Source organism: Microcaecilia unicolor, chromosome 14 (assembly GCF_901765095.1).
Source record: "Microcaecilia unicolor chromosome 14, aMicUni1.1, whole genome shotgun sequence".
Classification (NCBI taxonomy): domain Eukaryota; kingdom Metazoa; phylum Chordata; class Amphibia; order Gymnophiona; family Siphonopidae; genus Microcaecilia; species Microcaecilia unicolor.
The window spans coordinates 24,887,289-25,031,467 of record NC_044044.1 but is presented as its reverse complement, the minus strand read 5'-3'; the positions used below and the strand labels follow the sequence as shown (position 1 = coordinate 25,031,467).

Sequence of the window (144,179 nt, the reverse complement as noted above, 5' to 3'; positions counted from 1 at the left end):
AATATTTAACCATCGGAAGGTTTTTTTCTGGCCAATGATGAACAGAAGATCGTTGTGATCTGGTCAGCTCTGGTAGCTTTTTATGATCTAGGAGCTCTGTGAGGCCTTTTTCCTTCCAGGAAGATTTGGGAGTTTAAGAACTGAGGTTCTATGATTCATGCACGACTACGTTATCGTTTAAGACATTTTCACTTACCGCACAGCCATTTCTTTTTGAACAAAAAGACAGTCTTTTACCCGCTGTGGTAAAAGGGGGCTTCGGCACCAGAGGCATAGCTAGGTGGGTCGCCAGGGGAGTGACCGCTTCCCCAAATGGACTTCTGATGGTGCCGGCACCTATTTTTCACATGATCTGTTGCATGGAGAATAGGTACCACCACCATCGGCAATCCGATCTCTGCTCCCCCGATGCCTCAACTTGGCTATGCTCCTGCTCAGCATGCATCAAACACACACGCTGACACTAGAGCAGGCCCCGTTTTATTGCAGGTTATTAAAAGGACCCCTATGGGAAGCAACGTGATGTGAAAATTTTAAGGCTGCACATCGCTAGCATGATGATCAGAAACTGGGAGAAGGATCATGCATTCAATGAGTATAGATGACAGACGTTGGAAGAGAAGTTGGTGTTGTCTTCCTTGACTTGCCAAATGCAACTTGTATAAATGTTTGGCTAGCTTTAGTGATCTGAAGGATATTTACTCCGCTAATTATTTTTAGCTGTTATTAATATTTATTTACTTGCTCTCCACTCTTTCAATAAATTATTGTGCACAGGGGATCACTCCATCTTTGCACACCAGACCATCAGACACCAAAATAAGCAATCTTTAATTGCAATATATGCAGAGTAGACCCAATGTCATGCAGGGAAACAAATTGTGCTCCAGGGACGGCGAAGTTCAGGGATTTTGAGAGGCGGTTCCAAAGAGTGGTTGTGAAAGTGCAGGGTGCCTTTGAAAGCGTTGATGAGTTGGCATATATTGGTGGTTTGAGAAGAAGAGAGAAAAAATGATTTGAAATCAATATTCCAGCCTACACAGGTTAGAAAATGTCATGGGTGGCCAGAAAATATTCCAGTATGCAGATGACGTGACAATACTGATAAATACCTCTGTACGAGAGAAAATGCAACAACTTTCATCTTATAAAACCACTAAGGTAATCGTGCATCTAAACAAAGGTATGTTACAAGTAAAGACTTTGAATTAAGTGAGTCTAATAGGTGGTTCTCTGCTCGTTAAAGTGTACTGAATTATGCTTATATCGTATTCTACAGTGCCAGTAGAACTTTTCAAGCCCTCAGAAGTAAAACATCTCCATGCAACAGGCTGAAGAGTGTCTGCTGTGGAAGCAGGAATTGGAAGGAGAGGTGCTTGAGTTAGCTGGAAAGAATAAGATGTGCCTCCATGCAACAGGCTGAAGATTCCAGTCTACCTCATGTTGTGATTAGTCTACACATCTGAAATGACTACCGATTAGCGTAGAATGCAAAGAAGCCCATTCAGTTTCTATACATACTATGGTCTTCTTCACATTCCAGTGCAAACTAATCAGTAGTCAGTGGCATAGCAAGGGCGGGGCGGTAGGGGCGGTCCGCCCCTGGTGCACGCCGCTGGAGGGTGCAGAGAGCAGCCACACTCCTGTCGGCTCCGCTGGTTCCCTGCTCCCTCTGCCCCGGAACAGGTTACTTCCTGTTCCGGGGCAGAAGGAGCCAGTGGAGCCGACAGGTGCACGGCTGCTCTCTGCACCCTCCAGCAGCCAAGAATGCACCCGGGGGGGCTTGATGCGCCGGGGAGGGGGGTGTTATTGCGCTGGGGAGGGTGTCATGCTGCACCCTGGGGTGACAGATGCCGCTGCACCTGGGGGGGGTGTGTGCGCAGCGGCGATCCACCCCGGGTGGCAGCCGACCTAGGATCGCCACTGTCGGTAGTGATACTTTGTACAATAATGTCACTTTGGGCTCCTTTCACAAACAGTAAAGAAAGCATTAGAATATTTACGTGAGGGTATTTCACACCACATTCTGATGTTTTTCTTGTCCATGTGCTAAACGCTATTCTCTAAAGGGCGCCCACTCTTTACAGAAGAATATTTATAGTCGAGTCCCATGCCCTAATTTTGGACTCCAGACTTATGTCTGCTGAAACCTGGTATAAACGCAGGTGCCCAGTATTCCATAACTACGCGTTCAGATTTTTGGAATGCCCCTGACATGCCCTTCTCGTGGCCATGCGCTAGGGGAGATAGGTACCCCACCTTATAGAATAGCACGCAGCCAGATGTATGCGCAAAGGCTAATAGGTGTCAACAAACATCACTAACTGTTTATTTACACTCATTTATAGTTTAGAGCTCGTTATTCAATTAATTTGCACGTGCATCTCAGGTGCACGCTCAAATTTGGACAAACCCATGTGCCATATATAGAATCCAGGGTAAGTGTGTGTTATTATTATTTTTTTTGTAGAAATATTTTTGGAGGGGTTGTAACATGGAAGGGGAATGAGCATGGAGGTCATATTGAGTTAACGCATTTGCATTCGTTTTAAATTGCATTCACTTTAAATTTACTACATTGTAGCTTCATCTACCCGTTCAACTCCACTCATTATTTGATAGAGGTCTATAAAATAATGAGTGGAGTTGAACGGGTAGATGTGAAGCATCTGTTCACGCTTTCCAAAAATACTAGGACTAGAGTGCATGCGATGAAGCTACAATGTAGTAAAATTAAAATGAATCTGAGAAAAACTTTCTTTACTCAACGTGTAATTAAACTCTGGAATTCGTTGCCAGAGAATGTGGTAAAGGCAGTTAGCTTAGCGGAGTTTAAAAAAAGGTTTGGATGGCTTGCTAAAGGAAAAGTCCATAGACCATTATTAAATGGACTTGGGGAAAATCCACTATTTCTGGGATAAGCAGTATAAAATGTTTTGTACATTTTTGGGATCTTTGCCGGGTATTTGTGACCTGGATTGGCCACTGTTGGAAACAGGATACTGGGCTCGATGGACCTTTGGTCTTTCCCAGTATGGCAATACTTATGTACTTATGTAAGTATATAATGCCGTATTTCATGCGTGAGAACTTAGCAATTCCTAAATAGATGGTGATAAGTGTTGCTGTGTTATATTTTTGCTATTAATACATGATAATGGAAATGGTAGCACATATTCAGCAAATACAAAAATATTTAAAAACATGTCACGTTGCATGCTAAGCCCAGATATCAAAGCAGCTTTATAAAATGGCCTCCAGTAGTTGACTTCTGTAGAGAAGACTTACAAAAAAATCAACTTTAAATAATTCTCATGTTACGCCTACCGTAGGAAGCACAACTTGTGATAAACTCAAACTGCAGTAGAGAAAACCATTTATTGTATTGTTTCAGATGTTATGGGCTATTGACGCGGGCAGTAACAGTGAAATACAGCTCGTGTTGACTCCGTACACATTTGGAGATCTGAGATCGATGTGCTTCCGTCTTAATAAAGGACACTTTTGTGAGCCAGATTCCCTTTCCTCATTTCTTTGGAAATCCCTACTGTGTTTGTTTTCCCGATCCGTATGGAGCCAGCATTGACCAGAGAATCCACATATTCATCACCACCCCTATCGGGATACGCACGCTGAATACACAGAGTAGGGGAAACACCCAAAACCTTTAGTTTACCTGTACAATGGATTAGTTATCTGAATTTGAAAATTCTCTTCCCCTCTTATTAATTCACAGTATTTTATCTTTTATTTTTGTTTTTCTGTTTTCTTCTGTTCTTTACAGGTTACAAAATGATGAGAAGAAATCGAACCATGGTGGCAGAATTTATTCTCTTGGGGCTTACATCTTCCCATGAGACAGAGATAATTCTTTTTGGGGTGATTCTGATTATTTACCTGATCGCATTGCTGGGGAATATGTTAATAATAATAATTACTATCCTGTTCTCGTGCTTTAACTCTCCCATGTACTTCTTTCTCTGCAACCTTTCCTTCCTAGACCTTGGTTTAATATCTACCACTGTACCTAAAATGCTGGTAAACTTCCTGATTGAAGTGAAAACTATCTCTTTCTTTGGGTGTGTTGCTCAGCTGTACTGTTTTATAACTCTGGGTGGTGCTGAATGTCTCCTGCTGACAGTAATGGCTTACGACCGCTACGTGGCCATCTGTAAACCTTTGCATTATTCCGTCATCGTGAGCCGGAGGTTGTGCGTCTTGCTTGTCACTGTGACCTGGATCACCGCATGCCTGAATTCCCTGGTGCATACCATGACTACGTTCTGCTTACCCTTCTGTGAGTCAAACAAAATTATGCACTTTTTCTGTGATATCCCACCTGTACTGAAGTTGGCCTGTGCAGACACGCGTATCAATGAAATCGCTCTGTACTCTTCTGCTGGGTCGATCATGGTGGGGTCTTTCTTTTTCATACTCCTTTCTTACGTTTACATCATTTCTGCAATATTGAAAATCAAGTCTGCTAAGGGACGATGGAAAGCCTTCTCTACCTGCGCCTCCCACTTTATCATTGTCAGCCTGTACTTTGGATCAGCTGGTTTTATGTACTTGCGACCCACCTCAACTTATTCCTTGGAAAAGGATCGAGAGCTTTCGGTGTTATATGCTATAATCATTCCTATGCTTAACCCCGTCATCTACAGCTTAAGGAACAAAGAGATACATCGAGCTCTTGGGCTATTATTGGCAAGATATAGGAGCCAATTTGCATAATGTTTTTTCTGTAAAATCTACTTCACTTGTGCATAACATACATAGTAACATACATAGTAGATGACGGCAGAAAAAGACCTGCACGGTCCATCCAGTCTGCCCGACAAGATAAACTCATATGTGCTACTTTTTATGTATTCCTTACCTTGATTTGTACCTGTCCTTTTCAGGGCACAGACTGTATAAGTCTGCCCAGCACTATCCCCGCCTCCCAACCACCAGCCCCGCCTCCCACCACCAGTTCTGGCACAGACCGTATAAGTCTGCCCAGCACTATCTCCGCCTCCTAACCACCAGTCCCGCCTCCCACCACCGGCTCTGGCACAGACCGTATAAGTCTGCCCAGCACTATCCCCGCCTCCCAACCACCAGCCCCGCCTCCCACCACCAGTTCTGGCACAGACCGTATAAGTCTGCCCAGCACTATCTCCGCCTCCCAACCACCAGTCCCGCCTCCCACCACCGGCTCTGGCACAGACCGTATAAGTCTGCCCAGCACTATCCCTGCCTCCCAACCACCAGTCCCGCCTCCCACCACCGGCTCTGGCACAGACCGTATAAGTCTGCCCAGCACTATCCCCGCCTCTGAACCACCAGCCCCGCCTCCCACCACTATTCATTTTCTTTATTGTTTCATTTGTTCTAGAGTTATTATTTCTTTTACTTCATGTAATAAAAACAAAAAACTACCAACAAACAAAATTGGCTAGGTCGGGACATCTCAAGTTCTTATAGCATTTTAGTAAAGTACATGGAGAAATGAATGTGCATGTGCCAGTTACACACAGCATGGAAGTCCGTCTATTTTAGACCAATAAAGATCTAAAATGTCAACGCTTCAAAATAGATATGTAAACATTCATGTTGCTGGATTGTAATATAAATATGTATGTAATATAAATATAATGCCCTCCCGTGGGAGGTGGTGGAGATGAAAGCGGTAACAGAATTCAAAAATGCGTGGGATAAACATAAAGGAATCCTGTTCAGAAAGAATGGATCCTCAGAAGCTTAGCCGAGATTGGATAGCAGAGCCCGTGGTTGGAAGGCGGGGCTTGTGTCCCACACAAACAAAAACCACCTAGAGCCATTAAGACTGGAACATGTCCTTTAATTGAGGATAGCCTGCCACCGGGGATCCAAACTGTGATAGTTGACCTTCAAAGGAGACATCAGAACATCAGCGTTTTGACTGCTTTGAAGGTCAACTATAACAAATTGGAGCCCCGGTGACAGGCTATCCTTTCCTCATTTTTTAAAGTACTGATTTATGACCCCTGATGCAGGCATTCTGTGCTGAAACACGGCTCGTGTCGTGCAAGTGATGTACATTATTTCTACTTCTATTAATCAAAGGACATGTTCCGGTCTTGAAGGTTCTTGGTGCTTTTTGTTTGGGATTGTTTGTTTTGTACTTTGTATCCCTCTCTAGTTTAGTCCCACCCAAAACATGCTCAGACCACACCCTCTTGCCATTTTCACGTTCTTCAGTTTTAAATATTTATATTTCAGTTTTGTAAAGTATGAACTTAGACATGCATTCAGGATAAATGTTTTAAGTTCTGGTTTATGCATTTCTAAAATGGAAATTGCTGGTACCTTGCAACACATGCTGTATAGTTGTTCACAACTTCAAAAGTTTTGGAAACTTGTGTGAAACACAAATAAATATATCAGACTCTTTGTCCTTTGCTGTTATAATACTAGACTCCATGGCTATAAAAACAAAATTGGATGAAGGTAAAGCCAAGCTGTTAAGAATAATTATGATTACGGCCATTAGAACTATCTTTCACAGAACCCAGGTTAGAATAGCAAGGAACAGTTGAGGCACCATTTTACTTCATTGTATGCAAAGAATCATTTCTTAATAACGCAAACTGTGTACTAATGCTTCGGAACTACAACCTGGCGAAGTTTTTTTTCTCTCGACTTGTGAATCAATCAGATTTTCATATACCACGCTGTGAAACATTTTCTCAGTTTCCTGATGCAGGACGAAAGGCTGAAACGTGACCCATACTGAGTCTAGTCAACCTTACAATAAAGAATTTTGCGGCACCCTCGGTGTTTACAATGTGGTTTGCGTCATCTCCGCTGTTTCTTGCTGTTCTGACCGTTAGAACTAACTTACAGAGCTGGAAGTGGCCATATCAAATCCGGGCAGGACAAGGGCAATTCAGGAGCACAGTCAAGTTGGATCCAATATTCAGTGTTGGCTGAAATTAAAATGTTTACACTGCTTAATAAGAAGATCAGAATCTGGGACTAGGACCATGCATTCAATAATCATAGAGAAATTGCAGTAGAGGTCGATATTGTCTTCCTTGATTCACCAAATGCAGATTCTATAAATATTTGCCAGGTTATAGTGCTCTTGTTATTATTTATAATGATAATTAATTTATCTGGTATTAATATTTATTTGCATTCCAACCTTTCAACAAATTATTTTGCAAAGGGATCATACGATCTCTGCACACTAGATCATCAGATCAATTAATTTATTTATTGGATTCGATATACCATCCTATCTGGACTAGCCAATCAAAATGGTTCACAGTTTCATTAAAAATATAATATAACTAGTAAGAAATGCCTGTTTCGGAAACAAATGAAACAGGCGCTAGCAAGGTATTACCCCCCTCCCTCCCTCCCGAGTTCCAGACCCCCCCTCTGTCCCTCCCTTCCGAGTTCCACACTCCCCTGTCCCTCTCTCCCTCACTTCGTTGCGAGTTTCAGCTGCCGTCCGCGTACCTGATGCGAAGGGGAGAGTGTGAAACGGGCGGTAGCAAGGTTGTCGTCAAGGGCGGCGGAACGGCGGGCGTATTTCTGTACTCCTGCCCCTGCGTGGCTTTTGTTGAACTCGTGCCTCCCTTGTGCCTGCCCCAGACTGCCCTCGATGTCATGGCGTTTTGACGCGAGGGCGGAGCTACACTGAAGGCCAGCCAAATCGGATATCTCTGGCGCCTCAAGTTTCTGGCTTGAGGCTTCATTGGAACGTTGGAGGTGCCTTTTATATAGAGAGATAAGAATAGTAACATAAAATAACACATAATCATGTGGTCAATGGATCACAAAACACTTGAGGCAGCAAAAGCCTAGTCTGAAATCTCTAGGGGGCTCCTTTTTCTAAGCTGTGGGAAAAAGTGGTCTTAGCTCATGGGAAAAACCTTTGTAAGGGTGCACTAAGTCCATTTTTATTGCAGCCATCAAGTTACTTAGGCCTTGGTCTCCTGAGCTCAAGGAAGCCTGGTATTGTAATTCCGCTCCATGGATAAATCCTTCTTATCTGTTCCCTTCTCCACTACTGCCAACTCCAGACTTCGCGCCTTCTGTCTCGCTGCACCCTACGCCTGGAATAAACTTCCTGAGCCCCTACGTCTTGCCCCATCCTTGGCCACCTTTAAATCTAGACTGAAAGCCCACCTCTTTAACATTGCTTTTGACTCGTAACCACTCGCCTCCACCTACCCTCCTCTCTTCCTTCCCGTTCACATTAATTGATTTGATTTGCTTACTTTATTTTTGTCTATTAGATTGTAAGCTCTTTGAGCAGGGACTTTCTTTCTTCTATGTTTGTGCAGCACTGCGTATGCCTTATAGCGTTATAGAAATGCTAAATAGTAGTAGTAGTACTGTTATTGTGCCAACCAGAACTAAAGAGATAATCAATGAATCAACCTCATATGTGCTTCTGACCAGAGGCTAAGTTGATCATTGCCACTATGGATTCCAGGATTTTCACCATACAATAAAGTCCCACCTGGTCTGGAACCTTGTATAATCTCTGCTTGTCCTTCTGAGGATCTCAATGGACTCTAACCCCCATGTTCTATATATGACATCGAAAGTTGGGATCACTGATGAGATGTGCTTGCAACTTAATTGATTAAGGAACCACTAACTATTGATAATTAGGTGTTAATAACCAATTCTTGCTGTTAATTGACACCAATTAGGATTTGTGTGTATATCTGGATATTTTCGGATTCGTGTATCAGACGCACGTAAAAAATGGACTTACTGCCTGGGTCACGTGGTAGCTGGACGGTTATTCCAATTTATTTATTTATTTGTTACATTTGTATCCCACATTTTCCCACCTATTTGTAGGCTCAATGTGGCTTACATAGTGCCGGAGACTCCGGTATAAACAAATACAAAGTGATGTGGTAAGATAAAGTTCATGTGGTACAGCCACATAAGGGAATCGTACAATGGAAGAGTTGTGTTATGTCCATTACGTGTTTTAGTTTTGTCGTGTTACAGAGATTAAGCATTTATATTGGATCGGTAGGGTATGCCTTTTTAAACAGGTAAGTTTTTTGTGTTCTCCGGAAGTGTAGGTGGTCGTACGTCGTTTTCAAGGCTGTTGGTAATGCATTCCACAGTTGTGTGCTTATATAGGAAAAACTGGATGCATAAGTTGACTTGTATTTGAGTCCTTTGCAGCTTGGGTAGTGCATGTTTAGGTACTTTTGCGTTGATTCGGATGTGTTTCTAGTTGGTATCGATCAAGTCTGTCATGTATCCCGGGGCTTCACCATAGATAATTTTGTGAACCAGAGTGCAGATTTTGAATTCAATTTGTTCTTTGACTGGGAGCCAGTGTACTTTAATGCACATCAGATGTGTGTAGGTGTCTATGCAACTTAGTAAAATGACCCCTAAATTTTATATGGTTTAACAAAGCTGTTTCAGTGCCATGATCAGCTTGGTTGAAAAATAGGTTCTCGAGTCCCTTTTTGGACTGCATTATAGAAAGCTGCATTGGTAGGTTCCAATCATAATACTGACATATAGAAAAACTAAGCAGTCTCTATTCAAAATTATTATTATTTGCTGCCCAGATGTGAGGACTAGTAATAAAGGACTTAGGGAATACTAGTTCAAGGCCTATGTGCTAGGTGAGAGACATTATAAGGCTGGGAATTGGATCTATTTTTTTCCCTGACTATATATGCCTAGTTGAACTCCCTGGAGATTATACTGGTTGATACACTTGGCTAATTAGAGAAGCAGAGTGGCTACAGTCAAGTCAGAACATGTTGGAATGGTATATAGCCTTCAGGAAGCAGAGGTGATCAAGCTCTCTGAGAGGCAGAAAGCCCCCCAAATTTATCATATGCGGTGGACGCTTAGAATTTAACAGCTCGGGATGGATGATCAAAGCAAAAATGAGACGAATCAAATCTAAGCATTTCAGAAGTCATTATTCAGTACATATGTTAGTTGACAGCATGGAGACATTGCAGCTGGAGGTGTATTGACTTGTCATGAATAAAACATAGGTCACATTCAATATTTTAAGCCAATGAACTCAGGTAGGTTCACAAAGATGAATTCATAGTGTGTCGATTCCTTGTAAATGTGCATTGAATTGGTACGTATTTGAGCAATAACTTATTGTCTGTATTAGGGCTGTACATTCATTTGAAATGGCAATGGAAGTGTTAATAGCATTTCCCATGTCAAATAATGGGTTTTTTGCCTGAAATAATAGGGAAAATCTCAAACTTTCAGTGTTTTCCCTGTGTCAAAAAAGTGCACAATTGGGGTAATAGTGAGCACTATTTTATTTTATTTATTTATTTATTTATTTGTTACATTTGTATCCCACATTTCTCCACCTATTTGTAGGTTCAATTTGGCTTACATAGTACCGGAGAGGCGTTTGCAAACTCCGGTGTGAACAAATACAGGGTGACGTTGTGGTAAGATCAAGTTCATGTGGCACAGCCACATTAGGGCATCGTATAACGAAAGAGTTGTGTTATGTCCATTACGTGCTTTAGTTTTGTTGTGTTGCAGAGATCAGACATTTATGTTGGATCAGTAGGGAATGCGTTTTTAAACCGGTTAGTTTTTAGTGTTTTCCGGAAGTTTAGGCGATCGTACGTAGTTTTCAAGGCTTTTGGTAATGCGTTCCGCAATTGTGTGCTTATGTAGGAAAAACTGGATGCGTAGGTTGATTTGTATTTTGAGTCCTCTGCAGCTTGGGTGGTGCAGATTTATTCACAAACAATGCACTATCAGGAAATAGTGCTCACTTAGGGGGTATTTTACAAAGGCGCACTAGCATTTTTAGCGTGCATGAAATTTTAGTATGCGCTAAATGCTAGAGACACCCATAGTGCACCTTTGTGAAAGGACCCCTTAATGGAAAAGTGCAAACTGGTTCTCAATAGTTTTGACTCCTGCATCAGGGTCCGTGGTGTCCTCAGACCGGTATATTCTAACAGAACTAACCTGAAAAGTTCCAGCGAGAATATACCGGTCTGAGGACACCACGGACCCTGATGCAGGAGTCGAAACCTTGGCCAAAGTTGGGCTGTGGTTAGTGGGAAGAGATTGAGCGGAAGACTGAGCAGCTGGAGAGAGAAGTTTTTTTGCACATATTGACATAAAGTTGGTTTAAGAGCCACTTGAAGGTGTTTGCTTCATCTAAGAGAATTAAAGACAGGAGGTTTTTGTGCCGGTGATGAATGTATGGGCCTCCCTAAAGTCGATTGAGGAATCGACAAAGGAGTAGCCTATCATTTGTTTGAGGCTTTTCCTCCTACAACAGTAACATCGCTAGATGACTTACTCAAAAGTAGATTTCCATGCAATTTGATTAGTTTGGCCCCTAAATATACACATGACGACAACGCTTAAGCATTATGCCAAACTTTAGGCACAGCTTATGGAATAATGCTTAAGCGGGTATTTTTTCAGTGCCAAGTTTTTAGACTCCATTTAATGAATCTACCCCATACTGTTGTTAAGTATTTTATAACTCTTGGGTCTATTTTTTTTTCAAATCTGTCCTGCTTCACTCCAACTCCTCCCCTGAACGTCACTGTACCTGAGTCATGTACAGGTATGCCTCTGCTTGCCATAGCCCTTTCCTGTATGCCGCGGGTTAATTTTATAAAAGGTCTTTGATATGCATAAAATAGAATTTATACATGATAAAATTAGCCTCATCATATCTGTGATCATCTAACTCTACCATGAGGGAGTGAAAGAACTCACATTTGATTTCAACTCATTTAAAGGAAAAAAAAATATTGTCCTTTTCTTACAGGTGAAAATGGAAAGAAGAAATCAGTCAGTAGTGACAGAATTTATCCTCCTGGGACTTACAAATTCACATGAAAATGAGATAATCCTGTTTGGGGTGTTTTCGATTATATACCTATCAACACTGTTGGGGAACATGTTAATAATCGTAACCGTCAGCCTCTTCTCATACTTCAACACCCCTATGTACTTTTTTCTCCGCAGCCTTTCCTTGCTGGACATATGTTTTACATCTACCATCGTGCCCAAAATGCTGGTGAACTTCTTAGTTCAAGTGAAAACCATCTCTTTCTTTGGGTGTGTTGCTCAGTTGTACTGTTTCATAGCTCTGGGGGGTGTCGAGTGTCTTCTGCTGGCCGTGATGGCTTACGACCGCTATGTGGCGATCTGTAAACCTTTGCATTATACAGCCATCATGAGTAGAAGAGTTTGTGTCCTGCTCACTGCAGCGGTCTGGGCCTTGGCTTGTCTCAACTCCTTGGCGCACACAGTGTTTACTTTCCGCTTACCCTTCTGCAGGTCAAACCAAATAAACCACTTCTTCTGTGATATTCCACCCATGCTAGAGTTGGCCTGTGCTGATACCCACATCAATGAAATTGTGGTTTATTCCTCTGGTGGGTCAGTGATAATAGGTTCTTTCCTTTTCACATTGCTCTCTTATTTTTATATCATATCTGCAATAATAAAAATCCGCTCTTCTGATGGCAGGTTGAAGGCTTTCTCCACCTGTGCCTCTCACCTAACTGTAGTCAGCATGTTTAATGGGACTATAATATTTACCTATATAAGGCCCACCTCAACATATTCCTTGGACCAGGATCGGGTGATTCCTGTATTCTACGGCATTGTCACTCCCTTGCTAAACCCCATCATCTACAGCTTAAGGAACAAAGAAATTCACAGAGCACTCCGAAGAATGATTGGCAAGGAAAAAGTAACCCAACAAGGCCCTTGATCTCATTAGAAGAACTAAACCACTTTAGAGGCTAACATAGGCTTAATGCAGGAAAAAAGGTTTAATGCAAACATGCATTGAAGTATTTTGTGGTAGTTGTCTTTTTTGTGCATGTTAATCACATATGATTTATTTTTTTTTTAAATATATTTGGATGGGGAGTCACATGGGCAGAGAATGGGCATGAGAGCGTTATTCAGCTTGTACATTATGATTAGCATGTGCTAATTGGATTACCCAAATTCAGGGCCGCCGAGAGACTGGGCCGGGCAAGGGGCAATGCCGCCCCCGAGGTCCTGCCCCTGCCGCCCTCGCCACCCCGCCCCCGAGGTCGCCGCTGCCACTCCCCCTCTCTACCCCCGAGGTCGCCACCGCTCCCCCCCTGAGATTACCGCAGCCACCCCCTCCACCCCCCCGAGGTCGCCGCTGCCGCTCCCCCCTCCTGCTTTAGGGGACCCTTTACAAAGGTGTGGTAGGCTCTACGTGCATTCAGCGTGTGTCAAAACAAGAGTACTGCACAGCTACATGCTCCCTAGTGCTAATTTTGGATTTAGCATGCGACCATTTCACCAGGACAAATTAGTTTTTTTTTTTATTTCCTACTGCGCGAGGTATTTCCGGCATTAATCGGCAGTTGGCGCTTGCTGACCAGTTACTGCATGTGTAGCACATGAACCCTTACTAGAGTGGAGGAGTGGCCTAGTGGTTAGAGCAGCAGTCTTGCAATCCTAGAGGTGGCCAGTTCAAATCCCGCTGCTGCTCCTTGTGATCTTGGGCAAGTCACCTAACCCTCCATTGCCTCAGGTACAAACTTAGATTGTGAGCCCTCCTGGGACAGAGAAATATCCAGTGTACCTGAACGTAACTCACCTTGAGCTACTACTGAAAAAGGCAAAATCTAAATAAATAAGATTCTGGAATGTTAAAGAGTGACAAGATTCCATGCAGAATCTCAAAGAGTAGCGACATTCCATGTAGAACCCCAAAGAATAGCAAGATTCCGGAGTGGAGGAGTGGCCTAGTGGTTAGAGCACGGGTCTTGCAATCCTAGAGGTGGCCACTTCAAATCCCACTGCTGCTCCTCGTGATCTTGGGCAAGTCACTTAACCCTCCATTGCCTCAGGTACAAACTTAGATTGTGAGCCCTCCTGGGACAGAGAAATATCCAGAGTATCTGAATGTAACTCACTTTGAGCTACTACTGAAAAAGGTGTGAATAAAATCTAAATAGATGAATGGATGATGTTAAGGGCTCAGACTGTAAATAGGCACATGCTGGTTTCAATTTTAATGCAGGCCCTCTTCCCAGCCCATTGAAAAAAAGTCCTTTTTCCTAGGTGCATTAAAAACTGGCCCAGCACGTGCCAAAAACACGCACCCACACTACCGCAGGCCACCTTTTGCACGGCTTTGTAAAAGGACCCCTTAATGTTTTGCACGTTCTATGCACTAATGGATAAATTAGTGCATTTTAAGAAAGGGGCACCTTAATTAAAAATATCAGGTGAGAAGGGCGTCCATCTTCCGACACAAATCGGGAGATGGGCTTCCTTCTCTCAGGGTCGCCCAAATCGGCATAATTGAAAGCCGATTTTGGGCGTCCTCAACTGCTTTCTGTCGCGGGGATGACCAAAATTCACAGGGGCGTGTCGGCACTGTACCGAAGGCAGGACTGTGGCGTGATTAAGAGATGGGCGTCCTCGGCCGATAGTAGAAAAAACAAGGGCGTCCCTGACGAGCATTTGGCAGACTTTACTTGGTCCATTTTTTTACAACCAAGCCTTGAAAAGGTGCCTGAACTGACCAGATGACCATCGGAGGGAAGGAGATGACCTCCCCTTACTCCCCCAGTAGTCACCAACCCCCTCCCACCTACCCCCCCCCCCAAAAAAATTTAGAAACTTTTTTGCCAGCCTCTATGCCAGCCTCAAATGTCATACCCAGCTCCATCACAGCAGTATGCAGGTCTCTGGAGCAGTTTTTAGTGGGTACTGCAGTGCACTTCAAGCAGGCAGACCCAGGCCCATCCCCCCTACCTGTTACACTTGTGGTGGTAAATGGGAGCCCCAAACCCCACCAGAAACCCGTTGTACCCACATGTAGGTGCCCCCCCTTTACCCTTTAAGGGCTATGGTAGAGTTGTACAGTTGTGGGTAGTCGGGGGGGCTCAGCACCCAAGGTAAGGGAGCTATGCACCTGGGATCAATTTGTGAAGTTTACTGCAGTGCCCCCCCCGGGTGCCCGGTTGGTGTCCTGGCATATGAGGGGGACCAGTGCACTACGAATGCTGGCTCCTCCCATGACCAAAGGGCTTGGATATGGCCAGTTTTGAGATGGCTGGCTTTTGTTTCCATTATTGATGAAAACCAAGGCCAGCCATCTCTAAGTCCGGCGATCTCAACATTTAGGTCGACCATCTCTAAGGGTGACCTAAATGTTGAGATTTGGTCGGCCCTGACCATATTATCGAAACGAAAGATGGCCGCCCATCTTGTTCGATAATACGGTTGGCCCCTTCCCTTATAGATGGGCACCCCCGTTCAATTATGCCCCTCCTTGTGACCTTGGGCAAGTCACTTAACCCTCCATTGCCCCAGATACAAAAACAGATTGTGAGCCCTGTAGGGACAGAGAAAGTACCTGCATATAATGTGTATAGCCCTGTGTACATCTAGTAGCGCTATAGAAATGATTTCTAGTAGTAGTAGTAAGTAGTTGTTGTACTTTAATGTGAAAAAATATATAAATTAAAAAGAAAAGCACAAGGTAAATTTAATCCCTTCCCAGTAGAGTCACACTTTATATTTAAATAGATGTTTACATGTATGTAGATATTAGTTTGTAATGAATCCCTTCTGGTTACTTCCCAGAAGTCATCATGAACCATAAGTAATTACACCACAGAAATAACCTATAAAAGGCAAAATTAAAACTCGTGTCTACTATATCATCATTCCAGTGTCAAAGAAAGTAGCAAGTTGTAGGATAGAAAGATTTGTCGCAACTTTCTATATTTCAGAAACACAGGGATCCAAAAAAAAAGAGGCACCTCCTTTTCTATAGGTAAGATAAGTCACCTCCTATTTTACCTTCTCCTTAACGTAGTGCAAAAAAAATGTTTTAGGAGTTGTAAATTGCTAAAGTGACTCGATCGTGTTTATTTTATAGGAAATGAAAGTATTTTCAAATATGGCGTGCAGGGGTTACACAACATTTCGCAAGACGTATGTCAAAAACATTGGGGCAAATTCTCACTTGTATTGAGTACTTTTACTGGTGTTTGGCCGAGATTGGGTGGCAGAGCCGGTGTTGGGAGGCGGGGCTGGTGGTTGGGAGGCGAGGCTAGTGGTTGGGAGGCGGGGCTAGTGCTGGGCAGACTTCTATGGTCTGTGCCCTGAAAATGGCAGATACAAATCAAGGCCAGGTATACACAAAAAGCAGCACATATGAGTTTTATCTCGTTGAGCTTCTGTGTTGGCCGTTCCTTTTACGAAAACACAGAAGCTCATTTCCTATATCGCGGCTGTCTGTCTTTTTCCGACAGGAACGCTAGGCTCAAAAGATTTTTACCATCTTTTTTTCAAAGGCATTGGACATTTAAACACTTTACAAACAAACCCTGATCCCCGAGGCAGGCATTGTCTATCGCCGAAACACGGCCCGTGTCGGGTCATCTGGGAATAAAATACTCCTGTTGTCTCAGTCTTGAAGGTCCAGTGTTGCTCTTTTTGTTTGCTCAGGTACAACCCAAAAGGGGGCGTGGCCGTGACAGAGGCATGAGAGGGTCATGGATAGTCCCAGAATTGTTACAGAATTGTAGGGATGTGAGCCCAACTTGCATGCCAGGATCTACACTTGATCTCGCTTTGCATAATTCCTGGTGCCTAATTATAGTGATGGGAATCAGTGCTACACGCTCATCCCAGAGTGCCTTTTATAGATTGCACCGAGCAGAGATTTTTACTGGTACCATTTGTGCATCATTTACTGAATCTAACCCTATGCCACTTTATCTTAGAATACTTGTGCATGGAAATGGCATTTTTTCCACATTTCCACATGTACATAGCACTTAAATGCATGCATGTTTTTACAGAATTGTTCTTTATGGAGTCCTTTTAATACAATGCACTGAAAAATGGTGTGCGGTAGTCTGGGTGCACGCAGAATTATTTTTCAGCGCGTCTACAAAAAAATGCCTTTTTGTATTTTTGCCGAAAATGGACATGCAGCAAAATGAATGTAGCCGCGTGTTGATTTTGGGTACGAGACCTTACCGCCAGCCATTGACCTCGCGGTAAAGTCTCATGCGGTAATCGGGCGTCAAATGCCACTCGGCGCGCATCCGATACGTGTGTCTGAGAGTAAAAATTATTTTTTGGGACACGCGTATCGGACGCGTGCCAAAAATGAAGTTACCGCAAGAGCCGCACGGTAGCCGGGCGGTAACTCCATTTTGGCGTGCGTTGGGCACATGTAGGCGCTTATGCGGCTTAGTGAAAGGGCCCCTATGTGTTTTTCAACCTAAGCCTACATGGGCCATGATGTGCATTTTCTACTCTGACAGGTAGAATGGATGAAGGCTCCAAGTAGACTGGTACCTGGAATGAGTGAACAGACTCTTCCGGAAAAATTCTGTATACCTTCTGACATTGACTCCTTCAGAAATTACTATAAACAACAATATATTGGTCATCTTTATTGTGGTATCTTCTCATATAAACAGTTATGGTGAAGTTTGGTAGGAGGGATTTTAGTGATAGTGTTGAGTTTTCTTGCATGATTTTTTTAAATTTTCATTAGAAATCAAACAAAATAAAACATGGAAAAGAAAATAAGATGATACCTTTTTTATTGGCCATAACTTAATACATTTCTTGATTAGCTTTCGAAGGTTGCCCTTCTTTGTCAGATCGGGTTCTACATGGAACGTTGCTACTCTTTGAGATTCTGATGTGGAATCTTGTCACTTTTTAGCATTCCGGAATCTTGCTATTCTTTGGGGTTCTACATGTAGAGAGGTGTGGTAGCCGTGTTAGTCCACTCTTAAAGGTTATCAATAGAAATCAAACAAAATAAAACATGGAAAAGAAAATAAGATGATACCTTTTTTATTGGACATAACTTAATACATTTCTTGATTAGCTTTCGAAGGTTGCCCTTCTTCGTCAGATCGGAAATAAGCAAATGTGGAAGATGACAGAACATATAAGTGAAACATCCAAGCATTTCATTGACAGTCTAACAGGGTGGGGTGGGTAGGAGGTATGCATGGGAACATCAAAGCATTTCATTGATAGTCTTAAATTTTCATGAAAGATTTGATTTAGCATATTGAACTACCAGATTGTGATGTATTTTATTTATATTTATCCATTCAGGCTTGAGAAGGGTATATCATTCTCAATAGATGACTTTAAGCTACTCTTCAGGTGAAATTACAAACCAAACCTTATTAAATGAATTTGTTTTCTTGGAACTCGTAACGACTCCACTACTCAGTGCATTGCTCTTTCTGACCTTTGCTGTCATTTATCTGATGACTCTGGCCGTCAATCTCGCCATCGTTGTGATCATCAAATTGGATTCACATCTTCACACCCCTATGTACTTTTTTCTTTCTTGCTTGGCTGTGGTGGAAATCTGGTACACCACAACCACTGTCCCCAAAATGCTGGCCAACTTCCTGCAAGAAAACAAAAGTATTTCCTTCGCTGGCTGCTTCACCCAGATGTTTTTCTTTGTTACTTTCGGAAGCATAGAGTGTGTCCTTCTTGCAGTGATGGCCTACGATCGATATGTGGCGATATGCAGCCCCCTGCACTATTCATCCAAAATGAACAGTAGGGTTTGTCTTCAACTATTTGCCATTTCAGCATTTGTTGGCTTTATAAATGGGCTGGTACAGGCTGTATTTACATCTCGACTACCCTTCTGCAAGAACGAAAGAATTAATCATTTCATCTGTGATATTCCTCCAATGTTGAAGCTTGCTTGCTCAGACACCCACATCAATGAATTTTTTGTTTATCTACTTGGTGGGCTTGTGATCGTGGGCTCTTTTGCGTTGACCTTGATATCATATGCTTACATTGTCACCGCCGTTCTGAAGATCCGTACCTCCAAAGGCAGGCGCAAAGCCTTCTCCACCTGTACCTCCCACTTAATTGTGGTTAGCATATTTTATGGGACCCTCACCTATACATACGTGCGCCCCGCATCAAACTATAGTTTAGATGAGGATAAAGTGGTCTTCATCATTTATAGCACGGTGACTCCACTTTTAAATCCCTTCATTTACAGCGTCCGAAACAAGGAAATACAGGGTGCTTTCAGGAGAGTCTTCAAAAAAATTATACAGTTCTAAATGGAGTATTTTTGGGACAACATAAAAAGTGTGAAACTCGATTTTGTATTGTTTGTCTAGGTGAGAAAAGAGATTCCAAGCCTGGATTTGCATAATTCTCATGAGTTTTGCAAAAAAAAAAAATCGCACAGTATAGAGCCTTTAAAATATACTTAAAAGACTTAAAAAGTGCACATGTAGTTTGCAGCAAATATAGCAGGAACAACCATTTCACAAAGATTGCATTTATAAAAATAGAAATATAAAATGAAAAAAAAAAAAAAAACGAGGTGTGGAGGGGGCATTTTTGATAAGACGTCTAAGTCTGACTTTGGATGCTTTGTTGAAAACATCCAAAAGTCCAGTAGTGAACATGGCCATTTTCAAACCTGATAAAGTCCCCCCCCCCCCCCCCCCCACACAAAAAAAGGCCATTTGCTAGACATTTTTGCGCTAAGTGAATCTATCTTTTTGGACACATTTTTGAAAAAAAAAATCTAAGTGAAAAACGCACAAAATCAAGCCATTGGGATATAGGAGGGGCCAGCATTCTTAGTAGACTAGCCGCACAGATATCTCAGCTGATATGGGGCACCCTAGAGGGCATTCAGTGGTCATCACATAAAAGGCCTGAGGCACACATCTCAGTGTTACCCCAGGAATAACATGTATAGAATGTTTGTACGTTTGGGAAGCTTGCCAGGTGCCCTTGGCCTGGATTGGCCGTTGTCGTGGACAGGATGCTGGGCTCGATGGACCCTTGGTCTTTTCCCAGTGTGGCATTACTTATGTACATTATAGTATATGGGGAGCCCTCCAAAACCCACCAAAAACGTACTGTACCCAACTGTACCCACTACAATATCTCTTATGTTTGAAAGTGTCACCTATATGAGGGTACAGTAGGTTTTTGGTGGGTTTCGGATGGCTCACACTTTCTACTACAGTTTAACAGTTAGAGAGGGATATGGGCCTGGATCCCCTTCTCTACAGTACATTGCACCAACCACTAGACTACTCTAGGGACCTGCTTACTTCTCTAATAGGACTGGCCATAACATCTGAAGTTGTCATTGTGGGGTGGGAAGGGGGTCAGTGAACACTGGGGGAGTAATGGGGGTCATACCATAAGAACAACAAAGAGAGTCTCCCGCAAAAACACACAAAGAAACAACAAGTCACAGATGTTGACATCGTTTTTGACTGTAAACATCTGTGACTTCAGTCTGGTCCTTCTGAATATCTTCCACTTGACTGGTCATACCATAAGTACATAAGTAATGCCACACTGGGAAAAGACCAGGGGGCCATCGAGCCCAGCTTCTTGTCCACGACAGCGACCAATCCAGGCCAAGGGCACCTGGCAAGCTTCCCAAACGTACAAACATTCTATACATGTTATTCCCGGAATTGTGGATTTTTCCCAAGTCCATTTAGTAGCGGATTATGGACTTGTCCTTTAGGAAACCGTCTAACCCCTTTTTAAACTCTGCCAAGCTAACCGCCTTCACCACGTTCTCCGACAATGAATTCCAGAGTTTAATTATGCATTGGGTGAAGAAACCTTTTCTCAGATTTGTTTTAAATTTACTACACTGTAGTTTCATCACATGCCCCCTAGTCCTAGTATTTTTGGAAAGCGTGAACAGACGCTTCACATCCACCTGTTCCACTCCACTCATTATTTTATATACCTCTATCATGTCTCCCCTCAGCCGTCTCTTCTCCAAGCTGAAAAGCCTTAGCCTCCTTAGTCTTTCTTCATAGGGAAGTTGTCCCATCCCCCCTTTTTAAAGCTGCATAGGTGCCTATGTGTGTCAGTTTTGAGTTACTGCCCGGCTGCCATTCGGCCCTTGCGGTAATTTCATTTTTGACGCGTGCCCACTACGCATGCCGGAAAATATGTTTATTTTCTGGTGCATGGACGGTAATTGGGCGATAATCAGAATTTTACGCATGTAGACCATTACTGCCTGGTTACCGCATGAGACATTACCGCTAGCTCAACGACCCAAAATGGATGTGCGGCAATTTTATCATTTTTCTGCATGTCCATTTTCGGCAAAAATTTTTAAAAGGCATTTCTTTTTACAGGTGCGCTGAAAAATGATTCCGTGAGCACCCAACACACGCGTCTACACTACCGCAGGCCATTTTTCAGCACGCCTTTGTAAAACGTCCCTTAAATCATTAGTTATTAGAGATGCTATGAAGCATTTTGATATGCCTGAGGATTATTTTAGTGTGGTGGTGTGTAACTTTGTTGTGTGTTTGTATATGTCGATGACTATGTATTTTTTTTTAAGCAGGTACAAAAGGAGATAAATGAATCACTAAATGTGAAGTGATTGGTTCATTAATGCACACTGCAAATTTAATTCATAAAAAATCAATTTAGCATGTATCGACTTATTAATTAAAGCATGTAAAGGCAACACTCTTATATGTGTTTCTTTTCAGTTATCATTTTAGCATGAAAATTAAAATAAAATGAAACACAAGAAATAAAAAAAATATCAGTCACATTCATTTTGGTTTTATTCTTGTTGTTTAATGTCAAAGCACCATGAAGCAGAAACATTTGTATGGGTACCACAGGGCAAAATGTTACAATTCATATTCAGTTTGTTTAGGTTTTTTTCCCCCACATTTTGGACAAGTTCACAGTTTGTTTCATGCAATTCATTTTAACATGCATCAATTTTGAGTTACCGCCCGGCTACCGCGTGGCCCTTGTGGTAATTTATTAGAATAGTGCCTTAGGGTTTCTGTGTGGATCTACAAGGGGGGGGAGGCTGTGAGAGGGTTTATAGAACTCTGCCCCCTCACCTTTTTAAAAAAATCATCTTTATTGGTTCAATGCAAGTACTGCCGCTCACCCTTAAGAACAAACCCCTTAGACAGCCTGAGTCACTTTAAGAGCATTAGGTGCCACCCAGGAAGAAATGAGCCGAGAGGAGGGCCTAAAACCAGGAAGTAGATAAGACATGGTTTACCTGAGGCTAAGGAGGCCCAGGGAAAGAAGAATTGAATTCCCCAGCCTATGACATGGAAGTTACTCGTGACCTGGCTGAGGTAAGCCATTTGACTTACCAAGTTGAACCTTATAAGTTGTGCTTTGAGGTCAGGCTGGGGCCAGACCTGAACCTGGGTGGACAGCCAAGAACTCATCACCTGTGTTTGGGGCATGGCAATCCTGAGTGTGTTTGGACTGTGTTGGCTCAGGGTAACAAAGTAGGGATCAGCGCAGCATGAAGCAGCAGTAATATTGAACGTCAAGCAATAAGCTAAGTGTATTGCATTAGATATTGAGTACGTTCTAGAAATTAACACGTTATTTTCAGAAAAATTCTTTATTTCAAAAAATCTATTATTAACAGAATTTACCAGACAATTGCGGTCCATTATGAAGTTTTGGGGCCGCACATAAGGGGTTTTTTGCCTATGATGAAGAGAAGACTAGTTGGTCTGTTCTAGCTCCTTCTATGTTAAATTGTACAGCGCTGCGTAACCCTAGTAGCGCTTTAGAAATGTCAAGTAGTAGCTCCGACAGACGGATATTTGATCTGGGAGCTCTTTGAGGCTTTTCCCCCATTACTATTGTAGTTTTGTATTGAGTGGAAGTATTTGCATTTAGAATGTGTTTGGCCTACCGTCAGAGTCCGCTAAGACTGAACAGACTGAATTCCGGAAGCTTTCCTACCCTATATCTCGGCACTGTGAAAGGAACAGGTCTGAGATTCCCTTTGAATAAATACTTATTTAGGTTTCACCCTGTTGTCCATCTGTGTTAATTTACCGGCCCACTCCCCAACCTTCGCTCGGGGTCTCACAGGGGCATAGCAAATAGGAGGGACATGGGCAGGTCAGGAGCGTTCCCTTAAGAAGTGTGCAGTGCGATAGAATTCAGCTGGAGGCCGCTGAGTAACCAAACATGCATCAACAGTATCGAGGTATAGTCTGGCACTGAATGTCCAGGTATATTCAGCCTGCAGTATGTAAGTGTTTATTTAATTTTAAATGTTGGCCACTGCGGGCTTTTTATGACTCCCAAGAGTTGTACATGAATTTGCAAATTGTGTTGTATTTAGAGTTGGAAAAGTTGACTAATTAAATCTAAAATCCCAAGAAGCTCGTTTAGGATACCATGCGTTAATATCATAAACAGTTTTTTTATATTTAAATCAGTGTTTATAGGTGTGGAAAGATTTAGTAGTAATGATTCTTTTCTGGTTCTCTCCCTGGAGGAATCACAGGTAATTATACCAGAGAAATAACCAAATAAAAGGCAACATTTAATCATGCAAGTGTCATATTGCTTGTGTAATAGAAAGCAGCAAGTGCTATACAGTTTGATACAACCTTCTGTATCTTGGAAATGCAGGGAGGGACATAAGACATTCTTTTTCTGATTGGTAAAAGTAGTCAGCGTCTTTTTATCTTCCAATAACATGGTGCACACTGCAATTTCTAATTGGATACAGGTACGTTACCTGCAGGGCTTTTTTGAGGAGGGGTTACTGAGTACCTGCACCTTTTTTTTATTGTCTGCTAAAATTGACCCATGGTACCCGAGTTTTAATGAAAGATCTCAGGCTCTACAGGTTACTTGCTGAATAGCACTTCTACGCCCATTCTCCACACCTAACACACTCCCTCCAAAACTTTTTAAAAAAAATAAATAGTGCGCACAGATGGCGAAACTAATGCAGAACATTTTAGTAAGTCATATGTTAGATATCTGCTGCTTTAGGCATATATTAATACCTAACGCAGCTTAGGAAAAATGATCCTTCAGATTGAAGGTCCTTTGGGGGCAGGGAAAGACCTACCAAAAGAACGTAAGAAAAGCCATACTGGGTCAGACCAATAGTCCATCTAGCCCAGTGTCCTGTTTCCAATAGTGTTCAATCCTGGTCACAAGTACCTGGCAGACTCCGATATTCACCACTGGCTGGTTAAGTTTGAACTGGTCAAAGATAGGTCTGGTGTGCATGTGGCCAAATATGGCTAAAAAGTGGTAGATAGGAAATCTAGACTGCCTCAATCTTGATTGACTGCACTTTTTGTCCTTTAGATTGTAAGCTCCTTTGAGCAGGGACTGTCTTTCTTTGTTAATTGTACAGCGCTGCGCAACCCTGGTAGTGCTTTAGAAATGTTAAATGGTAGTAAACTACAAATTTTCAGCAGGCCATGGCCGGCCATGTTCAGCTGATTTCACAGAGAGCCGGTTATGGTGCATTTAACCAGCCAAGTGCCAATCCTAGCTGGTTAAATGCTTTTGAATATCAGGGGGATTGAGGATATTTTGAAAATTCAATTGGCTATGTGGTCATCGGAAGTCTGGTCTATAACTTAGATAGCTCTGTTACTATCAGTACATTCTATTGGTCCCTCCATTTTGCCTTCCCCATTCCACCTAAATACCTCTCGCCTTCGACGCCTTCGTGGCCACACCTCTCCTACTCTCCTCCGCTCTCTTTTACTCCTTCTCTTACTCTCAGCCGGTGACATCAATCCCAATCCTGGCCCTCCTCACCAACTATTATCCCAACTCTCTACAGATCTCACCGCGACCTCTCTAACCTCATCTCTTTTCCTCTACTCCCCTCCTCTGCCCTTCTCTTGCGCCCTATGGAATGCCCACTCTATCTGTAACAAACTCCCCTATATCCAGGACCTCTTTATCTCGCGTCACCTCCATCTTTTCACCATAACAGAAACCTGGCTCTGCCCTGATGACTCTGCTTCAGTCGCAGCCCTCTGCCATGGCGGTTATCTTTTTTCACATACTCCTCGCCCTGCTGGTCGCGGGGGCGGTGTTGGACTACTTCTCTCTCTCCCTCCTCCAGATTTCAACCCCTTCTTCCACCTCAATCTCACTGTTTTTCCTCCTTTGAAGTCCACTCTATCCGCCTTTTCTCTCTTCTGCCTCTTCGAATAGCGGTCATTTATCGTCCCCCTGATAAGTCCCTTTCATTCTTTCTCAGTGATTTTGATGCCTGGCTTGCCTTCTTCCATGATCCTTCCTCCCCCTCTCTCATCCTTGGTGACTTCAGTATTCCTGTTAATGATCCTTCCAACTCTTATATTTCCAAGTTACTCGCTTTAACATCCTCCTTTAATCTCCAACTATGCTTCCCCCCCCCCCACTCATCAAAATGGTCACTGTCTTGATCTCATCTTCTCCTCCAACTGTTCACCCTCTAGTTTCCTTGCCTCTGATCTTCCCCTTTCTGATCACCATCTTATAACTTTCACACTTAAATCTCCTCCCTCCCAGTCCCGTCCTATCTTATCTAATTTATCTAGGAATCTTCACGATATTGACCCTTCATCTCTATCTTTTCATGTTTCAAACCTCCTCTCTACTGTGGCACCATCCACGTCTGTCAACGAGGCTGTTTCTTCTTACAACAATACTCTATTCTCTGCCTTAGACACTCTTGCACCTTTGATGACCCGCTCTATAAGGCGTACAAAACCCCAACCTTGGCTGACTTCTAATATCCGCTACCTACATTCCTGTACCCGCTCCACCGAACGCCTCTGGTGGAAATCTCGGGCCCTTGCTGATTTCTTACACTTTAAGTTCATGCTAATACAAAGATCACCTTCCAATTTGCTCTTTTACACGCCAAACAGGATTATTATATCCAACTGACCAACTCTCTTGGCTCTAACCCTCAACTTCTCTTCACCACATTGAACTCTCTCCTCAAGGTGCCCCCTCCCCCAACTCCCCCTTCATTATCTCCTCAGACCCTTGCTGAGTTCTTTCACGACAAGGTTCAAAAGATAAACCTTGAATTCTCTACCTCGCCACCTCTCCCTCCACTAGTCCATTCCCCTCTCTCTCCTTCCACTCATTCCTTTTCCTCCTTTCCTGAAGTTACTATTGAGGAAACTACACTTCTCCTTTCTTCCTCAAAATGTACCACCTGTTCCTCTGATCCCATTCCCACCCACCTTCTTAATGCCATCTCTCCTGCTCTTATTCCTTTTATCTGTCACATTCTCAACCTCTCACTTTCCACTGCGACTGTCCCTGCTGCCTTTAAACATGCTGTGGTCACACCTCTCCTTAAGAAGCCTTCACTCGACCCTACTTGTCCCTCTAATTACCGACCCATCTCCCTTTTCTCTCCAAATTACTTGAGCGTGCTGTTCACCACCGCTGCCTTGATTTTCTTTCCTCACATGCTATTCTTGACCCACTACAATCTAGTTTTCGCCCTCTCCACTCAACCGAAACTGCGCTTACTAAAGTCTCCAATGACCTATTACTGGCTAAATCCAGAGGTCTCTATTCCATCCTCATTCTTCTTGATCTTTCCGCTGCTTTTGACACTGTCGATCACAGCATACTCCTCGATATCCTGTCCTCACTTGGATTCCAGGGCTCTGTCCTTTCCTGGTTCTCTTCCTACCTCTCCCTCCGCACCTTCAGTTTTCACTCTGGTGGATCCTCTTCTACTTCTATCCCTCTGCCCGTCGGCGTACCTCAGGGTTCTGTTCTTGGTCCCCTCCTCTTTTCTATCTACACTTCTTCCCTTGGTTCATTAATCTCATCCCATGGCTTTTCCTACCATCTCTATGCTGATGACTCCCAAATCTACCTTTCTACCCCTGATATCTCACTTTGCATCCAAACCAAAGTTTCAGCGTGCTTGTCTGACATTGCTGTCTGGATGTTTCAATGCCACCTGAAATTAAACGTGACCAAAACCGAGCTTCTCATTTTTCCCCCAAACCCACCTCCCCACTTCCCCCGTTTTCTATTTCTGTTGATGGCTCTCTCATTCTCCCTGACTCCTCAGCTCGAAACCTTGGGGTCATCTTTGACTCTTCTCTCTCCTTCTCTGCTCATATCCAGCAGATCGCCAAGACCTGTCATTTCTTTCTTTACAACATCCGTAAAATCCGCCCCTTTCTTTCCGAGCACTCTACCAAAACCCTCATCCACACCCTTGTCACCTCTCATTTAGACTACTGCAATCTGCTTCTTGCTGGCCTCCCACTTAGTCACCTCTCCCCTCTCCAATCGGTTCAAAACTCTGCTGCCAGTCTCGTCTTCCGCCAGGGTCGCTTTACTCATACTATCCCTCTCCTCAAGTCGCTTCACTGGCTCCCTATCCGTTTTCGCATCCTGTTCAAACTTCTTCTACTAACCTATAAATGTACTCACTCTGCTGCTCCCCAGTATCTCTCCACACTCATCCTTCCCTACACCCCTTCCCGTGCACTCCGCTCCATGGATAAATCCTTCTTATCTGTTCCCTTTTCCATTACTGCCAACTCCAGACTTCGCGCCTTCTGTCTCGCTGCACCCTACACCTGGAATAAACTTCCTGAGCCCCCACGTCTTGCCCCATCCTTGGCCACCTTTAAATCTAGACTGAAAGCCCACCTCTTTAATATTGCTTTTGACTTGTAACCACTTGTAACCACTCGCCTCCATCTACCCTCCTCTTCTCCTTCCTGTACACATTAATTGATTTGATTTGCTTACTTTATATTTTTGTCTATTAGATTGTAAGCTCTTTGAGCAGGGACTGTCTTTCTTCTATGTTTGTGCAGCGCTGCCTTGTAGCGCTATAGAAATGCTAAATAGTAGTAGTAGTAAAATACTAAATTGCCCACTGAGAGGGAACATGGGATGCCCGAGTATAATGTACAACCCAGATAGACAAGTTGATGCAAATTAACCCATAGATAGCTATTCATTCTTGTGGAAGAAGGGTTTGCTGAATTTATTATAATTCTTTATGTTGCCTTTAGATTTATCATTCTTATTTATCAACGTATTCATTGTTTTCAGCTCTTCGAATGAAATTCATGGAATATACAAACCGAACCAGAGTAACTGAATTTGTTTTCCTTGGGCTTGTAAATACTCCTTCATTGAATGTGTTAATCTTTCTGGTATTTGCTGTTATTTACCTGATAACACTGACAAGTAATGTCACTATCATTGTGCTTGTAAAGTTGGATTCACGCCTTCACTCCCCTATGTATTTTTTTCTATGCTACTTGGCCCTGATAGAAATCTGGTACACTACAGCCACTATCCCCAAAATGTTGGCCAACTCCCTACAAGAAAGAAAGACAATTTCCTTTGTTGGTTGCTTCATGCAGATGTTTTTCTTCGTTTCCTTGGGAAGCACAGAGTGTGCCCTTCTTGCAGTGATGGCCTATGATCGATATGCGGCGATATGCAACCCCCTGCATTATTCAGTCATCATGAACAGTAGAATGTGTCTTCAATTGGCAGTTGTTTCAGGATCCGTTGGATTCACGAATGGCTTGGTACACACTGTACTTACATCTCGCCTACCCTTCTGTAAGAGCACTACAATTAATCATTTTGTCTGTGATATTCCTCCACTGTTGAAGCTGTCCTGCTCAGATACCTTCATCAATGAACTTTTAGCTTTCCTAGTTGGTGGCTCGGTGATTATGGGCTCCTTTGTTCTGACACTAATATCATATGCTTACATCATCACCACCATCCTGAAGATCCGCACCGCTGAAGGCAGACGCAAAGCTTTCTCCACCTGTACCTCCCACTTGACCGTAGTTAGCCTTTTCTTCGGCACCGTGACATACACATACATACGTCCCACATCAAATTATAGTTTGGACCAAGACAGAGTGATCTTCATTATTTATAGCACTGTGACGCCCCTCGCAAATCCTTTCATTTATAGTTTCAGAAATAAGGAACTACAGGGAGCTTTTCAAAAAGTCATGGTAAAAAACACCAGAATTTGAATGGAAAACATCTGTGAGTGTTTTGGACAATTTAAACGTTGGGCCTGCTGTTCAAAGCAATTCAAGTGGGCTGGAGAAGCTCCTGACTGGTTAAATCACACTTAGCAGGTGAGCTGCCATTATTCAGAGGCACTTAAGGGTTTTTTTACAAAGACACACGAGCGTTTTTAGTGCATACTAATGATTACATTAGAGGCGCCCATAGAAATATATGGGCATTTCTAGTGTTTAGCGCATGCTTAGTTTTAGCACGTGCTAACCATAACTGGGTATTAACTGGCCATGTTGAAAGTGGGCAGGAGAGGGGCATTGCAAAGAACAACTCATAAAAAAACTCCAGACCACCCAAAACACAGCAGCCAGGCTGATATTCAATAGAACACGCTTCGAAAATGTTCACGCTTTCCAAAAATACTAGGACTAGGGGGCATGCGATGAAACTACATTGTAGTACATTTAAAACAAATCGGAGAAAATCTTTCTTCACCTAACGTGTAATTAAACTCTGGAATCCGTTGCCGGAGAATGTGGTGAAGGCGGTTAGCTTAGCAGAGTTTAAAAAGGGTTTGGACGGTTTCCTAAAGGACAAGTCCATAGGCCGCTACTAAATGGACTTGGAAAAATCCACAATTTCGGGAATAACATGTATAGAATGTTTGTACATTTGGGAAGCTGCCAGGTGCCCTTGACCTGGATTGGCCGCTGTCGGAGACAGGATGCTGGGCTTGATGGGCCTTTGGTCTTTTCCCAGTATGGCATTACTTATGTACTTATGTAACCTCTTCGAGAAAAATTGCACTAGCTCCCAATCAAAAAACGGATCACCTTCAAAATCTGCACCTTAGTCCACGTGACAGACCTCATAGATCTGCCAATAAGAAACAAAGTCAAATCGTCAAGATCCTACCTAAACCTACATTACCCAAATTGCAAAGGACTGAAATACAAAACAACTTATGCATCTGGATTCTCCTACACAAGTGCAAAACTATGGAATGGCCTCCCAAAAGCTGTGAAAACAATCCACGTCCACCTGAACTTCAGGAAATCTCTAAAAACCAACCTCTTCAAAATGGCCTACCCCAACAACCCCACGTAAACATCTTCATCCAGCAACACAGCATGACTATAATCGTACTGGACAACACGCAATCTTTATCCCCTGTGACCCTCTACTTATAACCCATACGATCACTATACAACCTTGTATCTGTTATCAACCGACTGGACAAACGCCTTGACGGTACTATGTAAGCCACATTGAGCTTGCAAATAGGTGGGAAAATGTGGGGTACAAATGCAATAAATAAATAAATTATAAGAGGACGGAGTTGGAGTGGAGCCAGTATTTATGCAGGTGCCGCCAATGTTCAGTGCCAGTAGCTGCATAGAAAACTGGGCATATGGGACCACATAAATAGCAGTCCTAACTTAACCCAGTTAGCTGTGCAGGTAGAATTCTGACCTCTAGTGGTAGTAATGTGAAGCTACCACTAGAATCACAGCTGCCGTTTTGGAGCAGCAGCTGCTAGAGGCAGGAGCAAGTGGGGTTTGCTCCTGCACCAATGACCCACACTGGTCAACTAAGGAGTTTAAGTTAGGCCCAGGGCAGGGTGTGATAAAGTCACATCCAGGATAGTTGGGTTAAGGCAGTTTCAGTCTGAACTACAAGTCCCAGAAGACATTGCAGGCAAGGAGCCAGGGGGTGAGATGGAAAACCCGGACTGGACTCCTAGCTGCAATAAGGGAGGACATGGGTGTAAGCTAACAGGAGGTGTAGATTGGCTGCTACTAGGGGGAAAGAGATAGGAAACCCTGGGTGCAGAAGCTCCTCATTAGGCTCATGCGCAACTCAGCTGGTATGGGTGTGTAGAGAAGCTAATGAGTGGAGAATGATTGGTTGTGAAGGCAGAAGCCAGGGATTGATTAGGCAGGTGGGAAGGAGTCTCAGGAGTTCAATTCAGGGAGAGCAGCAAGGAAGGTGAGAAGCAGTTGCAGGCTGAAAACCCTTGAGCAGGGAGGTCCCTAAAGTACTGAAGTCTGAGAAGGATTGGCAGGCTGAAAACCCTTGGGCAGGGAGGTCCCTAAAGTACTGAAGGCTTGGAAGTATTTGCAGGCTGAAAATCCTTGGGGTAAGAAGAAGTCCCTAAAGTACTGACCTTACTAGTGAAGCTGTTGCAGGGGGAATCCCTTGGGTGTGAGAAGTCCCTAAAATATGGAGTTCATTATGAGGGTGAAGAGAATAGAAGTATAACTGCTGCTTGGTGACTGAACTGTGATGATGAACTGAAAGAACTGTTTGTCTTGGGAATTGAATTACTGTTTATTGTGCACTGGATAAAGAGCCCAGACTGAAGCCCGTAAGCCTGTATTGAATCCTGGTATGTGCTATGCTACTGTTGGAACTGTGTACTAGAAACCTGCATGGAATAAAAGTCCTTAAGATTGAAGTTACTGGTGGACATCTGTTTCTTCACTTTACCGGGAGCCTGTGGCTGGAGGAGATTGTTCTATCCTTGGCTGCACCTAGAGGCGCCTGGTTACAAGGGTTATTTAGACAAAGAATTGGTGGTGAGGTCAGAGGGGGTTGTTATGTCAGTCAGTCAAATAGGGGCAGTCAAATTGGGGCAGTCTAGATTTCCTGAAAGGTATAATGGTTAGGTGCCGAAAGCAACATTGAAGAGGTGGGCTTTGAGCAAATATTTTAAGATGGGTAGGGAGGGGGCTTGGCGTAAGGGCTGAGGAAGTTTATTCCAAGCATAGGGTGAGGCGAGGCAGAATGAGCGGAGCCTGGAGTTGGCGGTGGTGGAGAAGGGTACTGAGAGGAGGGATTTGTCCTGTGAGCGGAGGTTACGGGCGGGAACATAAGGGGAAATGAGGGTAGAGAGGTAATGAGGGGCTGCACACTGAGTGCATTTGTAGGTAAGAAGGAGAAGCTTGAACTGTATGGGGTATCTGATTGGAAGCCAGTGAAGTGACCTGAGGAGAGGGGTGATATATCGGTTCAAATATGTTGAATGAGACAACAGCTGGCTGTCAGATGAACCAACAGAAACACTCCATAGTTTAAAAGATAGCTACCGCCTCCCACCCCCTCACCCCCGTATTTTCTCAGTCTTTTAGAATAACAAAAACATACAACCTTGAGGATGATGCCAGGCTGTCTCCTCAATCCTTATAGAGTAGAACATCAATTAAGACAGTGATATTCAATATTATATGATTTGTATGCATTACATATTTCTTTAATTTTGTAATCTATTACACTATCAGGTGACTTTTCAAAAGAGAAGGGCGCCCATCTTCCGACACAAATCTGCTTTCCGTCGCGGGGATGACCAAAGTTCACGGGGGCGTGTCGGCACCGTACTGAAGGCGGGACTGGGGTGTGATTAAGAGATTGGCGTCCTCGGCCGATAATGGAAAAAAGAAGGGCGTCCCTGACGAGCATTTGGCTGACTTTACTTGGTCCACTTTTTTTCACGACCAAGCCTCGAAAAGGTGCCCGAACTGACCAGATGACCACCGGAGGGAATCGGGTATGACCTCCCCTTACTCTCCCAGTGGTCACCAACCCCCTCCCACCCTAAAAAAAACTTTATAAACATTTTTTGCCAGCCTCTGTGCCAGCCTCAAATGTCATACCCAGCTCCATGACAGCAGTATGTAGGTCCCTGGAGCAGATTTTAGTGGGTGCAGTAGACTTCAGGCAGGCGGACCCAGGTCCATCCACCCCCTACCTGTTACACTTGAGGTGGTAAATGTTGAGCCCTCCAAACCCCCCAAAAAACCCACTGAACCCACATGTAGGTGCCCCTTCATCCCTTAGGGCTATGGTAGTGGTATACAGTTGTGGGGAGTGGGTTTGGGGGGGGTTGGGAGGCTCAGCACAGAAGGTAAGGGAGCTATGCAGCTGGGAGCAATTTGTGAAGTCCACTGCAGTGCCCCCTAGGGTGCCCGGTTGGTGTCCTGGCACGTCAAGGGGACCAGTGCACTATGAATGCTGGCTCCCCCCACGACCAAATGGCCTGCATTTGGTCGTTTTTGAGATGGGCGTCCTCAGTTTCCATTATTGCCGGAAACCGAGGACGGCCATCTCAAAAACGACCTAAGGTCGACCTAAATTTGCTGATTTGGGCATCCCTGACCGTATTATCGAAATGAAAGATGGACGCCCATCTTGTTTCGACAGTAGGGATTGGCCCGTCCCTTTAGGGGGCCGTCCTGTGAGGACGCCCTCATGAAAACTTGGGCGCCCTGTTCGATTATGCCCCTCTTACTAAGGTGTGTCCCAATGTGGCTATTTTCTAACGCTAAGACAATATTTTGCATGATTAGCTCAAGTTATCTGTATCAGGGACCTTAGGAATAAAATGGGTTCTGAGGTAAATGACATGAGCTAATCTTTAGTAAAAGACCCCCTTAACCAGCCAGTGCTGTGTCTGCCCCGTACCACACCTAAAATCACCAGTTTTGAGTTAGGCAATGACTGGGCATTGTCAGCATCACTCTCCAGTTAAATGCTACTGAAAATGAGTGATTAGCCCTGAAGAAGTGATTTGACTGTCTGGTTAAATTGCTTTCAATATCAACCTCTATTTTATTATTCCCTTTTGGTTCTCATTGCTTATCCGTGAATATAAGAGGGATACTGAACTCCATATCCGTTATTATTAGACATGTTTGTCTGGAAGTAAAAAAACCACTCCATTATTTACACATTTTTATCCTACCACTACCATCTACTGGTGATCGCTGGTATTACCTTCACATGTCAACATGACTAGAATGAAGGGACTATTACCCACCCTCATGCAGGCATCATAATTCATAGTAGCATAGTAAATGATGGCAGATAAAGACCTGTACGGTCCATCCAGTCTGCCCAACAAGATAAACTCATTTTACATGGTATGTGATACTTTATACCCGAGTTTGATTTGTCCTTGCCTTTCTCAGGGCACAGACCGTAGAAGTCTGTCCAGTACTGTTCTTGTACTAAGTTCTGAAGCTAACATCGAAGCACCTTAAAATTTACGCTCCAGCCCATCCATATCTATTCAGTCACGATCAGGGCATAGACCGTAGAAGTCTGCCCAGCATTGTTCTTGTACTAAGTTCTGAAGCTAACGTCGAAGCCCCTTAAAATTTACACTCCAGCCCATCCATATCTATTCAGTCACGATCAGGGCGTAGACCGTAGAATTCTGCCCAGCACTGCTCTTGTACTAAAAGTTCTGAAGATTCTGGAATCCTAAAGAGTTACAAGATTCCGGAATTCCAATTAGTAGCAACATTCCATGTAGAAACCCAAAGAGTAACATAGTAAATGACGGCAGATAAAGACCTGACGGTCCACCCAGTCTGCCCAACAAGATACTCATTTTACATGGTATGTGATACTTTATACCCGAGTTTGATTTGTCCTTGCCTTTCTCAGGGCACAGACCGTAGAAGTCTACCCAGCACTCTTCTTGTACTAAAAGTTCTGAAGATTCTGGAATCCTAAAGAGTTACAAGATTCCGGAATTCCAATTAGTAGCAACATTCCATGTAGAAACCCAAAGAGTAACATAGTAAATGACGGCAGATAAAGACCTGACGGTCCATCCAGTCTGCCCAACAAGATAGACTCATTTTACATGGTATGTGATACTTTATAACCAAGTTTGATTTGTCCTTGCCTTTCTCAGGGCACAGACCGTAGAAGTCTACCCAGCACTCTTCTTGTACTAAGTTCTGAAGCTAACGTCGAAGCTCCTTAAAATTTACACTCCAGCCCCATCCCTATCTATTCAGTCACGATCAGGTCGTAGACCGTAGAAGGCTGCCCAGCTCCTGTTTTGTTTCCCAATTACCGGCGTCGCCACCCAATCTCCGCTAAGATTCCACAGAACCATTCCTTCTAACTTTCAGGGCTTCTGATCATTTTGGAGTCTCACGGCATTTGTCATAGTCCTTTGGTCATGTTTTACTAAAAGCAAAAAACGCTACGTGTAACGAGAGAGAATGCAGCGGTGCCCATTTAAAGAGTGCTTGGCGCAAAATCACAGATCTCAGCAGTGAAAAGAGAGAAAGCATCTCCGTGTGACTGTGGGCAAGTCACTTAACCCCTCCATTGCCCCAGGTACAAAACTTAGGGCCCCTTTGATGAAGCTGTGGCAAAATGGGGGCCTGCATTGGCATCAGCGTGTGTTTTGGATGCACGCCGAGGCTCCCTTTTACCACAGCGGGTAATAGCAGGTCTTTGTTTTTTTTCAGGAAATGGCCTTGCGCCAAGTGAAACACTTGCCGAGTGGCCATTTTGGGAGGGAGCTATTACTGCCATCCATCGGTGGCCTCATTTATTCATAACCCCAATCGTTTCACAGAGTACTCTGACACTTATTACTCACTCAGCCCATCTGCAACTTGTCATCATATTATAATATTCTAAAGAAATATATTAAACAAATCAGAATGCAGGTACACTATTTAAACAAAAGCCCAATTAACTATCCTAAACCTGCAGTAAAAGTATTACAATGACCTTCCAAAATGAGTAACTAAACTTTATCAATTTCTTTTCCAGCTGAGAAGGAGCCTAAAAACATAGCAATTCCCATTAATATTAATTAAATATTTACAGGGAAAATGTAAGAAAAAAGTTGCATCCTAGAGCCAAAATGTTAGGTTTCAGCTGAACAAAGCTCTTCCTTCTCTTCTAGGTTGACCTAAGCACATAAGGAAACATAGATACCATCTGCCCACAAAGAGATTTTTTTAAAAAAAATCTTATGTTTGTATTTCTGCCTCCACGTCACCTACCATATAATCACATGATAAACATCCTTCTTATGAATTTTCAGCACTTCTGTTTAATTTATTTGCATAACTTCAAGGAAGAAGGAACATGAGGTAGGTTAGAGTAAGTCCCCTAAACCCTCTTTTGTATAAGGCTACAATAAAGTTATAGTTCTTACTTCTCATTATATTTGTGGAACAGCATTCAAGGCATCCGCCACTCTCTGTGTGAAATAATATTTCCTGCTGCTGCTTTTCAGTTTCCCTCCTTGCACTTTCATTCCATGTCTTCTAATAGCAACAATAATGGAGAAGCGATAGAATGAGAGGACATGAAATGACATTGCAAGGGAAGAAGACTATAAGGCAACATCAGGAAATACAGAGAGGGTCATGTCTGCCTGGAATACTGTTCCACTGGAAGTGGGGGGGTTGAAAACGGTGAAAGAATTTTAAAAGGCATGGGATAAACTCAGAGGCTCCCCTAAATGGCATGAAGATGGACTAAGAGTATTGAGTATTTCCACTCACAGTAAAATCTAAAAAACGTTCACCTATTAAAGAATTTGAAAAAGCAGCAAAGATGGGGGGTGGGAAACAGTTACAACCCTAAAGACAAAAATGTGTGTGTGTGGAGGAGGGGGGTGTTGACCTTCACAGACTGGATGGTCCATGCTGGTCTTTATCTGCCATCATTTACTAAGTCACCATCAGGCTCATTTTCGAAAGAAAAGGACGCCCATCTTTCAACACAAATCGGAAGATGGGCGTCCTTCTCACAGGGTCGCCCAAATTGGTATAATCAAAAGCCAATTTTGGGCGTCCCCAACTGCTTTCCGTTGTGGGGATGACCAAAGTTCACGGGGGAGTGTCGTAGGTATAGCAAAGGCGGGACTTGGGCGTGCCTAACACATGGATGTCTTCGACCCATAATGGAAAAAAAAGAGTGTCCCTAACGAGCACTTGGATGACTTTACCTGGTCCTGTTTTTCTAACGAACAAGGCACAAAAAGGTGCCCGAACTGACCAGATGACCACCAGAGAGATTCGAGGATGACCTCCCCTTACTCCCCCAGTGGTCACTAACCCCCTCCCACCCTAAAAAAAAAAAAATATATATATATATATATATATTTTTTTTCTCAGCCTCTATGCCAGCCTCAAATATCATACCCAGCTCCATGACAGCAGTCTGCAGGTCTCTGGAACAGTTTTAGTGGGTGCAGAGTGAACTCAGGCCTATCCCCCCCTACCTGTTACACTTGTGGTGGTAAATGTGAGCCCTTCAAACCCCACCAGAAACCCACTGTACCCAGATGTAGCTGCCCCCCTTCACTCATAAGGGCTATGGTAGTGGTGTATAGTTGTGGGGAGTGGGTTTTGGGGGGCTCAGCACACAAGGTAAGGGAGCTATGCACCTGGGAGCAATTTGTGAAGTCCACTGCATTGCCGCCTAGGGTGCCCGGTTGGTGTCTTGACATGTCAGGGGTACCAGTGCACTACGAATGCTGGCTCCTCCCATGACCAAAGGGCTTGCATTTGGTCGTTTCTGAGATGGGCATCCTTGGTTTCCATTATCGCGGAAAATCGGGGACGACCATCTCTAAGGTCAACCTAAATTTCGTGATTTGGGCGTCTCTGACCATATTATCGAAACGAAAGATGGACGCCCATCTTGTTTCGATAATACAGGTTTCCCTGCCCCTTCACCGGGACATCCTGCGAGGACGTCCTCAGGAAAAATTGGGTGCCCCTTTAGATTATGCCCCTCCACGTGCACCGAACACATGCCAAATTGGAGTTATCGCGTGGCCCTTTCGGTAATTTCAGTTTTGGTGCGCGTCCACTACTCGCATCTGAAAAATATTTTTTTATTTTCTGGCACGCGTAACAGAGATGCTCCAAGTAGCATTTGATGCTCCAAGTAGCGTAGGTCATTACCGCCCAGATTCTTTACCAATAGGTCAATGACTGGCGGTAAGGTCTCAGACCCAAAATGGACGCGCAACAATTTTGATTTTGCCACATGTCCGTTTTCAGCAAAAAAAGAGGCCTTTTTTACAGGCGCTCTAAAAAATGGATTGAAGCGCTCCCAAAACCCACGCCTACACTACCACAAGCCATTTTTCAGCACGCCTTTGTACAAGTACCCTAATTGCTAACATTAGGAGGGCTATTTTCAAAGATGTCTATGATTATAAATTGGTTGAAATTTTTTTCTGACGGGAACCATTGCTTGCATATTAGCAAATTGACTGACATGTCTACCTTCAGTATAAAAACTTCACTGAAACACAATGATTATGTGTAATGTACCATGATGTGGCCTACCTCCCCCTGTTTCTACCTCGATTTGGTTTTCTATCTATCTAAATGTTGATAGAACCTCTCTTCTTCAGTGATTTGTTCTAAATATTAGTGGTCTTCCTTGATCCCAGTTTTTGGATGTGATTCCATTCATAACTGAGGTAAACAGAAGTTGAAAGGATAAAGTACCCATAATGGTCCAAATAATTATCATTAATGGCATATTCATAAAACAATAGGTGAAAAAACATGGAATGACCACACCCATAAATATAGGAGCAGGAATATCGTGTTCACATGTCATGGACAGTACTGCATGCTAACAACTAATCATGGAAGGTGACTGAACAAAGATTAACTCAATACAGTTCTTTATTGTCAATTAATGATCCATTTACTATGTATTCATGAAACACAATGGACAAATAGTCTTGCCTATGATAACAGAGCATCAGTGTTTGAAAACAAATTATAAATGATACAAAGGGAGGAAATAGTGATTGACATTATGGTTGGTACTAGAGAGAAGACTTCAATGAGAAAAAGAATAAGGTAATACTTTTATAATGGTTAGCTTGTTTTTCTACGTATAACTCTAATTAGGGCCCCTTTGACATCCTTGTTTCTCAAACTATATATTACTGGGTTTAGCATTGGGGTCACAACTCCGTACAGCATAGAAACAAGACGATCCTTATCCAATGAGTAGCTTGACGTGGGCCGAACATAAGTGAAAATCGCAGTTCCATAAAATAAAGAAACAACAAGGAGATGGGAGGTACACGTGGAAAAAGCTTTACGCTTGCCCTCGGCCGATCGAATCTTCAGGATAGTAGAGATGATGTGAACATAAGAGATAAGAGTCAGGAGAAAGGCACCCATTCCTAGTATTCCTCCCATGGTTAAGAGCACAATCTCATTAACATGTGTATCACCACAGGCCAGGGCAAGTAGTGGAGGTATATCACAGAAATATTGGTTAACTTTATGGGATTTGCAGTAGGATAACTGAGACAAAAGAAGGGAATGGACCAGAGAATTGAGAAACCCGCCTACCCAGGGACCAGACGCCAACTGGATGCAAATCCTCTTGTTCATGATATTATGGTAAAGCAATGGATTGCAGATGGCAACGTAGCGATCATAGGCCATGACGGAGAGGAGGAAAATCTCAGTTCCTGCCAAGCCAATGAAGAAAAATATCTGTGTAATGCAGCCGGAAAAAGAAATGGATGTTGAGTCGGACAACATGTTTGCCAGCATTTTTGGCATTGTCACTGAGGTGTAGCAGATATCTAGGAAGGATAGGTTGCAGAGGAAGAAATACATCGGGGTGTGCAGCCGTGCATCACTTTTTACTGCTGTTATTATGGAAAAATTCCCAAAGCATGTCAGCAAGTATATTGACAAAAAAATCACAAAGAATATGATATGCACCTCAGGCTGGCTACCAAATCCCAGGAGAAAGAAATTTGTCAAAGAAGATTGATTTTTTATTTCCATTTCTTCTCTTCTTCCTTCCTTGTCCTCGAAAGGCTGGAATGCAAACACAGATAGAAAGCTATTTCTCTATTTTAATAAAATGGAAAATATTCCTATGATTCACTTTATAGAATTCAATGGGTAGAAATTGTGCCATGCATCAATCAAAATCTACAATGCATGTTTGAGATGCATTGAAATCTTATCAGGAGTTATATACCATTTCTAGATCTCTTTGAAGGAATGGTATTCTCTATTCATTCTAAAATATGTATTTATTTATTTGTGACATACACATATTTTAGAATGAATAGAGCACTTCATTCCTTCAAAGAGATCTAGAAATGGTATATAACCCCTGATAAGATTTATCCCACATTATCCCAAGCACACTTGAGTTCAATGTGGCTTACAATATACAACGAATGATAAATATCAAGAAATAATGCATGAGGAAAGAGTAATCTGGTTGGGAATTCAAGAATACAAATATGGTAGTATATAATCTATAGAGTCATCATTTCAGCACCTAACAAAAAAGAGATTATACATGTGTCAGTCGAGAAGGTCAGGAGTGATTACCATTTCAGAAGACAGTCAAAACTTGAAGTGGAATTATTCTTTGCGAGGAACTGCTTGAAAGTAAAAAAAAACATATATATGAGGAAAATATATTTATTTCAACACTTCGATTTCAATGTAGATATTAACATTCTGAGCAAGAAGAGTATAACATAACTGAACCATAGATCTGGAGGCTACTGAACTTTCCTTTTCATCCCAAGCCACCGTGCTACTGATCTAGGGGACTGAAGTCCTAGAATCATGTACATGCATATCATGAGTATATGCATGAATTTAGAAAATAAGCATATTAACAGAAGAGCTCTAAACAATACCAGAGAGTCTTTAACTTATTGTCAATGATCGTTAAAGAAAATATATTGATTTTAAAGAATATAAATATACTACTTATCGTTAATAGTGGCAAACCCTTGTAATTATAGATTATTTAACACTTATTCTCAAGGGTAGATCTAGAACCTTATATATTGTTAATTTTTTATTGTTTTATTTTTTTTTGTAGGAGGAAAAGATCTCAGACAATCAACTAGTACTGTTTCCAGCCTGCAGTCCAATGTCTGCTTCTTTGAGTTGATTTACTTTGCTGAAAGGGAAGTACCGCCGGGCTACGGCAGAAGCCCAGCGGTAGTTCTCATCCCATTTCTGGTGCTACAAAAATATTTTTGTATCCCTGGTGTGTACCATGTGCTGCCCGGTTATCGCTGGGGTAGTGTGGGAGCCCTTACCGTCACCTCAGTGGGTGGCAGTAAAGTGTTCCCACCCAAAATGGGTACATTGCAAGTGCTTCACTTGCCGCACGTCCATTTCTTAAAATAAAAAAAACCTGCCTTTTACCCGCTGCGGTAAAAGGGGGCCTTGGCGCACTTCAAAAACATGCCCCGATGCCACTACAGGCTCCCCTTTGCCGCAGCTTCGTAAAAGGACCCCTAAAGGTCTAGCTTTACCATTGAGAGTGAGTTTTAGCTAAGAACATAATTAAGACAAAATTATTACAATATTTTATCCTAACATAGTAGATTTGGTTAAGTTCACGTCCATTCCTTTCCTATATTGTTAAAATGGTCTTTCATGTACACACTACGGCTAAAGATGAGTGATTGCTGAGTTTGAGATAGAAAGGATTTGGCAGTCATTGTACACGTCAGCATTACGATGTTAGTCCAGGCTTAGCTGTTGTGGTATTGTGTGTGAAGTGTGGGCAGAGAGAATGTCATGTTGAGAGGCTGGCTGATTGAACTTCCATGAAGATCTGAAGAGTGGAGTAGTAGTCAAACTGCTTTTTTGATCACCACAGTAGTTTCTTGAAAGTTGTGGTGATGTCCCTACAATACCTGTATGTACCTAAGGATGGTTCTACAAACAGTTGCATGTGACAGATTTGTCTTTGCAAGTGCAGAAAGCTAATCACCACGTTACGGGCAATGACATCTAAGTCAATATTTTCAACACTTATATGATGTTTGTGTCTTGAGCTCTACCAGGAAGATACAAGAAATGAAGGCTATTGTATACCTCCAATCAAGGATTATTCCATAGGCTGTGCCTAACATTTGGTGCAGTTTATGGAATTAATGCTTAAGCAGGGAGTTTGTGCGTAAATGTAGGCATGGTGATTGGCACCAATGAAAACACAGTGCAAATGCCCATGCCTAAATTTATTGTGGTAAACCAGCTCTTCAAAAATAATCTGTCCCAAAAACAACCGCTGGTGACACGACACCAGACGGAGTGAATGAGAGAATTGATTCAGACATTTTAAAGCACGGTATTGAGTTTCTTGTTTATTTTCAAAGAAGAGCACATGAGGGTTTTTGCTCACAAACAATAAAAAATTAAAAGATAGCGGAGAAGTTCTATGATCGAGAAGCTTGTCCACCCCTAGAGGCATAAATCACTTTGGTGTAGTCTCGTTTGGGTGAGTTTATACTCTGAGATCTCTCCACCATTATACAAAATATTTTAATAACAGTTGGTTTGATAATCTGGATCGTTCTTTCTCTCGTTTTTTTCCCTCCCTGTTAGACTCTGGTTCTTTATTGCTTTCATGTCTAAATGTATGCATGGAGCACCATTATTCTGCAATTACTTGTGTAACTCAATAGAAATCAAACAAAATAAAACATGGAAAAGAAAATGAGATGATACCTTTTTTATTGGACATAACTTAATACATTTCTTGATTAGCTTTCGAAGGTTGCCCTTCTTCGTCAGATCGGAAATAAGCAAATGTGCTAGCTGACAGTGTATATAAAACATTCAAGCATTACTATGACAGTCTGACAGGGTGGGAGGATGGGGGTGGGTAGGAGGTATGCATGGGGACATCAAAGCATATCATTGATATTCTAACAGGATGGGTGTGGATAGGTGAGGGGAGGGTGATCAACAGAGACATACAGCTTTATGGTTTATAATGGGCTAGGAACCCCAGATCCTTGTTAAGTCCTTTCTGCTGGGTGTTAAAATATTCAATCATTCTGACTTCAAAGGTCTTACGTTCTTGTATGGTTTTAAAGTTACCTTTCAGGATTCTCACTGTGAAGTCACTGGTACAGTGTCCTGGTCCTGTAAAATGTTGACCAACAGGTGTGGGAGCCCTACTGGCACCAGCATTGCCCATGTGATGTCTATGTAAATTGAATCTTGTCTTAAGCATCTGGCCTGTTTCTCCAATATAGCATCCTTCGTTACATTTTTTACACTGAATGATATATACCACATTGATAACCTTAAGAGTGGACTAACACGGCTACCACACTCCTCTACTCTTGTGTAACTCAAAAACACACCTCAATCTGTCCCGAAATGCCCATGATCCTCCCATTTCCATGTCTCCTGTTTTGGACCATACGTAAATTTTAGGCGCAGATCCCATGCCTAACATTATGTGGGTAAGACCCAATTAAATCTAATTAGTACCAATAATAGCATGTTTATAAAAAAAATTATTAAGGATACGTATGGTACTTGCGTATGAAATCACTATCAATTAGATCTTATGAACAAGTAACTCTCTCTTATTATTTGTCAGAGGAAAGACTTCAGATTCTCTGCAATCACAATATTTGTAACATGCATCTGCTACGCACGTTGGAAAATAATTTTTATTATCTGGCATGCGGCAGAAACTGGGCGGTAATTGTCATTCTATGTGCACGGTTAACACATGAGACCTTACCGCTAAGTCAATGGCTGGCGGTAAGTTCTCAGACCCAAAACCGAGGCGCGCAAATTTAAAATTTTGCCCTACATCCATTTTTGTGCAAAAAATGTTAAAAAGGCCTTTTTTACAGGCATGCTGAACAATGGATCTGCGCACGGCCAAAACACGCGCCTACATTTTTCAGTGCACTTTAGGAAAAGGGCCCCTGGGTTATTAAAGAGGAACAGTTTGAGTCCCCTTCTCTGGTATTTCTTTGAGTTACACTTTTAAATGTTACCTGTAGTTCATACTTGAAATGGGTTCTCCACTGGAATTTACTGGTTTGATCCCATGCAGAATTACAGGAGGACTTGTTGACTGATGAAGAACACGTCTTTGAAAAGACTGCGCCGTTTACCTATTTAATTCAAACAATAATTGCCTTGTGTTTGTTTATTTCTTTGTGTGTAATCACTCGTGGGTTGAGAGAATAACTGTCAGCTCATTTACTGCTCCTTTGAGCATAGTTGAAGTACCTTGCTTCAGAATATACCATTAGGGATGCTTAAAATACGTTGCAGAGGGTATTATTGTTGGAAAATGTTGGACATGGGAAAAGATAAAGCTGGAGGGAGGAATACTGAAAAAGAAAATGAGATAGTATTTTTCCACAGAGATAGTTGCGGACATCTGTTAAATTATACAATATGATACTTCTACATACAGGACCCGATTCTATGTATGGTGTATTAAATCTAGGTACACACAATGGATGCGCGTATGCCGCGCCTAAATTCAGATGCAGTTTATACATGCATAGGCCTGATTTCTAGAACAATCCGCACACATATGATTGATGGCAGCAACATGCCCATGCTCCACCCATGACCGCGTCCCCCCATTTTGGCTGCGCACAGTGAAATTCATGCGTTGCTCTTTATAGAATACACCTGGAAAGAAACGGGTGTAAATTGCAATTAAGTCCAATTAGTGATGACAAGTGGTCATTATCAGCCACTTATCATGACTAAGTGACTCGTTAAACAGTTTAGCAGTGTGAATAAACTGACCACATGCACAGATTTACGCACGCTATATATAGAATACAGAGGACGGGGGTAATTTCATAAAGTCTTTCTCATATGTTTATGGTCACATAAACATGTCAATGGCTACTAATAAATTAGCACCTGGAATAAAAGTACATACTTTGCTACTGTGTCTGCTTATCGGCAAATAATGCCAGAGTTTGTACGGCGCTTGCAAGAATTAATGTAAAATATAAAATACACAAATACTCAATACATGTTGCTTGAATAATCTAGATGGGGATGTTTTTACTTGCTCAGATCTGACAGGGGTCAGATATAGGGATATTAGATAAGGTATTGCTTGTTTATTTATTTATTACATTTGTACCCCACATTTTCCCACCTATTTGCAGGCTCAATGTGGCTTACATAGTACAGTCAAAGGCGTTTGCCCAGTCGGTGGATAACAAATACAAAGTTGTATAGTGATCGTATGAGGTATAAGTGGAGGGTCGAAATGGATGAAGATTGTGTGTTATCCTGTTCGATCATAGTCACGCTGTGTTGGTAGGTGAAGAGGGTTAAGTGGGGTCGTTGGGGTAGGCCTTTTTGAAGAGGTTGGTTTTTAGTGATTTCCTGAAGTTCAAGTGGTCGTGGATTGTTTTCACAGCTTTTGGGAGCCCATTCCATAGTTGTACGCTTATGTAGGAGAAGCCGGCTGCGTAAGTTGTTTTGTATTTCAGTAGTGTAGGTTTAGGTAGGATCTTGATGATCTGACTTTGTTTTTTCTCAGATTCTATATATGGTACCTAAAATTGTGTATCCAAGGTGTGCATGCATCTTAACTGGGTAACAAGCTAGCCAGCACACATGCTTCACCCAAACTCCTTCTTTGTGATGACCCGCCACAAAATATTGCCATTCCAACTTATCATGTACTTACAGAATATTGTGCACCTGGAATATAGTCATATATGTGTAAATGGTGCCACAATTGGGTGCAAAGGAAAATCAGCTCTCCGCAGTATTCTATAAAAAGGTTCTTTGCGATGAGTGCTCTTTATTCTCATGCCCGATTGTACTCACTAGGATTTATGCCAACCGGAACCTGGTGCAAAATTGGGTGAGAATCACCCAGATTCTATAATACTGCGCCAATCTTGGGAGAACACCCCTGATCCACCCATTCCCCTCCAATAGCCACAACCCTTTGGGGTTGTACATTATGGGTTGGGTGTTAATAACTGTCGATTATTGGTGTTCATTGACAACTTCCAACTGATGTCAATTAACACCAATAATTGGTAGTTATCATTGAATTATTGACATTAATTGTCTCATTAATCGATTTGAGATGAGTGTGCATCTTGGAAATCATGCCCACATCTGAGCGCAGAAAACTCAGTGACTTATACTGAATCCAGGAGAATATGTGTGTAATAAACTTCAGGCTCCCAACTGGGGTCTATGGTGCTGTGACAGGAAGTAAATTGGGCAGGGCCAAAAATGGGCTTTAGTAACCCCCAGATTGCAAGAGATTTTGCTCCTATGTTTCATTCTGATAGGAATGACAACTACTGTATCGTCTTCAGGGTACGCACAGGAATGTGTGTTAATGTATGTGGAGTTTAGCTGAGAAAAGTCAAACCTCACTTCAACTGTACAAGAAATGTAAACTAAAGTCCTGGTTACAGATCAAGTTACTCCTTTTCAAGAAAAGAGGAAAGATAAATATTTTTGAAAGGGGCAAAGTGAATGATAATATTTGAGGGCGTTGGTAATGCCTTAAAGCTCATGAACCTACCTCAAACAAGAGAAAGGGCTTCATTCTGACATGAGTTTACAAAAGGACTTTGCTGGAAAGCATTCACTCAGGGGCCCTTTTACCAAAGTGCATGCAAACGTGGCCTACGCTGGTGTAGGTGCATGTTGTGGACTCAGGCTAGTCCACGTCCTCAGCGTGCTTGGAAAAAAAGGAATTTTTTTATTGTGCCGGAAAATAGACATGCGGCAAAATGAAAACCAGTGCCTGTCCATTTTCGACCTGAGACCTTAATTTATTTATTTATAGCATTTATATCCCACAATTTCCCACCCATGGGCAGGCCCAATGTGGCTTACATTAGTTTAAAAAAGGCTTACATCAATCTAGTAACAAACAATCAGATACATTTAGGTTGAAGTAGTTGGTGAGTAATGACAGAGGGGAAGAAAAGAGAAAGGTGCAGAAGAATTCAATATGGCCGCATAACATTAACAGTTCAGGAGTCACTAATGCAATGCGGGACTGTAGCGTAAGCTTTTCTGAATAAGGTGGTCTTCAGTGATATTCTGAAAGCCGGTTGGTTGGAAGTAGTTTTAACTGATTTGGGTAAACCATTCCACAATCGTGCGCTGATACAGGGAAAGGTAGATGCGTAGCTGGTTTTATACTTGAGGCCACTACATGTGGGGTAGTGGAGATGTAAGAATGGGAAGATTTGTAAGAATTCCTGGGCGGTAAGATGATAACATTATCCATCTAAGCTGGAGCTTCGCTGTAGAGGATTTTATGCACCAGGGTGCAAATTTTAAATGTTATACGATCCTTGACAGGTAGCCAGTGCAGTTTTTCACGTAATGGTCTGGAACGGACGAACTTCGATTTACCATAGATCAATCTCGCAGCTGTATTTTGGAGAGTTTCTAATTGACTTAGCGGTAAGGTTCTCACACGCTAACTGGGCGGTAAGTGTCCAGTGCACCCCAACTGCCGATTACCGCTGGGTAAGTGCGCTAAAAATGGAATCACCGCCCGGAGTATGCGGTAGCCGGACAGTACTGCCAATTTGACGCGCGTTGGACATGCATAGGCGCCTGCCTTAGTGAAAGGGCCCCTCAAAGAAGTACATTGCTGAAACAAAATGCTCAGAGGGTAGTAAAGAATCCTCAAAGTACATCTGATCAGATTTAAAAGAAAAATAGAATCTGGATGAGAATCTAAAATACAACTGGGTGGCCTTGTTATTAAAAATGCAATATAATTACCTCCTAAATGAAAGCAATTGTCATTTTATTGTCTCTGAAAATTATTGACTTCAACATTTTTTCGATGACTGCTGCAAGGATGTTGCTACCATACGAGTTTATCTTTTGTAATACTATATTGATTTTATCAAACTACCGCCTGTGAACCTAATATAAGAACATAATTTATTTATTTATTTGTTACATTTGTATCCCACATTTTCCCACCTATTTGCAGGCTCAGTGTGGCTTACATAGTACCATAAAGGCGATCGCCAATTCCGGTATGAACAATTACAAAGTGATGTAGTGGTAGAATAAAGTTCATGTGTAACAGACACAATAGGGAATCGTAGAGTGGAAGAGTTGTGTTATGTCCATTGCACTCTTTGGTTTCGATTGTGTTGCAGGGTTCAGGCAATTTAGGTTGGGTCAGTAGGGTTTGCCTTTTTGAACAGGTTAGTTTTTAGTGACTTATGGAAGTTTAGGTGGTCATAAGTTGTTTTCACGGCTTTTAATAACACGTTCCATACTTGTGTGCTTATGTAGGAAAAGCTGGATGCATAGGTTGATTTGTATTTGAGTCCTTTGCAGTTTGGGTAGTGGAGATTTAGATATGTTTGTGCTGATCTTGTTGTGTTTCTGGTTGGTAGGTCTATGAGGTCTGTTATGTATCCCGGGGCTTCGCCGTAGATGATTTTATGAACCAGGGTTCATAAAATAAATTAAAATAAAATAAGAACAAATAAATTGGTCTTTTGAAATTTTATGGCTGGATAGAACACATAAAGCTAACCACATTGTTAAGATTATGTGTGTTTATACATGTACCGTGAATAGGTGTTTTGGGGTGGATAACTTGGACAGAGCTCAGACTGAACAATGTATACACACATTGGATAAAATATACAAGCACATACATGGAGAATGTTCACACCTTTTTCGGAGAATTTGTGATTTGTTGGAGAAAGTTCTAAGCACTTTTAAGGGGATTTTCACACGGGAGCCCACATTTCCTGGGAACAGATTTTCCTTCTTATACTTGGCTAGAATCACTGATCCTACAAGTATTCATACTTCACATTTACCAGACAAGACCCAGTCTTGTGTAAATATGTCTCTTACTCTAATATTAGATGTTACCAGGAAGCATGATTGCATTGTTTGACAAAAAGGTACAGTTCTCATGCTCAAGATGAAGCTTTCAAGTAAAATGGCTGGATTGGATATATTTGTCTAGGTGTGAATGATTGGATGTAGACAGGCATGCTTGGAATGCTAGACTAAAGTATAAAAGCCCTGATCCCCTGAGAGCCAGCACTTCAAGGTAAGCTTTGAAGACTTACACTTAAATTTGTTTCTTCAAAGCGGGTGCATTGCTGAAAATTTAGTGAGTACCTTCTTTTAATCAACTTAATGCTATCCTTGGAATTTTGGGGGTATTTGCTTGTGACCTAATATAAAAAAATGGAATGATTTATGTGGGATATAAGAATCAGACATTATAAATGCTGATTGTCTTAAATTGTATTTTTTCTGATTTTCATTCTGGTCACTTTGATCATCATGTTAAAATCAAGTGAAAAAATATATATTTGGGGGATAACAACCATACAAAAGAGAAACTTCAAATTAATTTTGAAATCAACAAGTAAAGTGATGTAGTTGCCATGTTAGTCCACTTTTAATGGTAATAAATAGAAATAAAATAAAGAAAAGAAAATAGGATGATACCTTTTTTATTGGACTAACAATATATATTTTTGATTAGCTTTTGAAGGTAATATTTCTTATTCAGATCAGAAATAAGCAAATGTTGACATCAGTGTACCTGAATGTAATGCATCTTGAGCTACTACTGAAAAGGTGTAAGCAAAATCTAAATAAAATGAATGAATGAATGAATAAATAAATATAAAATAACTGGGGATCATACAGTTTATAAAATGTGAGGTGTTTGAAATATTGTAGACAAGTTAATCACATTTATGCTTGAATCAATCAGGATCCAACACGTCAGAATGATGAGGAAAATAACTGAACTCATGTTGATACTTGCTGTGGTTTTCACTGCTGGACAAGGTAAATATAGTTACTATTTAAACCCCTAGATTAAAGATTGCAAATGTAAACTATTTTTAGATCATTTTTGATGTTTTGACCTTTTTCAGATTTTGGGAAATCTACTTTAATATCTTTTTTTCTCTCTCTCTCTCTTATCTGCACCCTTCTCCTCCACTGCTAACTCCGTTCCTTTTATCTTGCTGCACCATATGCCTGGAATAGACTTCCTGAGCCGGTATGTCAAGCACCAACTCTGGCCGTCTTCAAATCTAAGCTAAAAGCCCACCTTTTTGATGCGGCTTTTAACTCCTAACCCTTATTCACTTGTTCAGAACCCTTATTTCATCATCCTCACTTTAATATTCCCTTATCTCTTGTTTGTCCTGTTTGTCTGTCCTAATTAGATTGTAAGCTCTGTCGAGCAGGGACTGTCTCTTCATGTTCAAGTGTACAGCACTGCGTGCGTCTAGTAGCGCTATAGAAATGATAAGTAGTAGTAGGTTAAATCTAAACACAGGGTGCCCTGTATGTGCTGCAATTCTAACTCCTCATTTCCTATTGAATCTCTTTGAACAGTAAATTAATTCTAAATGAGCTGTTGTGAGATCCAAAGTTTCTTTGCTTGCGTTTCTACTTTCAGCCGCAGATGAAGAGTCGTGGTGCACAACTGGGTGGAGTTGCTTCTTTTCGGCCTATTATAAATTTGTCTCCACGCCCCTCTCCTGGGTTGAAGCTGAGGTAAGACAGAACTGTGATGAAGGATCAAGCATCCTATCAGTAGGCTGAATACTACCGAGAAATCTACCAGTTTGTTTCTTTCTCTCTTTTATACATACACTTTTGAGCGCCCAAAAGTCGGGCATGGGATCCTTGCTAAATGTTACACGTGCTGAATTCTTTTCTGTGCCTACGTTTCTGCACTGTTTATTGAATTCTCTCCTATATGTGTAGAATCCAAGGGGGTATGATTTGGGCAGAGCTTGGACTAAACCAAAATCTACCCATGTATTCCTTATTTCAGAAAGAGAATATATAAATACAGTATAATATTTTGAAATCAGAATTTACAGCTGCTCCTTTGCAAGAGGGATTAAGGGAAGTACCTTCCTTAATTCCCTACTTTTTATTTCCCCATCCAAATTAAAACTAGGTAGTGATTGAGAACCTGTTTTATTGTGTATGTATTTGAAATTAGCGCATGGCCATTCATAGGAGAAATGAAAAATGGTGACGTTTATCTCAGAGCATGAAAGAATCTTGCTGGGGACAGCGCTGGCCACGTTTTAGCGCTGCTTAGTAAAATGGTCCCTAAATTGCTTCTGTACATTTTCTTTATATTTGTCTTCATAAAAAGTATGGCATATATTTTAATGTGCAAAAAGAACAAAAAATATCACTTAACATATAGAGAAGACATCTTGACTGAAAAAAGGATTTTCTACCCAAGTAAACCAAATATGGAAATCTATCTATCTACTTATTATTTCTATAGCGCTACAAGGCATACACAGCGCTGTGCACCATACACAGAAGACAGTCCCTGCTCAAAGAGCTTACAATCTAGATAAGACAGGTAAACAGAACAATTATTTATAGGAGACCACAGTTTTTACCACCTGCAGCTCCTTGTGACTCTGGGCAAGTCACGTAACCCTCCATTGCCCCTGGTACAAAATAAGTACCTGAATATATGTAAACCACTTTGAATGTAGTTGCAGAAAGGCAGTATATCAAGTCCCAATTCCATTTCGCCTTATGACATCACAATATCAGAAGTGAGCCAAGTATTGGGCAATCAAGCCATTGTGACGTCACTGATGAGGTTGGCTCTTATTGGTGGAATGAGTGTAGGAGTAGCCTAGTGGTTAGTGCAGTGGGCTTTGATCCTGGGGAACTGGGTTCAATTCCCACTGCAGCTCCTTGTGACTCTGGGCAAGTCACTTAACCCTCCATTGCCCCTGGTACAAAATAAGTACCTGAATATATGTAAACCGCTTTGAATGTACTTGCAAAAAAAAAACCCATAGAAAAGTGGTATATCAAGTCCCATTTCCCTTTCCCTTAATTTGGGACTTTTTTAGATGAGTGATGGTCACTGTGAAGGAGAAGAGGAGGAAGACTATAACCCTGATAGCCTCCCTTTTTCCCTTTGTTAGAGATTTAGGACTAATAATTAGCAAGGGAGGGTGAGTGATGGTTACTGGGTGAGGACTTCTTTTTACAAAGCTGCACTAGTGATTCCCACCAGGCAAATGAGAGGAAGACCCTAGAAATTGAGGGGTCCTTTTACTAAGGTGCGCTGAAAAATGCTCTAGTGCACTAGCGTAGGCATGGGTTTTGGGTGCACGCAAGATCCATTTTTTCAGCGCAGCTGTAAAAAATGCCTTTTTAAAATTTTTGCTGAAAATGGATGTGCGGCCAAATAAAAATTGGCAGACGTCCATTTTGGGTCTGAGTCCTTACCGCCAGTCATTGACTTAGCGGTAAGGTCTCTCGCGTTAACCGTGCAGTAATCGCCTCTGCGTATCAAGTCAGAGTTATCGCCCGATTTTCACCACGCATCAGAAAATACAAATTCTTTTCAGGCGGGCGTAGCAGATGCACATCGAAAATAAAATTACCGCAAGGGCCACGTGGTAATAGGGCACCTACACAGCTTAGTAAAAAGGCCCCAGAATGAGCTTCCTCTCATTTACCGCAAAGGAATCGCTAGCATGGCTTTGTAAAAGAAGCCCTGAGTGATGAATGAGAGGTCGGAAGGGGAATGGCAGCCAAAGAAAGTAGTAGGTGCTGCCTTGAGTGGGGTTCCTTACCGAGGAGGAAAAGTAGATGATCATGTATCGCCTTATCAGTCACTCTGAATATAATAGTACGATTCGTGCAGTCTAACAACATGTCCTTGTTTTGCACAGCTTCACTGCCAAAAACTGATTCCAGGTGGTCATTTGGCCTCTTTGCACTCTCTGGAAGAGCAACAGTTTGTTTTGAAACTCTCCAAAAACAATGTTATCTGGATTGGCGCTAGTGATTCTTACAAGGTAATATATACTAGTGGGTGTTTTTTGCTTTGTATTATATATTAGGGATGGACAGCCATAACAGTTCTGTTTTGTGTCACTTCCAAGAATATTCATTTTATTTGTTTGAATTTGTCCATTTTATCATATTTCTATCTATACACACACGGATGCACCATCTTTCACACATACACCTATCACACCAGCCCTATATACACACCCATGTACACAGAATCCCCCAACCTTTCTTTTGGCACTGATTGCTCCCTCCTCAAGCCTTCCAATGTGGTATATATCATTCAGTGTAAAAAATGTAACGAAGGATGCTATATTGGAGAAACAGGCCAGATGCTTAAGACAAGATTCAATTTACATAGACATCATATGAACAATACTGGTGCCAGCAGGGTTCCCACGCCTGTTGGTCAACATTTTACAGGACCAGGACACTGTACCAGTGACTTCACAGTGAGAATCCTGAAAGGTAACTTTAAAACCATACAAGAACGTAAGACCTTTGAAGTCAGAATGATTTAATATTTTAACACCCAACAGAAAGGACTTAACAAGGATCTGGGGTTCCTAGCCCATTATAAACCATAAAGCTGTATGTCTCTGTTGATCACCCTCCCCTCACCTATCCACACCCATCCTGTTAGAATATCAATGATATGTTTTGATGTCCCCATGCATACCTCCGACCCACCCCCATCCTCCCACCCTGTCAGACTGTCATAGTAATGCTTGAATGTTTTCACTTATATACACTGTCAGCTAGCACATTTGCTTATTTCCGATCTGAGGAAGAAGGGCAACCTTCGAAAGCTAATCAAGAAATGTATTAAGTTATGTCCAATAAAAAAGGTATCATCTTATTTTCTTTTCCATGTTTTATTTTGTTTGATTTCTATTGATAAGGCTGGTAAGAGAAAGAAAAGAGTAGCAAGTAGCAACACTTCAAGTCTCTTCTTCTTCTTTCTCTTCCTCATCTGCTGCTGGAACTGTTCTATTTCTTTCAACCATACAGGGCACATATCAGTAAGGCCCTGGGAAGTAGAGGGAGGAGGAGGAGGAGGAGGAGGAGGAGGAGAAGGATGTGGTCTGAAGTACCTTCCTTCCCCTGCTGGCTTGATCATAGTGGAAGGAGGAGAGAAACAGCAAAAGTGCCACCAATCAGCAACCACCACACTCTCATATCCATAGGGAGTAGCCAACGACATGGTTAGGGATGGTATCGGGGTAGTCAACAACATATGGGTTGATATTAAGCTGGTGGCTTTATTCCCAGATATTCAGTGTTGGGCTATGTCCAACCACCAGCATGGTGGCTAACAGGGCCGCCGAGAGGAGGGGACAGGGGGGACAAAAGTCCCCGGGCCCGAGCCTCCGGATGGGGCCCGACGACACCGCAGTCCGACCCGCCCGCCCTCCGTCGCTCCCAGCACTAACCTTAAATGCCTCCTTTCACCACGTTCGCAGCAAGCAGCAGCAGGGCAGGCCACTCCTTCCTTCCATGCCCCGCCCTCGCTTGATGTAACGTCCACGAGGGCGGGGCATGGAAGGAAGGAAAGGTCTGCCCTGCTTCTGCTTGCTGCAAATGTGGTGAAAGGAGGCGTTTAAGGTTAGTGCAGGGCCTGGCCCGGTAGCGGGTGGAGGGGGGCCCGGTGACCTCGGGTGGGGGGGCCCGACGACGACGACCTCAGGTGGAGGTGGGGGCCCGGGGGCGGCCTTGTCCCGGGCCCTGCTCTGGCTCTCGGTGGCCCTGGTGGCTAAAACATAGCCGTTTAAGTCGATACTCAGTCCTTTTACTATGGTGCGCTGAACAGTGGCCTGCACTCGTGCAGGTGCGTGTTTTCAACGTATCTGTAAAAAATGCCTTTTTTCGGGGGACGGAAATGGACGTGCAGTAAAATTAAAATTAGCGCATGTCCATTTTGGGTCTGAGACCTTACTGCCACCTATTCACTTAGCGGTAAGGTCTCCCACTTTAGTCGGGTGATAACGGTCAATGCGCGTTCAAATGCCAATTACCACCTGTGTGCCAGAAAATAAAATTATTTTCTGGCTTGCGTAAAAAAAATGAAAATACCGCCAGGGCCATACAGTAGCCAGACGGTAATTCCTAACTGACGCATTTTGGGCGCACGTAGGCACTTATGCAGCTTAGTAAAAGGCCCCTTAACTGGCTATGATGAATTACATAAAGATAGGACTGTGTTTTTTCTGGTCCCATTTATGCTGGTTAAGTGCTAAATGTTTACTAAGGTGTGCTAGCAGTTTTAGTGCAAGCTAACTGTGTAGGCGCCCATAGGAATATTATGGCTACACGGTTAGTGCATGCTAAAAATGCTAGTGTAAGATGGAGGGGCATAATCGAATGGGGCCGCCCATCTATAAGGGCATCCATCTGTAATAACGGCCTTGTAAAGCAGAGTACCCAACCAAATTATCAAAACAAGATGGACGGCCATCTTTTGTTTCGATAATACAGTCGGGGCTGGCCAAATCTCAACATTTGGGCCGGCCTTACAGATCGCCGCCATTGGTTTTCGCCGATATTGGAAACTAATGGCGGCCATCTCAAACCCGGCCAAATCCAAGCCATTTGGTCATGGGAGGAGCCAGCATTTGTAGTGCACTGGTCCCCCTCACATGCCAGGACACCAACCGGGCACCCTAGGGGGCACTGCAGTGGACTTCAGAAAAAGCTCCCAGGTACATAGCTCCCTTACCTTGGGTGCTGAGCCCCCCAACACCCACTAACCACAACTGTACACCACTACCATAGCCCTTAGGGATGAATGGGGGCACCTAGATGTGGGTTTCAGGTGGGTTTTGGAGGGCTCACATTTACCACCACAAGTGTAACAGGTGGGGGGGGGGGGGAATGGGCCTTGGTCCGCCTGCCTGAAGTGCACTGCAGTACCCACTAAAATTGCTCCAGGGACCTGCATAGTGCTGTGATGGAGCTGGGTATGACTATTGTGGCTGGCATAGAGGCTGGAAAAAAATGTTAAAATTATTATTATTTTTCGGGTTGGTGACCACTGGGTGAGTAAGGGAAAGTGATCCCCGATTCCCTCCGGTGGTCATCTGGTCAGTTTGGGCACCTTTTCAAGGCTTGGTCGTGAACAAAAAAGGACCAAGTAAAGTCAGCCAAATGCTCGTCAGAGCCGGCCTTCTTTTTTCCATTATCGGCCGAGGCCGGCCATCTCTTATCCACGCTCCCATCCCGCCTTCGGTACACTGTCGACACGCCCCCTTAAACTTTGGCCGGCCCTGCGACAGAAAGCAGTTGAAGCTGGCCAAAATCAGCTTTCGATTATACCGATTTGGCTGTGCTTAGGAAAAGGCCAGCCATCTCCCGATTTCTGTTGGAAGATGGCCGCCCTTCTCTTTCGAAAATAAGCAGGATAGTAAACAAGGAGCCCTAAGTGCTGATTCTACCCCTGGAATGCCCACTAGGTAACTTGTTTCAGCTTAGGCTCTAACCAGGCAGTTTGAATGGCACTATTCAATTAAGTGCTTCTAAATAGACATGGTTAGCCCTGGATAAGACATTTCTGGCCATTTAAATTAATATGAATATTGACCCCGTAGATATAATTAGAATGTATTTCTTATCAGAACTAATAAGGAATGAGATACGATGAAGAGGATGAATGTGATCGTGGATTTCTTAATCGCTTTTTTTCTTTAATTCGATGTTCAGGATCGAACATTTTTTTGGACTGATGGCTCAGCTTGGGATTATGAAAACTGGCATTCCGGAGAACCAAATAACTTTCATGGGACTAGAGAGGCATGCGTCAATTCTTACTATTTCTGTAAGTGAATAACCCAAATGGTTAAAATTCTATCATGAAATGCAATCGATACAGGCTAAAGGGTCAGAGTAACTTGTTTGCTTAAGAAAAATTAGACCCGTCATACATCTCTTTTTGTTTTTACTTTGTTATGCTGTCACAATTGGTGTTGGTTTTATGAATATTTTCAGACATATGAATAAGAACATTAGATATGCCATGTTGAATCAGACCAAATGTCTATAAGACCTAGTGTTCTGCCCCTGTCAGTGGCTACAATAGTCCTCAAGTACTAAGGAGATCCCAAAAAGTACATTAAAATTCTCATAGGTCATATCAAGGGTTAAGCATTTGCTTTCCCAAGTCGACCTGGTTAAAATGGTTCCCTACACTAGGTATATTAGGCATCTGCCTATGGAAGCTTGTACTGCTTTGGTATTGCAGCCTGCTCACTTAATTACGCCCCCCCCCCCCCCCCGCACAAGCTGGCTTCAAGAACATTCCAGCCTGTTGTACTTTTAGTCTTTTAAAGTGTATTATCGGTCAGAAGCAAAACTGAAAAGCAATTCTTATTTTCTTCCATCACAAAGCTGAATGTGCTTTGATACAGCTGGAAAGACTGCGGCAGATCAAGCAATGGCCATTTGGGCACTCACATAGGAAGTTTGGGTCAGAAGGGGAGAGGCACGACAAATCTTGAGTATCGTACATGCCCAAAGGTCCACAAAATACTCTGTGTCATTTTGATGCAGAGTTGAGTTAGGATGGGGAGGTGGCAGGGAAAGGGAAAAGGATGAGATGATGGACAACTTGAGTAGGGAAGGAGAGATGCTAGACTTCAGGAGAGGAAGTGAAAGGGAGATGCTGCAGGCGAACCCATTTTTAGATTTTTTTCTTCAAAAATTTGTTCAAACCTCTTTAGAACTCTACTATGTTAATCGCTTCAGCCACATCATTTGGCAAGAGCAGAATTTGTTTTTTAATTCCTGATTGTTAATTTGATGTGTCATGAGTACATAAGTATTGCCATACTGGGAAAGACCAAAGGTTCATCAAGCCCAGCATCCTGTTTCCAACAGTGGCCAATCCAGGTCACAAATATCTGGCAAGATCCCAAAAAAGACTCTTCATTTACTTTCGTCCGGTATATGGAAAGGCTATTTTCTTGGCTAGAGTTACTATGATATGCTACCCCATTACGGTATGTTACCACAGATAGGGGCAAATTCTATAAAGGTATGGAACGTTCAAAGTACAAGTTCTATATTGGCAATTGAGTGCATGAACGGTCTCCGTTGGCCTTGTCATGCGGGAAACACTAGCACGGTTTGATAAAAGAGGTCCTAAGGAACTGCAAATAAAGTCATAAAGGTGCTTGAATATTATCTTAGCTATGGTAGGAGTGGATAAACATGTCCTGCCATAGTATGTACAGCCGGTGTCACTACTTGTATGTGTGAGACTAGCTAGTTTTTTTACTTCTTCCTTTAAAGGCATCTGTTCACGCTTTCAAAAAATACTAGGACTAGGGGGCATGTGATGAAGCTTCAATGCAGTAAATTTAAAATGAATCGGAGAAACGTTTTCTTCACTCAACGTGTATTTAAACTCTGGAATTCATTGCCAGAGAAAGTGATAAAGGCGGTTAGCTTAGCGGAGTTTAAAAAAGGTTTGGACAGCTTCCTAAAGGAAAAGTCCATAGACCGTTATTAAATGGACTTGGGGAAAATACACTATTTCTGGGTATTTGTGACCTGGATTGACCACTGTTGGAAACAGAATGCTGGGCCTGATGGACCTTTGGTCTTTTCCAGTATGGCAATAGTTATGTACTTATGAAGAGTCAAGCTTCCACCTGCTTCCTGAAGTACAGGAAATGACCCGGCATTGAATATCTGGCCTCAGATCCGACCGCAGGAAGTAGCCCTGATACCCCCTGCAGTCTGAATATCAGTCCCAATGTATTGAATGGCATTAGGATATAGAAATGTGTTAGTGTGCATTATGAACTGTAGCCCAGAAGTGTCTTTAGAAATTTCCCTCTTTAATAGAACTCAGTGAATTTAATCAGCTCTTCTTCCTAATTTTTTTTTAATTTGCTTAGCTGATGATACCTGGAATGATTTCATATGCACAGCTAAATTTCCTTTCACCTGCAAAGTCACTGGCCCTTCCTGTCTGACAAATCAAATCGTCGGTTAACTCAGAACTGGTGATTCAGAAATGGAAAGACTGCAGTGCTATTTGGAGAAGAAATCTGAAAGAAATGATAATTCATAGATTTGATTTTTAGCCTTGTAGATTTTGGTTTAGAACTCAGGCCCTGGGGGGAAAATGCACCCGGAGTCTGTGATATTGTGCTTTATCTGTATGTTACACTTAACCTACAGTTTAAAAAAATGATTTATATTGTGCATTTAAGAATATTAAAATACCTTGTTTCACAAAGCTGCTCATTTGAGTGTGTGTTTCTGTTTTTTTAAATTAGCATGTATTTTGGAATGTATTTTGATGAACTATTTTCCAAACCAAATGTCAACGTCTGCATTAAAATGATTAAAAACCAGAGCTTTTTTTGAAGGGGTACTTGGGGGTACTGAGTACTGGCACTTTTTCCATTGTCTGCTAAAATTGACCCATGGACCCTAAGTTTTAATGAAAGAGCTCAGGCTCTGCACACCAATTCTGCCTTGTCATAGATTCTGTAACTGGTTAAAACACATGCGAGACAATAAGCTGACTAATGAATCTTCAGATTAGTATATGCAAAGGCCAATGTGGAGCAGCTCCTGAGCCCACTTAACAGCAACGGCTTCCTCGGGACTGGCTCACAGTGGGCTTCAGGCTTTCTCCTTTTATTGGTAGGTGATCAATTGACACATCAGCATTATTGTTCAGAAATGAATTACACGTCATCATTTGTGAAGAAAACATTACTCATTGAAGCATTACCTTTTACCGTTTACCTGATGAAAGTTGCAGCAAAATCATGCAAGATAGTTCAAAGTGCAGGATATGTCAGCAGTTGACCATCTGTTCTATTAGCAGTGATCATAAAGGTTTACCACCACCCATATGTATCTAACAAATTCACGTGTTTATCCTTCTTGGGACTTTCTGGTCAAACAGCTGACACCTTCTTCAGTCAAGCAGCTGACATGGCTATGACTGTTATAAACAAGCTATAATTAAACATTTCTGATCAGACACACGCACGGACACGGCCTAGTTCTGTGTTCTTTATTAGTCTGCTAACATTAGCTGCTGATTTGGTAACAAATCTAGCTTTATTTCCATTTATTGCAGCACAAGCTAATTTTCAACAATGGTTGCTTTGAGCTTTGTCCCCTTATATCTGATTATTATTTTAATTCTTTGTGCAATTCCACATACTCATTGTGGGCCCTGGGGATCCTATTCTCATAAAGGGTCTTCAGGATCATTAGTCATAAGGACCTTACATTTTCTCATGATGGATCAATGTACTTGATTATATACAGTGCATTTTTTTTCTAGCAAAAGAGGTGCCGGTACTCAAATGCTAGGCTGCTCTTAAGGGGTGGGGTGATCACTGAGGGCCCCACCTCACAATAGTCAGGCCCTCTGCAACCAGTCACAGAATCTATGACAAGGCAGAATTGGTGTGTAGAGCCTGAGCTCTTTCATTAAAACTTGGGAACCATGGGTCAATTTTAGCAGACAATGGAAAAGATGCCTGTACTCAACACCCCCAAGTTACCCTCAAAAAAGCCCTGAATATTTGCACACAGAGGTCTGTGGGAGCAAAAATATGCAAAACAGCTTGAGTGCTCCATGAAGGTGGTAGACATAGGCCTGTAATGAAAGTGAATTTTAAAGATTTTTTTTTCATCTCTGTCTTGATCGACCAGTGCACTCGGGGTCTGTATTGCTGATTAGAAATAATTTTGTTTAAAAAATGGTTGTTTAACTTAGTGTGAAAATAAGTTGGAATGCAGAAGATAAGACACAGCTCTAATTAATTTGGTATGTGAAGGAGAGGATGGCACTTGTTTTCCTGGTCCAGCCTGGCCACCTGGAGTTGAAAAGCATATGACCATGTTCCCACAGTATGGTTTGTTTACCTAAACAGAGAAGCATTCTGTAATTTTCCTTAGAAGCATTCTGTAACTTTCCCTAGCTCTGAACATGAGCACAGAGCCAAATAAAAAGGGGGGACTTGTCACAGCAGAGTGGGGGCTCATCTGTGAGTGGACACACTGTGCAGAGGATCTGCTCCTGGTCTAAAAAGCTCCTGGCTTTCGCTGTAATGCCCCCCCCCCCCCCAGCTGATGTTAAAAGCCTAGATGATGTAAGGACTGGTGATGATTATATGTATATAGTGATGTAATGATTGTTTGCTTCTTTTACTGGTCTAAGAGATGTAGAGGCCAGTGATGTAATGATTGTTTATATATAGCTAATCATTGTGTTTAGATTTTTGCACCTCTAATAAAGGTTTCATTTATCTAATACGAATCCAAAAGAATCCACAGTAATTACTGGGTAGTCTGTGCCAGTGAAGCAGGTTGTAAATCCATAGCAGTTGCTGTGGTGGTGGTCAACATCCATAACGGTTTATACATGATACTTGATCAACATACTAAACGGTATTTGAAATATTTAGGCATTAATGTTCCATCACTCCTTGGGTAATCTTTTTGACTAAGAAGACAAAAAAAAAAACCATCCAACCGATATTCAAAAGTATTTAACTGTCCAGAAACTGCCGCTGACCGGTTAAATACCTTGTTTGGAGCTAATTGTGACTATTCAGCAGGTCTTAACCAGTTATCCGCACTAAATATTTGCGGTTAATGCCAACTGTGAAACCAGCTAACTCAGGGGACTTATGCAGTTAGGCACTGATATTCAAACAGACACACACACAAATTAATCCCCATTCTCTTCAATAAAATAGGAACTAATATGTTGGCTTGTGAGAAATTCTTTAGAGATAGCTTGTTTACATTAAAGAAATGAAGTCTCAAGATGCCCTCAGCAGTATAAATTGCAGTGAGAGAGAATATCTTACTGAGAAGAGCTTGCTTTTAATGCAATCTTAATATATATTTTTTTTAAAGAGCCGCAAGATTTGATTTCTAGTTGTTTTAAAACATGTTCTCTTTATTCAGTAGATCTCATAAATGTGGTAGCTTGTGAAAAAATGTAGTAGGGATCTGAAAATATGTCAGTAGGCCTTAATCTGGGGACTACTATATATATATTTCTTCATTTCTGCATGCTGAAGAAAAATGCTTATTAGTCAACAAGACCCTCTCTTTCCATAAAGAACCCTTTTTATGGCTAAAAGTTAAGTTGGCCATCTTGACAAGGTAAACTTGAAACATCATATTTTCAAAGCTCTTACGGCCCTTTTTACCAAGCTGCGGCTAAAGGAGGCCTGCGCTGGCATTGGTGCGTGTTTTTTGCGTGCACTTAGGCCCCCTTTTACAGCAGCAGGTAAAAGGGAAGTCTCTCTTTCCTGCAGGAAATAGCTGCGTGACAAGTAAAGCACTTGCCAAGTGGCCATTTCAGGGTGAGCCCTTACCACCAGCCATTTGGGGGTAAGGGCTCCCGCACTAGCCCAGTGGTAATCGGGCAGAGCACGGCACTGCCTGATTACTGCCAGGTACACTCCGGCGCTGGATATGACGGGCTTACCGCTCGCTCTTCCGGGACTACCGCCAGCCCAAAACGGCCACTGGCGGTAGTCCCTCCTGGAGCACATGTAATTTCCGGGGGGGGGGGGGGGGAAGAAAACCCCTGGAAATGGCTTGCTTTGCGATAACCTAGCAGTAATCAGGCATCATCTGGTTAGCACGGGAGCCCTTAATGCCAACTCAATGGGTGGCGGTAAGTGCTCCCCATTGCATGGCCACATGATAAGAGTTCTCTCACCGTGTGGCCATTTTTCTGGGTGGGCTTTTACCTGCTGCGGAAAAAAGGATCTTGGTGCATGGGAAAAATGGCCCTCGCTGCTACCACAGGGCTCTTTTACCCACAGTTCAGTAAAAGGACTCCTTATTTATTTAGAGAGAGAGAGAGATAAAGATAAAGATAAAAATCTCGTTCTATTCAATAATTTTAAGCAGGTTACACTTGGAACACACAAAATTCTACAAATAAATAAGGCAAATAGAAAACCAGACTGCAATTCTTTTCTGATCTAAGCTTTTTTTTTTTTTTTACAAACCCTTTCATGAATTAAAATGTGAAATCAATGGATTTCTTGGAATTCAGTGGAACCACTCACATGAAATTTTACAACTTATGCAAATGAACTAAATAGCATTCTTGATAACTTTTGCTTTTCAGAATGACAACATCAGACTATTGCATGAGTAAATTCATGGATTCAAAAATAATAAGCGACCATTCTATTTCCAGATGATTATAAAGAGACAATGAGTGACAATCAAACCACAGTAACTGTATTCATCCTTCTGGGATTTCCCAGTCTGCAGCAACTGGATTTCTTACTGTTTATTGTGGGGTTAGTTATCTATATTACAACCTTGTCTGGAAATATTCTAATCATTGCGGTAACAAGACTGGACCACCAACTTTCTTCACCTATGTACTTCTTCCTTGGTAATTTTTCTTTCTTGGAAATCTGGTATACTTGCAACATTGTCCCCCAAATGCTTGCTATCTTTGTCATTGAAGTCACCACCATTTCTTACCCTGCATGCATCACACAGCTCTATTTGCATATTTGCCTTGGATCTGCAGAGTGCCTGATCCTGGCAGTCATGGCATTTGATCGTTATGTGGCTATCTGCAATCCATTACAATATCATGTCGTCATAAACACTAAGGTCTGTGCTTTACTGGCGGGCGGAGTCTGGCTAGTTGCCTTCATGGTTAATTTACCTCCATTAATTTCTACCTCTCAACTACATTTCTGTGGTGCAAATACAATTGACCATTTCTTCTGTGACACTCCTCCTGTGCTGAAGCTTTCTTGCACGGACACTCACACCACTGAACTCATCAATTTCGTTGTTGCCACCATGGTAATTGTCAGCTCCTTTACCTTAATTGGAGTGTCTTACATTCTTATTATGTTTGCTATAGTGAAGATTCCATCCGGTAGGCAAAAAGCGTTCTCTACTTGTGCCTCTCACCTGACTGTTGTGGTCATATTCTATGGAAGCTTGATGTTTATGTACGTAAGACCAAAGTCAAATGATTCATTTGAGTTTAACAAAGTAATATCAATATTTTATACTGTGGTGGCTCCAATGTTGAACCCTATTATTTACACGTTGAGAAACAGAGAGGTAAAAGGAGCCCTGAGGAAACTCTTAAAGAAGGACGTGAATTCTGGTATTGTACTAAGCTGGAAAGAATAACAGATAGGACAATATGTGGGGAAGATGTCACTTTTGAAACTGTAGTGGTGATATTAATGTTGGTATGGTATATTCAGACAATACACCTTCTGGAATCTAATAGAACAAATTCCTCAATTTTAAATGCAGGCAGTTTTAAAGAAAGTTCTTACATTAATAATAACATCATTGTAAATTTAAAGGAAGTTTTATTCATTGTTTCAATAGTAATAGAGCACAACAATCTTATCAAAGGTATAACACAGAACACAACTCTCCTTCCCCACATATATATAACATTGTTAAGAAAACATTTCTAGTCCTTAGGAGTCAGTCCATGGTGAAAATGCTGAGGTAAACCAACCAGCACATTACAAATGTTCAAAACAGTCCAAATCGATCAGTTCCTTCCTATCAGTTGAAATGAACAATCTTCACACATAGATGTCCTTCAAGACTCCTCAGTCCATTAGTTGTCATAAACATTTTATTTATTTATTGCATTTGTATCCCACATTTTCCCACCTATTTGCGGGCTCAGTGTGGCTTACAATACATTATGAATGATGGAAATACAATTTGTTACAATTCGATTATGGGTTACATTGTTAAGAGTAATGGGAGACAAAAGTCAAAATATCAAAGGGGAATAGAGCAATGGAATGTAATAATGGGAAAGTGATAGGGCGAGAGAACATTCAGGTATAATAATTATATCTGTGGGTAGAGTTTTAAGTGTGGTGAAAATATGGGGGAAGAGAATGTCGAAGAGAGTGTATTGATGCATTTCTATTAGTGTGTATGGACTTCATGTGTTTTGATCCTTGCGATAAGTTTTATCAAAGAGCTGAGTCTTCAATAGTTTGCGGAAGTCGGTTAATTCGTAGATCATTTTCAGGTTGCGTGGTAGTGTATTCCAGAATTGCGTGCTCATATAAGAGAAGGTTGATGCGTGCAGTACTTTGTATTTTATGCCTTTGCACTTAGGGAAGTGGAGATTGAGGAAAGTTCGGGATGATCTTTTAGCGTTTCTGGGTGGCAGGTCTATTAAATCAGACATGTATGCAGGGGCTTCACCGTGAATGATTTTGTGAACTAAAGTGCATACTTTAAAAGTGATACATTCCTTGAGTGGGAGCCAGTGTAGTTTCTCACGTAAGGGTTTTTTACTTTCATATTTTGGTTTTCCGAAGATGAGTCTGGCTGCTGTGTTCTCGGCTGTTTGAAGTTTCCTCAGTATTTGCTCTTTGCAGCCTGCGTATAGTGAGTTGCAGTAGTCCAGATGACTGAGTACGAGTGATTGCACTAGGCTGCGGAAGACAGATCTTGGAAAGAATGGTCTTATTCTTTTCAGTTTCCACATGGAGTAGAACATCTTTTTGGTTGTGTTGTTCGCATGAGTCTCAAGTGTTAGGTGGCGGTCAATAGTGACTCCAAGGATTTTTAAAGTTTCTGAGATTGGCAGACTTAGTTTAGGTGTGTTAATAGCGATACATTTCTTCGTGTTGTATTGGGAGGTAAGTATGAGGCATTGAGTTTTTTCTGCGTTCAGTTTCAGTCGAAATGCATCTGCCCAGGTGTTCATGATGTGTAGACTTTGGTTGATTTCATTGGAGATTTCTTTAATGTCTTGTTTGAAAGGAATATATATCGTTACATCATATGCGTATATGTATGGGTTAAGGTTATGGTTTGACAGAAGTTTTGCCAAGGGGATCATCATTAGGTTGAAAATAGTTGGTGAGAGGGGGGATCCTTGCGGTACTCCACATTTAGGTGTCCATGCAGCAGACGTGGTTGAGTTTGATGTGACCTGATATGAGCGTAAGGTTAGGAACCCCTTGAACCAGTTTAGGACATTGCCTCCGATGCCAAAATATTCAAGTATGTATAATAGGATTTCGTGGTCAACCATATCGAAGGCACTTGACATGTCAAATTGTAAGTGGAGTATATTGGTGCTGGTTGCAATCATTTGTTTAAATTTGGTCATTAGGGTAATTATACCACATTCTATTATTCCACTCTTACAGTAATCTTCCAGCGATCTTCCAGTCTGACTCAAAATTTGTTTCGCCCCCGTAGGCGTCATCAGGAGCTGTCAACCTGTGCGTATAAAGTCATTGCATTTAATCATACCATTTTTAGTTTACAATAAAAGTTATATCAATCCAAACACACTCACCAAATTGCAAACACCTGCTACGGGGCGAAACACAAATTTTGTGTCGGGCTGGAAGAGCACTGTAAGAGTGGGCTACATATACTGCAGTAGGACATGTTTATCCACTCCTACCCTAGCTGAGATAATATTTAACCATTTCTCTGACCTCATGTGCAACTTTCTTCAAATCAATCACCTTACTTTCTAACTCTTCCTACTTTCTTACCTATCCATATGTTACATCTTTGTTTTACCCTTCACTATCAATTAAAATATCCAATTATGTGTTATGTTGACATTGTAAGTAGTAACTGTGCCATACTTTGTATTGTTATTTGAATATTTTTACTGCTGTAATTGCCTATTGCTCATGTTTGATCTATTCTTACCGTACACCGCCTTGAGTGAATTCCTTCAAAAAGGCGGTAAATACATTCTAATAAGTCATAGTGGCTAGGAAAATACATTTAAAATCCTGTCCTCACAATAGAACTTGTGCAATTCCATGTGCAAGACTTTTTTGTTGAACACAAAGAGGGAGCATCTAAAATGCACCTAGGATGATATATTTGGAAGAGATAGTTAATGCAAAAGTTATAGTAAATGAATAATCTTGAAAATCAGGAAGAGAATTTTTAATTTCAGCTGTGATTTAATGGCAAGTCAATGAAGTTGCTTTAATATACAAATAATATGATCAATTGCTATTATACCAATATTCCAGTCAGCAGAAGCATTCTGAACAACCCAAAGAAATTTAAGGCTAGAACCTGGTAAACCCACAAAGAGTCACTTCTGCTGTGCTAGCCTCAGGATTCATGTTACCTCTGTGCTTTCCTCGCCCTCTGGTGGCCAGAACGGGTGGCTGCTATGAACCTTCACCCGTTCCAGATTTCAGCTCACTCTAGTCCGGATCTTCCAGGCTGCCGGTCCGGATCTTCCAGGCTGCCGGGTTTGCTTGTGTTGTTTGAGCCTGCACAGCACCTTTAGCTGCCTGGTGATTGCAGCAGCTGAGCCTCAACTGCTTCTGGGCTTATTAGCCATCTTGAAAGATTTCTGCTTGGCCTTTGCATTGCGTCTGAGGCCCTGGTTTGTTGGTGCGTGTTGCACTTCTGCCTGAGTGTGATTCCTTGTTCTTGTTTCTCGCTGGATGCTGTTAGTCTTTGAGACCTTTGCCTGGACTTGATTTCTGCTTTTGCTTGCCGCCTGCCTAGAGACTTTTGCCTGGACCTGACCACTGCTTTTGCTTGCCGCCTGCCTAGAGACTTTTGCCTGGACCTGACTATTACTTTTACTTGCTGCCTGCCTAAGAGACCTTGCCTGGATTTGCCGGTACGTCAGTTCTGCTTTTTCTGGTGTGGGGTGGTTTTGCCTGCCGCTGCCACTCCTTGACAGTGGCCCAAGGGCTCACAAACCCAGTTCCTGCTGTGAAAGCGTGACAATTCAAAATGACGCCCATGACACCTATTTTCAAAGCACTTAGCTTTCCAAAGCGCCATAGAAACCTATGGAACTTTGGAAGGCTAAGTGCTTTGAAAATGAGCCCCCCCCCCCCCCTAGTGGTTATCTTATGGTACTAATACTCTGGGTCCGGCTGCCAAATAAGGGAATTATCCAGATAATGCCAGACCACACTGGAACTATTTGGATAGTGCTAGGATGGTCCAGAGGTGAAATCTGGGTGGCGTGGAAGATTATAGTCTTCCAAGAGGCATATCAGTGATGAATTTGTAAACATGTTGCAACAATTAAAACAAATAAAGTCAAACTAAGAAGCAATGTTGTTGAGATGTCATGTTCATACTAAGTGACATCATTTAATTTTAATTTTATGTTTGACTTCTCAATCTTTATATGGTCTTATCTCTGCATGTGTGATTAACTTACTAATTAACCCCCCGTTTACAAAGGCACATTAGTATTTTAAAGCCCACCTCTTCAATGTCGCCTTCGGCACCTAACCTCTACACCTCTACCCAGGAAATCTAGACTGCCCCAACTTGACATTTCGTTCTTTAGATTGTAAGCTCCTTTGAGCAGGGACCGTCCTTCTTTGTTTATTTTGTACAGTGCTGCGTAACCCTAGTAGCGCTCTAGAAATGTTAAGTAGTAAGTAGTATTAGTATGTTTTAGTGAGCTAAAAATAAACATGTATTAAACACTAGAGACGCCCATATATTTCTATGAGCATCTCCAGCATTTACCGCACCCTAATGATTAACATGCACTAAAAACACTAGTGCACCTTTGTAAAAGATCCCCTAAATTATTATTTCTAAAAAAATAAACTAAGAACTTTTCTATTTCATAAATTTTTTTTGAGTACTGCAAGGCTGCCACTAGGGGTGCAGGAGTGAGTAGGGTTTCCGCCTGTTCCCATTACCTCCACAAAGGACTTTAGGTATGCCTGGGGGGCGCCTATCATGGGTGAGGGGAAATTCTTATGGACCTGGAGGGGCTGGGGTGGGATCTTGCTTATTGAGGGGGTGGCAAGGGAGTATTTGGGAGGGAGGGAGAGGGACAGGCAGTGGCGATCCTAGGTCGGCTGCCACCCAGGGCAGATCGCCACTGCGCACCCCCCCCCCCAGGTGCAGCGGCGTCTGTCTCCCCAGGGTGCAGCACGACACCCTCCCTGGCGCAATGACACACCCCTCCCTGGCGCATCAAGCCCCCCTGGTGAAATGACACCCCCTTCCCCGGTGCATCAGGCCCCCCCCCCCCTGGGTGCATTCTTGGCTGCTGGAGGGTGTAGAGAGCTGCCGCACGCCTGTCAGCTCTGTTGGGTCCCTGCTCCGTCTACCCCAGAACAGGAAGTAACCTGTTCCGGGGCAGAGGGAGCAGGGAACCAGCGGAGCCGACAGGCGCGCGGCTGCTCTCTGCACCCTCCAGCAGTGTGCACCCGCCCTCATCGCCTCGCCCTTCCTACACCACTGGGGACAGGAATCATAGAAACAGGGAAAAATGTAAGCAATAAAATAAATAAATTGTTAGGGCCCAATTATCAGTGCTAATTGTCACTAAATTGCATGTACAAATTTGATGTTTGCCCACATTTGTGTTCACAATTTTAAGCGCCATTTATAGAATTTGGGGAATAGTATACAGGGTTCATGATTTGCATAAGTACACACACATAGACAGGGAACACTGATCTCCGTGGGAAAAAAATGATTGTGTTTTGTCCTTTTGCACTGATGTGCAGAGAAACATCTTTGTGCTGATTTTGTTTGGTTTGGTTTGTTTTATTTCAACAATTTTGTTTTATTTTAGCTTGTGCTCTCATGCTAATAAAAGAGTTCACATTAAAACGATATTAACATGGCCAACCCAAAAAGAACATTCCCAGAAAGACGACACAGTCCTTATTTCTATTCAGTTCTCATGAGCTATTGTAGAGTGCAATGACAAAATATTGCCAGTTACTTACTCTTCAAGACACTGTGCGTTCAATAAATGTGTATCCAGGGGTGTAGCCAAACACCCAATTTTGGGTGGGCCTGGGCCCAAGATGGGTGGGCAGAAGAACTTCGCCTTGTCCCACAAGTGATTTGGTCTCTCTCTCTCTCTCTCGCCTGCATGCCATACGGTCTCTCAAACATCCCTCCCCCCCTGCATATCTTTTAAATAGCAGATTTTCACTGGCAGCAAGCAGCAACTAATACACACTGCTCCTGTTGGCCCCACAGCCTTCCCTCTGATGCAACTTCCTGTTTCCGCATAAGCAGGAATACATCAGAGGGTAGGCTGTAGCGCCGTTGCGAGCAGTATCAGTCACTGCTCACTGCAGGCGAAGATCTGGCTGGTGGGGCTTGGGGATCCCTGCCAGCCACATCATAGGTGTACTGCTATCGGGTGGGCCTGGGACCACCCGAGCCCACCCTTTCTTGGTCACCTTGTGCTCGTGGTCAGTTTTGGATCATTTAAAAGGCAATTTTAAAAATCTACATACCCAATTACTTGGGTCAATAAAAATGATCTAGCCTCCATAGAGATAAAAGTGTGAACACTGTTCCATAGGGTGTGGATTTTTGCTCGCATTTTCATGGAGGTGAAGGAGGCAACCGTACGTACAGCTTTACATTTTCAAAAGCACATGCACTGCTTTGTCCGGAAATGTTTCCTCAAAATAGAGATGCAAATTGTTTGGGGTACATTTCCTTTTTAGAAAATTTCATAGGGAAACTATGCACACATTTTTCTTTTGAGAATTAATGCAAAGTATCCATAGACTTTGTATTAATGAGCAAGTGTACTTTCTTTCACTAATCACTTTCTTGAACCAACTCTGATGCTAATTTTCACAGGCTTTGGGCAACAGCCTTTCTACATATTGTTTTCCTTATGGCCTCCTTCACGTCTTTATTCCTTAGGCTATATATGATTGGATTTAGGATTGGGGTGACTACACAATATAGCACAGCAACTACTTTGTCCATCTCAAATAAATACTTGCTTTTGGGTCTCCCGTACATGAATATGGTTGTACCATAAAAAATGAGCACCACAGTCAGGTGAGAGGCACATGTGGAGAAGGCCTTTCTTCGCCCTGCAACTGATGGGATTCTTAGTATGGTTGATATAATGTAAACATAAGACACCATGATCAATATAAATTATGTCAATAGAACAATGGAACAAATGAAGAAACTCAACACCTCATTGATGAATGTTTCGGTGCAGGCCAACCTTAAGACCGGTAAGATATCACAAAAGAAGTGATTAATTACATTTGGTCCACAAAAGGTTAAATTTGAAATTAAAATGACAGGACCAAATGGGAGAAGGAAACTGGTCACCCATGAACATATGATAAGGCGGTTACAAAGTTCTAAATTCACAATTGTCAGGTAACGTAATGGAAAACAGATGGCAACGTAGCGATCATAAGCCATCACAGCTAAGAGAAAACATTCTGCGGCTCCCAATGAAAGGAAAAAATACACTTGCATTAAACATCCCTGGACAGAGATCACGTTTTTCTCAACTAGAAACCCATGTAACATTTTGGGAATAGTGACAGAAGTGTACCAGATTTCCAGGAAAGAGAAGTTGGATATAAAGACGTACATGGGTGTCTGAAGGTGTGGGCTGATCCTTATTAATACAATTATTATAAGATTTCCTGTGACTGTTAATATGTAGATAGCCAGAACTCCAAAGAAGAAGAAAAAGTGCAGGCTCCGCAGCCTTGGAAATCCCATGAGTATGAATTCTGTCACACCGCTCCGGTTCACGTTTTCCATATCAGCGTTTTCGGTTCCATCTACAGGTGCAAGCAACCACTGGAAAATAAAGAAAATCATCTTTATAAAATGGAATAAAGAAACTCGTATGTCTAATAAGCTGTAGAGCAATGTAAAAGCCCCTATCAGACTGACTGTTCACGTGTCCTTTAGATTGTAAGCTCTTTGAGCAGGGACTGTCTCTCTTTGTTAAATTGTACAGCGCTGCGTAACCCTAGTAGCGCTCTAGAAATGTTAAGTAGTAGTAGTAGTATTACATATAGCAGTGATTTAACCAGAGCTGAGATTGTGATGTCATAATGCCTCATTCCACCAATGCCTAAGAGCCAACCTCATCAGTGATGTCACAATGGCTTGATTGTCCTATATTTGTCTCACTCTTATCTATTAGATTGTAAGCTCTTTGAGCAGGGACTGTCCTTCTATGTTAAATTGTACAGCGCTGCGTAACCCTAGTAGCGCTTTAGAAATGTTAAGTAGTAGTAGTAGTAACTGGTGCTTTGAGTGGAGGAGTAGCCCTAGGTGTTAGAGCGCAACCAACAAAGCCAGGTTCAAATCCTGCTGTTGCTACATTGTGATCTTGGGCAAGTCAATTAATCTTTCATTGTCCTGTTACTAAAGTGCACTGAAACAAGGGTTGACGCATTTTGATGCAGGACTTTCTCAGGCACAAAGTTGAGATTTTGAATTTCAGATCATGTGCTAATGATTTGCATTATTGTGTGGTACCTGTAAAATGCTAATGCAGGAGTCCCTTACTATTAAAAAGGTGGAAAGAACTTCCACTTTAAGTCCACATTAACCAGTTAGTTCATGCTAACAGGAATGCACTAGGGAGTAAACTCATTTTATCACTAAGAACCCTCTACGCAATTCCTCTGTACCATGTATATATGCACCTTAATGCAAAATCATTTGCAAGTAATACCAAAATGTACTCTTTTATCATGTTTGCATGCACCTAAATGTAATACCATCTGAAATTCTGTACTGGAAATGGCGAGCTCCATCACGACATAATGTAAGCCACACTGAACCTACAAATAGGTGGGAAAATGTGGGATACAAATGCTACAAATAAATAAATAAAATTCTATAAGAGGCACCTAAAAATCGGCACCAAGAAGTTTACATGCTGAGCGCTGTTCTACAAAGGGTACGTGGCCTTTTTTAGGACAGCGCTTAGGGCATAAACCAGGCCTAACTTTAGATAAATTATGCCTGCTAAAAGCTGGTGTAAATTCCCACGCCTAAATTAGGTGCAGATCAGCCAAATTCTGTATTTACACATGCGGTAGTCGGGCGGTAACTCACTTTTGGCGTGCATTGGGCCCGCGTAGACGCTTATGCAGCTTAGTAAAAGGGCCCCTTAGGGAGTTAAGTCTATCCTACCTAAATTTACACTATCCAAACTGCAACGGCCTCAAATACAAGTCTGCCTACGCATCCAGCTTCTCCTTCATAGGAACACAGTTATGGAATGCACTACCTAAAATCTTAAAACTAACTCAGAACCACCTAAATTTCAGGAAATTACTGAAGCCCATCCTGTTTAGGAAGGCTTACCTTCATGACTCAACTTAGTTTACCTCTTCCTGTTACAGCAAATTCCATGGACCCTTACCTTTATTATTCACTCTTATTATTCACTCAGTACCCTTCTCCACCACCGCCAACTCCAGGCTCCGCTCATTCTGCCTCGCCTCACTCTATGCTTGGAATCAACTTCCTGAGCCCTTACGCCAAGCCCCCTCCCTACCCATCTTCAAATCCTTGCTCAAAGCCCACCTCTTCAATGTTGCCTTCGGCACCTAACCTTTATACCTATTCAGGAAATCTAGACTGCCCCAATCTGACTGCCCCTATTTGACTGACTGTACATTTGTCCTTTAGATTGTAAGCTCCTTTGAGCAGGGACTGTCCTTCTATGTTAAATTGTACAGCGCTGCGTAACCCTAGTAGCACTTTAGAAATGTTAAATAGTAGTAGTAGTAGTTATTATCTCTGTTGTTGTTTACGATACCTATACGTTTACTATTTTGTTTTTATTACATTATTATGTTATTTTACTGAACTATATCACATTGTTATGTTATTTACGGTTTTGTAAGCCACTTTGAGCCTACTATTGGTGGGAAAATGCGGGGTATAAATGTGTTAAATACTAGGAAAAAGGTTAATAAAGGGAACTGCAGTGTGAAGTGGAGTGTGCTCCATGACCATATTCCCAGGCAGAAATACAGAGAAGGAGATCTCAAGGATACATCAAAATGTTTATGGAGGAGTAGCCTAGTGGTTAGTACAGTGAACTTTGATCCTGGGGGACTAGGTTCCATTCCCACTACAGCTCCTTGTGACTTTGGGCAAGTCACTTAACCCTCCATTGCCCCAGGTACAAAATAAGTACCTGAATATACGTAAACCGCTTTGAATGTAGTTGCAAAATACCACAGAAAGGCGGTACATCAAGTCCCATTTCCCTTTCCCCCTTTCCCTTATGACATCACAATATCAGAAGTGAGCTGAGTATTGGGCAATCAAGCCATTGTGACATCACTGATGAGGTTGGCTCTTATTGGTGGAATGAGTGGAGGAGTAGCCTAGTGGTTAGTGCAGTGGACTTTGATCCTGGGGAACTGTATTGGGCAATCAAGCCATTGTGACATCACTGATGAGGTTGGCTCTTATTGGTGGAATGAGTGGAGGAGTAGCCTAGTGGTTAGTGCAGTGGACTTTGATCCTGGGGAACTGAGTTCAATTCCCACTGCAGCTCCTTGTGACTCTGGGCAAGTCACTTAACCCTCCATTGCCCCTGGTACAAAAGAAGTACCTGAATATATGTAAACCATAGTTGCAAAAACCTCAGAAAGGCAGTATATCAAGTCCCGTTTCCCTTTCTCTTTACCTGTTTTTCTTCTGGATGCTTTGTCTAACCTTCTGTTTTTCTTGACAGTAAGTTCTTGCTTCTGCTTTCGATGTTGCTTTTTTTTTTTTTTTTTTTACACCCCCTCGTAAAAGAAACTGCTAAAATGTAACAGAGTGATGTTTATTTATTTACGCACATTTATTGACTGCCTTTTCCAAATAAAAATGCTCAAACTGGATCATAAGTGGCAAAGATAAAGAACTGTAATAGTTCACGTAGAACAAGTAATAGACACAAACGGCTACTGGCCAGTTAAATCGCTTGTGGTGGGCTATCCATTGATTATCAGCGGTACTTAACCGGTTAATGACCCTCAATATCACCACAGACCATTAAAGTGAAAACTGGCTATTTTGGGGGCAGCCTGAGAGTGGAGTTGGCACTTTGACGGTTAAATGCTAATATTCAACACTTAACTACCTAAGAGGCCATTTTACTAAGCAGCGGTAAGCCCACTGCAAGCTTACCACACGGCAATCCGGAACCGACGCCGGCCCAATTCGGATGCCAACAGTAGTTCTACCCCCAGCGTGTGGCACTTCTGGCACTAGGCAAAATAAGTCCCTATTTTTTACCATCTCAATGGTAGGCTTAAAGTGCTGCCCCCCCCCCCCCACATGGCCACGCAGTAAGTGCAATCTTACTGAATAGCCATTCCTTTTTTGGCCCTTTTTACCCACTGTAGTAAAAAGGGCCTCAGCTCGTGACAAAAATGGCCGCCACCACTACCAGAGGGCCCCTTTCACCACAGCCAAGTAAAAGGGCCCCCTAAGTTAAGCAGACCAAAATCAAACCACATAAAACTCAGTCCTATCTTTACGCAGTGTTGCCTAGGCGGTTAAGTGCTGAATATCGCTCTTAGCCACTTAAAAGATAGAAGACCAGTCAACGCCAGTGCCCACACAAGACCCAGCATTGAATATTTGGGAATGACATCGGTGGCAGCTTAAAAAATGCTCACCCCCACTGGCTGAATATCTAGCCTTTATTGTTTAAGGGGCCTTTTTACTAAAGGGTTACCATGCTGCTTCCCCCCTCCCCCGTATGGCCATGCGGTAAGTGCAAGCTTACCGTAAGGCTATGTGTTTTGGGGGGCTTGTACCCGCTGCAGTAAAAAGAGCCCTGGCACACAGCAAAAACGGCCATAGCAGCTGCCGCAGGGCCCTTTTTACCGCAGCTTCGTAAAAGGGTACCTAAATATCCTAACAACAAAAATGTAATACATTTTCTTACCATGCAAGAGCATTCAGCAAATATCAACTTAACGGTAATAACTTAAGTCAGACATTTCAAATGGAAGTGCAGTCGGATGGATGAGATGATCTTTTAACGAAGGGTTCCCACTGAGACCTAGACCCATTATGTAATCACACATTTCCAAACAGTAAACAACCCATGCTATTTCTTAATTACATAAAATAGATGTCATAATTAGACTTGACCCTATGGACATCTACAATTTCAGTCTAAGAATCACGGAGAGGATTGCATATCCTCTGGGTAAATTCAACTTTGTTATCATTAATATCACAGCCTTTTCATCTAAGGGTATTAAAAGAGTTACATTAACTGTCTCTTTTTCAGCCGTCTTTTTCATTGTGTTTCTGCCTGATAATCAGGGTGAAAAGAAAGTGGTGCAGTCTGCATCTATTGACAATTCACCACAAAAATAATAACAAAAAAAAATGCCTCCCAGCAACTACAGTATTTGCTCCAGTCATGAAATCAGTTCCAAAATCTCAAAATTACATCATCATGCCAATGAATTTCTTTTCGTGCTAGTTCCTTCTGAAGCTACATAAGGTTGTACCCCTGGCCATTTATTCAGATTCCCATCAGATACCGCATTCAATTCAAGCTTCTCCTTCTTACCTACAAATGCACTCAGTCTGCTGCCCCTCACTATCTTTCTACCCTCATCTCCCCTTACGTTCCCGCCCGTAACCTCCGTTCACAGGATAAATCCCTCCTCTCGGTACCCTTCTCCACCACCGCCAACTCCAGGCTCCGCTCATTCTGCCTCGCCTCACCCTATGCTTGGAACAACCTTCCTGAACCCTTACGCCAAGCCCCCTCCCTGCCCGTCTTCAAGTCTTTGCTTAAAGCCCACCTCTTCAATGCTGCGTTCGGCACCTAACCCTTACCGTTCAGTGAATCCAGACTGCCCCAATTTGACTGCCCCTATCGGACCGACCGTTCACTTGTCTATTAGATTGTAAGCTCTTTGAGCAGGGACTGTCTCTCTTTGTTAAATTGTACAGCGCTGCGTAACCCTAGTAGCGCTCTAGAAATGTTAAGTAGTAGTAGTAGTAGTATTACATATAGCAGTGATTTAACCAGAGCTGAGATTGTGATGTCATAATGCCTCATTCCACCAATGCCTAAGAGCCAACCTCATCAGTGATGTCACAATGGCTCGACTGTCCTATACTTGGCCTACTTCCCCCCTTAGTGTGAAGAGTTTCAGTCTCTGGTATCCAGAGCTGAGATTGTGATGTCATAATGCCTCATTCCACCAATGCCTAAGAGCCAACCTCATCAGTGATGTCGCAATGGCTTGATTGTCCTATATTTGTCTCACTCTTATCTATTAGATTGTAAGCTCTTTGAGCAGGGACAGTCTCTCTTTGTTAAATTGTACAGCGCTGCGTAACCCTAGTAGCGCTCTAGAAATGTTAAGTAGTAGTAGTAGTAGTATTACATATAGCAGTGATTTAACCAGAGCTGAGATTGTGATGTCATAATGCCTCATTCCACCAATGCCTAAGAGCCAACCTCATCAGTGATGTCACAATGGCTCGACTGTCCTATACTTGGCCCACTTCCCCCCTTAGTGTGAAGAGTTTCAGTCTCTGGTATCCAGAGCTGAGATTGTGATGTCATAATGCCTCTTTCCACCAATGCCTAAGAGCCAACCTCATCAGTGATGTCACAATGGCTTGATTGTCCTATATTTGTCTCACTCTTATCTATTAGATTGTAAGCTCTTTGAGCAGGGACAGTCTCTCTTTGTTAAATTGTACAGCGCTGCGTAACCCTAGTAGCGCTCTAGAAATGTTAAGTAGTATGTTATTAAAATGGTCCAGATTTGGAATGAGAAGTCTTGTGTTTAAAAACGGCGACACGTTCACAGTTATCCAGAGTGGACACCCAGTTTCTATGGAGAATTGTAGCTGTGATAAAGGCTGATGCTTGGCACTCTAGGCAAATTAGCTTTCTGCCTTGTATCAGCCTTTCTTCTTATGTGTTTGCTCTTTTTCTGCTCAATTTCAATCGGTTAATTTACCTTCTTACCCCCTTCCATGTGGTATTCCCCGAGGTTCAATTTGTTCACCCTCATGTTCAATGTCTGAGTCCACTAGCTACCCTTATTCAGTTTTACAATATTATGGCTTTTCTTTCTTTACTTATTAGGATTTATTTACCACCTTTTTGAAGGAATTCACTCAAGGCGGTGTACAGTAAGAATAGATCAAACATGAGCAATAGACTGTTACAGCAGTAAAAATATTCAAAAACAATACAAAGTATGGCATGGTGTAGTACTTACAATGTCAACACAATACGTAATAGAACATTATAATTGATAATGAAGGGTAAAGCAAAGATGTAACACCTGCTTCCTGAAATAGAGAGAGGCTGCTAGCGCAGCCATTCTGGCTGTGCATTCCAGAGTGCGGGGGCTCTTCCGGAGAAGGCTTGCTGGCGGGTATCACATCGTGTAATGCTAATGACATTCTGCTGATGTTTCCAAGAGTGCTCAAAGGGGTCCTTTTATGAAGTGGTAGTGAGCCCAATGCAGGCTTACTGTTCGCTAAAAGGGAAGTACCGCCGGGCTACCGCAGCAGCCCGGCGACAGTTCCCTCCATGCTACTCATGTGGTAATCAGGCAGCATGCGGCAACGTGGTCGTTCTGCCATTTACCGCCGGAAACGCCCCTGTGGTAGAAAATAGAAATTATTGTCTACCGCGGGGAAACTGCACATGCCAACTTCAGAATTACCACCTGGAAACTGCGCTGCCCCAGCAGTAGGGTCAATTTGGCACACGCTACCTGTGTGGTAGCCCTACCATGGCTTAGTAAAAGGGCCCCGAAATTAGGATCAGATCCACGTTATTCTTTAACAATGCACATAAATTGAGGGAATATCCCCGATCCACCCATGGCCCTCCCATGGTCTCAGACCCAAAACGGACGTGCGCCTATTTTTATTTTGCCGCATCCATTTTCGGCAAAATTTTTAAAAGGGCCCTTTTTTTTACAGGTGCGCTGGAAAATGGATATGCGCGCATCCACTACATGCGCGTAGACTACCCCAACCCGTCTTTTCAGCACACCTTAGTAAAATGACACCCCAGGATCTGCTCGTAAATTTTATGCACGGATTTGGTCGCATACATTTCAATTAATGCCAATTAGCACTGATGATTGTTAGCATTCAATTAGCAGTGCTAATTAGCTCACGATTCAATTAAATTGTACGCACAAATTCGGCACATGTCCAAATTTGTGCCTGTAATTTTTAGCAACTTGTATAACATTCAGGGGAAAATATTCATGATTTGTTTCAAGACAAATTATTCATAATCATCTCCAGGGTAGATAATTTCTCCTATAGTTAATGAATTCTTTGGAGATTGAGACTAAGCCCTTATTGATTGGAAAAATTTATAAACAGTTCCAGCAATAGTACTTATAGCATTCTTGCAGGGCATGAAATTAATGCTTGGCTGCAGTCAACGGAAGGGCATCAGATTGTTTTTTTAAAGATTATTGTATCTCCTACAAATTTTTAATCAAGAGTCTCTGGCTTCCAATGAGAGTATCTTCCAATGAGATTCTGAAAAGGATCTTAGCATCTCTGTTCTACATGGTAAGACACTGCTTATACAAAGGGCTTTAAAAAGCTCCAGGAACCACCTTACTGGTTACACGTATTCAATCTGCTGATTAAATATGGTAAGAGACCTATTTAATGAGCAACATTAGGTATTTAATATGGTTCTTAAAGCATGTGCGGCAATGGTTTGTGGTACTGTGTTGACAGTTAAAGCCGCACGTTGTCATCAAACACTTAACATGGGCATCATTATTAAGGGGCACGGGATAGCCAGGGAATCAGTGGGGACTAGACCTCATAGTTAATGCAGAGTTGTCACCCCGCATTAACTGCTAATGTGGCATATAATAAAAAAAAGCAGTTAAAACCCCCTCGAGAGGTGAGGCTCGGTATATCACACATTACCTACAGTGCAGTTAACAAAAGATAATGCTTTTTCTCTACGTTAACTGCATGGAAGTTACCAAGTATCTGGAAGTTACCAAGTATCAGTTTTGGCAATACCATTTATTAAGTGCAAATCATTGTGTTTTTATTATTATTTTAGGAAAAAGAATCCTAAATTCCAATATTTTTTAGATAAGCCATAGTCTATTTAGAAAAAAAAAGGAAAAAAAAAAACCCTAGCAATATCTCATGGAGGAATGAAGAGCAAAGTTAATACCACATTCCAAATACGTCCTAAGCTCATCTCTTTTATTTTTTTGCAAAAAAAAATACAATATAGAAACTTGGTGAATATTTGATCATTCCCATGCAGGTTCACCCCAATGAACAATGTTCTGCATGCTTAAGAGTTTCTTAGAATCTAGTTCATAGGATCAGATTTAAAGACAAGGTCAAAGACAAGGTCACCAAAAACCAACCTGTTCAAAAAGGCATACCCTACCGACCCAACATAAATGCTTACACTCTGCAACACAGCAAAACCAAAGCTCGTAATGGACACCCCATAACCTCTCCTCTCTTCGATCCCCATTGTGCCTGAACCTTAATCGACGACAACATCACCCTGTATTTGTTTCTCTACCGGACTTGGAGAACGCCTTTACGGTACTATGTAAGCCACATTGAGCCTCCAAATAGGTGGGAAAATGTGGGATACAAGTGTAATAAATAAATAGTCACTTGCTTCTACATTATAGAGGTGATATCTGATAAAACTGAGCAAAAACAGGTCAAATCAGGCTGGTAGAAGGGCAGTCCAGGGCAGAGTTGGGGAAGAGTGAGCAGGTATGCAAGCACAAGAGAGAGTGCTGCTGCCACATAGATAAACGGGCAGATAGGACTGCATAAACAGCAGTCCTGATTTTGACAACTTAGATATGCGAGTCTCAGCAATGACTATCAGCCGGTACAAACATAACTTTCATAAAGCATGAAGATATAGCTGATCTCCCCTCCCTCCCAACCCCCTCTAACAAGGTTAGCATACACACCTTATGACTCCAACAAACAAGATTATTTCTCCACAAACATGACCTGAGCCCCTTCCCGACTCTACCGCAACATAACTCAGTGCCTTCCTGATGGCTGAATATTGACTGATTACTTTTTTTTTGTGTATCAAGCTATAATACATCATAATCTGAAATATTGTTTGCATTTATGTCGGAGATACTCTTTCTTCTCTTTTTCTATAGATTTAAAACATAGGGCACATGGAGGAGAATCGCACTGTGGTGGTAGAATTTGAGCTCCTGGGCTTTCCAACTAGTCCACAGCTACAGGTCATTCTTTTTCTACTGTTTCTGATGATCTACATATTAACGTTAACAGAAAACCTTCTCATCATTTTCCTGGTGTTCTGTGACCATAATCTTCACAAGCCAATGTATTTCTTCATTAGCAATTTTTCTGCTGTTGAAATTGGCTTCACCACTGCTGCTGTGCCCAAGCTGCTCTCAGGTTTCTTGATGGCGAAGACGACTATTTCCTTGAATTGTTGCTTGACCCAGCTGTATTTATTTTTTTCTTTCGGAACAGTGGAGGTTGTCTTTCTAGCTATCATGAGCTTTGATCGTTACTTGGCCATATGCAAGCCCCTACATTATTCTTCAGTGATGAACACTAGATTGTGCACAATTTTAGTCATCTTCTGCTGGATAACTGGGTTTTTATGGATTGTGGTACCTATAACTTTAGTTTCCCAATTAACTTTCTGTAGTCCAAATGTCATGAACCATTTTATTTGTGACACATCGCCACTCTTTGCGTTGGCTTGCGTCCGATCATATACCATTGAGATGATTTGTTACAGTTTCACCTCTACCATGATACTGTTATGTTTTGTGTTGACCAGCACATCTTACATCTTTATCATAAAAACCATCTTGATGACCTCTTCCACTACGGGGAGACGGAAGGCCTTTTCCACATGTACATCCCACCTCACTGTTGTTGCCATCTTTTATGGCTCCCTCATATTTATGTACGTGAGGACTGCAAATGCAGAAGCTGCTCTTGACTTGGACAAGGTGATAGCTTTGTTCTACTCTGTGGTAACACCTCTGATTAACCCCTTGATCTATAGCCTCAGGAATAAAGATGTAATCAAAGCAGTCAAGAAGGCAATTCAGAACAAAGCCAAATAATTGTATCTATTTGATTACACAAAAGTCATTCCGTTGTTTGTGGAACAGTTTTGGGTTTCTTTACTACTATTTTGTAAGACATTTTCTGAATTATTAAGGTGATGACATGAATCCCTCATTCTCAAGATTATATGCAAAATGATAGCGTTCAACAGATTATCTCTCTATATAAAATGCACCTCCAACATTCTAATGAAGCCTCACTTTCCCAACGTTCTAAAGTGAGGCGGCTGAGACCACTTTTTTGCTCCATGAGTGTCTGCCCCGCCCACGTGTCAAACATAATGACGTCGAGGGCGGAGCAATGACACTCAGCAAATAACAGCGCTCACACAAACACACTCACAGACACTCACTCTCTCACAAATACACACTTACACATGGCAGGGAGACAGGGAGGGGGGACCATCCTGGCACACACTCATTCTCACACACACTCTCATTCCCACATACACACTCTCTCTCTCAGGGACACTCGAACACAGTCTCACTCTCTCTCTCCCAATCACTGTATCTGTGTGAAACACACTCCCTCACACTCACTGTGTCACACACACGCACTTCCACACACATCACACACACACTCATTCTCACAGACACACTCACACCCACACTCACTCACTCTCTGTCACACACACACACTCGCACATTCTCTCTCTCTCTCTCTTTCTCACACACACTCTCAAAAATACACACTCCAAGGAAAACCTTGCTAGCGCCCGTTTCATTTGTTTCGGAAACGGGCCTTTTTTACTAGTTATTTCATAATTTTCTTTAATGGCAGCCCCTATGATAGTAATATTATCCAAATGTATACAGATACAATTTCTTTTCACAAAGCTAATGTAAAAAAAAAAAGGATAATCACTGTACCACACCTTTATATGTTGTTAAGATATAGATTTATTTATTTATTTATAACATTTTTACCCCACATTTTCCCACCCATCGGCAGGCTCAATGTGGCTAACATCAGTCCGTAAAGGCAATCGCTGATCCGGTAAACAAACAAACGAAGTATAGTAAGGTGAATAGGAAGGATAGTAATTACAAGGGACGAGGGGAAAGAGGGGGAGGGTAGTAGAGTCCATCAGGTCCATAGACTAGTTGTATTCCAGGAATTATGGATTTAAGACAGGTCCATTAGGGTAAGCCTTTCCAAAAAAGCTGGTCTTAAGAGATTTTCTGAAGTTCAGTTGATCATGAATAGTTTTCACAGATTTAGGTCATGCATTCCATAGTTGAGTGCTAATAAAGGAAAAGGTGGAAGCATAAGTGGATTTATACTTGAGACCATTACTGGTAGGATGGTGGAGGTTTAACTATGAACGGGATGATCTGCAAGAATTCCTAGATAGATACATACATACAAATGAACAACTCAGGTTCAATATGGCTTATAAGCAATAAATAGCATTGACTAACAATAAAAAGTTAAGTTAACAGTACGCATAGATTATTAAATAACACCAAAAGACATAAATTATTACTATCAGAGAAGCGTTGAAGACAGATAATATCATTAGCAGTTGAATCAAATTTTGTCATTATTAAAAGCAGTACTCATCAAGAATGTTTTCAGCATTTTGTGGAAGGCCATATAGGGACTCAGTTTCAAAAAACAAAAAAAAAAACGTCTAAAAAGTGACATAAAGTAGCATTTGGACGCTTTTCTCAGAAAAACACCCAAATCATTATTTTTGAAACCTATTATCTAGATGTTTTTCTATGTTTCCAGTGCATTCAAATCTCAAGGGGGCGTTTCAGGGGAATGTTAATGGCGGGATTTGGGCGTTCCTAAGACCTGGATGTTTTTCAGCCATAATGGAAGAAAACTTAAATGTCCAGGACTACAACGAAGGCATTTTGAGCTAGACCTGTTTTTAGAATGAATAAGGCAAAAAGTGCCCTAAATGACCAGATGATCACTGAAGGGAATCATGGATGACCCCCCCTTACTCCCACAGTGGTCTTAGCCCCCAAAATGTGAATAAAAATATTACTTACCAGCCTCTATGACAGCTTCAGATGTTATACTCAGGTCCATAAGAGCAGTATGCAGGTCCCTGGAGTAGTCTACTGGTTGGTGCAGTGCACTATAGACGGGTGGACGGGTGGACCCAGGACCCATACCTTCCCCTACCTGTTACACTTGTTCCACATTTAATAGGAATCTAAGATGTTTAGGTAATGAATTCTGTTTCTCAGTGCTTTGATAAGAAATCCCCAAAGTATGAAAAGATGTGTAGATAAGTTTCTTACAATGAGGATAGTGAAGAGATAGGAAGTCTCTAGAAGTGGTTAGAGTATCTCGTGCACTTTTAGTGTAATTAATATTATAATCTTAGCATACCTCACATGAGGAGCTTAACCTGTTTTGTTTTGCTTTTCATTAAAAAAATGACAATTCGAATGCTATGAGTATGCTTTAAGTTTTGGAGAATAAACTTTTTATTTTGAAGATATTGGGCTTCTGGTTTTTCTTGGAACCTTTCCTTCCACCCTGTGTTTGTTTGTTCGATTGCTGTGGAAGCATTCTTTCCCGCCTCTTTTTGCTTCGACCTATAAATAGAAGAACATCTTCCTGTATAGAGCGGAAAGGGGCCCTTTCACTAAAGGTTTACCGTGCGGCAACCCAGAACGACCACTGGTCCAACGTGGCCGTCAGCGATAGTTCCACCTCCAGCATGCGGCATTTTTGGCACTGCTGGTAATTCTGAAAAATTACTTACCGTGGAAAGTGCAGACTTACCACACGGCCATTTCCTTTTTTTCAGGCTTTTTACCTGCTGCATAGAAAGAGCCCTGGAACATGGCAAAAATGGCCGCCGCTGCTAACACAGGGCCCTTTTTACCACAGCTCTGTAAAAGGGCCCCTAAAAGTAGAATTTGAGGTGCTTAGTTCCTGGTTGGTGTCTTCATATGACTATCAGGCTTAGGAGAAGGAAAGAAGAACCATCCCATATTCTTATGTGGCGTTTCTAGTAAAAGAGTGGTACAATTCTTTTCTGGAGGAGGGAGATCATCTATTTCATTATCAAACTCCACAGAACTACTGTGACTTCCTGATTAATGGCAAGAGTTAATCAGTGTGTTGTCCATCTAGTATGTCATTCTGTTTCTGATAGTAGCACGTAGTATGTGTTGTACAATGTGGATAAGTATTATTTACTATAGTTGCCAAAAGAGAAGGCATAGAGACTTAAGATAGCTAGCGGAAGCATCCATGGAACTGCTCCTGGATGAAGGCCTCCTCAAGCTAAATTTGTCCGCTTGTTGAAATGGTTTCATCCCCAGTTCTGTATGATTTTATGCTCAATATGCATAGGACAGAGTTGCATCACATGGACTTGCCAGTCTAGTTAATACATTTAGGGCCCTTTTTGCCAAGCTGTGGCATCGGTGCATGTTTTTCACACGCGCCAAGGCAGCAGGTAAAAGGGAAGTCTCTGTTTCCTGAAGGAAATGGCTGTTGGGCAAGTAAAGCACTTGCCATGCGGCCATTTTTTGGGGGGGGAGGGGGCTTTACCTCCACCCATTGAGGTGGCGGTAAGGGCTCCCACACTAACCCGGCAGTAACCAGGCAGTGCTGACTATATTAGCCCTGGATATTCAAAGCTGGGCCAAGTCTGGGCACCTGCCTTGAACATCTGGGTCTCATCAGACTGCTCCTGGCTGCCAGAACTTACAACCTACTTAAGATACTTAAACAAGTCCCAGCTGGATATTGGCTGGGACCCGCATTATGGCAGTCCAAATGTAGTCTGACCCCCCTCCTTCCCATTCCTCCAGCAAAGCCTGAACCCACTTCCCTCCTACCCCTTTAGCAAAGCCCAATACTCTGTCCCAGTCTTCCCCCTTCTAGCAAGCCCAACACACCTACTGGCCCTCCACCCAAATCGTAGCAACCCCCCAAGGTCTGCCTGAATATGCCTAGTGGTCTAGTCATGGTAAAAGCAGGCGCAAACGTCACTTGCTTCTGCTTCTTGTAGCTCCTGATAAAAAAAAAAAGGCCTCCATAACTCTTCCAATAGTTTTGTGGTACTATCGCTAAGGGTTAGTATTTCTCTTTGTTTTTGTACTTTGCAGGTTTTTTTGGAGGTCTTTTTGTCTGTTTCTGGTAGACATAAGACTTGAGAGATCCTTTGCACAGCCCTGGAAATAGACTATGAGAAATACTGTAGATTTATATTTTGGGATCTGCCAGGCATTTTGAATAGTACTAGCCACTAAGAATGGGCCCATCTATTCGAATAAAGGGGCAACACAGAAACAAATGATTTCTTTTATCGAAATCCATGTACCATATCACCATGCACTGCATCAACTGTCCCTTTTTTTTAAAAAATCATTTCTTATTGTAGGGCATTAAACAAACGTAAATAAATGAAGGTTTTATTTGCAAAGTGTGTTGTAGGGGGTGAGGATTCAAAAGTTTTGTTGAACTGCTGAAATTAGAATCCTACGTTAATGAAGTTTGCTTTCTGCTAAACATAGCTATGCTGTCAATCAATGGAGAAAGGGGAAAGTGAGGGAAGGGCATGAGAAGGCAAACAATTCTAAAGAAAGATAACCTATATGATGGCTTTTGTTATTGCCAATTAACTGATTACCCTATTGGTAGTGGGTTGGGATCAAAGATCAGGACCCTCCTGAATGTGTGCACTCCGGAAGGATCCCTGGTGAAATGCTGGGGTCCCTGTGGCAGGCGAGTTGTTAAAGTACCTCTAATAATATTTAAGCTTTCAAGACAGTAAAATAAACAGAGGCAGGCAAGCATACAGCTACTTGGATGTAATTAGATTTGAACGTGTAGATTTAATGTCTCTTTAAGAGATGGTCAATAGTATGTTCCAATCTGGTTTTTATTTTTGTTTTAGTTTTTCCGACACTATGTTTTTTCTTCTTTTTACCTTTTTTTCCCCAAGAACATTCAAACAATGATTATCTTGTTGATATTTTGTAATAAAGTTGTATCAATAGAACTCCTAATAACGTTCTGATTGAGTCACTAATAAATTAAAGGGAAGACAGCAAGCGTCTGTCCTAAATAAGATTATTAGCCTGTGACAGATTTTTTTTTCTATTTGTGAGTTATTGTGAAGTGTAGATACATTTTCATTAGGGTATTAGGCCTGCAGGAATACTGCTTTTTATTAGCCCTGCCTTAGAGAGTGATGTGAGCATAAAAATATAGGTGTAAGCCTCCAAGTCCTTCCTGTTTCACCAGTTTGCTTTGACGTAAGTATTCTTGTAATGCATATTTTTGTGTGAATGTTTTCACAGATCTTTGGTTTTATCGTTTCTTTAAATGTACAAACCACTGGGGTAAATACAGTGAAACCTCGGTTTTCGTTGACTTCGGTTATCGTCGGTTTCGGTTTTCGTTGATTTTTTTCAGTGAAAAATTTGTCTCGGATTTCGTGGTTGCCTCGGTTTTCACTGCTAATTTTGCGAAAACAAAGGGTGACCCACGCGTTCTCCTGCTCATTGGATTTACATTGATTCATATGGAAATAATTGCCTCAGTTTTCGTGTTTCGGTTTTCATTGATTGTTTTTGGACGGATTATCAACGAAAACCGAGGTATCACTGTACGTTCATTCAGTTTCTACTGGCTATTTCTAAGTATCATACACAGAAACCATACAGTATTATTTAGATCACATTAGCCCTCTCCTCAAGTCACTTCACTGGCTCCCTATCCATTTCCGCATTCAATTCAAACTTCTCTTACTGACCTATAAGTGCATTCACTCTACCGGTGCATTCACTGTACCGCTCCCCAGTACCTCTCCACTCTTGTCTCTCCCTACACCCCCCCCCCCCTCGGGTACTTCGTTCTGTGGATAAATCTCTCTTGTTTGTCCCCTTCTCCTCTACTGCTAATTCCAGACTCCGTTCCTTTTATCTAGCTGCACCTGACACCTGGAAGAGACTTCCCGAGCCTGGTCTAGCCCCGTCTCTGGCCGTTTTCAAATCCAGGCTAAAAGCCCACCTCTTTAACGCTGCTTTTGACTCCTAACCACTACTCACTTGCCCTGTGCCCTTTTTATCCCCACCTCTTTAATTCCCTTACCTCTTAGTTGTTCTGTCTGTTTGCCTGTCCTATTTAGCTTGTGAGCTCTTTGAGCAGGGACTGTCTTTTCATATATGGTGTACAGCGCTGCGTATGCCTTGTAGCGGTATAGAAGTGATAAGTAGTAGTAGTAATGTAGAAGCCTGCCCTTGCAGATCAGCAACGCGGCCGCGCAGGCTTCTGTTTCTGTGAGTCTGACGTGCTGCACATACATGCAGGATGTCAGACTCACAGAAACAGAAGCCTACGCGGCCGCGTTGGTGATCTGCAAGGTCAGGCTTCTACGTGGAATGTTGCTAGTGGAGGAGTAGCCTATTGGTTAGTGCAGTAGAACATGGGATGTTGTTACTATTTGAGATTCTGGAATGTTGCTATTACTTAAGATTCTACATGGAATGTTGCTACTATTGGAGATTCTACATGGAATGTTGCTATTCCACTAGCAACATTCCATATTTAGATTGTGAGCTCTTTGAGCAGGGACTGTCTTTTCGTGTATGGTGTACAGTGCTGCGTATGCCTTGTAGCGCTGTAGAAGTGATAAGCAGTAGTAGTACTAGTAGTATATAGGAAAGAATGTGCTATCATTGTCATTGTCATCATCTGCATTAGAAGTACTACTATCTAATTCATCACTTGCTTCTTCACCTTCATCAGTATCATCGTGCTGTCCAGTTACACATAAGGCTTGAAAAGGTTGGAATCACTGTGTTGTTATTCTAACTATTTTTTGACTGATGGCAAAATCTGAATATCTTCGAGAGCTGACACATAAATGAGTAGGTACCCTTCAATCTTCAGGCCTCTCTAAAGACTATCAATCCAGTGGACAGTCAGCCTAATGTAAATTTTCCATGAGATGACTAGAATTCTGTTGTAGTAGAGACGTATGTCTGTTGACCAAGAAATGCAACCAACTCCAACTTCATCTCTGCTTTAAAGTGACCCACTGTTCTGTTTGGCTAGAGACCAGCAACCAGTTCAATAAACACAGGAAACTCCACCGTTCTCATAGGCTATATTCACTGAACAGCAAAATTTTAAACGAGACAATCCACTGTTTGCTTGACGAGGTTTCGAATAACAAAACCCTGTTCTGATTTTGGTGCTTCATTTGGTTTATCTAGGAATAACCATTTACGTCTTGCTTCTGATTTTACTTTTTACTTTTAACTGCAAGCATCAGATGTAACTGAGTAAATGTATTAAAAACTGGTGAAATTATTACTTCGGTAAACATAAAAGTAACACATTTTTCCTGTACTTCTTTACAAGTAAAAGCAACAAAACATTTACATAACCATAGTAATTAGTTACATTTACTTAGTTATTATACAAACTACAAAAACAGTAATACAAAATTAAATTAAAATTTAAGACATCAACATGGAATAAGACACCCCGAGAAGCTAGTATGATGGCAGAAGAACTAACAGATTATCAGCATGGACGTTAAAACTTTCACCTTTAGAAAACAACTTTGCAAATATAACATTTCCATGAAGGAGTTGGGTATTATTGTATCACAAACAATGTTGGTCTTTTCTGTCATCCCCTGCAGGTTAAATATTAGCCATGGCTTGGAGAAACGAAACCACAGTGACAGAATTCATTTTCCAAGGCTTTCCCAGAATTCCTCAGCTGCAGATTTCACTTTTTGTGTCACTTTTAGTGATCTACCTCACGACACTCACTGGAAACATTTTAATGATAGTGGTCATATGGCTGGACTACCGTCTTCACACACCGATGTATTTGTTCCTCATCAACCTGTCTTTTCTAGAAACCTGCTTCGTTTCTCTGCTTGTCCCTAAGATGCTTGTTGACTTTTTGTCAGAGAAAAAGATGATTACTTTTAATGGCTGCATGACCCAATGCTACTTCTACTTTCTGATGGGGACGACAGATTTCTTTCTTCTGACGACCATGTCTTATGATCGTTATGTAGCCATCTGTCACCCGTTACATTACCCCACTATTATGAGCAATAAGTTATGCATTCAATTAGTTATTGGCTGCTGGGTAGTAACATCTCTGTTGCTTCTTCCTCCTATTATCCTGTTGTCTAGGCTTCCTTTCTGTGGCCCCAAAGTAATAAACCACTTTTTCTGTGACAGTTCAACATTACTAAATCTGGCCTGTACAAATACTGATTTTATCAAGTTGATTAATTTGATTATATCCATCATTGTATTAGTAGGCCCTTTATTATTAATAGTAGTATCCTATGTGTACATCATATCCACTATACTGAGAATTCCTTCAGCCCACGGGCGAAACAAAGCCTTTTCCACATGTGCTTCTCACCTTAGCATGGTGACCATAAGCTTTGGAAGTGCTATTTTTATAGAAATCAGACCAACAGGAAAAAAATCATCAGATATCGATAAAGCAGTGCTTATGGTGAGTAGTATCTTAGCGCCTTTGTTGAATCCTTTTATTTACACCCTCAGAAATGAGAAAGTTAAGGAAGCCCTGAGAGATGCCCTAAATCGCAGTGTGAGAAGGTGTAAGAAGGGAAGGGAAATAAAAGTTTAAAGTTAGCTCACACCTGTTTTGGAAGTAGCTCAAGGGGAGTTACATTCAGATACAATAGGAATCTCTCTGTCTGTGTAGGGCTTGCAATTTAAGGTGTCCATATTGAGAAGCTTATAATTGAGTAGGCCAAGTTGCTACCCAGCTAAATGGTGCTGACTGGGACCTGAGCATACATTCAGCAACACTTACCAGGATACTACCACTCAATATGCCCTCTGACTGCCATGTAACTGAGTTTGGATTGCACTGGAAGCACACGCAACATGTGTGGGAACTGGATCTAAATGATTCATTGTCTGATACTCAACGGTCTCGTATATGGTTGACTGGCCCAAGGGCCTCCTTGTTGGCTGCAATAACACAATCTCTTTTCTTTATGTATCACAGGGCCCTATGGATGCCTAGAAAGAGAAAATTGTCTGGGTCATCTAAGTATGACGAGTGTTGGTCTTGCAAAGCAGTTACTTGACCTCTTGTTCATCTGTTGCTTGAATGTCCTAATCTTGTGATATTTTGGTCAGATGTTTGGGATAAATTAAAAGAGATTTTGGGGTTTCAGGAATCTTTTTTACCCAAATATGTAATATGGAAATCTACTTGTATCTCATTTTTATTTTCCGAAACCGATAAAATACTGTTTGACTTCTTAGTCTCTGTAGCCTTGAAACTAGTAATATCACATTGGAAGGACAACTCACAAGTTAATGTTGTTGTATGGTGGAATTGGGTTTTACTTTACAAAAAATATGAACAGATCGCCTTGACTTTTATACATGGTCATAAATCTGGATTACAGAAATGGAAAACTCTACACCTTTTCCTCTCATCTACGGAGTGATTTTTCGACTTGGACTCAGCTTTGTATACTTAACTGTGTACTTTGTTATGTTTTTCTCTTTTTGTTCTGCTGTACCTTTAAAACCCAATAAAAATTTTTAACTCTAAAAAAAAAGAAAAAAAGAAAGAAAATAATTTTCTACTGTGGGGGAGGTAATCAACAGTTGGCGTGTGCTGGATGGTTACCAAATGGGTAACACATGAGCCCTTACCACTAAGTCAATAGATCGTGTTAAGGGTTCAAGCCACAAATAGATGTGTACTGGTTTTAATTTTACTGCATGTCCATTTCCAGGCACCCCAAAACCCCTTTTTTGGAGAAATGGTCCAGTGGGCATCCAATATATGTGTTCACACTAGCACAGTGTTACGTCTGTGCTCACCTCGCCCTCTGGTGGCCAAAACCAGGGGGCTGCTATGGACTATCACCCATTCCAGACTTTAGCCCAGTCCGGTCCGGATCTTCCAGGTTGCCGGATTTCTCTGTTTTGTTTGGACCTGCTCAGCTCCCGTAGTTGCCTGGTGATTGCTGCATCTGAGTTCCAGGTGCTGCTGGGCTTATTAGCCATTTTGTTACACTCTACTTTTGCTTTTGCATCGCCTAAGGCCCTGGTATGTGGTGCTTGTTGCACTTCTGCTTGTCCAGTTCTAGTCTGAGTTTCTTGCCTAGTTTCCAGTTAGTCTGTGCTTAGTTTTAGCTTAGGTTTTTGCTTGTTTCCTAGTCTAGTTTCTTGCTTGGTCTTCTGTGTTTTGTGTCCATTTGTCTGTGGCTCGTGTTCAGGGGCTGCCTGGCAGCTTTAAGTTTGGTCTCTCGTTTGTCAGTGTTTGTTCCCTGTTTTAGTGGCTGCTTGCAGCTTGCAGTGCCTGCCCTTTAGCTTACGCTTGCCCTGCTTTGTGTAGTATTGTCTGCCTGTGTGTTCTTGCCCAGTTTCCTGCCTTGCTGCCCATGTTCTTTCCTTTCCCCTCTGACCCTCAGCCTGTTCAGCCTAGTGGGGTTCAGTCCTGCTCTGTCCCGCAAGTCCTGCCGGACGCCTAGACCCAGGAGCTTAACTCCTGGTGAAGGGTGGCCAAGTGCAGGTGAAGTCTAGCTGTTCCTGTCAGAGTTCTGCCTTGCCTCTGGTGTGGGGTGGTTTTGCCTGCCGCTGCCGCTCCTCGGCAGTGGCCCAAGGGCTCACAAACCCAGTTTTTGCCTGAAAGACCTAACACACAGGCCATTTTTTGGCTTGCCTTTGTAAAAGGACCCCTCAATAATTATGCTCCTGTGATAACAAAACGGCCAAACAAAACCAAGTACAAGAAACGTTCCTAGAATGACGCAGGAAATGACATGAAACAAAAATTTTCTGGATGCCCTTCTCTACTATCTATGGGGTCCTTTTACTCAGTTGTGGTAAAATATAGCCTTATCATGCTCTTACAAGGGGTGTTTCCTGCATTCTAAGGCCATTTTTATTGCAGCAGTAAAATGGCTGATTTTCCATTTGTTGAATTAAGAGCAATGAAGCACATGGCCATTAAAAAATTACCAGCACCTATTTTGTAGATGGTAATGGATCACACAGTAATCCTGCATTAACCAGTTGGTGCACGGTAATGTCTCTCTGCTAACGGATTAAAGTAGGAACACCCACACTCTGCCCCTTCCAACAAAAATGTCTAAATATTTTTTAACAATCAGTTAGCGCATGCCAATTAGGGACAAATAAATAAAAATAAAATAAATAAATCCCGTCATTGGTACTACTACTTAACATTTCTAAAGCGCTACTAGGGTTACGCAGCACTGTACAATTAAACAAAGAAGGACAGTCCCTGCTCAAAAGAGCTTACAGTCTAAAGGACACAAAATACAGTCAGTCAAATTGGGGCAGTCTAGATTTCCTGAATGGAATTATACTCTATATTCATACTAACTATATTTGTCCATTTTCCTCAAACACTTTTAACTGAAGAACAAATACAGAGGTGAATTTGTTATCTTGTGGGGCATCCAAATTTATTTCAGGTGGAGGCCAGATACAGCCCAAAGCTCTCTTGAGTTTAGCAGACTTTGAGACAGTGGCAGCCCCTGGAGGTCGACGAGTCGTTCAACTGAAGTGAACCTTTTAGGTTTTGTTTTGAAGAATCTGATGACCACTGATGATGGCAAAGCCTAAAATGGGCCAGGTTGGGTCCTTCTTCAATAAAGTTTGTTTTGGTGAACTCCCATCTGTTCTTCATTTCTTGGATCACATTTGCTGTTTGTGCTGCCTTTTTCATTCTAAAAGACAGTGTAAAAGTCAAATTGCTACATTTATCATGCATTTGAAAGACCATGAGTTACATAACATTTTGTTTTGAATTAGAAGCTTATTTTAGCATGAGTAACTTGCTTTGACATGCAGTAACTGGGCAATAACTCCAATTTGGCACATGTTGCGTGTGTGTACGCTCCTACGCAGCTTCGTAAAAGGGCCCCTAGGTGATGGTAAGAGCTCACGCGCTAATAACCATCGAGAAAAATGACAAAAATGACAATAAAACAAAATCTGCCAACAATTTAGTTCGGCCTGTGTTCTATTGTCCAAAACCATGTTAAAAAAATCCATATTCATTGTGGATGTCAAGAAAACTCAACTGTTTGCAGGGTCCTGAGGACATGTTGAGGAGCCATATTGCAAAGAAAAAAATACTAATTAAGAGCCCTGTTTACTGAGACATGTTAGCATTTTTAGCACTCGCTAAATGCTAGTGATACCCATGGGTGTCTCTAGCATTTAGCGAGTGCTAAAAGTGCTAAAAAAACAGGGCCCGAAGAGTTTTGACTTGTAGCCATTTAAACATTTAAGAAGTATTTTTTTTCAGTCATTATAAATAAACTAAAAAAGAAAAACAAATATTCCTTATTGTCACTATGTAATGATAATCCTTAAGGGATTTGAAGACTAGACTCAATAGCTATAATGTTCTGTTTGCACCCAAGAAGCAATATAACTTTCCCCAGAAGGAAATTTGTTTGGTTCTATCACCATGAGATGCTACTCAAAACAATTTAATCACCTTCGGGGCCAGTTGTTGTTTACCCAGATCAATTATGATTTTTGCTAGCCAATCGCATTTCAAGGGACTATTTTTTTTTTAGGTTACACAAAGGTTAACCATAATATATTACAATGGAACACATGTACACAAAAATCAATGGAGTCACTACAGTGAAAAAGTGAAATAGTTCTGTAGAACCCTTATAGCAGAAAGGAGGATAATCACATATACCAATTACGCAATTTACTAATGCATTCGAGCAGGGAACTCAAATTCTACTCCGAAATAGATTTTTAAGGTTTGAGGATTGCTATCACATAATTAACAGTTCTGACCAGCTCAATCAGTGGATAAGCGTGTCCTCGAAAGAGAAGTGCGATTAAAGGATTTTGGAATTATTTTGCCACACAATGTAAGCAATCTTTTAGTTTTTCTTAGAATTCTGTGAAATATAGGATTTTAACATTTTATACCTGCCACAAATAATGTAACTTTCAATAAGATTTAATATAGTATACAGATGACTCCAAGCTATTAGGGTTGTATAGCTAGAACATTTTTGTTTCATGTTGTTAAGGGGTCATTTTACTAAAAAGCTGCGAAGGCGCCTATGCCCAATGCATGTCAATTTGGAGTTACCGCCCGGCTAGCGCCTGGCCCTTGCAGTAATTTCATTTTTGACGCGTGTCCGCTACACGTGCCAGAAACTAATTTTTATTTTCTGGCACGCAGCAGAAATCAGGCGGTAATTGTCATTCTACGCACGTAGAAGATTGTCACATGGTTAATGCGTAAGACCTTTCCGCTAAGTCCATTGCCGGTGGTAAGGTCTAAGACTTAAAATGGATGCGCACCAATTTTTATTTTGCTGCACGTCCGTTTTCCGCAAAAATTAAAATAAGGCCTTTTTTCCAGGAACGCTGAAAAACGGATCGACGCACACCCAAAAACCGCACACCTACACTAGCGCAGCCCATTTTTCGGCGTACCTTAGTAAAAGGTCCCCTTAGCGTGCAGATTTTTAATGCGTGTAATATTTATCTAATGCCAGACTTGTGTTTTTTCTTCCCTTTTTTTTATTCATGAAATCTAACAAAATATCAAGGCATCCACATGTGTAATAAACTCTCCTCCTCAGACATACAATAATGAAAGAATGGCAGAGAGGAATGGAAACTGGCGTCACTGAGTTCATTATCATGGGATTTCCAGTCGCTCCGCACATGCAGATCTTACTCTTTGCGGTGTTTCTAGCTGTCTATATATTGGACCATCATATCTAACACAATGATTGTTATACTGGTAAAGTATTAAACCATCAGCTGCACAGTCCCATGTACTTCTTTCTTACTAACTACTCTTCCTAGAGGTGGGTTATGTATCTACAGCCTTCCAAAACTACTTGAAAGCTTTCTCACAGGAAACAATAGGATTTCATTCACCGGCTGTGTTGTTCAGCTCTATCTCTTCAGTACCCTTGGAACGACTGACACATTCTTACTAGTATCAATGGCATATGATAGATATTTGGCAATCTGCAAACCTTGCATTACGCAATGATTATGAATCCAAGAACATGTGTCTTGTTGGCAACAGCATCATGGACTACAGGTATCCTGGTTGCGTTTGTACTTGTCAGTTTGGTAGCCAGGCTGCCTTTCTGTGGCCCCAATGTCATTGACCATATACTTTGTGAATCCAACCCTATGATGGAACTGTCCTGCTCAGACGTTTCTTCTGAACAAATGGTATTTCAGTTTTAGCATCCGTTTCTATTCTTGGCACCCTACTGCTCATTGTGATCTCCTACACTTTCATCATATCTGCAGTTATGAGAATTCCGTCGGCAGCGGGAAAGAAGAAAGCCTTCTCCACCTGTAGCTCTCATATTATCGCGTCGGCATATTTTACACAACCCTCTGTGTGATGTACGTTAGAGCCCCTGGAACAAGGAGCACGCCCTCAACAAGACAAAATTGTTTCCCTCCTGTATGGCTTATTATCCATTCTTAAATCCCTTCATCTATAGCCTGAGAAATAAGGATATGAAAGAAGCGGTAAGGAAGTGTTAAAAAAGGAACAAACATTTTCCAAAAGGACTGAATGACCTAACTGCAACTTTGAAAGTATTAAAATAAAAAGGAGACGGTATGCTGAATATGTAAGCAAACTCTCCTCCCCATACAAGACAAAGTAGGTCAAATTTGTGAAATATGTCACCTTCTTGCCCTGCCAACGGGGAGTGGTCTCAAGTTTCGTGGAAGTGAGTAAATGGAAAACGTGTTAGAAGTCCAGGAAAAAGAGAAGTTGGCTGAAACAATGGGTTAGGTATCCGTGCTCTTTGGAGGGAGGGGACAAGGAAGGGGTGAGGGTATTGTCTATATCTTTGTATATTTAGGAAGATGGGTGTTAAGAGAAAATGAAGTGTTGTGAGAGGTAGGTGCAGAAGGAGAAAATGGACACAATATCATTTTTCTTCTTTGCGGTGAGACAATTTGGTATATGCCAGTTTGTTGTTATTTGAATGAAACATAAAATTATGATTTGCATAAATAAAAAGCAAAACATGCAATACATTAAAAAAAAATCCTAAGAGCCCCTTTTACCGTGCTGTGGTAAAAGGGGGCCCACTCTGGTATCAGCGTCATGGTCTCCCACGCGCCAAGACACACCTTTTAATGCAGCAGGTAAAAGGCTTTTTTTTTCAAATAAAAAAAAGGCATGAGGCAAATTAAGCACTTGCCAGCAGACATTTCTGGGGGAAGCCCTTACTTCCATTTATTTAAGAGGCAGTTAGGGCTTCCATGCTACCGTCTGCAGTAACCAGGCAGTATGTGACACTTGCCTGATTACCACCTGATAAGCCCCTGCACTAAAGGACAAAAAACAAAAACCCCCAGCATGCCGGAAATGGCACATGGTGGGTCAATATGATGGGCTCTTGCGGTAGCACAGCAGTAATGCCAGAGTCGCAGCACGGTAAGCCCGTGGTGGGCTTCCCAACGCTTTAGTAAAAGGCCCCTAAATGTCATTCAAGCTAGTACAAATTTGAGGCAAAAGAGTAAGACTCATTGATGGCCTTTGTTAATGAGATCCAAATCATTTTGTATTAATTTGCTTGCACCAAAATAACACTGTAATGCTGCATAATGCAATGGAACCCTACTAACTTCACAGATATAAAGAACATAAGGAGTACACGTTGGATAAACGGTATAGGCAATGTGATGAAGGTGGAGACTGAGCATTAGTTGGGGGGGATAAGCTTTCTCAAAATAAAAGGTTTTAAGGAGTTCTTGAATAGCTGTGGTCATCAATCACTTTTTAGATTGTCTAGGTAGGACGTTCCAAGCCTTTGGGCTGACGTAGGAAAAGAAATGAAAAGAGCAGTTTGGGTAATGTAGATTAAGGTAGGATCGAGCAGTCTCCGAAGCATTTCTTGATGGTAGATCTATCAAATCTAGCATGAGGCAGGGGCTTCCCCATATATTATCTTGTGAGTCAATGAGCAGATTGGTAGGTAATACAGTCTACAATGGGGAGTCAGTGCAGCATGGAGTGGAAGAGTAGCCTAGTGTTAGGGTGTGGACTTTGGTCCTGAGGAACTGAGTTCAATTCCCACCTCAGCACAGGCAGTTCCCTGTGACTCTGGGCAAGTCACTTAACCCTCCATTGCCCCATGTAAGCGCCGCATTGAGCCTGCCATGAGTGGGAAAGTGCAGGGTACAAATTAACAAAAAATTAAAACAGAGAGGTTGAGCATGATCAAAGCCTGATTTGCCTTGCAGCTGTGTTTTGAGTAGTCTGGAGTTTTTTCAGAATGAAATTTCAGCAACCAGCATAAATTCTACTGCAGTAGTCAATATGCGATAGGACCAACCAGTGAGTAAGGGTTCAGAAGAGCTCTTTGTGAGGATATAGAACCCAGGGCAGAGTTTTTCCATGTGCTCCTAAGTAAAACCCAGAAACACTATCTGCTGAACCCACATCCTCTGACAGTGAATTCAAGGGCTTAATTATTCCGTTGAGATGAAAAAAAAAATATTCCTCCTATTCCGTGTATCTTCTTTGAGTTGTGACAAGAGCTACATCCCAAATGTATAGAATGAAGCAAGCAAAACCCTAACTACATCTCCCAGAATGCATTTCCAGTCCCAGCAGTGAAAGCTCAGGGATAGGCAAGCTGGCCATATACCGTCTCTGACCACAAGAGGGGAGGGGAGATGAAGGACCAGTTCCCGGGACCAGCATCAGTATATCATGGTGCCACACCTGTAATAGGGAGGGGTGGGTTGAGAGCAGGAGGAGGATTGTATGGCAGAGGGGGTTAATCAGCTGAGCAGGGAGAAGAATGGAATGGGAGCTTGAGAGCCTGGGGAGAGCAGCACCTGAAGGGTTTGAAAATCCATACTGTTTTGAAGTTATTTTGATTGAAACCTGCTTAAAGGAGAGAAGCTGTTGGGTTAGACCTGTTTGCTGTGGGAAACCCTGGTTCCCCAAAACCTTACCCTGATTATGTTGGAAAACTCTGTGGAATTTGAAAGACTTGTTTGGAGAGGGGGAGAAAATCCTGCTGAGAGGCAAGTACTGATCTTGCTACTGACTTGAAAAGGAAGGATTTTCAAAAGACTATTGCAGCCCTTCAGGACAGGGGCCGAGACTTGGTGTTTGGAGGGCTTGAACACTAAGGTGGCTGTCTGATACTGAGACCCAGGTCTCCCCAAATAAGGGGGCTCAGTGGAGCAGAACAAGTTAAAGATGAGTGTGAAAGAACTTGTTTCCCACAGGACTGAACTAATAAAGTGATTTGCATATGATGACTGCCATCCGAGTTAGGAGTCCCCGGAAAAGTTGCAGTGGGTCCTGCCCGTGAACTAGAGGAGTGACCGGGGCACACTGGACATAACAGGAAGGATTTCCAGCAGTGAGGAAGGCATGGCAGAGCAGTCACCCTGAGTAAGGAAGGAGGCGCCCAGGATATAGAGGTTGGTGCGTGCTAGTGACTAGGAGAGGACTACCACAATCCTGCTCCAGGAGGCCAGGGCAGTGAGGTTTGGGCGGAGAGCAGGAGTGCATGTGTCTGTACAAGCTGCCAGAAATCAAGGGCCAGTGAGGACGGAGGGAGAGCCTGGACAGGAGCCACCAGAGGGCATCAGCACACACAAGCACCCCTGGGGGTTTTACAGGTGTCCCCTAGTTTCTGTTCTTTTTGAAAAGGTAAATATCATTTACATTACCTGTTCTACATAACTCCCCCTCAGCCATCTCTTTTCCAGGTTGAAGAGTCCTAACTTCTTAAGCCTTTCCTCATAGGAGAGGAGTTCATCCTCTGATCATCCTCTCTTTGGAATGTTTCTAATTCTGCTATAGATCTTTTTTTGCATACAGTACTTAAGGTGTAGTCGCACCACGGTGTAATACAGAGGCATTTTTAATGTTCTTTGTCTTATTTTCCTAATCATTCCTTGCATTCTGTTTTGTTGCTTTGTTTAACCACCACCACACGCTGGGCAGAAGATTTTCAGATATTGTCCATGATGATACCTAGTTCTTGGTGCGGAATCCTAGGGTGGAACTGTCATCAAATAACTATGATTTGAATTATTCTTCCCAATGTGCATCACTTGCATTGTCCACAGTGTATCTCATCTGCCATTGGATGCCCCGTCTTCTAACGTCCTAAGGTCTTCCTGCAATTTTCACAATCCGCATGCATTTTACTAAACTGCGTAAGCACTAGTGTGTACATAACATGGGACAAAATGGCTTACTGCAAAAAACATTAAGTGTTTTGTGGTAATTTGCCTGTCATCATGAACTACTACTACTACTTACCGTTTCTAAAGCGCTACTAGACGTACACAGCGCTGTACACTTGAACATGAAGAGACAGTCCCTGCTTGACAGAGCTTACAATCTAATTAGGACAGACAACAGAGATAAGGAATATTAAAGTGAGGATGATAAAATAAGGGTTCTGAACAATGGAACAAGGTTAGGAGTTAAAAGCAGCATCAAAAAGGTGGCTTTTAGCTTAGATTTGAAGACGACCAGAGATGGAGCTTGACGTACCGCCTCAGAAGTCTATTCCAAGCATATGGTGCAGCAAGATAAAGGAATGGAGTCTGGAGTTAGCGGTGGAGGAGAAGGGTGCAGATAAGAGAGATTTACCCAGTGAACGGAGTTCCCGGGGAGGAATGTAGGGAGAGATGAGTGGAGAGGTACTGAGGAGCTGCAGAGTGAATGCACTTATAGGTCAATAAGAGGAGTTTGAACTGTATGCGGAAACGGATAGGAAGCCAGTGAAGTGATTTGAGGAGAGGGCTAATATGAGCATAACGACACTGGCGGAATATTGCAGGAAGACCTTAGGAAGTTAGAAGACTGGGCATCCAAATGGCAGATGAGATACAATGTGGACAAATGTAAACTGATGCACATTGGGAACTAATGGTGCATTATTTAATGTTTTCAGGAGGGGGCATGTGATGGGTGGGGAATAGGTGTGTAAGCATGATCTATCTAGTGGGTTATGCTTACTGCATGTACTGGATGATGTGGACCTAATGTGGGAGCACTACGTGCCTCTTAAATAGGAGATAAGTACTCTCTTGTTATTTTTTTGCTCACGTTAATGGAAAAATTAGAGAGACCTGCAAAAAAATAGATAGGTAGGTAGAGAGAGAGAGGGGGGGAGGGTGGTTAAGGTTCCATGTACCTTCTGCCATTCAATAGGACAGCAATTTACTGTAAGTGGTTCTATAAGCTATGTACTCTTGGATACTCGTTGACTTTTCTGTATTGGCTTGGGTAGGATAATGTCTGGGCTATAAGACTAAGGGCTATGTTTACTAAGGTGTGTTAGCATTTTAATGTACCTTTATGCACCATTAAATGATAACACGCCAATACATTCCTATTGGCGCATTAGCATTTCATGCGCATCAAACACACATTAAAAATGCTAACATGCCTGTAGTGCATCTTAATAAACATACCTCTAAGGCTTTTAAGGAAAAATTAGTGATAATATCTCAAGACTACCGATAGGAGGTGCCAGCACCCTTTTGGATTACTGCACTGGCAAGGGCAGGAGCGACTGGGCATTGCTCATGCTTAGACCACTACCCATCAAAGCTTCAAGGGTGGTAGATCTGGGTAGGGGGGCTTTAGGAAGGTGGGGAGGGATTGGGTGATTCAGGACTTGGGGCCTTGTTCATGGTAGAGGCCACCACTAAGAGGTTAGGCAGGTTGAGGGGATGGTCGGGTCAGTGGTGTGCTGGAGCAGGCTCTCACAGGCTCGCAAGAGCCGGTTGTTAAGTTTTTAAGAATTTTGGGAGCCGGTTGTTAAAGTAGGCCCTCCATGGCTATTTAACAACTAGCTCCCAAAATGTGGCTTGGGCCCCCTGCTGAATTATCTTTTACTTTGCTGGTGGGGATGCTGAGCCCTGTCAGCCAAGTAAATAGACTACTGCTGCTCCCGCTCCTGTTTCCAGCTCTGGGCAGCAGCTGGGACTTCTCGAGCATGTGAGAGAAGTTCCAGCATGCTGCTCAGAGCAAGACGTTGGGAGTGGTGGCAGTCCATTTATTGGCTGCCAGCAAAGGTATGCCTAGCGTGCCCGCACGAAGGGAGGCAGGAGAGAGAGGCAGGTGTTGTTCCCCCCCCCCCGGCCACCCGTGGCCCTTCCAACTGCAGAGCTGGCTACATCCGGAGAAAGAGCCTGTTGTTAAAAATTTACCAGCACACCCCTGGTCGGGGCCATTTGGGGGGTGGACTTATTGGAGAGGGCATCCTGAAAGGGAATTCTACGTTGAGGGATGGTACTATTGCCACCTCTTTTTAAACCAGTACTAAGACCCTATACTCTGTGCCCTAGGAGCTAGGGTTATTTATTGGCTTTACTGCGACTTCCAGTGTTCACCCGGTGCACACCACAAGTTGCAGTATATAGTTACATAGTAATGAGCTGATTTAAATACATTTGCATGTTTTGCATTTCATTACTATGTACCTTGTGGTGACTTAACTAATATTGCATTACGGTATGACAGCCTGCGTTACTGCCATTTAAGTTGTGTTAACGGACAAATAACATGGATTATCGCCCTAATGCAGCTTGATAATTCTCCCCTCTCCCCTATTTCTCTGATGTTTGTATGGAGTCATGGTGACTACTCAAAGGATAACAAAAAAAAGAGAGAAGAAAATCCTCCTACTTAAAAAAAAAAACCTTCAAAAATAAAGTAGGGGAAGACCAATCCAATTCCAACACAGGGGTAAATAATTTTATTAATCAGACTCGGTGTAGATCTGTGTTTCTGTGCAGAGGTGCCTGCCTCAGGAGTGAACATACCAGTTGGATGATTATGGACAACAATATTCACATTATCATGTAAACAAAACTCAACATGAATAAACCTAAGCATTCATGATTTAAAAAAAAAAACTGAAGTGCAGTGTCTCAAAAGGAAATGAAGGCTTATGGCATCGTGATCTCTCATATGAAAGCACGGGGCCACAGCTCTGCCGGTGTACGAAGCTGTAGACCATTCAAAAAGCTTTACCACTAAAAACAAATGAGCACACACTTGCAACGACTGCTTTCATCCGGAGTACATTATTTGACCCCTGAAGTAGGCGCTTGTACGCGTCGAAACACGGCCCGTGTCGGGCCCTTCTTTTATTTATATTAATAAAGACTGTTGGATTCATATCTCCAGTGTTGATTCGTCTTTGGTCAGCCTCTACGTATGCCTGCCATATTTATAGGAATGACATGGGCTTTCCAAAACTTCCACGCGTAATTACAGAATACAGGTCAGAGTTACCTACATCTACACTTAGGGATTTACAACAGGTTTTTTATTGGCATAAATGGAAGCACCACGGTATCAACTAAGCACATTTTATACACTGCGCCTACATTTTTATAGAATACACTTAGTCCTGCATGGAGTTTTTAGGTCGAAAAAGGGGAGTAGGGGATGGAGGCTCTTCTCAAGCAACGAAGGAGACGTGTGGATGAATAAAAGGCTTTATTGCAAAAAAAACCCCCATCAAAATCGACTCGACACAGCAGCCGTGTTTCGGTGCCTGAGCGCCTGCTTCAGAAGTCTTATGATGTCAAATAATGTTAGTATAGATGAGAAATGTACACAATGGGGTCTCTAAACAAAACCCTGAGTGAGAGAAAACGACAAACAAATCTTTAGAAAATGCAGTGCATGTAGACATAAATGTTACAGTCCATGTTGAACATATTTTTTTTCAGCTTTTACTTAGTTATGTCATGATCGCCCACAAGAACACATGCAATCAGATCTTGAACCTATGAAACTTCTTATTTGGGATTAAAAAAAGTACTATTTATCATAATAAAGTACTAACATGGAGCACCCCACCCCCACCCCCACCCCCACCCCAGGTGTGAAAACAATGTTATAGAACAAAGTCTTCAACATGAAAGCCCGTGATTAAAATGTTTTCATTAAAAAATGTCTTCTTCAAGGGCTCTTTTCACATCCTTGTTTTTCAGGGTATATATAGCAGGGTTCAACATGGAGGTTAAGAACTGTACAGAAGAGACAGGAGTCGGTCCCTGTCCAGTGATAGCTTGAGATTGGGCGCATGTAGGTAAAAATGGCGGTGGCGGAGAAAAAGATTACCACAGTGATGTGGAGCTACAGGTGGAGAAGTCTTTCCTGCCTACCTTCCTAGAGTTGATTTTCAATATAGCTGATATGATATAAACATAGGATGTGATGATACAAAGACAAGGAGCCCACGCTAAAAGCGGTGCCTGCAACCACAATATGATTTCATTGACTGAGGTATCAGCACAGGAAAGAGCTAACAGAGGGGGGATATCGCAAAAGAAATAGTTGAGTTCATTGGACGCACAGAAGGGCATGTGAATGTGAAGTAAGTGTGTATTGTTGAATTCACCAGACCTACAGTCCAGCAAAACGTTGCTAGACTTCCGCATACTTTTTTGTTCATGATGATCAAGTATTGTAAAGGGTTGCAGATTGCCACGTAACGATCATAAGCCATCACGGCAAGCAGAACACACTCTGTACCCAAAAAAACAAAGGAAGAAATACATCTGTACCAAACAGCCTTCGAAGGAAATGCTTTTCTTCTCTTTCAAGAGGTTGTCCAGTATTTGGGCACTGTTTGCTGACGTGTAACAGATATCAAGGAAGGCAAAATGCCCAAGAAAAAATACATTGGGTTGGGAAGGGTACATCGAGTCTCGTTACTATTAAAATAACAGCGTTCCCACCCAGTCACAAAGTAGATAAGCGAGATGAGACCAAAGATTGATGTTTGTAGTTTAGGAAGGTCAGAGAACCACACAAATATAAATTTAGAAGGGGCAGTATAGTTTCTTATTTCCGTTTCGACTCTGTTTTTCACCTATAGGAAAGAATGAAAGTAAATCATTGTTCATGGGATACTGAGAGCAATGCAGATGACATTCACTATCTACTTAAACAAGGAACTCTCAATTCTGGTGTCCTATAATGCTTATATTTGGTCCAATTTAGGTGAGATTATCAACTATAAGAACAGCTGCTACTGCGGCGTTGTAAACATGGAGGATTGTGAGACCATTTTGTAATACTATAAGTGAAGCAATACTGCTCATTAAAGGGTCTACTAAGGCCATTTTTACTACAGCCGTCAAATAGGCGATTTTTCTTTTGTTTGTATTAAACAATACAACAATGCAGCCATAAAAAATTAACTGCATGAGCACATATCGATACCAATTATGTAAGCAGTAAGGGTTCATGCAGTATTCCTGCGCTAACCAGGCAGCACACGGTAATGTAGATGCGCTAACTGGGTAACACAGAGTGCCCACTCTCCCACCCACAGATTTGTGGAGTTACCACAGGACGCCTGGCACGTCCCACGCTATTGCATTTTAGTTACATTAGATGCGTGTTATGATGTTAGTGCCTAATGCAGTTTAGAGAGAGGATCCCTAAGGATGCGCATGGAAAAATTTGGGAAGGATTATTTGGGGCTCTTTCTCCACATTTTCTAGATTATTTCAGTTCAATCAGGCTTGTTTTCAAAAGAGAAGGACACGTCCTTCTCCCAGGGTCATCCAAATCAGCATAATCGAAAGCCAATGTTGGACATCCCCAACTGCTTTCCATCGCAGGGACGGCTAAAGTTCAAGGGGGAGTAGTAAAGGCAGGACTTGGGTGTGCCTAACACATGGACGTCCTCGACCCATAATGGAAAAAAAAGAGCGTCCCTGAGGAGCACTTGGACAACTTTACTTGGTCCTCTTTTTCTTACGACCAAGGCAGAAAAAGGTGGCCAAAATGACCAGATGACCACCAGAGAATCTGGAATGACCTCCCCTTACTCCCCCAGTGGTCACTAACCCCATCCCACCCTCAAAAACAACTTATCAAAATATTTTTGCCAGCCTCAGATTCATACTCAGGTCCTTCGCAGCAGTATGCAGGTCCCTGGAACAGTTTAGTGGGTGCAGTGCACTTCAGGCAGGCGGACCCAGGCCCATTCCCCTCCCTACCTGTTACATTTTTGGAGGAAACAGCGGAGCCCTTCCAAAACCCACTGTACCCCCAATCTAGGTGCCCCCTTTCACCCCTAAGGGCTATGGTAGTGGTGGTACAGTGTTGGGTAGTGGGTTTTAGGGGGGGGGTGGGGGGCTCAGAAGACAAGGTAGCCATAAAAAATTACTGCATGAGCACATATCGATCCCAATTATGTAGGCAGTAAGGGTTCATGCAGCATTCCTGAGCTATGTTCCTGGGAGCATTTTATGAAGACCACTGCAGTGCCGCCTAGGGTGCCCAGTTGGTGTTCTGGCATGTCAGGGGGACCAGTGCACTACAAATGCTGGCTCCTTCCATGATCATAGAGCTTGCATTTGGTCGTTTCTGAGATGGATGTCCTTGGTTTCCATTATTGGCGAAAATCAGAAACGACCAAGTCAAGGGACGACCATGTCTAAGGACGACCAAAATTTCAAGATTTGGTCGTCCCTGACCGTATTATCGAAACGAAAGATGAAGATCCATCTTGTTTCGATAATACGGGTTTCCCCGCCCCTCCGTCGGGACACTTTGCGAGGACGTCCTCAACAAAACTTGGGCGTCCCTTTCGATTATGCCCCCTCTACGTCACACAATATAGGCGGTTAGGACTAGCTGCTAACCGGATATTCAGTGGGAGATAACTGGATATCTCCTGCTGAATATCGTGGTAGGTGTTTAAAATGTTATTCAACCCCCAGGAACCCATTCCCGGACAGCTAAATAGTTTTGATATCGAGGAGAATAGAAATCAAACTGCACACACTTGTAAGTGCTAGGTTATACTCATAGATTGAGTTTGTATGCTCTCTTTTAAGGCTTTTTAATGAACCAGATGTATTCTTATAATACATATTCCTGCTGTACATTAACCACCTGGGAATATCTTCATGACAGGTCAATCTGAATGCATTTAGATTAGATAAAACGCCTCAAACAGTTACACACAATATATATTTAAATACCTCGTTACTACCTGTAAGGCTGAAACCTATCCGAAATGCTGTACATTCAGGTACTTTTCAGTCACTGGAGAGCTCACAATTTCTACCTGAGGAAATGGAGGGTTACGGGGTCCCTTTACTAAGCTGTAGTAAGCACTAACACGGCGTGCTGGAGCAGGTCGGAGGGAAGAGAAGGTATGTTCCGCGCTAACCAGCTAGTGCAGCTACACTGCCGAACACTAACTGATCAGCATTCGATGTCGGTAAATGCTCGTGCGCTAATGGGAAACTCAGAGGTCCTTTTACTAAGTTGTGGTAAAAGGGGACCCTCGCTAGTGTCAGTGTGCGTTTTTGATGCACGCTGAGTCCTTCTTTTACCACATAAGTACATAAGTAATGCCACACTGGGAAAAGACCAAGGGTCCATCGAGCTCAGCATCCTGTCCATGACAGCGGCCAATCCAGGCCAAGGGCACCTGGCGAGCTTCCCAAACGTACAAACATCTATACATGTTATTCCTGGAATTGTGGATTTTTCTCAAGTCCATTAGTAGTGGTTTATGGACTTGTCCTTTAGGAAACCGTCTAACCCCTTTTAAACTCTGCTAAGCTAACCGCCTTCACCACGTTCTCTGGCAATGAATTCCAGAGTTTAATTATGTGTTGGGTGAAGAAACATTTTCTGATTTGTTTTAAATTTACTACACTAGTTTCATCGCATGCCCCCTAGCCCTAGTATTTTTGGAAAGCATGAACAGACGCTTCACATCCACCTGTTCCACTCCACTCATTATTTTATAGACCTCTATCATGTCTCCCCTCAGCCGTCTCTTCTCCAAGCTGAAAAGCCCTAGCCTCCTTAGTCTTTCTTCATAGGGAAGTCGTCCACTCCCGCTATCATTTTAGTCGCCCTTCGCTGCACCTTTTCCAATTCTACTATATCTTTCTTACCACAGCGGGTAAAAGGCTGTCTTTTTTCCTGGGAAAGAAATGGGTAATGAGAACCACATGCCACATGGCCATTTGGGGGGATCATGTACCACCATCCATTGAGGTGACGGTAAGGGCTCCCACGCTAACTCAGCGGTAACTGGGCAGCGCACGGCACTGCACGATGACCGCCGGGTACAAAATAGGAAATATGTTTCATAGTGCCGGATATGGTGCGTGCTGAGGATGAGAACTACTGCTGGGCTCCTGCGGTAAAAGGTTCCCTTAGCACATGGTCATTAATGCTGGAAATTTAAAAAAATTATGGTCATTTTACCCATGCAATAAAAATGGCCTTAGCGCACTGGAAAGAATGCATAAGCATGAGTTAAGACCAGCAGCGTAGCTAGGGCAGGGTGGTGGGGCCGTCCGCCCCGGGTGCACGCCATTAGAGGGGTGCAGAGAGCAGCCACATGCCTGTCGGCTCCGCTGTTTCCCTGCTCCCTCTACCCCGGAACAGGTTACTTCCTGTTCCGGGGCAGAGGGAGCAGGGAGCCAGCGGAACCGAGATCCGCGCGGCCACTCCCAGCATCCAAGAATGCATCCGGGGGGGGGGGGGGGGTTGATGTGCTGGGGAGTGTCATTGCGCTGGGGGGGGGGGGGGGCGCGCATCGGCGATCCGCCCAGGGTGGCAGCTGACCTAGGATCGCTTCTGGTTAAGACCACTTTTTACCACAGCTTAGTGGGGATTTGAACCAGGCTTAGCCCTGAGTCACAGCCTAACCATGACAACATTCTTCTACATTACAGAAGTTTGGACATGTTAATAGGAAACATGATAGTATATGCCAATGGTTCCCAAACCTGGTCCTGGAGGCACCCCAGCCAGTCAGGTTTTCGGGATATCCACAATGAATATTCATGATTTGGTTGAAGTGGCGGCCGTGCATGCAAATCTCTCTTATGAATATTCATTAGAATATCCTGAAAACCTGACTTGGCTGGGGTGCCTCCAGGAGCAGATTTGAGAACCTGGTATATGCAGAAATATCTTATTCAAGTACTATATTAAAAATATTTTTATATAACATTATATAAGAGAGCAATGAGTTGAAAAAGTAATATGAGATCCTTACAAATAATCCTTAATTTCTATCTGCCTGTCTGCTATAACGTATATTGTGAAATACTTGTAAACTGTTCACTCAAGAAGTCTATCGCTGTTAATTTAGACAAATGCCATTCAGGGTCCCTTTTATAGCAATATGCCCTCTGTATTAACGCACATATTTTTTCTTTATTAATCAACAATGGAGTAATTTACTCACCATTATAGTGTAGTAAAATTCTGCTGGTGACCAAAGACCACTCCTTCACTTACATGAACTACATTAATTAATATCAAAAGATTATAGAGACAAAAACTGTTCACAGAGTACAGAATAGATAGCCAGTTAGGAGCCAAGGATCACAATGCATCTGTTTAAAACCACAGAATGCCATACTGGGAAAAACCAAAGGTCCGTCTAACCCAGCATCCTGCTACAACAGTAGGAAATCCAAGACACAAGCACCTGCAGAACTCTCGGTCTCTTATATAACACCAAAGGTAATCATTTATGTTTGCCAACGATTTATTTTTAATGCTCCTAAGTGCCTTTGGGACATGGTACAAAGTTTGTTATATATTTTTCTTTTCATTAACATTATATGGCGGCTGATCTTTCTCTAGCAGGGTGGAGTAATCCTAGTGGTTAGTTCCGTGGCCTACGAACCTCAAGAACTGGGGTTTAATTCCACTGCAACTCCTTGCTCTGGGCAAGGTCACGTAACCTCTATTTCCCTAGACTGTTGTGATTATAACCACAGAAAAGCAGTATATCAAGTCCTATATCCCTTTCCCTAATGGGAGAACCATGCTTTATTCAGCATGGAAAGTTTTGCTAAAATCACAGAGCCGGGTAGTTTTTCTAACAGGAGAAAATAAAGCATAAACCCTATGTTGTGGTAATTTGATTGTCTGAGAAGTGCCTTCCATATAAAGTAACAATGGTATCTGGACATGGACTTAATGAGATGATGCACGATGAGTCCTGTAAAACCAGGCATGTGTGTTGACAATTTAAAATCATGGTATAGGGAAAACCTGGAAAGGGTGCTATATCATCGGTGAAATATAACGGTGATAAGACACCACTTGTCAGAATGAACGAGGTAAACAATCACCAAGATCTGCAAGCCCTGTGTTAGATATCGTAGAGACATTAAATTTGAACTACACCCCTTTCACCGTGCACATCTGTTCCATGGATAAATCCTTCTTAATCGGTTCCCTTCTCCACTACTGCCAACTCCAGACTTTTGCTCCTTCTGTCTCCTGCCCCGACGCCTGGAATAGACTTCCTGAGCCTCCTACCTCCTTGCCCCATCCTTGACCATCTTTTAAATCTAGAGTGAAAGCCACCTCTTTAAACATTGCTTTTGACTTGTAACCACTCGCCTCCACCTCCCTCCTCTCCTCTCCTCTTTCCTCTACACATTAATTGATTTGCATGCTTTATTTTTTTGTCTATTAGATTGTAAGCTCTTTGAGCAGGGACTGTCTTTCTTCTATGTTTGTGCAGTGCTGCGTACGCTTTGTAGCGCTATAAAATGCTAAATAGTAGTAGTAGTAGTAACTAAAGGTCACACTATGAAGTCCTTTTACTTAGCTGCAGTCAGTATCGCCAAGAGGGGGAAAGGGCAAGCAAAATTCCCTGCCTCCAAGGCAGGCCCGGCACTGGGGTCTGTCTCTCTCCTGCTCCTGTCTTGACCCTAGTGATTGCATTAATGCGATAATCCAGTCCGGGCACACACAATGAAGAAAAAAAATTACTGTCTCCATCTTAATTGCTTAACAGATGCTTCTCCAGATAGCTAACGTGGAGGGGCATAATCGAACGGGGCGCCCATCTTTAAGGGCACTCATCTCTAAGGACGTCCCGGCGAAGGGCAGGGCATCCCGTATTATCGAAACAAGATGGGTGTCCATCTTTTGTTTCGATAATATGGTCGGGGACGCCCAAATCTTGACATTTAGGTCGACCATCTTGACATTTAGGTCAACCTTAGAGATGGGTGATCTCGGTTTTTGCCAATAATGGAAACCAAGGATGCCCATCTCAACACAACCAAATCCATGGCATTTGGTCATGGCAGGAGCCAGCATTCGTAGTGCACTGGTCCTCCCGACATGCCAGGACATCAACCGGGGCACCATAGGGGGGGCACTGCAGTGGACTTCAGAAATTGATCCCAGGTGCATAGCTCCCTTATCTTGGGTGCTGAGCCCCCCAAAACCCACTACCCACAACTCTAAAACCACTACCATAGCCCTTAGGGATGAAGGGGGGCACCTTTTTGAGGCTAGGTCTTGAAAAAAAAGGGACGAAGTAAAGTTGGCCAAATGCTCATCAGGGACGCCCTTCTTTTTTCCATTATTGGCCGAAGCCAGCCATCTCTTAACCACGCCCCCGTCCTGCCTTCGGTACACTGCCGACACACTCCTTTGAACTTTGGTCATCCCTGCGACAGAAAGCAGTTGAGGATGCCCAAAATCGGCTTTCGATTATGCTGATTTGGGCGACTTTAGGAGAAAGACGCCCATCTCCCAATTTGTGTCTGAAGATGGGCGCCCTTCTCCTTTGAAAATAAGCAGGTTAGTAACATAGTACTGTTACTATGTACAGCTACTATGTAGCTGGCAGTTAAATTAATGGAATTCTTTAGGTTTCGAAGGGGAAGAAGTAGGATTTCTAGTTTATGGTGTTCACAATTGCTCACCTATTTTTTGCCTTGTTTGTAAGGGACACTTCCGCGAAACATGAGTCATATCGGATTTATGGTCCCCAAATTGACAATGAATCTCACACTCACTCATGTATTACTATCAAGCTAAAATAGAGTATTTGAGAGAAGAATCTATACATAAGACTTTGCAATATATTAAATAGTGCATTAAAAGAAAAGAAAAAAAGTCTCTTATCCACTGATTGATGAGGAGGTGGATGCGGTAAATCTTGAAGTGCAAAACATTTCACCTCAGCGAGTTACACTGCTGAGATCAGTAGATTTATTACTGTTTGAACTGTAGAAATATTGCATGTTCCAGAGTAAAGATTGCCAATTTTTGTGTGGTTTACCATTAGAGCATGGACATTAATGGGAGAAATAGAAGACTGGCTATTTTACTGCTGCCATAAAATGGCCGTAGTGGGTGGGTAACACCCACGTAAGGGCATGCTAACTTAATGTTATATCACAGATTAGTAAAATGACCCATGGCATTTTATGGATGTCGTAATAGAAAGGAGAAAGACTCCATCAGGTGGGTGAACAACCATTTAATACATATGTTTTTTACATTATACATTATTTTTCATATTATTTTATATGATTGTATATGTTTTCAGTTGATTTTATTGCATATATATTATTTCTCCTTTTATGTATACACATTTTATATACGTTTGTTTTCAGACTCCTGAGGTATGCCTGTGGCTGAAACACAGATCTGGGTGAAGTTTGCAATAACCATTGTGAATAATAGTCTGTTGTCTTGGTTTCTTGAGTCATCCATCCACTTCCCACTCTCCTGTCACTGTCTTTATAGAAAAGCACTTAAAGCAATTACATGCAAATTGCTACATTTATCTGTATTTGAGTGTATAAAGGGGCCAATGCCCATAAGCAGGGCTGCCGAGAGACTAGGTCAGGCTCGGGGCAAGGGCGACCAGGCCCGGGGCAAGGGCGCCCCACCTCCGCCCCCTCGCCGCTGCCGCCCCGCCGCTGCTGCTGCCCTCTGTCGTTCTCCCCGCCGCTGCAGTCCCCGGTCTCACCTGCCTGCCTCCACGGCTCCTGGCCCCCTGCATTCAAAGCGGCAGTCGCAGATCTCCTCTCTTCTGGCCTTCCCTCCCTGTGCCCCGCTCTTGCCTGATGTAACTTCCAGTTTCCGCGAGGGTGGGACACAGGGAGGGAAGGCCAGAAGAGAGGAGATCTGCGACTGCCGCTTCGAATGCAGGGGTCCCCCTTCCTTCCTTTCGCACTACCAACTATATTTGTCTCCCTGATATAATAATGTTAACAGATCTATGTAAGCCACATTGAGCCAGCAAATACGTGGGGGAATGTGGGATACAAATGCAATTAATAATAATAATAATAACAATAGTAAAATAACCAAGAATAAACTTACATACAATAAATGAGGTAAACTTAACAGCAAATTGAAACCTAATAACAGAACTACCATGAAACAGTATCAAAAGTATGCACTTTTAACAGCACTGGAATTCAAATACCAGAGATATAATACAGTGGGGGTCTTTTACGTAGGCACACTTGCGTTTTTAGCATGCATTAAAAATAGGCATGCGCTAAATGCTAAAGATGCCAATGCATTCCTATGGGTGTCTTTAGCCTTTAGCGCGCGCCTAGTTTTTAACGTGCACTAAAAACGCCAGCGCGTCTACGAAAAAGACCCCCAATGTTAGCATAATACTAATGATATGCCTAATTAGCATGCATTAGAACATTCAACTAACATAGATTCGAAATGAGCATTACAAGGAACAGGATATCCGTTTGTAGATGTGAAGGGGCTGGTCTTCAGCTTGTGGAAGTCAATGGATTTTAAGCTACTGACTGACACTAGCAGAATAAGATTGGAGAGTCAATGCCGGGCCACCCACACAGTAAAGTGGAAACATATAGGACTGGTTTTATGTGGTCCTATCTACCCACTTAGCCGTGTGGGAACTGGCACTGATTTGACTGTTACCCACATAATTATTATTATTATTAACATTTGTATAGTGCTACCAGATGCATGCAGCACTGAACACCTGATACAAAGAGACAGTCCATGCTCGATAGAGCTTACAATCTAAAAATACAGACAGACAAGACAATTAAGGGTGAGGAAAGTACTGGGTGAGAAGGAACAAGGATAGGGGAATTGAGTAGTGGTTAGGAGCCAAAAGCATTGGTGAAAAGTTGGGTTTTCAGCATAGATTTGAAAACAGGTAGAGATGGAGCTATTCCATTCCAGGCATAAGGCGCTGTGAGGGAAAAGGAACGAAGCCTGGAATTAGCAGTGGAGGAGAAGGGGGACGACAAGAGAGATTTGTCCAGCGAGCGGAGTTTACGGGGAGGAATGTAGGGCTCTGGCTCTGTTCATTTATTTATTTATTTATTACATTTATACCACACATTTTCCCACCTATTTGCAGGCTCAATGTGGCTTACAAGTAACCGTAAAGGCATTTGTCGTTGCGGTTGATAACCAATACAAGATTGTGTTGTGATCAGATGAGGTAGATGTGATTCAGGCGTCATTGGGTTGAGGGGAATGATGATAATAAGTTGTCCAGTACGATCCTTGATTATGTTGTGTTGCTGGGTGTGGGGAGTTATGTTGGATCGGAGGGCTAGGCTTTTTTTGAAGAGGTGAGTTTTTTCATGATTTCCTGAAGTTTAGATGGTCATGTATTGTTCTCGCAGCATGCGGGAGTCCATTCCATAGTTGTGCGCTCATGATGGAGAAGCTATGTTGCTTTGTATTTTAGCCCTTTGCAGTTGGGGTAATGTAGGTTTAGGTATGATCGCGCTGATCTGGATCTGTTTCTAGTCGGTAGATCTATGAGGTCTGTCATGTAGCCTGGGACTACGCCGTAGGTGATTTTATGGACCAAAGTGCAGATTTTGAAAAAGATACGTTCTTTGATTGGGAGCCAATGCAGCTTTTCTCGGAGGAGTTTAGCGCTTTCGAATCGTGTTTTACCATATATCAATCTGGCTGCTGTGCTCATGGACCACCTAGCACAAACAAGGCAGTGAGAGTCAATATTCAGTTCCACTGCCCAGTTAAGTGTCACTTATTGTCAGTGGCTGAGACACTAATCATAATTTAACCAAACAGTAGCCTCTCCTGTCTGGTTAAATCACACTGAAAGTTGGGCCCAAATTGTTGTCACCTTTTCCCTAGCACAAGAGTGAAGGAAGTGTGGATTTTGAAGAATTAAACCGTGTCATGTTGTGATGAAATAAATGCTGAAAATAAGCAATGCAAGAAGCACTTTGAAATTAGGGAACAATAGTAGTATAAGTTACACAGAATTCATCAAGCCTAATTTCCATATTTTAGACAGAAATTCTTAAAGTGCCATGGTGGTGCATAAGATTTACGGGTCATTTTATTAAGCTGCGTTACGCACTAATGCATGCTTAAAATAGACAACCGTGGGTCGTGCTACAACAGCACACGGTCGTTTTTGAATATACATGCTCTGTGTGCTAAATTATTTTTTGTAGGTTTTTTTTTGAGGGGGGAAGCAAGTCAGGAACAAAGACTAGACATTCCTAAGCTAACCAGTTAGTTTATCTACATTACTGCATGGATAACCCACAAAACAGATGTCAGTAAGTGATGCTGTGGTAATTTTTAAACATGACCCTGCACTAACGACAACTTTAGCTCACAACTATAAATGGAGACAATAGAAATAAATACATTCTCTCGGCTGCATGAAAAATGGATTTAGCGCTTGGGAAAGACCCACGTAAGGGCACGCTAAAGCCAATTTTTATCACGGCCGCATTAATAGAACTGCCGCCTATTTTGTAGGCTGTAGGGCCTCCTGTTATCTGTACACTAACCAATCAGCTTGCAGAAATGTAAAAGGACCCCTTAGTGAGCTTGTCTACAAGAGTGCCTGGTGAAATTTCACTAATTGGCGAACACCTTTACGGTACTATGTAAGCCACATTGAGCCTGCAAATAGATGGGGAAATGTGGGATACAAATGTAACAAATAAATATAACTTGAATACCAATCTTGTATTAATGACCCGGCACGGGTCGTGTTTCTGCGTTTTTTAAGCAATTCTGGTAAAAAGAGATCTGAAGCACAAAGGAGACAAAACAAACAGTCCACCACCATTGAAAAGAGTCTTGGAATCATTGTGGACAGTACATTGAAATACTCAGATCAGTCTGTGTGTGTGTGTGTGTGTGTGTGTGTGTGGGGGGGGGGGGGGTGATAAAAAAAAAAAAGGAATTACACAGAAAGGCATCCAGAATACAATGGAAAATATTATAATTCTTCTGTGTAGAACAGGGGTTCTCAATCCAGTCCTTGGGAGAATACATGCAAATATGTCTCATACACGTTCATTGTGGATATCTTGAATTTGGGTGTATCGTGAGGACTGGGTTGAGAACCCCTGGTATAGACCTTTTGGTATGATCACTTCTTGATTATTATGTGCGCCTTGAGTGGCCCCCATGTCAAAAAAACAATATATAGCACAACTAGGAAAGTTACAGAAATGAGTATCAAAATATTTAGTATATATATATGGGATGGAACATCTTTTATGAAAAAAAATAATAAATATATTAAGACTTTTCATATTACATATTATCATGTAAAATAATGAGTAAGATGTAACAGTACTATTTTACAAAATAACCATTTATTATGAACCTAAGACTGGGTACACTCCCTAAAACTCACAGTAAATATATTTCACACAAATTACAGAATGTTTTTTGAACTCAACAAAAATTCAAACTGGAAGAAAAGTCCATGTACAGTTACTAGCCAGATAGACTTAGGAAAACGTTGAGAGTGAGGATCAAGAAATCATTCTCCTTTTTGTAGTCAGCTTTGTATTTCGTAGCTATGTGGACTGGCTATTGTCAGATACAAGATGCTGGCCTAGATGAACGTTTGGAGAATCTATATGACTCATCCTATATTCTTATTAATTGAAAATATCAATAGAACTGGTATGGAACTATGTCAAATTCAAGCATGCGAGAAACTTTTTTTAAGAAATACTTTTTTCAAGGCACTTTTCACCTCCTTGTTTTTCAATGTATAGATGATAGGATTCAACATGGGTGTTACAAAACTGTACAGCATGGAAACCAACCTGTCCTTGTTAAGTGAGTAGCTTGAAATTGGACGCACATAGGTAAAGATCGCACTGCCGTAGTATAACAGCACCATAGTCAGGTGAGAACCACAGGTTGAGAATGCTTTATGTCTCCCCTTGGTAGAGCGTATTTTCAAGATGGTCGATATAATATAAATGTAGGACATAATAATACAAAGAAAAGGAGTCCAACCAATAAAGACACCTATCGTTAATAATGTAGCTTCGTTGATGGATGTATCAGCACAAGCAAGAGACAGCAGAGGAGGAATATCACAAAAGAAATAGTTGAGTTCATTGGCTCCACAGAAAGGTAGTCTGAAGGTGAAATAAGTATGTATTGCTGAATTTGCCATACCAGCGATCCAACAACTTGCTGCTAGATTTCCACAAACCATCTTGCTCATAATGATCGTATAACGCAGTGGGTTACAGATTGCTACATAACGATCATAAGCCATCACTGCAAGCAGGACACACTCTGTCCCCACAAAGGAAACAAAAAAATATAATTGTGTAATACAACCAACATAAGAAATGGTTTTCTTCTCCATTGAGAGGTTCTCCAGCATTTTGGGAACTGTAGTGGATGTATAGCAAATGTCCAAGAAGGATAAATTCATAAGGAAAAAATACATAGGTTTGTGAAGGCAAACGTCAAGTCTAGTTACTACAATGATGCCAATATTTCCCGCCAGAGTCGTCAAATAGATCAACAAAAGGATGCCAAAGAATATTTCTTGAAACTCCATAATGTTGGAGAACCCCAGAATAATGAATTCTGAAGGTATGGTCTGGTTTTTTACGTCCATTTCATTTCTGTGTTTCACCTGTTGAGTAGGCGTAAAGGAGGTTCATGACAGGATAAAGGATAAGAGAACAATGTCATGGGAAATGGTGAAATATAGTGGTGAAAAAATATTTATATAGGTACCAGAATCCAAAGTCATTAACATTTGTCATGGGAATGGCCACAAACAGGGATGATTGTAAAAATAAGTAGAACAAATATTCACCAAATATTTTTCATCCATCTATTCATCTAAAAAAAAATCCCAGTTAATTTAAATATTTTGACCTGGTTTCATTAACACTTAATTTACACTATGAGGCTCATTTTCAAAGCACTTAGCCTCCCAAAGTTCCATAGAAACCTATGGAACTTAGCCTCCCAAAGTGCTTTGAAAATATGCCTCTATTTGTCTTAACTATTTTACAAAGTTTTGTTGTGAGTCTCCCTGGGTAACATACACTTAAAAACTATAACGATAACAGATCTAGGGATATAGATAGATAGATAGATAGATAGATAGATAGATGCCTATATATGTTGATAGATGTTTATACTCTTGATTTTTGATTTTCCGATCTGACGAAGAAGGGCAACCTTCGAAAGCTAACCAAGAAATGTATTAAGTTATGTCCAATAAAAAAGGTATCTTATTTTCTTTTCCATGTTTTATTTTGTTTGATTTCTATTGATACCTCTTGATAGATAGATAGATGTCTATATATGTTGATAGATAAATGTCTATATATGTAGATAGATAGATAGAGGTTTTGGTTATATTATAAACAAACTGTGCAATTTGATGTAAAATGGTTTAGTAGCCATATTAATACACTTTTAAAGGTCATAGATAGAAATAAAGCAAAGAAAAGAATATATGATATCTTTTTTATTGGACTAACAATACATTTTTGATTAGCTCTAGAAGGCAATACCTTCTTCTGATCTAAGTCCAATTTAGTCCAATAAATTGTATCATTTTCTTTTCTTTATTGTATTTCTATTTATTACCATTTGAAGATATGTTTTGAACGGCAAAAATATTGCAAATTAGTTGCATTATTTTCAACTGTAGTAAGGAAACAAAGTTATAGAAAATACAACTTGACAGAGGGAGAAAGAGAGAGAAAGAGAGAAATCATAGAAACATTCTGTGGCATGATTCAGTATTGTTATTGAAAGAAACTTTCCATTATGCTCAGTCCATAACTTCATGTGAACTGAATTGTAAGTACATAAGTATTGCCATACTGGGAAAGACCAAAGGTCCATCAAGCCCAGCATCCTGTTTCCAACAATGGCCAATCCAGGTCACAAATACCTGGCAAGATCCCAAAAAACTATAAAACATTCTATACTGCTTATCCCAGAAATAGTGGATTTTCCCAAGTCCATTTAATAATGGTTTATGGACTTTTCCTTTAGGAAGCCGTCCAAACCTTTTTTAAACTCCGCTAAGCTAACCGCCTTTACCACATTCTCTGGCAACGAATTCCAGAGTTTAATTACACGTTGAGTGAAGAAAAATGTTCTCCGATTCGTTTTAAATTTACTACATTGTAGCTTCATCGCATGCCCCTTTTAAATCACCAATCATTAAATTCTCTTACCATACTTGACTGGACACTGTTCAGTTGCTTTTAGGATCTCAAAGTCAGCTATTTTGATGGCAAAAACGATCGTATGGGAGGACTTGCTTCTATCCATGATCATCTGGACAATGTGGCACATAAATCTTGGAAACAATATACATAATGGTACCCGGGGATCTTGGGAAAATGATCAACATATCCCCAACTGCATACTTACTAAACTAATTAACAATAGCAACTGATGCCCTCCCTAGATGGAAAGTTGCACATTGCCAATGAAATGTGTCATAACTCAATGTTCAAAAGCAAAACTATATTTTAGAATATGAAGGAGTTACTATTCATCCAATAGTCAAGGAGTAGCCCAATGGTTAGTGCAATGGGCTGGGTTCAATTCCCACTGCAGCTCCTTGTGATCCTGGACTAGTCATTAAATTCTCCAACGCCTCAGGTCTAAGCGACAGAGAAAGTATCTGTATACAGTGGCGATCCTAGGTTGGCTGCCACCCGGGGCAGATCGCAGCTATGCGCCCCCCCCCCCCCCCGGTGCATTCTTGGCTGCTGGAGGGTGCAGAGAGCAGCTGCGCGCCTGTCGGATCCACTGGCTCCCTGCTCTCTCTGCCCCGGAACAGGAAGTAACATGGCCTTGGGGAAAATCCACTGCTTATTTCTAGGGTAAGCACCATAACATATCTTCTACTGTTTTGGGATTGTGCCAGGTACTTATGACCTGGGTTGGCCACTGTTGGAAACAGGATACTGGGCTTGATGGACTTTCAGTCTGTCCCAGTATGGCAAATACTTATGTTTTTATGTGCTCCAAACCAGTTAGGTGCACCTTCGCAGAATGGAGCTTAGGCTCTTATGCATGTAACTGCCAATTTTCTTGGCAGTAGCACATGTAAGTGGCATGTAACTGTGCATCCTTTATGCATGAAAAACATCACGGAAAGCTTTCAAGTCGCTCTTCCCTATAGCTGGAACAACCATATAGAACTCCCTACCCATCGCTATCAGAATGAACTGCAGCTATATTAGCTTCAGAAAAAAAGTTTAAAACTCTCCTCTTCTGAAATACCGCTCTGTGATCCTTTTCCACCACACGTCAGCAAACCATCCTTTTCTATATTCCTCTCCCTACTAGCTTCTTCTCCTCTGACATGGCAGTCTGCCATCCTGATTGTAAGGTTCTAGTTTAAGCCAATCTAATCTTTGTAAACCGCACTGAACCTTAATAAGGGGATATTAGCGGTATACAAGACCTAACTTGAATTGAATTATAAAATTCCCCACATTATAGGGAACATTCTCTATGGACATAAGTACATAAGCACCGCCATACCGGGAAAAGACCAAGGGTCCATCAAGGCCCAGCATCCTGTCTTCAACAGTGGCCAATCCAGGCTTCAAGAACCCGACAACCCCCCCCCCCCAAAAAAGCCACAAAATGTAATAATGTTCAATGGACTTTTCCCTCAGGAATCTGTCCGACAGTGGCGTAGCAAGGGGGGGCGGGAGGGGCGGTCCGCCCCGGGTGTCAGCTCAGGGGGGGGGGTGCTCCCTGCCGGCTCCCCCCCCCCGGGTGCAGCACGATGACACCCCCCCCGACCCAGTGCCTACCCTCCTCCGTCCAACCAGCTCCCTACCTTTAAAACAATATCGGAATCCGAGGCGAGGTGCAGCGCCTCGTGCCTGCACGTAAAAGAAATGTGGACCGTCTCTCGCTCTATCTGTCCCGCCCTCCGCTGACGCAACTTCCTATTTCCGCAAGGGTGGGACAGACAGAGCGAGAGAAGGTCCGATGAGACGGTCCACATTTCTTGATGTGCAGGCGCGAGGCGCTGCGCCTCGCCTCAGATTCTGATATTTTTTTTTAAAGGTAGGGAGCTGGTTGCACGGAGGAGGGTAGGCACTGGGTCGAGAGGGGGGTATCGATGCGCAGAGGGGGGTGTCATTGTGCTGCACCCGGGGGGGGGGGTGCAACGGTGAACCGCCCCGCCCTGGGTGGCAGCCCCCCTTGCTACACCACTGTTGTCCAAACCCCCTTTAAATTCCATAAGGCCAGCTGCTGTCACTACATTCTCAGGCAACGAGTTCCACACGTTGAGTAAAGAAAAATTTCTCCTATTTGTTTTAAATCTACCATATTCTAGCTTCATCTTGTGTCCCCTGGTTTTGTTGTTGTTTGAAAGTGTAAACAAACGCTTCACATCTTTCCACTCTATTCTGCTTATTATCTATGTTCATCTATGTTCAGATGGAAATTAAGGCAGTGTGTGCACATTTAAATTTGGAAGTACAAGTTGTAACATGGGGATACTACTACTACTTAGCATTTCTATAGCGCTGCCAGTGTTACGCAGCGCTGTACAAGTTTAACATGGGGAAGGATAGTCCCTACTCGAGAGAGCTTACAATCTAGAGGTTACAAACTCTGTAGTCAGTGTAGGTAACATGAATGGGGAAGGTGGTTAGGCGCCAAAAGCAAGGGAGAAGAGATGGGCCTTGAGTAAGGACTTGAAAATGGGCAGGGAGGGCGCATGGCGTATGGGCTCGGGAAGTCTGTTCCAGGCATAAGGTGATGCGAGGCAGAAGGGGCGGAGTCTGGAGTTAGCGGTGGTAGAGAAGGGTACGGATAGGAGTGATTTGTAACATGGGGATACATATAATTATGCATCTGCACAATTTTACATATAACTAATAAGTGTGCTTGTGTAAACCCTTGATTTGTATAAGGATATGACAGAGGCAAAATGGGGGCCTGTGCTGTCATCAGCATGTGTTTTTCACGTGCGCTGAGGTCCCCTTTTACCAGTGGTGTAGCTACGTGGGGCCAGGGGGGCCTGGTACCCTGTACATTTGGCCCTGGACCCCCCTGTTGACGACCCTCTCGACCCCCCCCTCCCGCCTCCAACCCGCTGTCGCCGTCGCCTTCCTTTGCCGGCGAGGGACCCCAACCCTCGCCAGCCGAGGTCCTCTTCTTCTCGCAAAAGGCTTCCTTCTGTTTCTGATGTCCTGCACGTACATCTGAAAAAGTCACTATAGATCTCCATCTGCTCTTTATAAGCCCTTGGGAATATGACGTCAACAGTGGCATTGGGATTCATTTGAGTGTCTCCGTAGGTCTTATTATAGACATGCGATTGCTTCTGAATCTTTCTCATTTGTAACACACTAATGAAAATTATGGTTCCCTTGTCAATGTACATTCTATGGATTTGATGAATAAATAGAAGACTTCATGATCTGATACAAATGAGGGAACTGGACTCTTTCCTAGCATCAAGTGGAGATGAAATCAGTTGACTATTCAACTTTATTATTGTCTCCAGGTTATTCTTTTATTCATTGTGCTTCTTATCAAAACTGCACTCTGCAGAGTGCAATGAGAATTGGCCGTGCACGCTGTGATGAATACCTCACATGGATACACTGTCCTTTAATCATAATGTTTACAAATGTAAATGCAAGTGGAGTTATTTTGCAATGTTAATATCATAGCATGAGCATCATTTAAGAATTTGTAGATTCCCAATGAAGAAAGACTAAGGAGGCTAGGGCTTTTCAGCTTGGAGAAGAGACGGCTGAGGGGAGACATGGATAGAGGTATATAAAATAATGAGTGGAGTGGAACAGGTGGATGTGAAGCGTCTGTTCACGCTTTCCAAAAATACTAGGACTAGGGGGCAGGCGATGAAACTACAGTGTAGTAAATTTAAAACAAATCGGAGAAACTTTTTCTTCACCCAACATGTAATTAAACTCTGGAATTCGTTGCCGGAGAACGTGGTGAAGCTTGGCAGAGTTTAAAAAGGGGTTAGACAGTTTCCTAAAGGACAAGTCCATAAACCGCTACTAAATGGACTTGGGAAAAATCCACAATTCCAGGAATAACATGTATAGAATGTTTGTACGTTTGGGAAGCTCGCCAGATGCCCTTGACCTGGATTGGCCGCTGTCTTGGACAGGATGCTGGGCTTGATGGACCCTTGGTCTTTTCCCAGTGTGGCATTACTTATGTACTTATGGTTGAGGGTTGTACTTCTCACTGTTGGGAATTAAGACTAGTGCCGAGCAGATTTCTATGGTCTGTGTCTCAATCATGGCTAGACAGATATAGTTGGACTGGAGCAGGCTTCAACGGCAACTCCAGTAGTTAAAAATCAAGCTAGTGCCAGGCAGACTTCTACAGTCTGTGCTCTGAAAATGGAAAGGGCAACTCAAGGTTAAGCATGCACATGTTATCGTATACGAAGAGTTTTTCTTGTTGGGCAGACTGGATGGACCATGCAGGTCTTTGTGAATTCTTAATGGTAGATAATGGCAGACAATTTCCAGGAAACACATTCTCTAAACATGAACCATAAACTAAGTAATGCAACTAACTGTCTGCTTCACAATTATTCACTTTTCAAAGGAAGACTTTTCTGGTGAAGACCATGCTAGTGGAAGAATTTTTTTTTCTGGATTTCCATTATCTGACTCTAAGCATGTGAATCAATATTTAGATAGTGTACAATACGGAAGGTAAGTCCATGAGTTAATTACATCATTCATTTTATGTTCAAAAGTTAATATACCGCGGACATCAAAGTCTCTACTATGCTTCCATAGTAGTGCTGCGATGTCTGCATTATTAAGGGGCAGATCCTTGATAAAGCCATGAGGCGAAACACAGCGCATGTTGGATAACACAGCACCCTTGCTGATTCTGTTCTTCAAGAACATTTATTAAGCTACGTCTTTAAAACTGAACTTTTTTTGAAATTATAACTAAAAAGATTGAGTAGTATTTAAATTAAAGACCCATCGATGACGGGTGAGCACGTAAAGCTTAGAGCAATGAACGTGTTGCTTAGGTCTATAAGTTAAGGATTACTATCCAGCTTATTTTCGAAATAGATCGCTGGCCATCTTCCGACACAAATTGGGAGATGGCTGGCGATCTCCTGAACCCAGCCAAATCGGTATAATCGAAAGCCGATTTTGGCCGGCGCCACCTGCTTTCCGTCGTGGAGCCGTACAAACTTCAAGGCAGGGTACAGAAGGCGGGACGGGGGCGGGATGGGGGCGTGGTTACAAGATGGCCGGCTTCGCCCGATAATGGAAAAAAGATGGCCGGCTCTGACGAGCATTTTGTCGGCTTCACTTGGTCCATTTAGTTTTAGGACCAAGTCTCAAAAAAGTGCCTCAATTGACCAGATGACCACCGGAGGGAATAGGGGAACATCTCCCCTTACTCGTCCAGTGGTCACCAACCCTCTCCCACCCCAAAAAAATTAAAATAAAAAACATTTTTTGCCAGCTTGTATGCCAGCCTCAAATGTCATACCCAGCTCCCTGACACCAGTATGCAGGTCCCTGGAGCAGTATTTAGTGGGTGCAGTGCACTTCAAGCAGGTGGACCCAGGCCCACTCCCCCCTACCTGTTACACTTGTGGTAGTAGATGTTGAGCCCTCCAAAAAACCCCAAAACCCACTGTACCCACATGTAGATGCCCCTTCACCCCTTAGGGTTATGGTAGTTGTGTAGAGTTGTGGGGAGTGGGTTTTGGGGTGGATTTGGGGGGGCTCAGCACCCAAGGAAAGGGAGGTATGCACCTGGGAGCAATTTTTGAAGTCAACTGCAGTGCCCCCTAGGATACCCGGTTGGTGTCCTTGCATGTCAGGGGGGCCAGTGCACTACAAATGCTGGCTCCTCCCATGACCAAAAGGCTTGTATTTCACCGGGTTTGAGATGGCCGGGCCCGGTTTCTATTATGGCCAAAAACCGAAGTCGGCCATCTCTAAACCCGGCGATCTCAACATTTGACCTAAATGCTGAGATTTAGTCGGCGCCAACCGTATTATCGAAAGAAAAGATGTCCGGCCATCTTTTTAGATAATACAGTTGGCTCCGCCCCTTTACGGCGCTGGCCACATAGATTGCCGGCCATCTATTTGGCTGGTGCCATTCGATTATGCCCCTCTATGTATTCTATAATCTAAGAATTGCTATATATTCTATATATATTTTAAAATCCTAAATAGTGGTAAATTTAGACGCAGTCATTTGCACCATGTTTTTCCTGGTGGAAATTATGGTAACCTAAATTTACATGGAACTCCTGCATGGAAGTGCTATTTTATAATCCCTGTCTAACTTTAAGTGTGGCTTACAGAATAGCGCTTTTTTCAATGCCGATTATTTTTAGGTGCTTTTTTCTTTTATTTAATAATGTCCTCATTATTAATTATTGAGTAATACAGAGCTCCAAATATTATACCACAAGTGTAACAGGTAGGGGGGGGGGGGTAGGCCTGGGTCCCCCTGTCTGAAGTGCACTGCACCCACTAAAAACTGCTCCACGGACCTGCATACTGCTGTGATGGAGCTGGGTATGACATTTGAGGCTGACATAGAGGCTGGAAAAATGTGTGGGGGGGTTGGGTGGGAGGGGGTTGGTGACCACTGGCAGAGTAAGGGGAGGTCATCCCCGATTCCCTCCGGTGGTCATCTGGTCAGTTCAGGCACCTTTTCGAGGCTTGGCCTTGAAAAAAAGGGACCAAGTAAAGTCAGCCAAATGCTCGTCGGGGACGCCCTTCTTTTTTCCATTATCTGCCGAGGACGCTCATCTCTTAATCACGCCCCGTCCCGCCTTCGGTACACTGCCAATACGCCCCCTTGAACTTTGGTCGTCCCTGTGACGGAAAGCAGTTGAGGACGCCCAAAATCGGCTTTCGATTATGCCGATTTGGGTGACCTTAGGAGAAGGACGCCCATCTCCCGATTTGTATTGGGAGATGGGCTCCCTTCTCCTTTGAAAAATGAGCTGGTTAGTAAAAGGAGCCCTAAGTATCAACTCTTACCTATGAGTAGAAATTATTATGCAAAGATTTAGAAAGTATTAAAACTCAAAAGTGTTATTTAAATAAAGAAAATTCAAGGCAACAGGATATTGAAGGAATTTCTAGTTTGTAAAATTGCACTAAAGTGAATATATTGCAAATGAAAATAATATATTCAATTAATTCAATTTTTCTTCTGCCCATATGCACCAGATATAACCCATATAAGGAATTATGAATCAAAGCGTTCAGGTCGAATTTATTCTGTTGGGTTTCCCCAGCATTAGAGATCGGTGGATTATAGTCTTTTTGCTAATATTGGCTATTTACTGCTTCACAGTCATAGGGAATTTAGTTATCATTATGCTAGTGTGGACTGACCTACATCTGCACACTCCCATGTACTTCTTTCTTGGAAACTTTTCTTTCATGGAGATCTGGTACACAACAGTCATCATCCCCAAGACAATGGCCAATATTGTGACAGATATGGAGACAATCCAGTTTGCAGCCTGCATTATTCAATACTATGTTTTCTTTTCTTTGGGCACCACTGAAATTTTCTTGCTATCATGTATGGCCTTTGATCGCTATCTAGCTATTTGCAACCCTCTAAGGTACTCGACCATCATGCGCAATGGAGTTTGCCTCCGATTGTCACTGAGCTGTTGGTTGGGAGGCTTCCTATGCTTGATGCCACCAGCTGTTCTTATCGCCCATTTGAAGTTTTGTGGACCCTACATAATCAACCATTTCTTTTGCGATGGTCCATCACTGTTGCGACTCTCCTGCATTGACACCTACTTGATTGAACTGTTCCATTTTATTTTGGCATTAATCGTAATTTTGCTACCTTTCCTCCTAATATTGATTTCGTATATTTTTATTATCTCCACCATTTTGAGAATTCCATCTGGTACAGGACGAAACAAGGCCTTCTCCACCTGCTCTTCTCATCTGATTGTGGTCCTCATATTTTATGGTTCTCTGATCTTTATGTATGTACGTCCGAAGCCCATTAATGCATCAGAGATGAACAAGGCTGTAGCTGTGTTTTACACTTTGGTTACACCCATGCTTAACCCTCTTATCTACTGCTTTCGGAACACGGAGGTGAAAAAAGCAATGAAAATGCAGTGCACAAAGCACGTAGCTCTGAAAGAAGATGGATGCCCTGTGTTTTCAGCAATTGAATACAATTTCTAAACACATTTCTCCATGTGGAGAAACCAGCAGGGGTTGTATTATCTTGGTCCTAGTTGCATTGTTTTTAATAACTAACTGCCATTATATATGTTACATTTGTATCCCACATTTCCCCACCTATTTGCAGGCTCAATGTGGCTTACATAGTACCGGAGAGGCATTCGCCAATCCGGTAAAAACAAATACAGGTGGTATTATGGTTAGGTAAGGAACATATGTTTCAATTACAATGGGAATCAAGGAGAGGAAAGATTATTTAGTGTCCGGTACAAGCTTTGGTTATGATGTGTTGCAGAGTGCAGGCATTTATGTTGGGTCGGCGGGGTATGCCTTTTTGAACAGGTAGGTCTTTAATGATGTCCTGAAGTTTAGGTGGTTGTAGGTTGTCTTTGCAGGTTTAGGCAGTGCGTTCCCTAATTGTGTGCTTGTATAGGAGAAGCTGGACGCATAGGTTGTTTTGTATTTAAGTTTTTTGCTGTTTGGATAGTGGAGGTTTAGGTATGTTCGAGATGATCTGGTTATGTTTCTGAGTGGTAGGTCTATAAGATCTGTCATATATCCTGGGACTTGGTCATAGATAATCCTGTGGACCAGGGTGCAGATTTTGAAAGTAATATGTTCTTTGATTGGCAGCCAATGCAGTTTTCAGTGGCGTTCCCAGCCTGGATGGCACCCGGGGCGGATCGCCGAAGCGCCCCCCCCCCCCCCCCGCCTGCAAAATGACACCTTCCCCCCCGGTGCACGCCGCTGGGGGGGTGCCATGGCGCGCGCTTGTGGGCTCTGACTTCGCTAACTTCGCTCGTTCGCTGCAGCTCCCTCTGCCCCGGAACAGGAAGTAACCTGTTCCAAGGCAGAGGGAGCTGCACCGAACGAGTGAAGTTAGCAAAGTCATAGCCCACAGGTGCGCGCTGCGGCACCCCCCAGTGGCGTGCACCTGGGGTGGACTGCCCCCCCCCCCCGGTACACCACTGGCAGTTTTTCACGGAGGGGCTTGGCACTGTCGAATTGCGATTTGCCAAATATTAGTCTGGCTGCTGTATTCTGAGCGGTCTGGAGTTTCTTTGTGTCCAGAGTAAATTCCGTTGCAATAGTCTGCGTGACTTAGCACCATTGATTGTATTAGGTTACAAAATATTTCCCTTGGGAAGAAAGGTTTTAAGCGTTTAAGTTTCCACATAGAGTGGAACATTTTCTTTGTTGTAGTGCTCTCTAGAGTGAGGTTGCGGTCGATTATCACTCTAAGTATTTTCAGGTTGTTTGAAATAGGGAGGGTGTGTTCTGGGGTGATTAAGGTTGTTCGTTTGTATGTTTTGTGTTGAGATGAGAGGAAGAGACAATGTGTTTTTTCAGTATTCAGTTTCAATTGAAAGGTGTTTGCCCATGAATCCATGGTATTCAAGCCGAGTTTAATTTAGTTGTTGATTTCTGTTAGGTCATGTCTGAAGAGGGTATGTAGATCTCTCTCTCTCTCTTTACATGTATGTATATACATGTAGATAGCACCATTTCCATTTCAGAACGCATCTATTTACAAGTGGATATCCAATGCATGCAAAATATACTACAACTTAAATGTTTTAACGTTGAATTCTCTTTCATTTCTGTAAAATAGAGATTGGGCTTGCCTGCCATCTGGCTGGATGAGTTTAGTACCTCCCTCTGCTTTTCTTCCCCGCCCATCTCCTCTCTGGAACCAACCTTCTTCCCACTTCATCCCTCCCATTGTTCTATTATATGCATCTCTGTACTGGCATTACTCAACCACCAGGGCTATTCTTTCTTAGTCCTTTCTGTACATCAAGGGGTTAAAGTTCAAAGAGATTTAACCAGGCAGGAGAGGCTCCTGTCCCATTAAATTCCATCTTCAATATTCAGCAGCACTTAACTGGGCAGTGCCATTGATATTGTCTCCAAGTGGCCATTTCCTAACCGGTTAGTTCAGGGCAGTCTGGGGGGGTGGAACTTGGACAGAGCCACTATTTAACCAGTTAGTGGCAATATTCAGTCTTCTCACCGGCTAAGTAAGCAGATACAGTTAGGACAGCATAAAGGTTATCCTAACTTTAACCACCATATTAACTGGGCACCAACCTGGATATCAGGCAGTATCCAGTCAACTTCCAGGTGTCCAAAGATACCCGGATATTCAAAGCTGGAAGTTGAACATGGCTTGGCATTGACTATCAGGGGCTATTTCGGCTTGTGGCCGTGAGCAGCTTACAAGCTGCTTACCATCCTACAAACCCTACCGCCCTCAAGAGTCCCTTGTTCGGCCTATGAAAATCGCCTCACCCTCTCTCCGGTTGACTGTTCCCACCTTCAGGTTACACATCATTCTGCCTTTTTTTTTTTTTTTGCACCACCCCTTTTCTTCTGGAAGTCCCTACCTCCTTGCCTTCACTCGGAATGCTCTCTCCCTAAATTCAAAGCTACATTAAAAACCTATTTACCTTAGCTTTCCCGGACTTTGCAGGGCTTGAGGGTTCAGTAGTCTGACATCCTAGTCTGGTTTGTTATAGGTATGCAAACAAGGGTTTGTTCTCTCTCTCTGTCTTGTTCTACCTTTGCTGTCCCATATATGGAATTCCTTTCTATTTCCATTTAGACTGTACACTGATTTATTGTGAAAGGCAATTAAGCATGTACCTAATAAACCAATCTATAACTAAACATACCACTGCTTGTTAAATATTGACCTTCTAGTTGTTTGTAACCCACTTTGATTGTGTATGACATTGCATGAAACGAAGCTAATCTGAACTTCTACAGAGAATGACTCAGATGTAAAAGTATTCAAATCAAGATTTATTTTGCATTGCATAGCATGGGGACTGCCATATTTACATAAGCAACGTTCTTAGGAAGCATCTCTAACAAATCACTCCTAATAAAGAATGTCATACAAGACTCATTTTTAATATGCAGAATTCAATCTTTGTTTGAGATGTTCCAAGTCATTTCCGTCCACCCCCCACCCATCTCCCAGTTGGCATTTTTCTTTTGCATGTGTGTTTAAATCTAAAAAGACAAAGAGAATACTGTTTATCATGCTGATGTTTAAACACTCTTTCTGGCTTTTTTTGACAATTAGCTGGCAAATATTTGGAGTTATCCTAGATGATGGAACTCTATGTCTAAGAGATAAATAAAATTTAATCTGGACAAATATAAACTAATCCACAGAAGGATCACGAGTGATAGCTATAGATATGCAATGCTGTAGGGATATGCCATTCTTTTTTGTATCATTGGACTTTTTCGTCCATTTTTGGACATTTCCAAGTTCATTTTACACATACATTTTAATAGCAATCTGTAACCCATGTTATAAGTGCGTAACATCAACTAATTCATAACACATGCTAATTCATCAGTTAACAGCATTTCAAAAGAATTTACATACATGACTCATCAAGTTCTAAATATGTCTAGATACATTTTCATTTTCATAACTTATTTGGTAAATTTGTTTTGTGGATCATCCGAGATAACAGCATAAACGTTGCAATCCAAATTTCCAAGGCAACGATTATGCACTTCTTCATCAATCCATATTTTCTTTCAGTTTTTCTACTAGCTATTTCAATTATTCAAATAAATTCAAAAATGTTTAGAATCCATCCATATTGTGTTCAGTTCTGGTCGCCTCATCTCAAAAAAGATATAAAGGAATTGGAGAAGGTGTAGAGAAGGGCGACGAAAATGATAAAAGGGATGGGACGACTACCTTATGAGGAGAGGTTAAGAAGGTAGGACTCTTTAGCTTGGAGAAAAGGCGGCTGAGGGGTGATATGATAGAGGTCTACAAAATAATGAGTGGGGTAGAGCGGACAGATGTGAAGCATTTGTTTACGCTTTCTAACAATAATAGAACCAGGGGACACAAGATGAAATTAGAATGTGGTAGGTTTAAAACAAATAGGAGAAAGTTTTTCTTTACTCAGCGCGTAGTTAGACTCTGGAACTCATTGCCGGAGAAGGTAGTGATGGCAACAGGCCTTGCTGAGTTTAAAGGGGGTCTGGACAGATTCCTGAAGGAAAAGTCCAATGATCATTATTAAATTTGGGGGGTTTGCCAGGTTCTTGGGGCCTGGATTGGCCGCTGTTGGACACAGAGTGCTGGGCTTGATGGACCTTTGGTCTTTTCCCAGCGTGGTAGTGCTTCTGTAGTTATGACAAATGGCCGACATTTTTTGTCAATGTGAGAGAACATGTTAGCTGAAGAAATTTGAACCTCTTCCCTGAGGAAGATTCAAAACCTGACCATGTCGGTGGAGGTTCTCACACTATGGAAAACAGCTGCCAATTAAGTGCTACCAGTGCCATTTGTCAGTACTAAGACTGGGCTGGGCCAGAGAACCCTCTAAAACTAAAAAGTAGCATATTTTATTTATTTATTGTATTTGTTACATTTGTATCCCACATTTTCCCACCTATTTGTAGGCTCAATGTGGCTTACATAGTACCGGAGAGGCGTTTGCAAACATCGGTGAGAACAAATACAAAGTGGTGTTGTGGTAAGATAAAGTTCATATGACATGGCCACATTAGGGAGACGTGCATCGGAAGAGTTGAGTTTTGTCCATTACATACTTTAGTTTTGTTGTGTTGTAGGGATCGAGCATTTAAGTTGGATCGGTGGGGTATGCCTTTTTGAACAGGTTAGTTTTTAGCGATTTCCGGAAGTTTAGGTGGCCGTACGTCGTCTTCAAGGCTTTTGGTAGTGCGTTCCACAGTTGTGTGCTTAAGTAGGAAAAGCTGAATGCATAAGTTGATTTGTATTTAAGTCCTTTGCAGCTTGGGTAGTGCAGATTTAGATATGATCTTGTTGATTCGGATGTGTTTCTAGTTGGTAGGTCAATCAAGTCTATCATGTATCCCGGGGCTTCACCGTAGATAATTATGCATTTGTAAAACAAATTAGATATAGTACGTTTCTCACTCGTGGCCCCCCTAGTGCATGGAAAAAATAAGCAAGTGCTAAATGCTAGAGAAGTCCATACATTTGTATGCCTCGCTATACTCAACTTCACATAAAGTAAGTCTTTGTTATATCACGACGGTCTAAATGATCAGAAGCGCTTTAATAGGATCATCAGATCAGCGTACCAGCCTCTATATTGGCTAATGATGATTATGAGCCAAGCACATTTAGAGAGGCAGTACCGCAATCCTCATCAATCCAAATTTTAGAAAACAGCTTTTGGAGACTACCTTGAAGGAGCATTTTAGCGAATGTCGGTGACGGGTCTCCATCATGTATTGTCTATAGTGGCTGAAAAACTAAGTACTAATTTGGAGTTTAAACACAACAAAAAATGTGGAAAAATTAAGATAAATGATATATGTGAATATTATAATGAAAAAATAAGTAAAAAATCTAACATTTGGATTGATGAGGATTGTGGTACTGCCTCTTTAAATATGCTTGGCTCATAATAATCATTAGCTACTATAGAGGCAGGTACGCTGATCTGATGATCCTATTAAAGCTCTTCTGATCATTTAGACCGTCATGATATAACAAAGACGTGCTTTATGTGAAGTTGAGTATAGCAAGATTGATTGATTGTGGACTCCCTTCACTATCTAAATTGTATGTACTGTGACACATATTTGTACGGGCATCTCTAGTGTTTAGCGTGCACTAAAAACAATAGAGCAACTTTGTAAAAGATCCCCTAAACGAGCGCACATCCATTTTGGGCCTGAGACCTTACCGCCACCCATTGACTTAGTGGTAAGGAGGAGCATAATCAAAAGGGACTCCCAAGTCTTATTGAGGACGTCCTCGCAAAACGTCCCAGCGAAGGGGCGAGGAAACCTGTATTATCGAAAACAAGATGGTGTCCATCTTTTGTTTCGATAATATGGTCGGGGACGCTCAAATCTTGACATTTAGGTCGTCCCTAGAGATGGTCGTCCCTAGACTTGGTCATTTCTGATTTTCGGTGATAATGGAAACTAAGGACACCCATCTCAGAAATGACCAAATGCAAGCCCTTTGGTCGTGGGAGGAGCCATCATTCGTAGTGCACTGGTCCACCTGACATGCCAGGACAGCAACTGGGCACCCTAGGGAGCACTGCAGTGGACTTCAGAAATTGCTCCCAGGTACACAGCTCCCTTTCCATGTGTACTGAGCCCCCCCAACTGCCCCAAAACCCACTACCCACAACTGTACACCACTACCATAGTCCTTACGGGTGAAGGAGGCACCTAGATGTGGGTACAGTGAGTTTGTGGTGGGTTTTGGAGGGCTCACATTTACCACCACAAGTGTAACAGGTAGGGAGGGATGGGCCTGGGTCCGCCTGCCTGAAGTGCACTGCGCCCTCTACAACTGCTCTAGGTACCTGCATACTGCTGTGATGGACCTGAGTATGACATTTGATGCTGGCATAGAGGCTGGCAAAAAAGATTTTTAAAGATGTTTTTTGAGGGTGGGAGGGATTATTGACCACTGGGGGAGTAAGGGGAGGTGATCCCCAATTCTCTCCGGTGGTCATCTGGTCAATTCGGGCACCTTTTTGTGCCTTGGTCGTAAGAAAAACAGGACTAGGTAAAGTCATCCAAATGCTTGTCAGGATGCCCTTTTTTTTTCATTATGGATCGAGGACGCCCATGTGTTAGGCACGGCCAAGTCCCGCCTTCGCTACACCTCCGACACGCCTCCTTGAATTTTGGTCATCCCTGCGACGTAAAGCAGTTGGGGACGCCCAAAATCTACTTTCAATTATGCCAATTTGGGTGACCCTGTGAGAAGGACGCCCATCTTCTGATTTGTGTCAAAAGGTGGGCATCCTTCTCTTTTGAAAATAGGCTCGAAGATCTCACACGTTAACCGGGTGGTAATCATTAGTGCGTCTACACTGCCGATTACCGCCGGGGAAGCGCCACATGGTAGAAAATTTCTACCGCATGTTTTGGACGCATGTCAAAACTGAAATTAACACCCAGGGCACGTGGTAGCTGGGCGGTAGTTCCAATCTGATGCACGTTGTACACGCAGAGGTGCCTATATGTGTTAGTAAAAGGGCCCCCACAATTAGTAGACAAATAAACTTGAGAAAGCCACAGCTTATCATTGACCAGCAAGGAATCAAGGATGCTGGGCTTAAGAAACCTTTGGAGAACTAGAATGACAAGTTTTATGTTCTTATTAATTGAAAATTGTGGTAGAACCGTATACCTTCATGCAACTAAGCCAACCTCAAGCATTTCAGAACTATTTTTTTAACAAATACCTTTTTCAATGCACTTTTCACTTCCTTGTTTTTCAAGGTATAGATGATAGGATTTAACATGGGCATTACAAAACTGTACAACATAGACACCAACCTGTCCTTATCGAATGAGTAGCTTGAGATTGGACGCATATAGCTGAAGATTGCACTGCCATAATATAATATCACCATAGTAAGGTGGGAACCACAGGTTGAGAATGCTTTATGTCTCCCCTCACTAGAGCGAATTTTCAAGATGGCCGATATAATATAAATGTAGGACACAATAATACACAGAAAAAGGGGCCAACCTATGAGGACCCCTATAGTTAACAGTACAGCTTCATTGATGGATGTATCAGCACAAGCAAGAGATAGCAAAGGAGGGATATCACAAAAGAAATAGCTGAGTTCATTAGAACCACAGAAAGGTAATGTAAAGGTGAAGTAAGTATGTATTGCTGAATTTAGCATGCCGGTGATCCAGCTACTTGCTGCCAGATTTGCACAAACCATCTTGTTCATGATGATAGTATAACGCAACGGGTTACAGATCGCTACATAGCGGTCATAAGCCATCACCGCAAGCAGGACACACTCTGTACCCATACATGACACAAAGAAATACAATTGTACAATACAATCGGAACAAGAAATTGTTTTCTTTTCCCTGGAGAGGTTCTCCAGCATTTTGGGCACAGTACTGGATATATAGCAGATGTCCAGGAAGGACAGATTGACGAGGAAAAAATACATAGGTTTATGAAGGCGAATGTCGAGTCTGGTTGCTACGATGATGCCCATGTTTCCTGCCAGTGTCGCCAAGTAGATCAGCAAAAGGGCGGCAAAGAATAGATCTTGAAAGTCCATAATTTTGGAGAACCCCAGAAAAATGAATTCTGACGGTATGGTCTGATTTCTTCTTTCCATTTCATTTCTGTGTTTCACCTGTTGGGTAAGCATAAATGCAGCTCATGAGAGGCAAAAGATAGAACATTGCAATGGAGAAACCGAGTGAAAGATTGTGGTGACAAAAAAGTGACCCACTGAGCAAAAAGGTACCGAAAATGGGGTTGTGACTGAATGATCAACTTGTGAAAAAATTGAATAGTCCCATTCTACTGATCATATAGTACACAGAAGTACACAAGTATTGCCATAGTGGGACAGACCAACGGTCCATCAAGCTCTGAATCCTGTTTCCAAGAGTGGACAATCCAAATCACAAGTACCTGGCAAGATCCCCCCCAAAACATGCAAAACATTTTATGCTGCTTATCCTAGAAATATAACAAAATGTTTAAACACACATGAATACAAGTGTATTGCTTCTTCAGCTTATTGAGAGTGGAGTAGTCTCATATGTAACACACGATAAAGATTATTTGATTTTTCACCCAATGACTGGGTGTATTATCTGTGTGTATTGTCTAATCATTGACTGAACCTCCACCACCCTTTGCTAATCTTATATATAAAGATATATTTCTGTTTGTCAATATGCTAACATCTAATTTTATGTAGCACTTAGCTTGAACAAGTTGGTGCTCTTAAAACCCCGACAGGTCCCCGTTTCGTGGTTACTTTCTCAAGGGGGAGTCACCAGTTCTAAAACCAAAAACAAGATGCAGCACAAAGTTACTTACAAATAGTTCTAAAGGCATATTAGTTGTATAATTACTTGTATTCTAAATAAAATTGCTGTTAGCTTACCAAGTAACAGTCCACTCTCAATAAGCTGAAGAAGCAATACACTTGTATTCATGTGTGTTTAATAAGCAGCGGATTTTCCCCAAGTCCATTTTAATAATGGTCTACGGACTTTTCCTTTAGGAAGCCATCCAAACCTTTTTTAAACCCAGCTAAGCTAACTGCTTCTACTACATTCTCTGGCAACGAATTTCAGAGTTTAATTACACGTTGAACAAAGAAACATTTTCTCTGATTCATTTTAAATTTACTATTTTGTAACTTCATTGCATGCCCCCTAGTCCTAGTATTTTTGGAAAGAGTAAAGAAGCGAGTCACGTCTACCCGTTCCACTCTATTCATTTATTTTCTAGGCCTCTAGCATTTAAAAAATGAAGGTTTTCCAAATTTACCCCTCCAAACCTTTATAGATTTTATCTCTCTTATTTGTAACCCTACCTTTGGTACCTTAAAAGAGATATGGGAACAAGGCATGAGAGAGAGAGAAAATTGTTGTATTGATCTTACATAACGAGAAACCACAGTATGCTTCAGTAAAAGAATCATTTAATATGTCCAGTCAGAAATGAATTAACGAATCATGTAAATTATTTATAATTAGTATAGAGATACTGAATAATTGAGCCATGTAAGGGCATTGTAGCCGAGAGCAGCTCACATTTGATTAGTAAAAATATTTATGCCAATACACACTATTTTCATGTAAATACATTCTTGAAATGTTCTTACCATACTTCCGGATACTGTTCAATTGCTTATATGAGCTCAAACTCAGCTATTTTAATGGCAGAATAGAGTTTATGTGTGCTATGGAAGGTATATTTTATTCAGGTAACTAAAATAAAAGCCCAGGCTACTTTTCTGTGATTATCTGGACAATGTGGTTCATGAATCTTGGAAGGAATACTTATAATACTTCCAGGGATTTGGGGAATACAACTAATCAATTCATTCCCAGTGGTATATTCAGTGAAGAAAAGAAACGAATGTCATATAGCAACTTATGTCTTCTATAGAGAGAAGGATGAATATTACCAATAATTAAGGTCTGGAATTTGTTGCCAGAGAATGTGATAAAGGTGGTTAGCTTAATGGGGTTTAAAAAAAGGTTTTGGACGTCTTCCTAAAGGAAAAGTCCCTAGACCATTATTATAATGGTCTTGGGGAAAACCCACTGCTTATTTCTATTTTGGGGATCTTGCCAGGTGCTTGTGACCTAGATTGGCCACTGTTGGAAACAGGATGCTGGGCTTGATGGAGCTTCGGTCTGTCCCAGTATGGCAATACTTATGTACTTCTGTAAAATGTTTCATAAATCAATGGCCACAAACAAAATTCCATTTTAAAAAATTACATAAGTACATAAGTAATGCCACACTGGGAAAAGACCAAGGGTCCATCGAGCCCAGCATCCTGTCCACGACAGTGGCCAATCCAGGCTAAGGGCACCTGGCGAGCTTCCCAAACCTACAAACATTCTATACATGTTATTCCTGGAATTGTGGATTTTTCCCAAGTCCATTTAGTAGCGGTTTATGGACTTGTCCTTTAGGAAACCGTCTAACCCCCTTTTAAACTCTGCCAAGCTAACTGCCTTCACTACGTTCTCCGGCAACGAATTCCAGAGTTTAATTACGCGTTGGGTGAAGAAAACGTTTCTCTGATTTGTTTTAAATTTACTACACTGTAGTTTCATCGCATGGCCCCTAGTCCTAGTATTTTTGGAAAGCGTGAACAGACGCTTCACATCTACCTGTTCCACTCCACTCATTATTTTATATATCTCTATAATGTCTCCCCTCAGCCGTCTCTTCTCCAAGCTGAAAAGCCCTAGCCTCCTTAGTCTTTCTTCATAGGGAAGTCGTCCCATCCCCGCTATCATTTTGGTCGCCCTTCGCTGCACCTTTTCCAATTCCACTATATCTTTCTTCAGATGTGGCGACCAGTATTGAACACAATACTCAAGGTGCGGTCGCACCATGGAGCGATATAACAGCATTATGACATCCTCACACCTATTTTCCATTCCTTTACTAATAATACCCAACATTCTATTCGCTTTCCGAGCCGCAGCAGCACACTGAGCAGAAGGTTTCAGTGTATTATCGACGGCGACACCCAGATCCCTTTCTTGGTCCGTAGCTCCTAACGTGGAACCTTGTATGACGTAGCTATAATTCGGGTTCTTTTTTCCCCACATGCATCACCTTGCACATTAATACCAATGTTCCCTCTAATGTGTGCAGGACTTGAACCTCTGTGTTCCTACCTTGGAAGAGGAAGAGATGCAGCAATATTACAATTTCAATTGCACTAGGTGGGTAGGTCTCCTGAGAGTTCTGCAGAACTTGCCTGCTCCACATGATTGAAACTGTGTCCCATACCCGACAAAAGTAATATAGATAGTGGACACCTGTGCAGCTTTAGACAGAGCAATGATTAATTGGAAAGAGTATTTAATATAGACAAGACCACAAGGACTTCAGCCTCAGCAAAATGATGCTGTTTTAAAAATATTCTGCCTCAAACATGTTTTAAAAAAAGCAAAAATTAGGGGCCCTTTTAGTAAGCCACACAGAGGGGCATAATCAAACGGGGACGACCATCTCTAAGGGTGCCCATCTCTAAGGACGTCCTCGGGAAGTGGCATCCCTATTTTGTTTCGATAATACGGTCGGGGATGACCAAATTCCAACATTTAGGTCGATCTTAGAGATGGTGGGCGGTAGAATTAGAGGACATGAAATGAGATTGAAGGGGGGCAGACTCAAGAAAAATGTCAGGAAGTATTTTTTCACGGAGAGAGTGGTGGATACTTGGAATGCCCTCCAATGGGAGGTGGTGGAGATGAAAACGGTAACGGAATTCAAACATGCGTGGGATAAACATAAAGGAATCCTGTTCAGAAGGAATGGATCCTCAGAAGCTTAGCAGAGATTGGGTGGCAGAGCCGATGTGGGAGGTGGGGCTAGTGGTTGGGAGGTGGGGCTAGTGCTGGGCAGACTTCTACGGTCTGTGCCTTGAAAATGGCAGATACAAATCAAGGTCAGGTATGCACAAAAAGTAGCACATACAGTATGAGTTTATCTTGTTGGGCAGACTGGATGGACCGTGCAGGTCTTTCTCTGCCATCATCTACTATTTTACTCGCGTTACTATGTCGTCCTTAGGTCGTCCTTAGAGATGGTCGTCCCCGGTTTTCAGCGATAATGGAAACCGAGGACGCCCATCTCAGAAACGACCAAATCCAAGCCGTTTGGTCTTGGGAGGAGCCAGCATTCGTAGTGCACTGGTCCCCCTCACATGCCAGGACACCAACTGGGCAGTCATGTCCCTTAATATGCTTAATTGAAAAAGAACATGAGTGCTTTGAAGCCTGAGGGGTTTAAGAAATGAGATCATCTTTGTGCATCATTGTCATGGGTTTGAGGGTTGTTTGGATGGGATTTTGGCGTGAACGCATCCCTGCCAGATCAGTGGCCATTCATTTAGGGGTCCTTGTACTAAGGTGCGCTGAAAAATGGCATGCGGTAGTGTAGGCCCGGGTTTTGGGTGCGCACCAATCCATTTTTCAGCGTGCCTGTAAAAATGGCCTTTTTTTTTTTTTTTTTACATTTTTGCCCAAAATGGACGTGTGGCAAAATCAAAATTTTTGCTCGTCCATTTTGGGTCTGTGACCTTACCGCCAGCCATTGACCTAGCGGTAAAGTCTCATGCGGTAACCAGGCAGTAGTCACCTACGTGCATCAAATGCCACTTGGCACACGTCCGATAAGCGTGCCCAAAAATCGGCCGCGCTCCAAAAATGAAATTACTGCAACAGCCACGCGGTAACTGGGCGGTAACTCCATTTTGGCACCCATTGGGTGCGTGTAGGCGCTTACGCTGCTTAATAAAAGGGCCTCATAGTCTTCCACATCATAATTAGAGCAAAACCATCTAATCGGGATGTTCCCTTGAGGAATGTGGATATATTTATATCAGATTGTAATCTATTCAGGAAGAATAAGGAATAGAAAACAAGGAAAACCCTTATTACAATTTCAGCTCCGATCATTATCCTGTTCATAAGAACAGAGATAAACTTATAGAGCTCTACTGGGGATGCTTGAGCTGTACGCCATCAAAGAAGAAGAAAATACAGGCAAAAAAAGAAAATCAAACAGCTCTAAATGCAATAAAGAAAAGAGTTTGCTTTGCTTTGAATATACATGAGATGTAGCCCTTATACTGCTAAAACTAATTATACATAATTATGAAATACAATAAAGTAGTCATAAAACCATTCCTTAAAACAAGAAATCAAACAAAATAAAACATGGAAAAGAAAATAAGATGATACCTTTTTTATTGGACATAACTTAATACATTTCTTGATTAGCTTTCAAAGGTTGCCCTTCTTCATCAGGAACGTAGGACCTTTGAAGTCAGAATGATTGAATATTTTGACACCCAACAGACAGGATTTAACAAGGATCTGGGTTTTCTAGCCCATTATAAACCATAAGGTTGTATTTCTCTGTTTATCACCCTCCTTTCACCTACCCACCACACCCATCCTGTTAGAATATCAATGATATGCTTTAATGTCCCCATGCATACCTCCTACCCACCCCCATCCTCCCACCCTGTCAGACTGTCATAGTAATGCTTGAATGTTTTCACTTATATACACTGTCAGCTAGCACATTTGCTTATTTCCGATCTGACGAAGAAGGGCAACCTTCGAAAGCTAATCAAGAAATGTATTAAGTTATGTCCAATAAAAAAGGTATCATCTTATTTTCTTTTCCATGTTTTATTTTGTTTGATTTCTATAGATTCTTCATGGAATGTTGCTACTATTGGAGATTCTACGTGGAATGTTGCTACTATTGGAGATTCTACATGGAATGTTGCTATTCCACTAGCAACATTCCATGTAGAAGTCGGCCCTTGTAGATCACCAATGTGGCCGCGCAGGCTTCTGCTTCTGTGAGTCTGACGTCCTGCACGTACGTGCAGGACGTCAGACTCACAGAAACAGAAGCCTGCGCAGCCTTCTACATGGAATGTTGCTAGTGGAATAGCAACATTCCATGTAGAATCTCCAATAGTAGCAACATTCCATGTAGAATCTCCAATGGTATCTATTTTACTGTCATAGTAATGCTTGAATGTTTTCACTTATATACACTGTCAGCTAGCACATTTGCTTATTTCCGATCTGACGAAGAAGGGCAACCTTCGAAAGCTAATCAAGAAATGTATTAAGTTATGTCCAATAAAAAAGGTATCATCTTATTTTCTTTTCCATGTTTTATTTTGTTTGATTTCTATTGATAACTTTTAAGAGTGGACTAACACGACTACCACACCTCTCTACTTAAAACAAGAAAAAAGTTAAAAAAATAATATGATTGCCATTATTTTATTATTAATTTTATTGATTACATCCATTGAACAGTACAATAAAGCAAGGAGAAAAGAAAGCAAATATCAATGTTCTCTTACTGCCCCTATTCACCCACCAGCCAAGACAACCTGAGGATGACGTGGTACCCCTTTTACAAAGAGTCCGTCACCTACAGTTGTGCCACTGGGTGGAGTATATCCAGCTAGTCTTTATCATATGCTTCCTAAGCGTTCACACAGTCTCTTTTTTACTCATATCCCAACAAACTTCACAGGTTCTTTTTTTTTTCCTTTTCCTTCTCCACCCCAGTCTTGACTCACGTTTTACCCCCTCCCCTCTCTCTCTGTCAAATCCACATGCTTCCCACACCCGTCTTTACCCAGTCTCGTGCTTTCTTCTGCACTTCTCTCTTGTCCTTACTTTTAATCTTCACCTAGTCTCTCTCTTATATATACCCTGTACCCATTCCATTCACCTTCCTTTTTCACATATCACCCTGTCCAAATAACCATCCATCTGCTATACCTAGGCAAATAATGGCCTTAAAAAAACAATATGCACCAAGAAAATCAATTCTCTGTAAGATTGAAGCTTCGTTGGAAGGGGGAAGATATTGATGCAGGAAATTAAAGTGGGAACTCTAACTTAGAAAAAGACCAATAATTCAGGGGAGACTGTAACAGAATGCTAATATCTTTGGATGTGGCAGAAAAACAAAAATCCCAGGAACCAGGGTTCAATATCTAGGTGTGATAACCATCTGGTGCCTGGGATTTATCAGTTCCCGGTTTATTACACATTTGGAAAAGAAACAAAACTAGGACATCTATCTTTCAGAATGATATGCTCTGCTTATTGCTTTCTTCAGTGCCACTTTTACTTCTTTGTTCCGAAAGCTGTAGATGAGAGGATTGAGCATGGGCGTAACAAAAGTGTAGAACACAGCCACAACTTTATTCAGTTCTAATTCATTGGTGGCTTTTGGAGGTGCATACATGGATGTCGCGGTGCCATAGAAGAGAAGAACAACAGTCAGGTGAGAAAAGCAGGTAGAGAAGGCCTTGTGTCGTCCTGTAGTGGATGGAATTCTCAAGATGGTGGAGACAATGAAAATATATGATATCAATGTTAGAGCAAAAGAAACCATAATTATGTTCAGAGCCAGGATAAAATTGATCAATTCAATCAAGTAGGTGTCAGTACAGGAGAGTTTCATCAGTGTTGGACTGTCGCAAAAGAAATGGTTGATTATGTAGGGGCCACAAAACTGCAAGAGGGCAGCAAGCATGATAGATGGTATCATGCCTAGGAAGCCACCTAACCAACAGCTCAAAGACAACTGGAGACAAACTCTATTGGACATGATGGTTGAGTACCTTAGGGGTTTGCAGATGGCTAAATAACGATCAAAGGCCATAACTGCAAGCAAGAGAAGTTCAGTGGTACCCAAAGAAAAGAAGAAATAGCATTGAGTAAGGCAGGCTGCAAGGGAGATTGTCTTCATGTCCAATGCCATGTTGGCCATCATCTCGGGAGTGGTAACAGTTACGTACCAGATCTCCATAAAAGAAAAGTTCCCAAGGAAGAAATACATGGGGGTGTGCAAATGTAGGTCACTCCACACTAGCATAATTATAATAAGATTCCCCATGATTGTGAAAAGATAAATACATAATAGTAATAAAAAAAATAAAATCCACCATTCTTTAATGCTCGGAAAACCAAGTAGAATAAATTCTACTGGAACACTTTGATTCATAATTCATCCTATGGGGGAGGAGGGGGTTAATCTGCAAAATACAGACAGAAGAAAAAGGAAATACATTGAAAAAATTACATAGCTCACCTTCAACTGCAATATGTATATCTTAGTACAATTTTTATAAATCAGGTGTAGCTATACCTTGAACATTTCTATAAAACTGGAAGTGTTTATTGAGAAAAAAAAATGAAACGTTATACCTTGAACATTTAATTTTTTTTCTCAATAGCCATTTCGAATTTTCATGTATTTTCCTGTGTTCCACCTTATAAACACCATGATTCAAGTACATGTGATAGAGGAATGGAGCCAGGAAAGTTTCATTTCATATCATTTCTGGGACTGTTCATTTTTCTTTTACTTTTTCATTCTGTCACAGGAGAAACGTTGTTAAGAGTGCATAATCTTGCAGACAGAATGCAGACTCTTTCGAACGAGTGCATTCTATTCGTGAAGAGCACATCATATGTAGGAAGGGGACACGCTGTTTTCTTTCCTAAAAAAAGGGACGTTCTTCATGAATGATGCATGCTCTTTAAAAAAGAGTGTACTCTCTTTTCAAAAAAAGCACACACGAAAACACCAAATGCCCTATTGTTGCTGTTTTTCATTTGTCAATGATATGGGACATTTTGTTGACAATTCCTATGTCATTTTCAATGAATGCACATCCCCAATATACAGCCCTGTTTAATAAGGTATGCTAGCATTTTAAAAAATTATCCTGCGCTATCCTTGTAGTCACCCACAGGAATTGCGTGGACGCCAACACAGTTAACGTGTACTAAAAATACTACATAAGTACATAAGTATTGCCATACTGGGAAGGACCAAAGGTCCATCGAGCCCAGCATCCTGTTTCCAACAGTGGCCAATCCAGGTCACAAATAGCCGGCAAGATCCCCAAAATGTACAAAAACATTTTATACTGCTTATCCCAGAAATAGTGGATTTTCCCCCCAAGTCCATTTAATAACAGTCTATGGACTTTTCCAAACCTTTTTTAAACTCCGCTGAGCTAACCGCCTTTACCACATTCTCTGGCAACGAATATCAGCATGCCTCTAGCGTGGCAAAGTAAATAGGTCATAGTAATCATAATATATTATTAGTTTGGACTGGATTTGGTTTTAATTTTTTTAATTTCTCACGTTTTCTAAATCTAAAAATTCTAGGCAACTTGTAACCAGATTCATATGTCATTCCCCTGTCCAAACAGACCTACGAACATAGTCCCCCCCCCCCTTTTTTTTTTTTTTTACAAAAGTCACGCTAGTGGCTGCCACGCGGCAGTGCCGACACAGCCCATTCAGATCATTTATAAGTATGTTAAATAACTCCGGACCCATTTCAGATCCCTGCAGCACTCCGCTGCCTATTCACCCTCCTACAGTGAGAAAAATGCCCGTTTAAGCTTACCCTCTGTTTTCTGTTGAATGACAATAATTCACAGCAAACGTCACCCTCTTCTGTAAAGTTTTTTCATCGGACAAAATACAATGAGTAAAGAAACGTACATGGAGGCAACGGATT

The 144,179-nt window shown here is 42.1% G+C and overlaps 13 protein-coding genes and 1 pseudogene across 13 annotated transcripts; 9 read left to right on the top strand and 5 right to left on the bottom strand.

The window, feature by feature from the left end:
* Positions 1-3,792: 3,792 nt before the first annotated feature.
* LOC115457145 (olfactory receptor 5V1-like) lies at positions 3,793-4,734 on the top strand. The gene has a single exon (XM_030186568.1). It carries the CDS (start codon positions 3,793-3,795, stop codon positions 4,732-4,734), a length of 942 nt encoding a protein of 313 aa, XP_030042428.1.
* Positions 4,735-11,812: 7,078 nt separating this feature from the next.
* On the top strand, positions 11,813-12,760 carry LOC115457144 (olfactory receptor 5V1-like). The gene has a single exon (XM_030186567.1). The coding sequence runs from the start codon at positions 11,813-11,815 to the stop codon at positions 12,758-12,760; it is 948 nt and encodes a 315-aa protein (XP_030042427.1).
* Positions 12,761-18,170: 5,410 nt separating this feature from the next.
* Positions 18,171-19,127, top strand: LOC115457143 (olfactory receptor 1009-like). Its single transcript, XM_030186565.1, has one exon. It carries the CDS (start codon positions 18,171-18,173, stop codon positions 19,125-19,127), a length of 957 nt encoding a protein of 318 aa, XP_030042425.1.
* An 8,817-nt stretch (positions 19,128-27,944) lies between these two features.
* LOC115457142 (olfactory receptor 1009-like) lies at positions 27,945-28,880 on the top strand. The gene has a single exon (XM_030186564.1). The coding sequence runs from the start codon at positions 27,945-27,947 to the stop codon at positions 28,878-28,880; it is 936 nt and encodes a 311-aa protein (XP_030042424.1).
* A 9,660-nt stretch (positions 28,881-38,540) lies between these two features.
* LOC115457708 (olfactory receptor 5V1-like) lies at positions 38,541-39,473 on the bottom strand. Its single transcript, XM_030187266.1, has one exon. It carries the CDS (start codon positions 39,471-39,473, stop codon positions 38,541-38,543), a length of 933 nt encoding a protein of 310 aa, XP_030043126.1.
* Positions 39,474-49,236: 9,763 nt separating this feature from the next.
* On the top strand, positions 49,237-58,326 carry LOC115457709 (lectin-like). The gene is made up of 5 exons (XM_030187267.1): positions 49,237-49,298; positions 49,921-50,018; positions 52,193-52,318; positions 56,010-56,124; positions 58,208-58,326. The coding sequence occupies exons 1-5, from the start codon at positions 49,238-49,240 to the stop codon at positions 58,303-58,305; spliced, it is 498 nt and encodes a 165-aa protein (XP_030043127.1). The 5' UTR covers position 49,237; the 3' UTR covers positions 58,306-58,326.
* Positions 58,327-62,528: 4,202 nt separating this feature from the next.
* LOC115457141 (olfactory receptor 226-like) lies at positions 62,529-63,479 on the top strand. The gene has a single exon (XM_030186563.1). It carries the CDS (start codon positions 62,529-62,531, stop codon positions 63,477-63,479), a length of 951 nt encoding a protein of 316 aa, XP_030042423.1.
* Positions 63,480-69,920: 6,441 nt separating this feature from the next.
* LOC115457139 lies at positions 69,921-70,865 on the bottom strand (annotated as a pseudogene).
* Positions 70,866-80,293: 9,428 nt separating this feature from the next.
* On the top strand, positions 80,294-81,226 carry LOC115457138 (olfactory receptor 6F1-like). The gene has a single exon (XM_030186562.1). It carries the CDS (start codon positions 80,294-80,296, stop codon positions 81,224-81,226), a length of 933 nt encoding a protein of 310 aa, XP_030042422.1.
* Positions 81,227-88,877: 7,651 nt separating this feature from the next.
* Positions 88,878-89,843, top strand: LOC115457137 (olfactory receptor 6M1-like). Its single transcript, XM_030186561.1, has one exon. It carries the CDS (start codon positions 88,881-88,883, stop codon positions 89,841-89,843), a length of 963 nt encoding a protein of 320 aa, XP_030042421.1. The 5' UTR covers positions 88,878-88,880.
* Positions 89,844-92,859: 3,016 nt separating this feature from the next.
* Positions 92,860-116,949, bottom strand: LOC115457136 (olfactory receptor 5V1-like). Its single transcript, XM_030186560.1, has 3 exons — positions 116,039-116,949; positions 112,617-112,641; positions 92,860-92,940 (listed from the first exon to the last, which is right to left on the bottom strand). Exons 1-3 carry the CDS (start codon positions 116,947-116,949, stop codon positions 92,860-92,862), a joined length of 1,017 nt encoding a protein of 338 aa, XP_030042420.1.
* An 8,632-nt stretch (positions 116,950-125,581) lies between these two features.
* Positions 125,582-126,553, top strand: LOC115457135 (olfactory receptor 6F1-like). Its single transcript, XM_030186559.1, has one exon. It carries the CDS (start codon positions 125,582-125,584, stop codon positions 126,551-126,553), a length of 972 nt encoding a protein of 323 aa, XP_030042419.1.
* Positions 126,554-133,755: 7,202 nt separating this feature from the next.
* On the bottom strand, positions 133,756-134,709 carry LOC115457134 (olfactory receptor 5V1-like). The gene has a single exon (XM_030186558.1). It carries the CDS (start codon positions 134,707-134,709, stop codon positions 133,756-133,758), a length of 954 nt encoding a protein of 317 aa, XP_030042418.1.
* Positions 134,710-141,710: 7,001 nt separating this feature from the next.
* Positions 141,711-142,643, bottom strand: LOC115457133 (olfactory receptor 6N1-like). The gene has a single exon (XM_030186557.1). It carries the CDS (start codon positions 142,641-142,643, stop codon positions 141,711-141,713), a length of 933 nt encoding a protein of 310 aa, XP_030042417.1.
* Between the last annotated feature and the right edge of the window lie 1,536 nt (positions 142,644-144,179).

Coding starts and splice junctions, on each gene's coding strand:
- LOC115457144 (XM_030186567.1), top strand. CDS start 11,813: ATGGAAAGAAGAAATCAGTCAGTAGTGACAGAATTTATCCTCCTGGGA.
- LOC115457709 (XM_030187267.1), top strand. CDS start 49,238: ATGATGAGGAAAATAACTGAACTCATGTTGATACTTGCTGTGGTTTTC. Junction 50,019..52,192: donor TCTCCTGGGTTGAAGCTGAG/GTAAGACAGAAC, acceptor TGTTTTGCACAG/CTTCACTGCCAAAAACTGAT. Junction 52,319..56,009: donor GCGCTAGTGATTCTTACAAG/GTAATATATACT, acceptor TTCGATGTTCAG/GATCGAACATTTTTTTGGAC.
- LOC115457142 (XM_030186564.1), top strand. CDS start 27,945: ATGGAATATACAAACCGAACCAGAGTAACTGAATTTGTTTTCCTTGGG.
- LOC115457708 (XM_030187266.1), bottom strand. CDS start 39,473: ATGGAAATAAAAAATCAATCTTCTTTGACAAATTTCTTTCTCCTGGGA.
- LOC115457135 (XM_030186559.1), top strand. CDS start 125,582: ATGAATCAAAGCGTTCAGGTCGAATTTATTCTGTTGGGTTTCCCCAGC.
- LOC115457134 (XM_030186558.1), bottom strand. CDS start 134,709: ATGGAAAGAAGAAATCAGACCATACCGTCAGAATTCATTTTTCTGGGG.
- LOC115457133 (XM_030186557.1), bottom strand. CDS start 142,643: ATGAATCAAAGTGTTCCAGTAGAATTTATTCTACTTGGTTTTCCGAGC.
- LOC115457143 (XM_030186565.1), top strand. CDS start 18,171: ATGACTTTAAGCTACTCTTCAGGTGAAATTACAAACCAAACCTTATTA.
- LOC115457136 (XM_030186560.1), bottom strand. CDS start 116,949: ATGGACGTAAAAAACCAGACCATACCTTCAGAATTCATTATTCTGGGG. Junction 112,642..116,038: donor AAAAGTGCCTTGAAAAAAGT/ATTTCTTAAAAA, acceptor TTTTTAGTGCAC/GTTAAAAACTAGGCGCGCGC. Junction 92,941..112,616: donor AAACTAGGCGCGCGCTAAAG/GCTAAAGACACC, acceptor ACTGTCTTTTAG/AATGAAAAAGGCAGCACAAA.
- LOC115457145 (XM_030186568.1), top strand. CDS start 3,793: ATGATGAGAAGAAATCGAACCATGGTGGCAGAATTTATTCTCTTGGGG.
- LOC115457138 (XM_030186562.1), top strand. CDS start 80,294: ATGGAGGAGAATCGCACTGTGGTGGTAGAATTTGAGCTCCTGGGCTTT.
- LOC115457137 (XM_030186561.1), top strand. CDS start 88,881: ATGGCTTGGAGAAACGAAACCACAGTGACAGAATTCATTTTCCAAGGC.
- LOC115457141 (XM_030186563.1), top strand. CDS start 62,529: ATGAGTGACAATCAAACCACAGTAACTGTATTCATCCTTCTGGGATTT.